At 51.6% G+C, this 128,666-nt stretch overlaps 7 protein-coding genes across 11 annotated transcripts; 1 reads left to right on the top strand and 6 right to left on the bottom strand.

The window, feature by feature from the left end:
• Window positions 1–23,269: 23,269 nt before the first annotated feature.
• On the bottom strand, window positions 23,270–26,946 carry MRPL28 (mitochondrial ribosomal protein L28). Its single transcript, XM_082006984.1, has 5 exons — window positions 26,178–26,946; window positions 25,783–25,935; window positions 25,301–25,435; window positions 24,551–24,637; window positions 23,270–23,623 (listed from the first exon to the last, which is right to left on the bottom strand). The coding sequence occupies exons 1-5, from the start codon at window positions 26,463–26,465 to the stop codon at window positions 23,546–23,548; spliced, it is 741 nt and encodes a 246-aa protein (XP_081863110.1). The 5' UTR covers window positions 26,466–26,946; the 3' UTR covers window positions 23,270–23,545.
• Window positions 26,947–28,656: 1,710 nt separating this feature from the next.
• On the bottom strand, window positions 28,657–43,164 carry PGAP6 (post-GPI attachment to proteins 6; the record flags this gene model as incomplete). Its single annotated transcript, XM_082006684.1, has 13 exons — window positions 28,657–28,953; window positions 29,474–29,590; window positions 29,973–30,119; window positions 30,597–30,775; window positions 32,238–32,374; window positions 33,063–33,186; window positions 33,733–33,826; window positions 34,562–34,890; window positions 36,114–36,379; window positions 37,029–37,162; window positions 37,249–37,456; window positions 39,029–39,206; window positions 43,047–43,164. The coding sequence occupies 13 exons, from the start codon at window positions 43,162–43,164 to the stop codon at window positions 28,657–28,659; spliced, it is 2,328 nt and encodes a 775-aa protein (XP_081862810.1).
• An 8,924-nt stretch (window positions 43,165–52,088) lies between these two features.
• Window positions 52,089–52,863, bottom strand: LOC309410192 (hemoglobin subunit alpha-A). The gene is made up of 3 exons (XM_082006538.1): window positions 52,746–52,863; window positions 52,405–52,609; window positions 52,089–52,315 (listed from the first exon to the last, which is right to left on the bottom strand). The coding sequence occupies exons 1-3, from the start codon at window positions 52,838–52,840 to the stop codon at window positions 52,187–52,189; spliced, it is 429 nt and encodes a 142-aa protein (XP_081862664.1). The 5' UTR covers window positions 52,841–52,863; the 3' UTR covers window positions 52,089–52,186.
• A 2,460-nt stretch (window positions 52,864–55,323) lies between these two features.
• LOC309410142 (hemoglobin subunit alpha-2) lies at window positions 55,324–56,045 on the bottom strand. Its single transcript, XM_082006481.1, has 3 exons — window positions 55,928–56,045; window positions 55,604–55,808; window positions 55,324–55,499 (listed from the first exon to the last, which is right to left on the bottom strand). The coding sequence occupies exons 1-3, from the start codon at window positions 56,017–56,019 to the stop codon at window positions 55,371–55,373; spliced, it is 426 nt and encodes a 141-aa protein (XP_081862607.1). The 5' UTR covers window positions 56,020–56,045; the 3' UTR covers window positions 55,324–55,370.
• Window positions 56,046–58,189: 2,144 nt separating this feature from the next.
• Window positions 58,190–60,266, bottom strand: LOC309410530 (hemoglobin subunit pi; the record flags this gene model as incomplete). Its single annotated transcript, XM_082006944.1, has 3 exons — window positions 58,190–58,318; window positions 58,890–59,094; window positions 60,172–60,266. The coding sequence occupies 3 exons, from the start codon at window positions 60,264–60,266 to the stop codon at window positions 58,190–58,192; spliced, it is 429 nt and encodes a 142-aa protein (XP_081863070.1).
• Window positions 60,267–65,407: 5,141 nt separating this feature from the next.
• On the top strand, window positions 65,408–110,693 carry NPRL3 (NPR3 like, GATOR1 complex subunit; the record flags this gene model as incomplete). Of its 5 annotated transcripts, none has more annotated exons than XM_082006829.1 (14): window positions 65,408–65,525; window positions 66,955–67,024; window positions 72,335–72,373; window positions 75,941–76,070; window positions 79,416–79,490; window positions 82,361–82,514; window positions 83,342–83,423; window positions 90,625–90,762; window positions 91,510–91,666; window positions 93,500–93,606; window positions 94,900–95,029; window positions 103,312–103,501; window positions 104,641–104,833; window positions 110,053–110,693. In XM_082006829.1, the coding sequence occupies 14 exons, from the start codon at window positions 65,408–65,410 to the stop codon at window positions 110,216–110,218; spliced, it is 1,749 nt and encodes a 582-aa protein (XP_081862955.1). In that variant the 3' UTR covers window positions 110,219–110,693. The 5 variants fall into 5 exon arrangements, with proteins under 5 accessions (XP_081862955.1, XP_081862954.1, XP_081862956.1 ...); XM_082006828.1 differs by having other exon boundaries at window positions 83,309–83,423; XM_082006830.1 differs by lacking the exon at window positions 72,335–72,373.
• Window positions 110,694–112,856: 2,163 nt separating this feature from the next.
• On the bottom strand, window positions 112,857–124,891 carry MPG (N-methylpurine DNA glycosylase; the record flags this gene model as incomplete). The annotated part of the gene is made up of 3 exons (XM_082006860.1): window positions 124,046–124,891; window positions 120,424–120,628; window positions 112,857–113,251 (listed from the first exon to the last, which is right to left on the bottom strand). Exons 1-3 carry the CDS (start codon window positions 124,265–124,267, stop codon window positions 112,857–112,859), a joined length of 822 nt encoding a protein of 273 aa, XP_081862986.1. The 5' UTR covers window positions 124,268–124,891.
• Window positions 124,892–128,666: the final 3,775 nt, after the last annotated feature.

The following is a 128,666-nucleotide window of genomic DNA, read 5'->3' as shown; positions in this document are numbered from 1 at the left end:
GCAAAGCCCTCAGCAACTTCCAAGAGCACAGAACCAGGCTCAGACCAGGCACCCACTAAAAATGACAGTTACAGAATATCCCAAAACTTTACATCCAGCTTTCGGCATCACTGATATGGCTGGTGCTACACTAAAACAGCGGCCAATGGTGGTTTTACAGGATGCTGGGATCTGGCAGGCCCCACATCCAAGAGATCCACACTGAGGTACCACGTGGTGTCACAGGACACATGCCATCTTTTGCGCTGCCATTAACTCCTCTGCACGGCCTACCTGGACAGCACAGGCACCAGGTCATGTTTTTATCACAAGCAGCATGTTTTTACCTGGCTACCCATCTAGCAAATTCTCATCCCCAAACAGGAATTTAAGGCTTGTGAAAAGTATTCTGAAAGAATATCCAGTTAGTCCCAAAAGCAAGACTGCACCTTAATCAAACACAGGTGGCTTTCGTACACTCGAGTGACATACCAGCGCCACATTCCTCGCAAAGCTCCGCGTTTCAGAAATAGGCTGTGTCGCCTCGTCTAGCTCTAGGGGAGCCCACATCCACCTCGACCCCAATATTTTGGGCATCTGCACTGTACTTCTTGCTTCAAATGCACATGGTAGCACAGGAGCTCTGTTCTGGCACTGGTTTTCGTAGACAGGCCATTAAGAAAAAGGTTCACTTACGCTAACAACATTGCATGCTACGAGCCTGGGAAAATTTCAGGTCATCAAAGGAAGATGAGAAAACCACCTCCAGAAGGAAACCTGATCAGGTACAGCGTTTTTAAAGAGCAATGAGTCAATATGGAGGATGAGAGGTGCGGGGAAGGAGGGGAAGGCAGAGAAGAGCAATCCCTGGCTCGCTACTTCGGTAGCAAAAGACTTGATTTACAGAGAGGCATCAGCCTCGAAGGCCCCAGCACTGCAAAGCACCAGCTGCCCGACGAATTACTCCTTGCACTGGATAAACTCAATTGCACGTGAAAACATACCCAGAAAGACACATTTTAGCTCGGCCTCCCTCTCAAAGCTCACCCCACCCCAACGAACAGATCTTTGGGATGCTTTGCCATTTTCCCCCCATTCCCCCTCCCCAGCTGAACCAAGACCCACCGCCTACGCCGTGCCTGTGCTTACAGCCCACCTGGGCGTCGCGAACAATCCCAGCGAGAGCGGGAGCGGCCGGCAAGCGCGGCCAGGCCCTGCGTGCCCGACCTGGGCCATGCAGCCGCAGGAGCCAGCGCCGCCCTCACGCCCAGCCCAAGCTGCCCGGAGCACCCAGCCACTGCCCCGGCACCGGGGCTGGTTTTTCGCACCATGCTGCGTTTTGGGGTCGTTTTCACCCCGGTTGTGGATGCGAGCTGGGGACTCGCGCCCCTCGCCCTGGTGAAGGTCCCCAGTTACCCTGCCTGGGTGCTGGCGGCCCCCTCGGGGCAGCCCCTCGGCCATGTCGGTCATTGTTGCGGCGAGGCGGCGCTGGCTCGTCGCCCCGGCCAGGGGGGAGCCCCGCGGGAGAGGACGAAGCGAGGCGCCCGGCCGCCTCTCGTCCCCGCCTGACGGCCCCTGCCCTGCCCGGGGCGGGCCGGCCGGGCCCCGCCGGCCCAAGTCGCCCCGCAGGAGGCGCCGGCCCGAGGCGGGCTCCGCGGGCAGCCCCGGCGCTGACAGGGCGCCGCGCGGGGCCCCCCGCCGCCCCCCGGGCAACTTCGGGGGCGGCGACCCAGGCGGGCCCCCCGCCGCCGCCGCCCCCGGCCCCGCCGGCCCTCCGCGGCGCGGCCCGGCCCGGCCCGTGGCCGCCGGCAGCGCCCGCCCCCCCGCGCCCAGGGCGGCCTAGCGCCGGCCCGGCGGCGCCCGGCGCGGCCCCGCGCCTCCCGCCCGGCGGCGGCCTCCGGCGCGGCCTCGGCGCAGGGCCTGGGCTCGGGGCCGCCTCCCCGCTCGCTCGCTCACTCACCCGCACGGAGCAGCAGCGGCGGCGGCGCGGGGCCCGGCCCATGCGGCTCAGAAGCGGCGGCCCGGGGCGGCGGGCGGCGGCGGAGCGGCGGTGGCACAAAGCGGGCGGCCCGGGACGCCCATGGCCGCGGCCGCTGGCTTGTGGCGGCGACAGGGAGAGAGCAGCAGCGAGCCCCGCACCGCTCCGCTCCGCCTGCGCCGCTGCCTCCCAGCGCCGGGGAGAGCGGCTCAGCCGCGCCCCCCGCGCCCCCGGCCGGTACTGCGGGCCCGGCGGCCCGCGCCGGCAGCCGGCCGCGGGGGCGGAGCGGACCCGGCCCGGCCCGGGGGAGGCGGTGCTGGGGCGGGCGGAGGCCCTGGCAGCCGGGGTAGGCCGCGGCCCCGGCGCTCGCTGCTGGGTAGGCACAGGGCGGCTGCCCGGCTGAGGAGGCCCCGGGGAGCCCGGGGCACATGGCCGAGGGTCCGGGCAGGGCGCTGCGGGCCCCAGCGGAGTCCCAGCCGGGCTGGAGCCTCGCTCAAGGGCTGAGCAGCTCCCGGGCTCCGTCTGGCTGTGGCCAGGAGGAGCCCAGCGTTGCTCTTCCGAGCATCCCGGGCAGGGGACGGGCCCGGGGGACGATCACGCCTGGGAGACCCCCGCTGCCTCGCAGGGGGGCTGGCTCGGTTCGGCTTGGAAGGGGCAGCCCCCCGCAAAGCCACCGCCGTCCTCCGCTGCTCTGCCCGAGATCCAAGCGGCAACGTCTTGAGCCAAGCTCTGCCCAGGAGGGACCCCACGGCGGTGGGCCCGGGGACGGGGGAGCGCGGTGGCTGCCCCGCCGGCGGCTCTTGCCTCCACCAACAACTGGAGCTGGTTTAGAAACCGCAGCGTGTGTCCTGCTTCCCTGAGCCGGGCAATTCGGCGGCGGGGAGACGTAAGGGGACTCGCCAAGAGGTGGCACTGTATGGACTGAAGTGGGTCAAACAACATGGAGTCCCCGAGGGAGGCGGTGGGAGCGTGTCCTGCCCCGAGGAGCAGCTCCTGGCCGGGCAGGGCACCCCGGCACTGCGGCCGCAGCGCTGCCCCGGAGCGAGGGGCGACATTGCCGGGGGAGGAGGAGGTTACCCCATGCGGAGACCGAACGAGAGAAGCGAAGCCTCCTTCTTCCCCGGAAAGTGATGATACTCTCAGAGCCCTGGGACTGGGCCAGGCAGACCCCTAGGTACCATCCCAAAAGCTAGACATGCAAACAAGCCACAAGACAGTTCTCCTAAAAATCAGGAATGCCTCAGAAAGACTTCCAATAGGGACGGTTTCTGGGTTTTGATGCAATTATTCTACTGAGTGTGCCTCTTTCCATGCATTTAGGGAGCACTTTCAGAAACGTACAACATTTTTTTCCAGCTTTCTGAAACCCACAGAAGTCCACGCCGGGCAGCGGTGCTCCCCTTCCCGCCCCGGCGCAAGGGACGGCAGGACGGTGCGGCTCGTTGCGCTTTTCCATGTGGATGATGCCTGGAGCTGATTTATATGTAACAGAGCAGCACTGATTTCGGGCACAATAACAGAAAAGCCGATGTGGGATTCATGTGGTAAAGAATTAAAGGATGAGAATATAATTAATGCAATCAGCCTAGTTTCTGGAAAATAGCTCTTGTCAAACTCTGATGTCATCCTTTGAAGAGATTACAAGTTTGCCTGATAAAGGTTATGGCATAGAAATAATAGACCTGGACTCTGCTCAGGCATGTGACTTAATCCACATAGTATTCTGATTAAAAATTAGCACAATACGACATCAAGAGAGACACCTTAAAGGGACTGGGAGCTGACAAACCGACAGCCATCAATGGGGAATCCCTGCAGAATGGGAGCGCTCTCAGTGGGTGTTCGGGGCTTGGATGGGAAGCCCGATGCTATTCAGCATTTCCATCAATGGTCTAGAAATAGATTAAAAATCCCTGCTGAGAAAAACGCGGGGGCCAGGGAAATGAGAGTGGCAGGAGACACGGAGGAGGTCAGGACAGCTGTAGAAAACTTCGTAAGCTGAGTCCCAGGCAAATAAAACATGGCTGAATGTCAGCAGCTGCGAAAGGACCCGTCCGCCCAGCACAGGTTTCCCTTCTGCTGGAAACCCACGCTCTGGCAAGGATGGACTTGTGGGGAGCGTAGGAGGCAGGAGAGGCAGGGTGGGAGCAGCCGGCTCCCCACGGGGGATGTGCCGGCCGGGACGGGGCTGGCTGCGAAGGGGTTCCAGCACGCGCGTTTCAGAAAGGATGCTGAGAATTTAGAGAGAAGGTGGGGAAGAGTTAAAACTGACCCCTGCTTTGCGGGGGGATGCCTGAGAACCGCAGCCTCCTTAGCTAGTTCAGAGGAGTCCTCGATTATAGTGCTTCAGCAGCTTCATGGGTGAGAGACGATCAGGTATTAGAGAGCTTTTCATCTCCCAGAGAAAGACCCAGCAAGATTTCATGGCCCACCTGAGTTTGCTTGAGAAACCGGAGCTAGATTTCTCCGTGGCAAGGGGGGGACCGAGGGGGCAGGGGTGACAAGTTTAGGGGCACCAGGATGCAGGTGGCTGACATGCCGGGGCTTGGTGTGTCCCTGGGCTCCTTACTGCTCCTCGGGGCCGGGTTGGACCCGGGGGCGGTGAGAGAAGTGCCGGGGGCTTCTCTTGCACCCACCAGCTCCTGGCCACATTCTCCTGGCTTGGGAGACACAGCCCGGGGTGAGGAGCCGGCACCCATCCCACCCGTGGCTCCTGCCGTGCCGGGGAGCCACGCAGGGCTCCGGCCCGGCCAGCGGGTCCCTTCCAGCAGCGCAGGGTCGCCGTGTGCAGGCTCCAGCCTCGTGCCCCCGAGAAAGCGGAGCCAGCGCTGCCTGGTCCAGCAAAAGCAGCTGCCCCTTTGTAGGCTGATGCCAAGCCCTCCCAGTGCCCCACCATTTTCCGGTCCTCTGACAGGGCCAAGAGGGGCTGCGAGAGCCGTGGGGTCCCTCTGGATCCCCCTCCCTGCCTTTCACGCCTTGGCTTGCCCACGCTGAGGAGCTCGGTCCCGAGGGGCCAACATCAGCTACTTCCAGATTTACTGAGGACATCAAACAGATGAAAAACCAAACCGAGCGTCCCTGCCTACGCGGGGGAGGAACCAGACTGTGAGGTCTTTCAGCACAAGGTAAAGACCAGTGGACCAAAGCACATCATTTCTGCCTTCTTCATCAGCTGGGAGTGTGGCCCTGCCTTACGCCTCCGCAAAACTGCCACAGCCGAGATGCCAGCGGTGTTTTGACGCTGACCTGGTCCCCGTGCGAGCCGGGCATGCCGTACGCTTCCTGGCTCCCGGCGCACACATTCATCTCCGCGTGGAAGAGTCTCTTCATAGTGACCCACCGGCTTCCCCAAAACAAGGTGGGCCAGCTCCGGCGCTGGTGGTTGGCGGCCGGTGGGCTGTTAGCGTCCCGCGTACCCTTCTAACGGCCGAGATGTGCGTGGGAGAGAGCCGGTGTGCCCCCGGCGCGGGCAGTTTCGGGGTGAAGCGCACTAGATGGTGCTGTTCAACCTTTGGCTGCGATTTGAAAGGGCCCAGCAAAGCCACAAGCGCTGCTGAATTTCGGTTTTATTAAAAAAACCTTCTTAAAACCGGAGGACAAATAGAAATACCCTGAAACGCAAGGTCCTACACCAATCACCGGTGGAGGCAAAGGGCAGCTCACCCTCAGAGGGACCCTCTGTGTGCCGCGTCCCCTCCTCGTGCCTGGAGCACCCTCATTTCTGAGGCAGGAGTCGGGGTTTGGCTACCTGAGCAGCGATGGTGGAAGGGGCTGCCAAGAAAAAGTTGTCCCCAGTGGAAGAGGGGGCTGGTAGCTCTCTCTTGGACCGCTGGCAAGGTGATGTTTGCAAAGCAGGAGGAAGAAAATGTTGAGATAAAAGTATTGGCCCTGTGGCACCAGCAACTGAGGGTACCCCAAAGAGCCGAGCTGGGGCGAGGACCTGCAGCCCAGTGGCGACGCTGCAGAGGTGACAAGCAAGAGGAGACACAGGACGTGGCTGGCAGGAGAGCAAAGCAGAGAAGCAGCCATGGGTACGGCTGGGCTGGGAGCTCCTGCCCCATCGGGCCGGGAGGGATGGAGCACCTGCCCGTGTGGGCAGCGAGGGTGCCCACGGGCAGCCGTGCCGGGGCTGGGGGTGAGAGCTGAAGCGGGCAATGCTGGTTGGGACCCTCACAGCATCCCTTCTTGCAGGAGGCACTGATCTGAAGATATCTCCCCACCCTGGCAATGTCAGTCCCCCAAAGCACCCATGGAGCAGCTTTCCGAGTCCCCGTGGTGCAGGTCCCGCGGGCAGCCTGAGCGTGCCTCCTTCTTTGGATTCTCCACCTCAAAAGAGGTGAAGGCACCCAAATTTGTCAGCTTGCCTTGGATTTGCTTCCAGTGCTGGGCAAAAAGGATGAAGCACCGTTTGGACACCAAGCTTCTGCCTTTTTGCCCAGATGCTGCTCTTTTATAAAGCCCGCGCCCAAGCCTGCTGTTCCAGGCAGGTGGGAATGCTGCGGGACTGGGCAGCAGGACTGGGCAGCGGGACTCGGCTGCTCTGGGCACTCGGGTCCTTCCCCTCCAGCAAAATCATCCCAGCTTCCCAGTTTACCCCTGTTCCCACATAGGTGCTCACTTGCAAATCCCCAGGGCATGCCAGGGATCCCTGGGCCTCCCACCTCCCAGGTGCAGGGCTGGAGCGGGTGGATGGGGCAAAGGTTTTCCTGCTCACATCAAAGCCAAGGGAAACGCCAGCCCTCCAGCCAGCATGGCCCCTTCCAGGAAGGTAAGGGCAGGAGGGCCTGGGCCGGCTCAGTTTTTGCAGCTGGCAGCGTTTGCCTGCGGTGGTGCAGATGCCCGTGCGGCAGCAGGAAGCCCCCGTGCATTGCCCAGAGCCTCCGCAGCATCCCGGCACCCCGGCCTGTTCTCCCCAGGGTCTCGGTCTGCCTCCAGCCCTAGCAGCATCCCCGCTTGGTGCTTCTCCTTGGGCCTGACCTGGCATCAGCCTCCTTCCCCCAGCTCTGCTTTGCCTTCCCCTGACAGACTACGGAGCCCCCAAACGTGGCGTTGCCCCCAAAAAGCTTACGGACAAGCTCATGCCATGCCTTGTTGAGGCTGCTCCAGATGAGCCGATCAACCAACACCCCACGGCTCTCCCGCCACCAGCCCTCAGCCCACTCCCAGCTCCGCTCCTGGCTATCGGCCACCTCTAGCGATGCCAAGACACGTTTTGGGCTCAGGACTGGAGTTTTGGTCAAAGCTTCATCCTCCTTCTCCTCCCGTCTGACCGGACAGGGCGGGCCACGGCAGCGCGCAGCCGCTCTCCTCCGCTTGCCTTGCGCCTTCCCCAGCACCGGTAACAGCTGGTAACGGTAACGGCTGCTGTTCCTCTGCCGCGGGCTGCGCCAGAGCCCGGTTTGTTTGCATGGGCTTCCCTTCTCTCCCCTTCTGTACCGACCGCCCCAGGTGAACCCTGGGCTCCTGTCCCAGCTCTCTGCCTGGACGTTTCCCTCTCCCAGCTTTTTGCTCAGGCCTGGAGACCCAGTCCAGGCACGGGTACGGGCACCCTGCCGTTCCTGTCACCGATCAGAGGCCGGGGGCTGCCGTCGATAACCGGTCGGCTCTTCCCCTCGCAGTGGCAGTACCTTGGGGCAGGTACAGCCTCCGTCTAGAAAATCACCTCTGGGCCGCGGTGCGGGAGAGGAGCGCGTGAACCGACATGGCCGCCGGGACCTCGGTGTCCCCCTGGCCCTCCCCCACCTGCTTTTGGGGAAGGGCTGCCCATGCCCGGCAGAGCAAAGAGAGCCTGCCGGACCCCTGCCGCACCCGAGACGCCGCGACTGCCCCGGTTTTGATCCCGCCTCTCTGCCGAAAGCCGTCGCACGGATACTCGGCCAGCATCGCCCGCGCCCGATGCTCTTCACCACCGGCTGGTGAAGGCGAGCACCCCTCGGTGACACCCCGCCCCACGTGCCGTCCCGCACCCACCTTTGGGGTCCGCCCTGGGCCCGCGCCCCGCACGCCTGTCTCTCCATGCTCCAGACCAGCAGGCTCGCCGCTCCTCTCGGGGGGCCTGGGGTGGGACGCCGTCCACGCGCGTCGCAGCAGCGCCGCTCTGCAGAGAGAAGAGATGTCAGCTCGTCCCTGCCGGGACCACCCGGCCCAGGAGATGCTTGCAGGGCAGCCGGGCCGGGCAGGAACGCCCTCCGGTCCCCGCTTGCAGGGTCCTGAAGGACACGCTTCATGTCCTGGCCCTCCATGAGATGGAGGTGTCTGGCGTGGGCTCTGCTCTGCCCCGGGCCACGCTGGGGCTGCCCCGACCCTGGGCATGGGGGCTCTGGCGTGGTTATCGCTACAGAAATGGTCCCACCTTGCAGAGCCGGGTCCCTGGTCCCTGTCCCTGGACACCAGGCCCAACTGCAGACCCAGGGCTCACCCACCTGCCCCAGGGCATCGCCCGCTCGCCCTCTGCGGCTGCTGCTCCGGCGAGCGCGGCGGGACAGGACGCGGTGGGGGTGCGGGGGGCATCGTCCCCAGGGAGGAACGCGGGGTCCGGCTGGTGGCTCACATCGTCGGCAGCTGCGTTGAGACAGCCGGTCCCTGCAGGCAGGGCTGTCCCAGAGCAGCCCATGCTAATTCAACCTCTTTGATCCTGGTGGGAGAGGTGGATCTCCTTTATCCCGCCATCAGTGATCCTGAGCAACTGGGCTCCTGGGAGGTGAGGGACGGCTGATGTCAAGAGCGCTGCTGGGAATATCTCTTGCAGATCTGTTTTGCAACACTGGGTGAGATCTTCTGGCTTAGATGTGGTCACTATCCTGGATGGCGGAAGCAAGCTCAGAGATGCCTTGATGTCTGTCCTACAGCCCTGCAGACTTCCAGCCTGAGTGTTTTGATATGATCCCTATCAGCAGTCCAGTTTGGAGAACAAGTGCTTGCCTCCACGGTCCTGGCTCTCCTGTCCTGGAGGGTCAGCTCTCCTGCTGTTCCCAGGGAGCTGGCAAAAGGGTTTGTGATAAGTAAAGTCTGTCGACCATGTCACCAGGTGGTGGCCAGTTGGCTGCACACTGCTGGTTTTTCAGTTCTTGCCTGGGACGAGGCTCGCTGATGGTGCATCTGCATTGATGAGGTTCTTCCTGGCTACGAGGAAGACGGTCAGTGAGATCTACCATGCAATTTTGGTTTATTGTGAGTCCACCTAGTGGCCCATGGGTTTATGGTCAGCTTTGCTGGGTGTGGTGAGGCTTGTGAGGGCATCTCAGGAACACTCATGCGCCCAGGACAAGCTCTGGAAATCATTTTACCTGCGTGCATACCTGACAGTTACAGTCGAGGTCTCAGCTTGCCCTTGTCCTTCTCCAGGAGAGCTCCCAGCCCGTGAAGTGACAACGGCAGCCGAGGCTGTGGCTGGTGCACGCAGGTCCAAAGCCCAGCCAGATCTGGGCTGGGGCAAGGGATCCTTGTGATCACATCGGGTGCTGCCGAGGGAAGCCCCGTGGCATTTTCACCCCTTATTTCTCCTGCAGAGTGGCTTTCCTCACTGCTTCCTGCCTCTCAGACAGGGCATTAGATGCCCCAGATGCTCCTCTGAGAGATGCTGTGCCCTGGAGAAGCGTTGGCTCCGAGGGCTCAGGCAGGCCAGCAGCTAATTGCCGGTAACGGGCCCCCGGTGGCCGCCCGCCGGCGGGCAGGACGGCCGCGCCGGCCGGAGCTCGCAGCCCGCCACCGGCAGCCCTCGCTGGGCTCCTCTGCGGCGTGATGTGCTGCACCGAGGGACCGGCTCTGCTCCAGGCCGGGGGGACAAGCCAGGCCTGGCAGAGCACTTCTGGGAGCCCCCCGCTCTTGCAGCTCTCTGTAAGGCAGCCGCAGGCCCTCTTGGGGTCCCTCCCTACCCCTGTTGGGACCCTGGTCTCCAACAGCCCTTTCCCAACCTCCCGCTCCCCAGCAGCGCCTCCAAACCCTCCAGCCCCAGGCGGGGGTTGCCCTCCTCTGCGATCTCCCCTGTGAGGTGGCCCTTCCTCAGAGCGACCATCCGGCACCCATCGCCCCCGCGACGGCCAGCGCTCCCGGCCGAGCTGGCGGATGGGACCCCGGCGCTGCTGTGTCACCAGCACCCAACCAGGGCAGCCAGGGCAAGTCCTGCAGCCCCTTTCCCCCACCAGTGACCCGCCTGAGGGCTGCACCACCTCTGGGAAAGGAGTTTCTCTGCAGGGTTCCTCTTCCATGGTGGGAGTGAGGTCCTTGGATTAGCACCAGGAACGGCTCTGCGCTGGTGGGTGCCAGCTGAGGTCTCGACCAGCTGAGCCAAGATCACGGACCGAGCCCAGCAGCGGCCCTGGGGCTTATCCGTTTCCTTCTGCAGAGAAGAGCACAAATGCACAGCGACGTGAGGAGGAGGAGAAGGAGGAGGAGGAGGAGAAGGAAGAGGAGGAGGAGGAGGAGGAGGCCCTCCTGCTGCACCGTCTGCTGCGGCTGGAGACCCGCAGACCGGGGGAGGCCGCATGGGTGGGCAGGGGGTGCAGGTTCTGCTGCTCCTCGCCAGCGCCGCGGTGCCGCGCTCAGCCGTGGCCGACGAGCTGGGGGTGCGCAGTGGGTGCTCGTGTATTCATGCGCTTATGGGAGAGGCTCCCAACTTTAGCCGCCCCAGCACGAGCCCAGCCCAGGGGGTCGTCTTGGCATTGACTCGCCCCAAGGCTTCCTGGCATCAGGAGAACGGATGTGGAGAGTATCGGTCTCATCCTGACGCACACCCGGAGGAAGTGCTCACAAAATCATTCGTTGTGGGAGGAAACTCGGGGAGGTGGGGGGGGGTTCTGTCTTTGGAGGGGTCCAAGACTTGCTCCGCAGCCAAGGCAAACCAGATGTCGGCTGTGAGATTCCCTGTCCCCTTCTGCCGGCACTTCTGGGACCGTCAGTGGCCCCTTTCCACTCGTGCTCACCACGTGGTAGCTGTCCTCCCTGGGCGTGGAACCCCAGGCCGCCTCTCTCCTAAAATCCCCTCCGCTTCCCGCGCCGGGGCGGGCAGGTGAACCACAGTGGAGCCAAGTCCTCTCCGGGACCGGGGGGAGCTGTGGGCTGGCGATCGTGGGCGCCCGCGGTCCTCTCCTTCCCCGGGGAGGAGGAGGCGGCAAGGACCGTGCACCAGAGGCACAAGCATCAGGCCGGGCAGGTGTCTCGAGCTTTGCCGTGTCCCATCTCCTCCAGACACCAAGCCTCGGGTTGTCCTCCATAAAGCGGCGCGGCTTCCCAGCCCTTTGGGCCCTGTCCCCGTCAGGACACGGAGGCTGCCACCATCCCCTGCTCTGCAGGGCTGGAGCCACCTTCTGACGTCCAGCCTGCCCGTCTGCAGCCATTTCACCCGCCTTGTGCTCGTGCCAGCCGCGTCCTTCAGCCTGCACAGCTCTTCCCCCCGTGGTAGGAGCAGACAGCAGCTGGGTCCCCGCAGCTTTGGCCTTTCTGACCTCGGTGTGCCGGGCTCTCCCGGTCTTCTCCCAGAGGATGCATTCCCTGCTCTGACCATCCTGCTGGACCACCTCTTATTAATTTGCATCTCTGCCAGGAGTCTTTCAACGGGCAAGGGTTGTGGTCCGTGGTGACCAGCCTCAGGAGAACCCATGGCTGGCAAACATGAACGAATCAGGCCTCATCTGGTGTTTCATCCTCATCCTTCTATAGTTACAATTGGCCAAAGCATGAGAAATCGTGTGATGGTGGATGTACAATAGCAAATTGCCAGACCTTGGGCTTGGCATCTTCCTGCGGCAGCAGCTTCCACAGCATGCCAAGGACGTGTTGTGGAGAACGTCTCACGGAGGAGGTTGACATGGACTTTGATTAGTCTTCCCACACTTCTCTGACCCTCCCAGGGCCGTGAGGTAGCGGGAGTGCTCATGGGCTGTTTCTGGAGATGACCATCTTGTGGGCAGCCATCCCACAACACCCCAGGCCATGCCACAAGCCAACGCAGTCCACCTGAGCCTTCTCCTGCAGTGGGATGTGGAGCAGAGGTGCCTGCAGAGGAGGTCCACGGCTCCCCTTTCCCAATGGAAAGGTATTTTCAGATCTCCAACACTGAACTTCTTTAACTCGGGCTATTTAGCTCAGTCCTGCATTCACCAGCTGCCCAGAGCCTGGCACCTCTGCAGCCCCTGTCATTAAACTTCTGCCTGATGAAAGCGATTTATCCTGAATTCTCATCCTCTGTCTCCCAGGCAGTTTGTGCTCCTTGTCTGTTGGGTCTCGCGTGGCAGCTCCTGCACTGGGTGGACCTCTGGATGCACCATGCAGAGCAGCCGGGAGTTTTGGGGACGCCTTGGCGGTGGTCAGGGCAGCAGGACAGGTTGGGCAGCGAGGCTCAGTGAGCTCCCATTATGCTCCAGCCTTTGGGAGAGCGGCTGCTTTCATGGGTGACGTCCACATCCCTGAGCCCCACCCTTCAGCTCCCTTGGTGGGACTCAGGATGGACCATCCAGGGCCAGTGACTCGTGGCTTTGCGCTTAATCGCTCTGTGTGTGCCTCCGTTCCCTGCAGAAACTTCTGAGCGTTGGCCAAGTTAACCACATTTGAGGAAGACTGTAGTTCTGGAGGACTCCAGGTACCTGTGAGTGTGGTGGAGGTGGAAAATTTTGACCCGAGGCTTGCAGTAAGAACCAAATCCCTTGGAGGCCGTTTCCTCCCTGGCTCACTTACCCCTGTCAGTGCCCCGTTAGCACTACCCCAATGGCTGAACGCCCTGTACCCCCGTCGGGAAGCATCTGGGGGTGTGATGACCCCCCTCTCTCAGGAGAGGCTCCTCTCCTCTGCTGTTCTTTGTCATGAGGGTGAGGCCCCGGGCAAGCCCTCCGGGCTCTTTGAAACAAGCCCTTTTGGTCCCTCCATTGCTGTGTCTCCTTTCCGTGGTCCTACTGAAGATCCTCATGACCACATCTGAGCCACTGGCCTCGGACGGCACTGGGCCATCCATGGTGGGAATAAGGACATTTTTGACTCGGTGGCATTCTGTGAGGACCACAAGTTGCGGACTGAGCTCACCCCTGCCGGAGAACCCGGATCCTTGCTCTACAGAGGTCTCTGCTGGCTCAGTCCCATCCTCATCCCATGGCCACCAGCGCCTGTCCAGCCTGGCGTTTCACAGCCATTTTCAGTCGCCGGCTCTGCCCGTGGACCCAGCCTGGCTGGCCGTCCCCTCCTGCCCCGCTGTGGACCGGGCACGGGCCCCCACCCAGCCCTGCCCTGGGGGAGCCCGTTGCTCGGGATGGGCCGTACCCCTGGCCCGAAGGAGCCGGGTGGCCAGTGTCCCCTGCTCGCCTCCAGCATCTGCAGCTGGCGGCTTGCGGCTGCCGCCTCAACCCACCTCAGCTCGGCCTCACCAGCTCCCACCTCCTCCCGCCAGAAGACCCTGCATGGGCCGGGCTGTGGCCATGTGGTCCCCCCTCGCATCCCACCCGCCCTTTGCTGCCCTTGGGTTTTATTTGCTTTTCAGGTTCCCCAGCTCCGGTCTCCACTTCTCCGGCTTTGGAGGATGATGTCTACCCACTGCTGCTCTCCACCTCACCTCCGCGGCGGCGCTGGCCCGTCACGGCGCGGGCGGCTGTATTCCCACCCCCTTTGCGTCCCACGTCCTCGCGAGAAGGTGACTCCCCATCGCAGGGCAAGGGCACCTTCCCAGGTTAGGTCCCAGGGGACCCCGCCAGCCCAGGATGGCTCTTTCGGGGGGATCCACCTCGGCTGTACCCAGCCGCCGCCTCCCAGAGCCTGTCCCCATGGGAACCGTCACCCCAAAACCAGGCACGGGGCAAACTTGCCCTCGCAGCTCTCTCTGCCGGACCCCAAGGGGGGAGGCGAGGAGCGAGGGTCCCGGTGGGGTCCCGGCAGGGTCTCGGGGCTGGCCAGAGCTGGGAGCACCCCTGCCCTCTTTGTGCTCCCCCGGTAAGCGGCGCAGCGCAAATGTCAGCCGGGTTCTTTGAAATGAAAATAAAACTGATAAAAGTCGGGCAAATCCTCCGCCCCGGCCCCCGCTGCTGGCCCGAGCAGTGGCTCTTTTTGCCGCTGAGCCGGCTCCCGCAGTTATAAATACATTATGTATGCCGGTGTCCGTCGGCCAGAGCCTTTTGTTGATGCTGAATATGTCCTGGCCAACAAAAGTGGACTGGATTAGCCACAGTGGATTAAAAGATTTTCTTCTTGGAGTTTACCTAATAATATAACAATTGACATAGAAGGTCTCTTTGAACCCTACACGACTCTCTTATTTTGCCATCTGTGAGTCTGCGTTCCGTGCCGCTGACGGGGCGCCCGCCTGCCGGTGGTGGGAACGCTGCCCGGAGCCGAATCTGTCGCTGAGCAGGAGGAAGCAGCCCGTGTTTGAAGGGAGGGCAGCAGGAAGGGAAAGTGGCACAACTTCTGTCCTCCTGCCTTTGTCCTCGGCCCTTCTGCCGGTGGCTCACCAGGCTCGCGATGCCGCGGCCTCGGGGAGGGAGGAGACCCAAGGAGCGGGCTCAAGCTGTGGGGAAGCCACTCGCTCATCTGCAATTTGAGGTGGCCGGAGAGGTCCCGGCCGGAAGAAGCTCCTTTATCAATCACGAATTTTGGGAGAGTCGCCGAACTGTGAGCCAACGGAGTTTGCTCATCTCGGTTTCAGCCGTTGGGATCCGGCCGCCGTCCCTGGTCTCCATTGCAAGATGGGTCAGGCAGCGGCAGCAGCGACACCGGGAAACATGGAGGGCAGCGGCAGCAGGGGAGGAAGGCTCCCCCCACCATCCTGCGGCGCCGCCGCCGCTCGCCCCCTCCTCCGGCACACCCCAGCTTCCCGGCCCTCGGGCTTTGATCTCGTTCAGGGGGGGCTCCGTTCACAAGCCTTTCATAGCCGCCTTTGGAAATACCCTTCCTCGGAAGGCGCGAGTAATGAGACGGGGAGACGACGAGCAATTTAGGTGCCGCTCTTTCTCGCTTGTGGTTTTTTTTAATCTCCATCTCCCCCCCGCCTTTTTTTTTTTTTCCTCCCCTCCTTTTTTTTTTTTTTTTTTGCAAAGACACTTCTGGAACGGCACCGACTTTGTGTGGGATCGCCGCACCACCCCAGACCTGCCGGGGGGGCAGGAATATGGGGCTCGTGCCTCTCAGCCGGGGGCCTTTGATGAAGCTGCTTTGCGAAATTTGATTTGAAAGGCCTACGATGGCAATTTGGGGAGAATGGTGGAGCCTTTCTCCACCCGCCTCTCTTTGTCTCTCGCCCGAAGGGGGGCTTCCTTGCGGGTGCCGGGGCGAGGGGGTCGGGGCAGCGGCGCGGGTGGGGTGGGGCGGCAGAGGGGACCGCGGCGCGGGAGAACAATAAGCGGGGAGATGGGGAGAGTTGGGATTTCTCACCTGCCCGGGCGTTCGCAGTCCGCCATGACGGGAGCAGCCGCCCTGCTCGCCGCTGTCCAGAGCACTTTTTTTCCCCAGACTCCTGAACCTATTTCCCTTTCTTGGCAAGTGCGTGGCTGGAAGATGGGAATCTTTACTTTATATTGCAGCTTGGGCTTCCCAGCCTGATTGGCTGCAGCCAGGACCAAATGCTGGTCCTTCCATCCCATCATCACTATGGCAACCGGCCCCGTTAGGCACTACCGATTTACTTATAATTGCTGGGTAAATAGTCAAGACAGGCCGCTTTCATCCCGCACCGAGACATTGCTCCTTGCCTGTTTTCCCTTTTTTTTTTTTTTTTTTTTTTGAGGAGGAGGAAGCCCTGAAGACCAGCGACACTTAAGGAAAACTCTCTGAAGGCTGTTGCAGAAAGCGCTGCCTTCCCCCGCTGCACAACACCTCGATGCTGGGGCTTTCCCGCACCGTCGTGCGGCCTTCACCGTCACCCTCCTCCTCCTCGGAGCGGTGCTCTTGCCGCCAGGCTGCCAGCCGCCGCTTCTGCCTTTCATGGGGATTCCGCACTGGTTTGTCCGGAGAGCGAGGATGGGGCCGAACGGTCCTCCGTCGCCTCCGCCGTCCTTCCCCACCGCGGCCGTTAGCGGTTCACGGCTGCAGCGCTGCCCGGCTCAGCCGCCCTTTCCCCGGGTCTGCCGGACCTGCCGGTCCAGGGCCGGACGCTGCAGCCAGAGAACGGGGGACAGGCACCCAGCCTGGCCTCGCCGGCTGCGACACCTGCACGGGACCCGCAGGGCGCTTCTGTCTCCACCGGTCATCGCTGGCACCAAACAGCAATGCCAGGGAAATAGGGGAAAAAGGGTCTTACGGAGAATCTAGGGGCTGGAGAGATCCTGGGAAAACGGAGAGCTCACAGGCAGCAGGGTGAGAGAGGCGCAGGGTGGCCTGGAAGGGAAGGGAAAGGAAGCCAAGGTCATCTTCCCGTTCCCTCCCCACGTCCATCAAGGTGGCTGCAGGAGGAGCGCTGGGAGACGCTGCCCGAGCTCCTTGCTTCAGCGGGAGAAGCTGGGGTTCCCACCCCGCTCGCTGGGGAGCACAGAGGAGACAGAGGTGGTGGAAGCAGCTGCGGAGGGAGCAGCAAGGAGCCACGGGGCTAGGAGGCATCTCCAGGGCTTCTGAAGGAACCGGGGGATGGACCAGCTGATCCTCAAACAGCCCTACCTACCGGCTCCCGGAAACGCCTCTTGGGAGCCCGGCAGATCTGATGACAGTTTTCCTTTTCACGTATCACGGGGAGAGCCAGGAAAGGGCAGGCCACTAACTCGGGCAGCTCCACCAGCGAGTTCGCTGGTCTGAAAACGGGCTTTGTGGGCACCTGGGTAAATACACCCCCCCCGGGAGACCGCGATGACCTGCGAAGGGAAGGCCAGGCTCCTACGAGCAGCCAGCACGGATGCCATCAGCAGCGGCACAGCGGGGTGAGGCACGCAGCACAGTCCTCCTGGGTGTGCAAAGGGCCGGTGACAACGTTGTCACCGAAGGCTGCCGGGGAGGTGGAGCAGCCTGGGGACAGGGGCTGGCTGGTGCCGGTGCCCGGCCAGCCGGGCAAAAAGCCTGCCCGGGAGCCGGGGGCGAGCAGAGGGAGGCACTGAGGGCTGGGCTCTCGCCGCCCGCGCGCGGGGCAGCAGCCGGCTCGGGGCAGCCAGGCAGGCTCGGCTTAAGCACGGCGACGAGCTGCGCGCAGGACACGGCCAGCCCCGCTTCAGCCGCGCGCTTCAGCACCCTTTTAAAGGCAGTTTCTCCGTGAAGCGCTTTGGGGCTTGGCCGAAAGGGGATCGCTCCCTTTCTGCTTGAAGCTGGTACCCCTGCGGCCCACCCGGCCCCACTGCCGGCGACGGGAGCCTTCTGCCTGTGCGTGGGGCTGGGGACCCGGCGCAGCGCCACGGCCACGGCGCCGTGGGCAGAGCCGCGCTGCGCATCTCCGGCGGTTCCCATGGCAACTCCCTGGCCCACAGGCCCCCGAGCCCGCACGCCGTGAGCCGCACGCCGTCGCGGCTTTAGCCACGCGCGCCCACCAGCCCCAGCTCCCGTAGCGGGGTCTCGCCACCCTCCACTCTCCCCCCACCGCTGCCGCCTCCTCCTGCCACCCCGGGCCCCCTGGGCCCCCTGCAAGGGACCCACCGCCTTGCACTCGGCCGCAGAGAGCTGGTCCACAAGCTGCCCCTACAGAAGTACCTTCCCCAGAGTCCTAATTCTCCTTTTTCTGCAGCGTATCATGCATCCAAGGAGATTTCCCCCAATTTTTGGTGCTGGTGCCCAGCTCCAGCCTCGGGCTTTAAAACCAGTGGTAGAGAACTGCTGCGAAAAGAAAAAGGCCATGGCTAAAGATTTCTAGAGATAAAAGCTTTGCAGCGAGACTTGAAGCTCGATGGCAGACAGACCGAGAGGTTACAACGTGAGAAAGAGGAGAAAATACTGGGTACGGCGAAGCCTTGCTCTGGGAGCCAGCGCGTGACGAGGCTCGGGGCTCCCAGAGTTGGAGCAAGGCAGCTTGAAGTCAGGAGTAAAGACGTTCCACCGCTTGAAATCCCCCGCACAGCTTTCAGGAGCAAGGATTTAACCGAGCTCAGGTCCTCGACCAGCCTCAGAAGTCGACGGGCGACATCCTAAGGAGTAAAACTAGCAGACAGGCAGATAGCAGTGTGCTACCGGGGCAGAGTCACCCCTCGCCCTGCTGGGCAGGTGGGACCCGGCTGGGGAGGTCCACCTGGGTCTCAAGAGACATTCAGGAGGGGTCTGTAGCAAGGCGCCTTGGAAGGAGCGGGCGAGTTCCCACCTCAGTAAATACCTGGTTAATAAATACCTGGTTGGGACGCGCAGCCTTGGGGGCACCGGGTCCTGCGAGGACCTTCTCTGAGCAGCCGCGCCCCCGGCACGCGGAGGCCCTGCGAGCAAAGCCCTGCTCCTGCCTCAGCGACGCCATTTTCCGCCTCCGTCAGAGCGCTCTAACCGGCCTGAAACGGCACCATTTTCAGCGTTACCATGGCGATGGCCGCCTGCTAAAGGCATGCGATGGAGACGCGCTCGGGCGGCAGAGGCCGGGCAGAAGCGCCCGTGGCCGGGCCCCAGCCGGCACGGCTGCCCCTCGCAACGCCCAGCCCTTCCTCCCACAGCTGGGGGCCCGGCCGGCGCCTGCGGCGTGCGGCCGGTGCCGTGGATGGAGGCACCTCCACATGCCCGCCCCTGGTCCAGCGGCCCCGGCCCAGCTCAGCCCGCGGCCGGAGGGAAGACCGCGGCCGGAGTCGATGCTCCGGCACCGGTGCCGTGGAGCAGGGCACCGACCGGCTGCGGCGTTCACTGTGCCGTGACCGGCCACGGCCCCTCCTGCCCCAGCCGCCGCAGGGCCGGGGCGCCTGGCCGGGACGAGCGGCGAGTCGGGAACCGGAGGGACCGGGAACCACAGCAATCGCTCACGGGGAGACGCCAGGGCCTTCTGCTGGGCACGGCCACCCCCGGGCATCCCCAGGCTGCTCCACTGCGCTGGGCTCCCGGTGACCCAGCGTGCGGCCAGCGGCTCCATCCCGCCATCCCTGCCCGCAGCCTCTTCTCCTGGAGCTGGTGCCTTGGTGCACGAGGGTGGGTGGGAGGAGAGGGAGCACCGCACATGGCTGCAGAAGGAGCCTCAGGCAGGACGGTGGCTGTTCACACCCTGGAGGAGGGGAGGGAGCAGAGCCATCGGACTCCCTCTCCTTCTGCCCAGACAGGGCCCTTCCCCTCCAGCCAGCACGTGGTAGCTGGTCGTCTTCTGTGCATTACGCATCCCCCCTCCCTCCTCAAGCCGTTGGCCATTTTGCAGGGAGCTTCACAAGGTGGAGTAGCCACTAGCAACTGCATCACAGAAAAAGCGAGGCTGGGAGGACCTCTGGAGGTCTCCAGTCCAAGCTCTTGCTCTGAGCAGGGCAGCAGAGCTAGAGCAGGTCACTCAGGACCTTGCCCTGTCCTGTCGAAAACCTCCAAGGACGGAGGTGCCACCACCTCCCCAGACACTACCCCGAGGCCGCACCACCCACCTGGGGAAGTTTTTCCTTATGTCCAACCAGCGTTTCCTGTGTCACTGCCCGTAGCCTCTTGCCCTTCCCCGTGTCCCTCCGAGACGAGCCCGGCTCCATCGTCATCCCAAAAATCCAGCATGCCTTGTCACAAACGTTACTCGCCGGCAGGGCCACGAGGACGTTTGCTGCCTGCACAGCGTGTACCCTCAGCCACCACAGAGCCCTCAGCGTCCGAGCCCGGCTTCATGGTAGAAATCGAGTCCTGTTGATGTGAAAGCAAACGTTAACAGTGGTATTTGAAAGGCATGTGCTGGAATTGCCCAAGTGAGTTTCTAAATCTCATCTCTTCTTGGTAAATATCGTAGGATGGGGATAACTTTCAGGCTAAGTTATGACCTGCACTGACACCCGGCCCGTGATGACTCACGGGACTCCTAAAAAGTCACGTCCCTTTGCAATGGCTGCTCCAAACCGAGAGCCTGAAAGCCACGGGGGAAAATGCAGGCTTGCCTTTGAGATTGGCATGAAAGGCAGGGACATGCCGCTTTTGCTAATGCTCCCAAAATATTACTCATTGAGTACCGAGGGGTTTGTTGGGAATTTACAAGTAAAATGCTCTTTAATTCATGAATTTAGATAGCTAAGAAAGTAAGTTTCTTGAGAAACATGGGCTTAATCTCAAGCTGTTCACCTCCGTTTGAACCACGAAGAGACAAACCCACCCGGGCACGGGGGTCACCCCTTGCCATGCTGCGCTGCTTTGGGTGGGTGACGGACCGCCTGGCCCTGGGGGCACCGGGAAGGGCTGTCACCAGGAGACACGCTTGCAGCAGGCAGCCTTCGAGGTTGTGACTCGGCAGGGTGGCTCTTGGGAGCCCTCCCAGCACTGGCCGCAGTCCCTGCACAGGAAAATAAAACAACCAAGTGATGCTGTGGCCAAGATGCCAGCTAGCAGCCATCTTGCCCAGGAAGCGCATCAGCAGATCGGCACAAACCTTGGCCTGCCAGCTTGCCGTGGGGTTTTTCCTTTCCTTGCTCTCTTGCCGAGAACAGTTTTCACGGTTCCCCCTCCCGAGCAGTCTCTGCTGCTACCCCAGCCTTACCTTAAGCTGCCAAATTCAAGGTGACCGTGGGCAGGGTGCTTGGACAGTTTGTCGGTGGCTGTCACGTCCTTGCAAGCTGCTGGGTCTCTGCTCCCAGCCGGCGCGTTTGTATTTGCCGCGCGCGCCGCAGCGGCGCTCAGGACCCTCGCGGTGGCTGGCGTTAGCCACGCATGGCAGCTGGCCTCAGGCCAGAGGCGGGAGGCTGGTGGCCTTTGCTGAAGCCCGAGGCGGTGCTCGGCGGCCAGGCCCTTGCCCTGTCCTGGGGTGGGTTTGCAGCCTGACCAAGCTGACCCAACTTGAGCCCGTGGGTTTGTGGCATCTGTGGCTTCCTGGGAACACGTGGCCGTGGCAAACTACCAGCTCCGCCGATTCCCCTTGCTAGGATAGCGAAGGAGCCCGCTATCTGCCAGACGGAGCCGACCTAGACAGGTAAAAACGACCGCGGCCACACAAGCAGAATCAAGCGCTCTGTCTGTGGTCAGAGCCGCAAAGGTGTAAAAGCAGGACGGGTCTAACACCGGGCCCTGAGCTATTCCTCCACCTCCTCAAGGAAACCCGGCTGGGGTATCGTAGCCCAGACTACGCCGAACGCTGCGCAGGGGCTCCCTCCCCACCCGGAGGCATTTGCCACTCTGCCCAGCAGACGGGCAAGCCAGCCCTGCACGCTTGCAGCTGAGTTTCCAGCTTCCCTCGAGTCAGCACAGTATCTCCACAAGAGCACGTCCTCGGGGGGAAGCTCCCGGCCACATCCAACACAGGGAAAGGAGCAAGGGGAAGGTTTCTCAGCAAAGGCAGGAGGAGAGAACGGAGGAGCTCCAACTCAGAAGTCAGGGTTAACCGCAGCCCCAATAGCTTCCCCACGGAGAAGCTGCTGCAGTGCCTGCGGTGCCTGCGTTAGCGTCCTCAGCGCGACAGGAACTCTCCCCCTGCTCTGGCCGAAAGCTCCGGCTGCTCCTCGCCACCCACCAAACCTTCCCAAGGCAGCAGGTCCTGCAGCGCGGGCACGCACCGTGAGCGGCACTGACGAACAGAGCCAACTCCAAGGACAGGCAGTACCAGCAGCGCAGCTGGGGAGGACCGACAGCCAAAGCTCTCCCCGAGAGATTCGGCACCACACAACTGGAAGGTAATTTTGCAGAACTAAAACCTAGCTAGTAGGAACAGAGAAGCAGATGATAATTTCCCACTCAGCCCTTCCAAGCAGCCCCCTCACCACTGAGGAGCTGCAAGGCACTTGGGAACCCCCGCCAGGGCTGAGAGGAGCCGGCGGGCGCCAGCCACGCTCTGCCGGAGCTGCACCGGCCCCGAGGGGCCAGACCCGCACCGGCACGTTCCAGTAAAGCTATGGAGGAGGGCCGGGACAGAGCTGCAGTCTGGAGCTTTGCTCAGAGCTGCATTAAAATGCATGAGCTGTGCTAGCCCTAATGATGAGCAGAGCTGTCAAACAAGGAGCTTGTCCCAGCTAATTATCTCTAACGAGGGCAGAGTGTCAGAGTCCCTGAGGAGCTGGGCAGCAGCTTCCCGCTCAGCTCAGTTGCAGAAGAGGGAGAAGACAGGCAAATGTCATTGTGCTGGCCTAGCGACAAAATCATTAATTAGGCAAATGTGACCTTCTGTGCCAATTTGCTCCCGAGGACCTGGACTTGCAGGAGCGGAGACATGCGGGCAGGCTGGAAACACCCCAGCTTTTGCCACCCAACCTGTCCCCTGCAGCGCTGAGCCGCCCGCACAGAGACAGCGCAGCCACAGTCTGGCAGCCCTTGACCAACCAGCCCTACCAGTGAGGGGCTGCACAGCTGTGCCACACTCACCTGGGGGCTCAAATACCCTTTGCAGGGGCTCCAACCCCTTCCCTGGCCTAAAAAAAAGGAGCAGAGGATTCTGGCCTTCACGCAACGCCACCATTTAGATCGTATTCACCTCAACCACCTCCCTCATCCCCAGCCACCTAGCACAGCCCTGCAGTGGCTCTGTGCCTACCCAGCGGCCTCCTCCGCAGCACCTCTCCCCCAAATCTTTAAGCCAGACCTTAAGGCACTGGTAATTTCTGCTCCCCTGTGGTCCTACTCCATTCCAGTGCAGAGGGGACCAGCCACACGCTGCTCTAGAAGCCCAGTTTCTCTCTCATCACAGGTCCTATGGCTCAGAAACCGAGACAGTACACTTGCCCTTATGTGCTAGAGAGCGGGAGCAAGTCTCATCCCAAGACATGGTGAAGGCAAAGACTCTTCCGGGGGCAAGTGACAATCCAGAGATATGGCTCACACGAGGTCCATCCTGCACGCTCTGCGCTTGTCCCTCACCTCAGAGCTGAAGGGGAAGGGAGGAAAGGCTGTTTTCTCTCCAGCCAGAAACCCACTGCAGGACCACAGAGCTTACAGACGACACCAGTGATACACGGTGCTGTTCACCAGCGTGTAATTATGGCAAGCGCTTTTCAGTCCGTTGTTGCCAGGCAGGAGCAAAGGCCTGAACACCCACTTCAACTAAATTTTTACAATATACAAGATTTAAAAGTCACCAATTTCAAACAGAAACAGCACTGGAACCCAAGGGGTTAGAGTGAGCTGTACAGCCAGTGACTGCGGCCGAGGCTCAGCCCCAGCTGCTGACAGGCACAGCTTGAGGCAGGGGGTTTGGGGTCACACTTTCGGGGCACAATCATCTCTGCTGCAGAAGGCTCGGGATTCATCTAAGTTACACCACCACTGTGTCTCGCGGTCCCTGCTATAGAACACTAATAAGCAATGAGTATCAGAGAAAAGTTTACTGATATTCCCAAAATGCATATTTCATTTTATGTCATGATCAAGCTCTCAACAGCAGCCAACTACTTGTACAGGCAGAACCACATTAAGTCAGTCTCACAAGACCACTTTCAGAGGCCACAGGACAGACTTTCTTTCCCCAGCCCACAGGAATGGTTCCTCACTGAATTTAGGCTGTCGTTAGACTTCAAGAACTGCAACATGCTCCTGGGCATGCCCTTTACGTGGCCCCTTCCACACAAGCAGAGCTCACACAGAAGACCCACAGAACCCCACAGCTTGATCTGCAGCAGGGGTTTTGCTCCAAAGGTTTCTTTCCTTCTACTGCTTCTGCAGTGCCTGTTCTTTCAGTTGGCTGACGAGCTCTTCAGCATACACCTTAAAGAGTGGGACAGGGTCCTGAAACAAAGCAGAGGATAAACCAGGGGTGAACCTGAGCAGCAGCAAGGAGCGAAGTCTAACGCAGAGCCCAGGCAGCCAGCACTGCAGGAGTGCTAGCAGAGCCACAGGCAGGTGCCACCGCCTTTTTTTCAGTGGCTGAACAAGGCCACCGGCTATGCCACTCCTCCAGACACAGTTGCTGCTCAGCTCTGTAACCTTGCCCCAAAGATGACAGGCACTGGTGTGGGACATTCATCAGCTTTCCCAGTTCTGCCTGCAGATGAGAATCATCAGTAGCTCCCAGGGACCCCTTTTCCTTCTAAAAATGCTTCCCCCCTCCCTCCTCACGTTACCCTCCATCAGAGCTGTACTGAAGCACGTTGGGTGAACATACCCCTTGAAGAAGCTGGAGCCCCACAGGATCCAGGGTGCAGCAGCACCTCATGCAGTCGGTGCTCCTGACCTGGCTGCAGCCACAACGGGAGCCAAGAGGTCTCGGGGAAACGTCACCAAGAGACCCCACCACCCCAGGAAGCCCTTTTGCTCCAGCAGCTCTCTGGTGCACCCTCCTCTGCATATCACATCCAACAAGCGAGCTGCAGCGACAGAGGGTCACAAACTGAACGGGCGCCGAGCTTGTGTGCGTGTGTCCCAAAGCACAAGACCTATAGCAGATGGCAACCACAGGCAAAGGTGTTCACGCAACAATGCATGAGTTACGAGCCATCGCCCTAAATACCTCTGGCCCCTGATCGCGGGATCTGGTTTATGATGCCCTTTAACCCAGCCCCAGGTTTTGGGTACCCAAATTTAACCAGGTTCATGTGGCTGCTCAGGAGTTTGGAGCACCACTTCCATCGCTCAGGAGTGCTGTCCAGACCAGCTGGACGTGCAGCCTGATGCAGCTAAGACACCTCGTTGCTGAGCACTGCCTCAAGAACTCACCTTTTTTTCTAGGAGCCTCTGTTTTTCTATTGCTTCTTCTAAACTCAAGCCAACCCATTCAGCTTCCTCTTCTGGGATCACAAATTCCTGTGATAAAAGGAGCAGGTGGTACAGTCTTCCCAGGTGGCCAAGATGCAAATCGTCCCTATGCCCCACTCACGCAAATACACGATCCAGTAGGAACATTACTACGGACAAGTCTTAAAACACTGTTCCCTCATTTCTGGCAACCAAAGTCCACTTCCCTTCCCTCCTTTTCCCTTAGTGAGAGTCCTGCTTTCTCTGATGAGTTGTGTTTGCTGCTGCGTCTCTCCTTTGTGTAGTTCTGGGGCTGTTTCTCTGCACAGCTCCATGGACCGTGGGTGCTGGTGGTGTTTCTATGCTGGCAACCACCATCAGCTTCACAAAACTCCACAAGGCAGTCTGGGCTCCTCACTGCAGCACCAGCACAAGTTCTTGCTGCTGTTGACAGAGCCAGCTCCTACCAGTGTTTATTGCAGACCCTCACTGACCTTGATTACAACAAAACTACAGGCTTTTGTCTTCCTAAATGATCAGTACAGAAATCAGCAGCCCGCAGAGAGACAAGAAAAACCTGACAAACGATGTTTAAATCTTCTCTGCCTTAACCCTAAACGCAGCAGCATTAACACTTGTTTGTGCTGTGATAGGGTGATTAGGACATCAGTTTGGACAACCAGCAAATATCACTGCAGACACCAGGGCAGGAACTTCAGGTCAGGCACCCACCTGGTACTTATTATAGATCGCCTCTCTTCTGGCTGGATCATCGGGATGCAGTTTAGGATCCCGCCGTGCAAGTCGCAGCAGCATTGTTCGCTTCAAATCCATCCCGAGCTTTGAGCACATATCGGCTTTTGGAGTCTGGAGAAATAAAGTCTGATGTCAAATTGCACCAAGAGACCAGCTGCTAGAGAACAACGCAAGTCTATCATCACGTAGGCAGCACCGGCAGTTTATCTGTACGCTGTAGAGGCTCTCGGGACACACATTATGAAAAGGGACAGATCCCTTAGATTTGTTCTGGACCTAGTTCGGTCACGGTTCTTATCTTTAATACCAAGAGTTACAATCAAGGGGGTGTTAAAGGCTGGAGGCATTAAACCTCGACTAATACATTAACAGCAGCACACGCCTGCAAGCGCCTGCGCAAGGGCAGCGTGGGTGCAGACCCGCCTCGCTGAGGGAGCCCACCGGCCGCAGGGCCTTGCCTTGAGGATGTAGAAGTCAAAGCCGTAGGCCTCGTCGATGAGGTCCAGCGTCCGCATGGTGACGGTGATGGTCAGCGTGGCGTCAAGGATCTCGCTGTAGAACTGCCGGTTGAAGAGCTGCGGCTTCCACGTCTTGGGCAGCCTGGTGGAGAGCTGGGCAGAGAGCGGCGGTCAGGGCCCCAGGATGCTGCCCTCCCCGGGGGACGCTGCCGCCCACCGGAATGGGCTGAGCCCGCAGCAGGGGCCGGGTGGGCGGCCCAGGACGCGGCCTGGTGCCGCAGGGGGAAGGCAGAGGCCGCTGCCAGCAACCCCTGGCCGCCCGGACACCTCCGCCCCGCAGGGCACCGCCGGCCCGGTAACACCGGCCTGGTGTAAGGACAGGCCGGAGCACTCACCTTGTCGTTGCGCGCATATCGGAAGCCGCGGATCCAGCCCTCGCCGCCCCAGAGCCCCTCGTGGGCGGCGGGCGGCAGGTACACCGGCACCGGCACGTCCTGCACGCGCTCCCGCTCGCCGGTGCGCGGGTTCCGTCGGTAGCGCACGCCCAGCGGCCGCCAGTGCACGGGCGTGGGCGGCGTGTCGTCCTCCAGCGCCGCCAGGTAGTGCGCCGGCAGCCGCGCACAGATGCCCTCCCGCAGCCGCAGGGCGGGCCAGAGCCGCGGCGCGTACCGGTGCAACGGCATCGCCCTCCCGCCCCTGCGACCCCCACCCCCGCCGCCCGCTTCCGCTCCCAGCGGCCAACGCGGCCGGAGCCGCCTCTCATTGGCTGGTAGCGGGGGCGGGGGCGACGGCGGCCGGCAGGGCCCACGCCGCGCCCGCGTTTCGCCCCCCAGCGGCACCAAGGCCAGCCCGCACGTTATTGGCCCCCAAATACCATTACCTTTATTAAATTATAAAATTGTAAGCTTTAAAATTTACCGTATAAAATAATCACAGGTATTAACAGCAAAGGAAAAAAAAAAAACAACCCAACACCCCACCTTTTTCTCCCAGACACCGGCATTTGCTCAGATTTTTACCCAAAATAATGAAGACCCCCCCTTCCGCCGGGCACCCAACGCAACCTTGTGCCAGGGCAAAGAGTCGCGGGTGGGGGCGGGTGGGGGCAAAAGCAGGATTTCAACAACCAAACACAAAACAAACAATCACGTTAGTGGGATTTCTCGCCCCAAAGCTTCTGCTTGGCAGCGCGGAAGCCCCTGACGGGAAAGGCCGGACGAGGAATTATTGCTTTCTCTGGTAACCGGCGGCACCCGGGCCAGGCCGGCAGCCTGGCACGGCCGTGAAGGCGCGGTGGGTGCCTGCCACAATGCCAGGGCTCCAACGCCGCTGTGCAAACCGAGTTGGGGAGGGGGAAAAGTGCCTAAAAAGTGGTAAAAGTTGGAGGAAGCCCCGCAGGCCCCAGGTCCCCGCCTCCCGCCGCGCTGTCGTGGACGGCAGCAGCACGAGGAGACGCGGGGGACGCGGGTGAAGGGGGGGCGAATGCGGCGGGTGCAGGCGAGCGCCCTTCGCCCGCTTAAAAAGTCGGAGTTTGCGGAGGGAGGGGAGGCAGCGGGATAAAGTGCAGAGCCGAGCGGAAGGCTGGGCGCTCTTCAAAGCAAAGAACGAACCCCGAGGAGGCAAATCCTTCATTAACAGCTCTTCCCTCCCCAAAGCCGCCTGAGGAAAAATAAACCAGCAAGGAACAATGTATTTCAGCCCTTATCTAGAGAATAAGGATGGGCAAAGAGAACTTTCCCGGCTGCCAAGTTTCTGCCCTGGCTTTCTGATGCCTGCCTACCCTGCGGTAAGGCTAAGGCGAGACAGACGCTGCAAAGGAGCCCACGGCGATGCTGCTGAGGGGGTGGGACGGCGCCGGCGGCCTCGGATCGGCTGCGACTCTGTGGCACATCCAGCCTCCGAGGCACAGCGGGCTGGAGGAGCAGGGGTGCGCAGCTCAGACACCGTCCCGGACCACCTCCGCCACGCACATGCCAAACCCACCAAAAAAAAAAAAAAAAAAGGAAGAGGGAGCAAGACGGCGAGTACCTGAACGCTGAGAGAGGAAGGGGACAGCGCAGCAGCCCGGCTCCTTCCCGATGAGCTCGGAGGACTAACCTTAAGACTAAACCCTGCACTGCTGCAGGTTTCACAGCTCTGGGCGAGATGCTCCCGATGCCTTTTGCGTGTCACCACATAGGATTTTTTCACATTCCTGCCAAGTCTGACCCTGAATCCAGGGCCCAAGTCCCGGCCTCGTTCTCCACCTCCCCCCAGAATCAGGACTAGGTAAGAGCAGCACTGTCTGTTTCACGGGGAGAGAGGCTCCAGACCCCTGCGGAGACGGCGGCCAAGGGCCCAGCGCACGCCGAAACCAGCTCCCTCCCTCCCCCTCAGCACCAAGGGCATGCGGCAGCATTTGCCCCCCAGATGAGAAGAAACCCTGTTCTTCCCTTGGGCTCAAATGCTGACTGCAGGATGGCGGGGGAAATCCCCGTCCCACAGTCCTCTGCTAGGACAGGGGTGCAGAGAACAGTGCAGCAGCCAAAGCCCCGGCCCCAGCGCGGCATGGGCTAAGCCCAAGCCTCACGGACGCAGCAGGAGGGGCAGAAGTGTTGGCAATTTCCCCCAGGGCCACAGGGAGGTGAGCCACGGGACATTCCTTGATCTATGAACCACGAAGAACCTGCCTCATCCCAGCAGAAAAGCAGAGGTGGCCTCAAACTTGCCTTCAGAAGCCAAGCCCACCGTCTTCATCTTGAACCCCAGTCCGTACTGCACCCTCCCGGGCAGTGAATGAGCACCTAAGAGGATTGCTGACGTGCGAGAGAGGGGCAGCCCAGGCGAAGAGCCACCTCCCCAGCCCTCCACCTCCGCGACCAGGAGCCAGGCAGTTCAGGTCACAGCATAGAGCTCCTCACGGTCGTTCTGGCAGATCTGATAGCGACAAGTGAGCTTCTGGGACCAGGCCCAGGGCTTCTTATGCTTGTCCCGAGGAGGAAGCAGGAAAGCAACGCTGCAAGCCACCAGCACGTGCCAGATGCTGTGGGTGTAGTAATAGTTCTCATTGGTTTCCATGAACGCGTATACTGAGATGGCAATGAAAGCCAAGGTGATCCCTGGGAGGAGGTAGAAAACCCAGCGCTTCCACGAGGAGGGGTAGCAATGTCTGCGCTTCACTCCGTGGTAAACCTGGAAGTGTCAGAGCACAGGAGGGTTAAGCAGCCAAGCAGAAGCTTAGGCAGGGGGAAACAGGCAGCGCTGCCTGACCCAGAAGCATCTGCCAGCCTCGGAGCAAGAGGGTGCGCCTGCTGCCCCCAAGAAATTCAGCCTCCCCCCTTTCGTGGGCCCACCTCTTCCGTGCAAAAGCCCCTATTCCAGCTGTGGCACCGAAGCCCAGCGCAGATGCCACAGCTCCTGCCCGGGGCACGGACAACAGCTGACCGACCGTTCTGGGACAACACCGCAGCCACAGGCGCTCGCTCTAAAGGAGCTGCAGCAGCTGGACTGTGCCGAGACCCGTAACCAGGGGATTTCTCAGCTACTGGAGGGATGGAGGGTGAACCCCTTCCCCTGCGCCTCCTCCACCTGGGTGGTTCAAGGGGATCACGTCATGCCTGTAGAAGTGCCGGAGCCTGGGGTCTGCTCTGCCACCATCACTGTCGGGAGGGGAGCAGAGGGCAGCAAGTCCTGCCTGGCTGCCCTTACTTACCCACGCCGTGATCATGATGATGAGGGCAAAGAGGCAGGGACCCATCATGTTCCACACCCCTCTGCGGTCCAGCTGCAGGGACATGGCAATTAACAGGGTCCCCAAGACGAAAAGGACCTGGGAATGAGACACCACCGCTCTCACCAGCGGCTCCCCTGCCGCCAGGGCAGAGCCAGCCGCGCCAGAGGCAGGGAGGGCCTCACCCTCCCCACGCGTGCAGGGCTGGGGAGCAGCACCTTAAACCAAAGGACCCACAAACCTCCCCCACAAACCTCAGTCCCTTCCGGCCCCGGCCCTACAAGCAAACAGGTTCATGATCCAAACTCCTGGGACAAAACAAGCCACTGGTTTAAAAACCAGGGTGGCACTGGGTGACAAACAGGCTTTGTCACCAGGCTGGGCTCTCATGAAAACGCAGCGGTGAGAGGGCTCAGCATGGCCACCCGTGGCCTGGCTGGCTCTGGTCTGGCCCTGCCGCGCGGGGTTACCCAACACTCACGTATTTCAGGATCTTCTTCACCCGGGACATGCACAGGATCGTCACCCAGATGGACACCACAGAGCCCAAAAAGTCACAGTACTGTAGTGTGTCGTAGTCCATGATGCACATCACCGCGACGCCTGGCTGGTCACACGCGTGGTAGAACTAGAGCCAGGGACAAAAGCAAAGGCTAGTGTGAATCCAGCAGCACCTCACGGCTTCCTGGGAAGGAGAGGCAGCCCACAGCAGCCAGGACCCCTCCTGGCAGCGCCTCCAGGAAGCTCCACCAAACCACCGTGGCGTTACGGAGAGAAGCCATCAACCCGCACCCTCCCAGCAGCAGCCGAGAGCTCCTAGGACAGCACCCGTCAAGTGCGCAATGCTCCCACCCCACCTCCGCTCCCTGGGGTCCCAGCCCCAAATGCAAGCACCCGCAGCGCAGGTGGAATTGACCAGTGGAAATAACATTCCTGACAAGCTCTGAAGGGGCAGGACGTGTCCACGGAGGTGCTTGCCCAACGATCCTAGAAGGTCCTTGTGGAGCTCCAGGATGGACCGCTCCACTGAGGACTTCAGTCTGACGCAGCATCCCTGATGCTCGGGGGGAGCTGGCAAGGGGACCCGGCAAAAGACAAACCCTACCGTGGAGAAGAACATGGTGTAGGTGTAGACGGAGGCCTCCACCAGGTAGTAGCGATAAACAGCAACCGCTATGGCCGGCAGGAACATGAGGTTGCTCAGGGTGAGCAGGAGGGTGGCCAGGTTCTGCGCACCGACAGACTGAGCCTTGGTGTCGTCCGTGCAGCTCCACCCGCCCCAACCTGCGGAGCGGAGAGGCGCGTGTGGATCCGGCATGCCCCACCTCGTCCTCCCGCAGCACCCAGCAGGAGCCTGGGACACCGCGGAAGCGGCACACCCACGGGCTATCCCTGACCCTCCTCTCCCTCGCTCCATCAGCCATTCACATTCCTGTTCTCAGGGTGGTCTCGTTTCTCACCACGTGCTCCGCTGTGGAAAGCCTCGGGGAAGCCCAGCAGGGCCCCGTGTCCGTTCTGAGGACATCCCCCAGGCTGTTCCCGCGCAGCAGAGGCCATCCTGCGTACGGCATGGGTCTGTCTGGGCTGGTGCTTTTCATCCCTACAGTAGCCCAATGCACACGCCACTTGCTGGCAGTACGTCCAGCATTCGGGGCCCAGATGCTTCAGACAACTGTGTAAGCTGGGTGCAAGATCCCTATAGACCCCAGGAACCAGGGTGGACACCGATCCACAGCACTGAGGAAGCCACGGGCCCCTGTCCTACCACCTCTCCCAGCAGGGCAAACCGCAAAGTCAGCTCAGGTTGCTCTGGGCCTTGCCCAGCTGAGTTTGGAGATCTCTAAGGATGGAGACCCGGATGAACAACCCTGACGGGGGCAAAATTTGCCTTCTTCGATTTAGCTGGAAGTTTCCTTGCTGCAGCCTATGTCTGTGGCCTCTTGCCCTTTCCCTGCGCTCCCCCAGAAGAGCCCGGCTTCAGGGTCCCCGTGACCCCCGTGGGCAGTGGAAGGTGCAATTCAACGCCCCTCCAGCTCCTCTTCTCCAGAGTGACCAAACCCACACACTTCCGCACCCAGGTGGGAGTGAAAACTTCCCGGAGCACAGTGCACGCTCTAGGCTTGACACAGGGTCCGTTCTCAGTCTGCTGAAGGGATGCCAAGGACCGAGCTGAGGCAGCCTTCTACAAACACAAACCTGCATTTTTTGTTTTTTTTTCTTTTTCTTTTTTTCAATTATTTTGATTCAAGATTAGGAGGCCCGTGCCCTTCTTTTGGGGAAAGGAGGTCAGTCACAGGGCAGCCTGGGTACGCGCCGGCATGCCACGGTCAAGGTAGCATCCATCCCATCACCGTGCCACCGGAAACCGAGCCAGCAGCTCTGCCCCTCCAGCCAGCTCCCTGCCAGGCAGAGCCCGGGGAGGCTGCCCCTCCACTTTGTTTCTGGGTCAGGAATATGCAGATGGGGCATTTTGCTCCGAGTGATTCAGCAGAAAGCTGTCGTCAGCCTGATTCCCCAGTTCCCCTGGGGTGCTCTGTGCTTCCCAGAACCCGGCATCCCTTGGGGAAGTCAGAGCGCTCCCAAAGAGGCACCACGGGTGCTGAGGGCTCTTCGGTGAGGTGCCGCGAGCCCAGGCTGCTCCTGGCAGCCACGCCAGAGCCCAGGCTCCCCGACCCAAACACCGCCACCGAAAAACATGGCCTCCCCTTGGGGAGGGTGGCAAAACTTCCCAGGAAAACGCACTCACCAGCCTTGCAGCTGCAGCCAGCATAGAGGTAGCTGTGTCTTCTCAGGAGGCTGCACTGCCCGTACGGCCCGCAGTCATTGAAGCAGGGGGTGAGGTATGCGAAGACGGTCACTTTGGCTTCTGCAGCGTTACATTCACTGCAAGGAGAGCAGGGCGCGCTGGTACCCGGTCCCTCACGGCAGCCTTGCGCCCGGGGAGCACTCTGCTCCAGAGGGTCAGGCCACGCTCGGGCATAAAAGCTCCCCGCTATTTCAGCATCCCCCTCCATCCCTCCCGAGCGCCTGGAGCGGAGCTGGCTCCCGCTCCACTCGGACTGCCAAACTGACGTGCAGGCGGGTGTCAGCTCTCCCCAGACCCCCGCAGCAGACCCCGGCACCCAGGACCAGCAGCGCCGGCACCATTTTACAGGACGCGCTCGGCCCCTTGCGCAAGGAACCAGCAGGAAGGCAAACGGCAGGAGCACGGGCACACAGCCGCCTGCACCTCGGAGACCCCTCGAAGGAGTAACAGCAGCGTTTTCATTTACCATTTTATCACCTCAAAATGCACCTGGGGAAGGGGAAGCTCATCAAAGCAGGCTCTGCTACCCGCAGTCTGCGGGAGACGTGCCAGCTCGGCGCCCGACGAGCTGTTCGGGCGCTCACAGGAGAGCAAGTCGGCGCTGCCACCCGCCTCCTTCCCCCTCTGCAGCCACGGCTTCGCCCCTCCCAGGCGAGACGAGCCCGCGGCAACAGCGGTGAGGACAGGGGTTCGGTTTGGCTCACGCTAGCCAAGGGCAGCGGGGCGCAGAGGCAGCCCCGAGGCGGGATGACACACCAGACTCACCCCTGGCCCTTCGGGCAGACGAGCTGCAGGGAGAGGAACCAGTCATCCGTCTGCGGGTACAGGACAATCAGCATGGCCTCTGCGGAGGACGTGCTCACGCTCAGAGGGTAGCCCTGGAAAAAAGCTTAAAGAAAAGAGGGTGCTGTGATGGGCCAAGGCTAGGGGAGACGGGCCCGCGGTAATCCCAGGCTGAGAGGAGTTGCACGGGAATTGGATACTCCTGCGGCCCCTTGCTCCCGCGCTCAGGAGGCACCAGGAGGACGGAGAGGACCCTTGCTCTCGAGACCCTTGTCGCTTCTATCTCAGCTCTCAGCACTTGACTGGATAGCACAAGGCAGCTGGATGAGCCCGTTTGCTTGGCTAGTCCTCCAACGCAGAGCTCAGCTTCCCTGCACACCAGCAAGGCCTCGGCCATCCCCAAACCTCCTGCCAGCATGGCTGGAAGAGCCCCAGCTGGTAACCAGCCCTTCCTTTGGTGGGGGCTAACTCCCAGTGCCAGACTAGTACCCGCACCCCAGCGCCCACGAACACCTCAGGAGGGCTTGCGCCAAAATCAGCTTCCCTCGGACACCCCTCAAAGCCCCCAGGGAGCTGACAGCTCACCAGGTCTGAAAGCAAAGCCCAGAGCGGGCGCAGCCGGGCGGGCGGCGGGCGCCAGCCTCTCCCCTACCTGTGCTGCAGTTCTGCATGGCGTTGAGGGACAGCACCGGCGACGCAGCACTCACGCACGCTGCCACGGTGGCGTTGGCCAGGCCCACGGAGGTCTGTGCGAACAGAGCAGTGTCCCACGTCAGAGCGCCCCGACGCCACCTCCCTGCCCAATTCATGCCCCACGCTGCCCGGCGCATACGGCGGCAGCAGGCGGCAATAAATCCTGCAGGTCAAGGCCACCCATCGGTTCAGCAGCTCTGTCTGGGCAAGCCCGTGTTCTCCTCGCCCCGCGCTGGCACCCTGACTGAAAGGCAAGGGACCCTCCCGGGGCGCCGCACGCGGCGGCACTGCCCCAAAGCCGGGACACGCACGCATCGCGTCGGCACCAGCGCCGGGCGGCGGAAGTCAGAGGCAGCGGGACATCAGGGCTGAGCCCCGCGCCAGCCCCCGGGCAGTGTCATAGAATTTCAGGGGGCTGATTTTGGGGTGTCGCTGAAGGAGCCTGGGAATTGGCGACTGGGGCAGGAACGTCCCCGGCTTTCCCTGCTCGGTCTCTCCTGGTGGCCAGGCGCCAGGCTCCTGTGGAGAAGATGGCGGCGCAGCTGCTTTCCCTTTCGTCTCCTCTGTGTCACTGCCACCACGTGCCAGCAAGCTGTGGCATTCGGAGCTGGCAGGTGGGACGCGCTGGAAGCGGCTGAAACAGGCTCAGGGCGTGTTTTGTGACAACAAAAAGAAAGAGAAGTAGTCCCACCGGTACCCACGGTCCCCGCAGCTCGCTGGCAAACCAGCCCCGGAGCGGGGACAAAGCCCCGCAAAGGGGAGACAGTCCCGTCAATTGGCCTCCGCACCTTGTTAAGCAGGAGAGTGACCACGAGGGAACCCCCGCTGTCCATGCCAGTGTTCAGGTTGAGGAGGAGGAGGGTCGGGGAGAGGGAGTTCACAGGCACGCTGGGACCGTTCAAGAGCCTGTAGCGCACAGACACCACGTCCAGGTCCTCACGAACAACGGGCTGGTTCTGCAGACAGAAGCTCCTCTGGTTGGACACGTTGCGTGAAGCCTCTCCTGTAGACAGCGCGGAGCTCCCTGCGGCTCCTGTGCTACCCGGTCTGGGACCAGTTTGGCTCTGGTTTAGGCTGCTGAAGTTAAGGAATGAACTGGTACTTCCTGGTCTGCAAGCTGTAAAGCAAAACAGGAGAGGAATCAGCGCAGCCAGGACTAGCACCTCATCCAGGCAGGGCCCCAGCAGCTCCAGACCTTCAAGCGATGGCACAAACTGGGCGTATTTCAGCTGGTTCATGCTCTGCAGTCTACAGCCCCCAAAAGGCACCATGAACTCGAGCCTCAGCACCCACAAGTTGGGACACTGATGGAAGCCAGACAGTGGGTGGAAGCACCCTGGAGCTGCAGGGAAGGGGAGCAGAAGAAGGGGTAACACACAGCATCCTAACACATCAGCGTACCCAGGGAGTAACCACTGGCCAGTGGCACAGCGCTCAGCTGTCCCATAACCACAGGCTGCATAAAAGCCTCCACCAGTTCCCCGGAGCCGAGCAGACGAGGCTGAGCAGAGGAGAGGAGCTAACCCAGTGCAGCTACAGGCACCAGCCATCACGTCGTGGCAGCTGGAGCTGAAGGTGACGCCCGGAGTCCCACTGCTGGAGCCTGCCCGTCGCTCCCAGAGACTCCAGTGCTCCCCTCTAACACCTCGGCTGCCAGTGCCAGGCCCTCAAGCACACGGGATGAGGCTCTGGTTTGAGGAAGGGATGGCAGAACCCCCAGCAGAAGAAAACCTTAAAAAAAACGTACCTAGCTGGTGAGCTTCCAAGACTCCGAGAGTCAAACAGGGATCACGGCCACTTAATAAGAGGATGCCAAGGTGCCTATCACAGCTACAAGGACCTTGTGGCCTCCTGAGTCACAAGGCATCACCTGAAATGGTGACATCCCCCCACTACAACCCAAGACATTACCCAAGGTAAACCTCGGTGTGATGGTTTCCCGTCTGTAGCCCACTTATGGACAGTCAACAGTCAACGTATCATTACAGTCAACGTACCATTACAGCCTGGTGCAGCTACCCAAAACTATTCTCCCCACCAGATTTTAAGCCAGCCACCGCATCCCAAACAGCCTTTGGAAAAATACGATTGCTTCAGAGGCCGCGAACTTTTCCAAAATAGGCAGCTCCAGGGAGTATCACCCCTTGGGCGAACACGGGAGCCTTCGCTTCGGACCCCAAAGCAAGCACTAGGTCTCAGCGCTCAAGGTTATGCCCAGGCAACCAGCACGCTGCGGCACGCCGGCCACTGCCGCCAGCCACCCAAAGGCTCAAGAGAGACACAGCAGACACAAAGTTCTCTCTGGTCATCGCCATAGGACTAAAGAAAGCGGAAGGCCACCTGTGAAGGAAGCCAGGATCTCCACCGACACGGTGGCATTGGCAGCGCCGAGACTCTCCACTGTGATCTGCAGCCACTTCTCCCAGGGGGGCGAGTCCAGGGCCAGGCTGCAGTTTACGTTCCCCATGCAGGTGACGATCCTCTGGAAGGACTGGGGCAGCGTGATGGAGCCCAGCACTACCCGCACAGTGCACACTTTTCGCTCGCTTGTCACGCAGCTGCGCAGCTCAAACCGCATCCCTGAGGCGTGCTTGGGAACGAAGACCCTGCAGGAGGGGGGACCAGCAGCTTACTGAGCTTGTACTCACAAGCCAGCCACGACCCACCACAGGCCCTGGGGCTTTGTGGCAAGAACTAGTGTCATGGTTTAAGCCCAGAATATCCCTTTGGTCAGTTGGGGTCAGCTGTCCCCGCTGTGTCCCCTCCCAACGTCTTGTGCACCCCCAGTCCACTCGCTGGTGGGGTGGGGCGAGAAGCAGAAAGGGCCCTGACTGCGCGTAAGCACGGCTCAGCAATTACAAAAACGTCCCGGTATTAACAACACCGTTTCCAGCACAAATCCAAAACACAGCCCCATGCTAGCTACTATGAAGAAAATTAACTCGATCCCAGCCAAGCCCAGCACAACTAGACTGCTCTGGTTGGTGTTGTGAAAATCCTTCCCAAGGGCAACGTCTCAAAGAATTAAAATTCCCACAGCTGAACTTCTCAGACCACTCGGGAAGAGTGGGAGAAGGGTGCTCATGTGCTCCCCGTGCAAACCCTCCCACTGCCGCGGGGAGCTCCGCAAACAGGCTCGGAGACCCCCCAGCTCCGGCCCCATGCGGGAGCAACAGCGGCTTCCCCTAAGCAGCACCCGTGGGAAATCCCACCCCCTCACGGCCCCGGGCCGTCCCGTCCGCTGCTCCCGCTCACTTGAGATGCAGTGGCTTCGCAGGAGCGACGATGGTTTGCAGCATAGCAACATCAGGCTCCAGAACAGGTATATCGGTGAGTCTGAGCACAAACATGTCAGCCTGGAACATATAGGGGCACGGAGTGGAGAAACCCTGCAGGAGGGGAGAGCAGACGGGTCAGCTGTGGTGAGACACACTGGGCAAGGTACGATGGCCGAGACCCTCACCAGCACCCTCACCTTCACTTCAATCCTGCCAGCAGCCTCAGGGAGATGGGCAGCGATGAACCAGTCTCCGGCTGCAGGCGTGGTGACGTTCACAAAGGTGGTGTTCTGCACAGCACTGCTCAGAGTGATGCTTATGTTATAGGAAGGACGGACGGTCGCATTTGAGGGAAAACGAGTGCCCAGCGGATTAATCACAGGAGGGGCTCCGTAGCGAAAGTGCCTGTGAGAGAAACCAGAACGCGAATAAATCGAAGGATGTAAAGACACTGGCAACATAAACTGGGATACAAACTCATCACTGGACGCCCAGGTTGGCCGGGATCGAAGAGGGAGCAGGCTGGAAAAGCCCCACTTTTTCAACTGGGCCACAAGAGCCATCATTTTTATCTGGTGGGGACCAGCTGCTATTAGCTTATCCGGGCTTTATTTAGAGATTGGCTTAACTCGGCTGCTTATTAAGATAAGGGTTTACATGGTTCCATCAAGCCTGAAAGCAAGTTTCCACACGTACAAAGGTTAAGCCCCAGCTGCAAGACTACTCCTTTTTTACTAACCATCAGCAAATTCCCCATATAGGCTAAATGATCAACGAAGAGCTTCCATTTTCTAGCTAAGATCCGCATCTTCCCCATTTCCTCTTTTAAGGAGGGCGGGCAGACTAAAAAGATGCTTACCAAGGAAGGTCCATGTGACCGGCTTCAGTACACCAGCACTTCTGCTTTCCAGAGAAGCAGCCCAACGTCTGAGCAGCAGGAAAGCAGGCAGCTAAGTAACACGTGAGATATTTATCCGGGCAGCCAATTTGGCATTTAATTTGCTCGCTTTTGGACTGCACTGCAACAGAACGTTAACAGGTCCAGCAAGCAAAGGTGACGGGTGATATGTTATTAACCCATTTCAGCTTAGCCAGGCTGGTCTTCGTTTCTTAGGGTATGGTTTAGCTGTTGCCTCGTCCCTCACAACCCCAGACTATTGGAAACCTTTCTGGGAAGCAGAAAGTAGGAAGGTCATCTGTGCCAGGCTGCTCCGGAGCAACTAAGAGCACCGGTCTGTGCCCGGGACAGACCACGGAAGCACAAGCCAAGCAGCTTCCTGAGACCTCCGTGGAGTGGGTGCCAGAGACCCACGTGTCTCCATGGGCACAACTTGCCCAGGGAACTTGGTACCCTCCCAAGATACAGCTCAAAGTCTTGCAAGTTTTTGACCTCAAATCCTCCAACAATTCAAGTACTGCTTTAAGCAGCATTTCTTCCCCTGGCATTGAGCCTGCGATCTTCTCATGCTCTGTGTCTGCAGGACTCGGGCATTCCTCTCCTATTGCTGCTCCACACACAGCTGCATCCCTCACAAAGCATCCCCAGTGTCTTCAGTTCCTCTGTACCACGGAATTTCTCCATCTCCAACCGACTGGGGTCCTCTCAAGCCCCTTGTAGTCCTGCCACATCCTCTGGTACCACGCGCAGGATCCTGCCAGGCACAGGAAGGTCCAGGAACCCCTTTGCTCATGAGCAGCGACACCAGCCTCACTGTGAAGGTCTCTCCAGTGTTTCTAAGGAGTCTCTTTGACAGCACGCCTGACAGACAGCCCCAGATCCACTAGTAACGTGGACACAAAATGCTCCTACAGGTTTAAACACAACTTTAGTGCTAGTACATTAAGAAACTACGGCTGCTGCAACTGGGGAACAGATGCCCAGCCTCCAACGACCAACCAACCACGGCCATGGGCAACAAGGACAAGAGAACGGCAGGAAGCCCAGGTGGGCAAGCACTGGCACGGGGACATACGTACACGGCGATCTCCATGCTGGTGCACTCAGGTCCTTTCCCCCGGGACGCCTGCAGGAGCCAGCGAAGCAGCACGGTGTCTTCTGGTACACGGAAGTGGAAGAGCTTGGCGTTCCCGTACCAGCTGTAGAAGGACAGCTTCTGCGCGCTCTGGGAGAAGTACTCGGAGGCGTACAGGGAGTCTGAAGGGGAGAGAGCACCGCAGTTGCTGGGGGGGCTGCTGGGGCCACCCGCAGAAGCCGACAAGGAGTTTTAAGGCTGCTGGAGAGGAGCCCTTTCTGTCCCTGATTTCTCATCCCAGTCCCACTAGATCGGTGGTGATCCACGCTGCTCCTCCAGCCAGAACCACCCACTCCCCTGCTACAAAACCGTCACCTGGAGCCAGACAGCACTGAAAGATGCCTTAGCTACGTGCTGCAAGGTGTGCTCCGAAGGCAGCAGATCACCGGAGACACCGAGGACCTTGTCGGCCTTACCCAGCGCAGGATACAGGTACTGCGCAACACGCTGTCTTCCCGTGACGCACAACAGGGTGAAAATCCATGTGCCGCAAACCTAGCTCTGCTTTCAGATGTACCTTCCAAAGCCTAAAGATTTTCCTGGAAGAAAGGCTGCTGGGATGGTGAGAACAGCCCTAGGGCAGGCTGAAAGGTCGTGCACGAGGACAACGGCTATTCAAAGTGCCATCGGGACTAGCTGGACCCTCCATCCCCCCCTCCGCCCAGCTATGCCTGCAGATCACCCCCAGCCTACTGATAATTTCAGCTGCAAAATTATACATATTAGTGGTGTTGTCAGCAAGAAACCAGCCAGACTGCAACTCGGGGACGGAGAAGAAACATCACACCAGGGTTGGGAAGGGGGCAAAACTGCATGGAGGCCAGGGAGCCAAGGCCATGTCACCCACCCGAAAACAAAGTTCATAAAACTCAGCGAGGGGGTGGTAGCAGAAGGTGTCTTCACATCTCCGCTGAGTCCTCCTAGATGCTACTTTCCTACTTGGGAATTCCCTGGAGTGGGGAGAAACTGTGGCACCTTTCAGACACAGATTCCTCACCTCTATCAGAGAATAAAGCAGCAAGCGCGGTTTAACTTGCCTTCCTCCAACGTCGTGCTGGAAACACAGAGGACCCGACTGAGTTTAAGGAAGATGCCGAAGAAAGAGGAAAAAAGTCCTCAGGCAGGACCCGAGCCTTGGGACGTACTTCAGGCCAAGAGGAACCTAATCCTAGCAGGAACTACGATTCATGCCCCAAAGCACGACGCATGCCGGCCTGCACCCACGGCGCTGCAAAGAGACAGGCGTGGTAATCATGGGTTTAACTCCCTGGCAAATAATCAAGCCAAAGCCTCCAGGCACCCTGCAAACCCGACAGGGAAAGGAGGAACTGGAAAGCAAGAAATACCAGCCAAGCAAGCCAACCGGAGAATTTGGTCGTGGAGGAAGAGTGTGGCCGCCTCACCTCACCTCGCCGCAGGGGCTGCCCCGGCCGCGCGCCCACGCGGTCCAGCCGAGGGAGCAGCACTCGCAGCACCTTAATGCGCAGAGCCAGGCGAGGTCAGGGGGAAAGGGGAGCCTCGAGCAGGACAGCGAGAAGTCCACAGCCCGTGGGCAGAGCCGCCCCGCTGCGGTCCCCACGCCGGGGTTACGCCGCTCTCCGGGCCAGCGAGGAGCAGGGACCACAAAAGGGGCTTTTCATGCGAACGCTCCCTGGCTGCGACGCCAACGCAGCGCGTGGGCTACCACAGACAAGAGCTGGCTGCGACCCGCTCCGAGCCCCGTTACATTTTGCGCACGGGAGCTCCAGGAGGGAGCAGGGTTCAGCCAGCAGCGGCTGGAGCCCCAGCTGCGCTCCGCACGCACACGGCGCGTTTGTTTCTGGGACTCCACGGAGATGTTGGAGCACAGGACGAGGGTAGGCAGGGACACAAAGCGTGATTAGAGCTGGGAGAGCCGTGGTCCTGCTCAACACAACAGGTCCCATCAGACAACCCGCATGGGGATAAGCCCTCTTGCCTTGACGTAAGCTGCTCCAAACCCACCGGCTGTCGGGCTCCGCACAGCCAACAGCCACGGTTACCACCCGTCCAGCACGTCCTCACAAAGCTGAAGCATGACATGTGTGGTTTTGGGGGAGGAGAGGGCGGGAGGGAAGCAAAATTAAAAACTCAGGCAACCGGTGGTGCTATTTATTAAGGACTGGTCAATGATACGGAGCGAGCGCAAGGCAGTACCGGGTCGAGGGCGGGCAGGCAGACCGGGTCAGCAGCAGCTGTGTCTGTACCGACAAAACGCCGGCGCGGGCGAAAGTCAGCTCACAAACAGCTTCTCGGGGTGATGACGTGCCAAGCCCCCACGCGCCGGCTTCGCTGCGCTGGGCACCCGAGAGCTGCGCCCGGGCTGCGGGTCAGTTCCCCCCCCGGGCACCCTCTGCCTGGGCTGACAAGGAAATATCACAGGTAGATAAACTCAAATATCAGCAGAGAAAAGCCAGAAAGACAGGTCACCATGGGCGAGGCGTGTGCTCCTGCAGCCCATTTGCATCGAGAGAGCGTACTCTGGTATTTGCTGTGCTCTGTACGTGTCTGTCTCTATTCAGTATGCCCCGCACCGGCACGGCAGCACCTGGAAAGTCCCGCTCCGCTGTCCCATGATGTTAAAAAGCCCTTTAAACTGAGCAAGGGAGTTGTCAAATAGGTGTTGTTTCCATCCTCTCTCCCATATAGATTTCACGTAAGCAGGTTTCGAACATATTACGCAAAAACCAAAAGTGTTTTTAAGACAAGAAGCAAACCACGGTAGAATCGCAGCTGCAGAGAGGAGATGCGTTATTTGAATTTCAGAATAAAGAGCCACCTGCAATAGCGTGGATGCGTTTGTCCAAAGATGATCTCATGGTAGTTTTAGGAAATGATACTTTGCGGGTTTCGGGGCTTCCCACCAAAAGGACGAAGCCCTCATTTCGAAGCAGACGCTATCCGAAGCTAGAGAGATGGTGAACAGTCCAACTGAAGGAAAGACATGGCTATGTGGCAGGATGTTTGGACCTGTTCCTTTAGCCCGGGTCAAAAATCCATCTATAAATGTTCCAGAGAGAGGACCCCTTGCTCCCCTGGGGAGCAGCCGATCTCCACCGGCACCCAAGATCTAACCCAAGGGAGGCATTCCCCCCGCCGGCGGGACAGCGCCGAGACAAGCCAACCGCCAGACCTCAAGCACAGGGTAGCTCTCCGGGGCTGGGAACCCAGTTAGCAGGATGCCAGAGGAGGGTGGGCCTGGGGCAAAAAGGCCGTCTCACCCCTTGGCTCCCCGGAGCAGCCTCCATGCTTTGCAGACTATGAGGAAGTGATAACCACCATCAACAGTGGACAGCCACCGCCGGCACAAGCCGGCCTCTGTGACGGGGTGAAGCAGGCAAACAACCTCACCTCCCCAACCCTCTCCACCACCGCTCCGGCTGGCTGACCCTCCCGAGGGGGAGGCACGGCCCCAGGGACCAGGGACCCCCAGCACCACCGGGAAGAGCATCCCACCGCTCCGCTGAAACCCCCGCTCCCGCCCTGCTGCCTTGATGCACTGGAAGTAAAGTAACCTGAAAACAACGCAAAAGCAAGCAAAACAACCACTGCTGCCACAAACACGGCAAAACACGCTCCGAGTCCGGGCCCCGACCTCTCGCTGCTCTGCAGCACCCGACACAGGTCGGGATGGCTGGGACGGCTCCCAGAGCCCCCGAGCACCCACATCGCTCGCGAAATCACGGAGCCACCTCGAAGCCACCCCCGGCAGGAGCTGCGGGGTTCGGGCCGGCTCCCGGGGCTGCGCGGCAGGCGAGTCCCCGCTCCCTTTAAGGTCACCCGCTCGGTTACCCACCGGCGCCTCTGCCCCCCAACCCCGGCACCCCGCCGGCCCCCGGGCGGGCAGCGAAACCCCCCAGCCCCGCTCCTGCGCCCCAGCCTTGGCCCCCGCGGGGTACCCCCGTGCCGCCCCCGAGCCCCCCCCATTCCGGGCCGGGACTCACCGGGGCCGGTGCGGTCGCGGCGGCCGGCGGGCAGCGCCAGGAGCTGCAGCAGGAGCAGCAGCAGCAGCAGGAGCGGCAGCAGCAGCCGCCGCAGCGGCGAGCCGGCTCCCCGCGCCATGGCCGCCCGGCGTTACCCCGGCATCACCGCCCGCCGCCGCCGCCGCCCCCCCGGCGCCATCGCCGCCGCCGCCGCCTCCGCCCGCTTCCGCCGGCCCGCCCCGCCCCCGCGGAACCACCGCCCCCGGGGCGGTGCCGGGGGAGCCCGGGACGGGCGAGGGGACAGGCGGCATCGGGGCAGCGCCGGGACCCCCGGGCTGAACGGGGGACTTGGGGCTGCCCGCAGACCGGGGGAGCTTTGGGGGCTCGGGGATAAGCCTGGGGCTCGTGGGGTGCCCGGATCCTGAGGGAGCCCCAGCACCGATCTGGGGACCCCACCCCTGTCCTGGGGAGCCCCCGGGATGAGCCTGGGGACCCCCGTGATCCTATCAGGACCCCAAATAACCCCAGCGAGCCCCACGACCCAGAGACCCGAGCTGGTCCCGGTGTCCCCCGATACCCCAGGAGGTCCCTGAGAGTGACCTTGGTGGGGGCTCAAAACCCCAGGAGCACCCTGGACCCTTGGGAGCGTGTCCTGGGGAAAAGGTGGTGGCGGGGCCACGGTGCTGGACCCAGGCTGCCGCCACGGGAGACGGCAGCCTCGTGGGTTTGCTCCTCAGTGACTTGGAGAGAAGGTGAGACGGGAATTTAAGCTCGGTTCCACCTGGAATCACAGACATTAACACGCCTCGGTCGTAAACAGCCCATAGCGTAGCTCAGAACTGAAACGCTTGGGGAGGCTCAGCTGCAGGGGTGGTTGTACCCTCGTCCCTGGAAAGCCTGGTGGCCTTCTCCGCTTTCACGTATCTACCATGTTCAGAGGACTCACGGGCGATGTGGCTTTCAGAGGAACCGTCAACTCATCCTCCAGTTTTCTGCTTGTCTTCAGAAGACTCAGAGAGGTTTTTTTTTTCCAAGCGGATCTTTCCTCTTACATGCCTTTTCTTTGGGATACCTTCTGACGTGTTTGCATTCTCCAAGACAGTAATGCAGCCTGGATGCAGTCTCAGAGTCCTTGCTCAGGCAAAAATCCCACCACTTGCTTATGGGTCAGCTTGGTTGAGGACTTCAGACCTGCTTTCAGTCGATCACAAACTCCCTGAAGATGGACTTTCTACTTCAGGAGCTCAAAATCTTTGCTTCTTGCTCTCACAGGCCTGATATATTTGCGATAAGTTTATTAGGTTTGGGAAGGAGATCCCTAGGGAAGAGCCAGTCATTTTCTAGGGGCTCTGACATCACCGAAAGTCCAGTCAGAGCAGCTTATGCAATCAATAGCTAGCAATGTCCTCATCTAATTTATGAGAAGACTTCCTTGAAGTCAGCCCAGGAGCTTGAGAAGACAAAAGCACGGGATGGGAAGGGACTATTCTTCTAATTCCCAGCCTAGTTGTGTTCACTGCCCGGCCATTTCCATTTGTCCCTCTGTAATACTATCCTTGGATGTTCAGAGCTCTCCTTGTGGAACGTGGTCCTGCCTAATGATAGCATCAGCTTCCTCCTCATCTTTTTGCTGGGCATGAGGATATCACCCCGTTTCTGCTGTGTTGATCCTTGAGGCCATGCCCGTATCCTGTAATATCCCAAGCCTCCGCTATAGTGAGAGTACCCACACTTTTCTTTTTTTTTTTTAATGTTTTGGGCATTAATAAAAATTCCCAAGGCCAGACCCAAGGTCAGATTCTACCAGTAATTTTCCTCCAGCCCAATAATTCCCTTTCAACACTCCTTTTATCATCTCCCTATTTTCTTGAGCTCTATCTTACAATTCTGTCACTAATCCATATTTTCTCCAGGCTAAATCCCATGGTCCCAGCACCACATGATGCTGCTGTAACACGGCTCATGACTTACAACAAAGCTCATGACTGAGCTTTGAGATCTTGACCCACAGCTTGATGGATTTATCTGTTCTTGCTTCACTCATGCATATTGTGAGCATCAGTCAAAGCCTTCTTTAATGGCTAGTCTTCCTCGCCATTTTTCATAATGTCCTTGTTATTCCTAATAACCCTTTGATATTAGGAAATCACGCTCCAGTTAGGTATTACACTCGTTCCCTCTTGTTTTTCCTGCTTCTTTGGAAAGTAAAGTAATTTTGCAATGCTTTCTCTAAGGAATGGCAAGTCTCTTCCACATTAGCTTTCAGTTCTCCCGGTCGATTTTGCTGTTGCTCAAAAATTGTTCTTCTGAAAGAACAAACTCTTTTATTCTCATCCTACATTCATTTAGCCTTCAACTCCATTTTAAAGGTATCAGCTTATCATCGACCAATCCTTATGAATGACTTTCCTGCAACACTATCTCTACTTACAGTTATTTTCCTCTTAAAGGACAAAAAATGAGATTAAAAGTCACAGATCTGAGAGATCTGAGCACAATTCAGACTCACCTAATGTAGTGCAGAATCAGATCAACGACGTTGTACTTGCCCCTCTTCCCCAGGAAAAGCATTCCGGTGCCCGACGGGAGTGTTTGGGGCGGTGGATGCTGTAGGAGATGTCACCTTCAGACTGACAGCTGCTCTAGGCACATGAGGACAGTAAAATGTTGTCATTGGCTTAGTGACTCTGTGGGTCGCTCCTTTCCCCTTTGGCTAAGTGGCCTTGCAGTCTCAGAAGGGGTGAGTTTGAACCAGAGGGGGTGGAATGTCCACTTTCCCTTTTGCTCTAGAGCTGGAGCGGAAGTTTCCTCCACTTCCACAGTGGACACATGCAGCCACCCACGGATCACCGTGACCTGCAGCCAGGCAGGAGATCCAGCTGCAGTGATATCTGCCTCCTCTTGTGGTGGCAACAGAATTTGCCAAGTTTACAAATGAGCTGGTGAGCTTCTGTCTGTGCCGAAGCCTGAGGGAAGCCGAGCCCATGCCGAGGCCAGGGCTTCTGTCCGGCTTAGTGACACGCTTGACTCTGGGTATAGTGCAAGCGCCTGCGTAACGGTTAGGGCTCACCACATCTGCTTCTTGCTCTTGGGCCCACGAGTCCCCAGGCTCAGCCCCTCCTCAGGAAGTCAGGCGCACGTGGAAGACCGTGCTCTGCAGAGCGTATTTCCTACAGCGTTTCAAACAGGTCTGGGGAGAAATCTGGACTGTATACTGAAAATATCCCCATTTGAAGCTACGATCCGGAAAAATAAATAACGGTGACCTGCCCAAATCAAATCTATAGAGCTTTAACAATGCTGACCCATGAATTTTGATAAATATACTTCTACTATTAATAAAGGCACTCAGCTGCTCAACCGTTGAAGGAGGTATAAAAGCTTTCTGGCTGAGCAGCTGCAATGCACATTTGCTGTATTGTTTTCCATAAATCCGTAGCTGGGATCCTCCTGGCCATGTGCAAAGGTCTCTGGAGAGCACCAAGCTGGCACAGTCTGCTGCCCTGTCTCCGTTTGTCTGGTTCTGATACAAGGAGTAAAAAAAAAATGTGTTTTAACCATCCTCCAGCTAGGTCCTCGTTGAGTTGTGTCTACCCCACAGATCGTTGCCAGCCGACGTTACTGTGCCAGGGGATCCGGAAAGGAAGAGTATATTGAAGAACCGTGTCCCCGCAACGTGGATCAAAAATCTGCTCTTAGAGCTGCATGCTTTACCTTTGGACAGAAACGTTAGACGATGCTCCATCTCTGCAGGAGACTGGTGAAAGGCTATTTGATGTAGTCTGTGGAGCTTTGCTATGTGTGGCTTTTTCAGTGGAAAAACAGGAGGTCAATCATTTCAGTGTAGACAAAGGTAAAGTGACACAGACAGGGAAATACGATCTAAACCAGAGGAGGTTGAACTTGAACTGGCTATTACAGCTCAGGAAGAAGATGCTGGAGTCCTCAATGATGGTTCACCAAAATTGTAGCCTTGATGTGCAGAAGCAGTCCAAGAAGCCAGCAAAATGCGGTGATGTCATCAGGAAGGGTTCTCAAAAAAGGGGGAGAGGATGTCTTTTGCCTGCTTGGTGCACCCACATCAGTGCCGTTCTGGCCTGTGCATCTAAGGAGACAGTGGGCTTGGAGTCTTGACAGAGCAACTGAGATGGTCAAGGGGATGGGGTATGAGGAGGTCCTGGGAAGGCTGGGATTTTTTCCCTTGAGAAGGGGGAGCAGAAAGGGCCAACTTCACAGAGTCATAAAGTGAATGTGGACCTGATGCTCATCAGATTCTGCTCTGAGGCCATTGTTGAGTCTAGCAGATTGGTTTAAAATGGATAAAAGGGACTTTATATGGGACAGAGAAGAGAATGAACTTCTGGAACTTGCTGCCACAGGAGGCTGTGGAAACAAATAGGATCAGCAGGTTTATAAAAGGTATAGCAAATTCACAAGCAGCAGGTCAACAGGCAGATGCTGAAGGCAACAGGGAAACAACACCGGGAGAGAAGAACCAACAATCTGACCAGCAGAGCATTTCCTATGTTCTCAGTTTCACCATCCCTAAACAAATTCAGATCTTCTCACATCTAGTTGGTATGTGGTAGGAAGACAGGGCAACTAGCAGGAGTAAAGTTTTTGCATTTCCATTCAATTCCCATCTCTGTAGTGAAAATCCGATCAAATCCCAGTGGACAATGTCAAGCAGGCCCTGACTGAAAAATACTGTAATCTCGTGGAAAAGGGTTGCTAGTGGTACAGTTGGAGCGAAAATCTGGCTAGATCTAATCATCAGAAAAGACATGGTCAGCCACAAAAAGAAAGTGGGAAAACAGCGTGAAGTGGCTGTGGAAAGATTCTGCCGTGTAGTTGATGAATGGCTCCAAAACAGCAGTGACGGCACTGAGAAGGCATCAGTGGCCAACGTCGTGTTACCACAGATCTGCTCCTTCTCCTCCCAGATGTACAATCCAAGACCTGGATTCCGCTGTGAACATCTCCAGGGCCAGGGATCATGATGCTTAATGCCTTTCCAGTCACGGGAGCTCACAGAACGAGACCTGGCTTCCTCACAGGTCAGCTTTGAGAGGGATCAGCAAAAAAGTTTTCTAAGATGTTGCTTGCAATGTTAAACTTTTTGTGATGGCAAAGGAGAGCAGACAGTGTTTTATGTTCTGCAAATACTCGTTTTTATCAGCCCCGTCCTCTCTGGAGGGGGTTGTACAGCTGTGCTTGATGTGGCTGCTCCACTGGGAGCAGCCTCTGCTGTTAGGAAAGGAAGGAGAGGAAATATTTGAAGTCCTTCATCAAGATTGGCGTTTTAGTGAAGGCTGACTCTATTTTCTGTCTTCTACAACAACTTTTCCATCTCCCGCTGGCAAAACAGCCAGTGGAGAAGGTGGGAGGATCCTAAAAAGTGTGGATTAAAGTGTTTCAATCATTCCAGTATTTTCAGACTGTTTGCCTGAAAAAATTCCCCTTTACCTCAGCAACAGATGGAAGCCATCTCCACACAGCCAGTGTCTTTGGGAAGCGGTGGAGGCTGATGGGGTTGCAGAAACGAGACAAGAGAGTCTCTTATCATTAGCAGAGTAAGAGAAGGAAACTAAGAAACTATAAACCAGTCAACCTCAAATCACAAAAAAACAGTGGGACATTTAATCGAAGAAAGAGATGAGTAATAATAATGGCCATTGCCAAGAATGAGTCATTTCAGATGAGTCTGTTTTCCTTCTGTGACAGATTCCAATCCTTGGTTCAACATTATTCGCTGTTCCTTCATCAATAACTTATGTGTTATTGGTTATTGGATGATGTGTAATGGAGAATGTGCTTATTAAATTATCAGATGTGCCTGAGCTGGAGGGGCTGTAAGCACCCCAAAGCACTGGGTTAAAATTCAAAGTGTTCTAGACAGATCAGGGAGATCAGTTCGGTGTGGAAAACCTGACATTCAGGAAAGAGTAACTGTTCAAATACATGGCAAACAAACTGCTTACACAGCAATTTTACAGCAAAAGACCTATAGGTTGCACTAACCACGAGCTATACTATTGGCATATTGAATGCCAATATGGGATGTATAAACAGAAGAACACTTTGTGAAACGCATGATGTCTCCCCTCTTCTTTCCAGCAAGAGGATCTCTCAACTGGTGCCCTAAGCTCAGCTTCCAGTAAGAAATGAATTCTGTATCTTCCCACTGCTTCTCTGCTAAATTTTGAATGGGAAATTCCTGGTAAATTCCTCTAGGATGCTTGACTTCCTCCAAGGGTCTGTACCTGTGTGTCCCTTTCCAGAACGCACTCTCTAGGGCCATGACTATGTATCAGGCACTAATAAGAGTAGTATACAAGCTGCCTGGACAATGCTGTTTGCAACCCCTCAAGAGACTGGTAAAAGTGTTGCGATCAGGTAAGTCATAACCATCAAGCTTGTTTCCTGATGCCATTTTAGTTCCTCTTTCAATAAAAACGAGCTCTGAGATGTCACTTGCCTTCGTGATGATCATACAACAAAATACTGTGTTGTTCTGTGGTGTCTTTGAACCACAGATGCTTCGTCCATCAAGAATAAACGTTGATGAGTGGCAAGAAAGGCTTCCAGATAGTGGAGACATCAGAGCAGGCTTTTGTCTCACCTGAAGATGTTCATCTTCCTTCTTCCCCTGAAGCTGCCTACCGTGACTGCCTCCTGAGCGCTGCCATGGCATGGACCAGGGGGCTTTGTCCCCAAAGTCCATCTCCTCCACGTCGCCTGGCACCATTTCAGGCTGCCGGTGCCGTGGCGATGCAGCGGTTGCCTCCACCTCTCTCATCAGCACCAGGGCTGCAGCAATACCAGCTGCAAAACCAACCTGGGCCAGCGATGGAGGAAATATTTGACCTGCTCCGCTCCAGGCCTCCGCTGCTGCGCTGCCTGCAGGTCCTGAGGGAGGTGGACAGGAACGCTAGCTCCGGGAGAGCCAAGCTGTGGGGAGCTGCTGCCAGCACGTCTGGCCCCTGGGACAGGCTGTGTCCTGGGCCACACGAAGCCACGGCCACCGCGGGGTGCCCAGGGCTGTGTCCAGGAGGCACGGGCTGCTGGCCAGGGCTCCCGCACCCCTCCAAGCTGGCCCCAGTGTCCCCGGTGTGCGCGGGACCCGGGGCTGGCCGGAAGCCCGTCCTGGCGGCCCGCGCCCCCTTCGCCCTGCCCGGGGGCTCCAGCTCAGCCCCGCGGGCGGGGCCCAGGCTCGGCCTCCGCACCCTCCGCCTGGCCCCGACAAGGCACCACGGCTTGAGGTCCCCATCTTGTGGCAGCAGGGACAAATGGCCGGGACGAAACTCGTCCTGGCTCTTCGGAGCTCAGCGGTTCTTCGGCCAGGCAGAGCCCCGGGAGAGCGCTGCAGGGCCGGGCCGCCGCCCGCTGCCACACCACGCGTCCTGCCTGCGGACACACCACGCCACGGGAGAGGTTGGAAGCGAACGCTGGCGGCGGGGACGACCGCCAGCCCCTTCCCCTCCGCGCACGTACCCTGCGTTGCTCTTACACCTTGCCTCTTACGCACAGGGACCCCGCGAGAGTCCTCTGCGGCCGGGTTTGGAGCATCCCAAGCCTGCGCTGGATTTGATGCCAGCTCTTCCCGGTGCTTTACACACCAGTCCACGCTGCCTTGCCACCCCTGTGTGCCCTGACCACCCCACCATGCCCCTGCGCCCCGCCAAGCCCCCCAGGGAGCAGAGGCTGGCTGTGGCGCAGCGCTGCACCCGCAGCTACGTCTGGGTGATGTCAGCTGGAAGGGCACAACCTGCTCCCCCACCCTCCTCCGTGCAAAGGTAGATCGGGTTGGTCAGTGATGCCCTGACCAGCTTTGTCCTCCCCTCCTCACCCTGCCCAGGTGTGGTGGGCACACGGGGTCATGGTGCCTGTGGTGCTTTGCAGGAGAAACCCTGGGGGCTGGAGGGCCCCCCCGTCTCTCCAGAGTCGGTCGGGGTCTCTCCGGCTGCCACTGAGGCTGCGGGGCTGGGGCAAGCACCCCTCCTTGCAAGTGCCAGGGAGCGAAGGGGCATCCTCGGCTTGGCTCCGTGCTCCGGCGCTGCCGCAGCAGCCGCCCCGGTGCTTTCTCAGACCTTCCTGCGGCACCGAGCGGCTCCCAGCCCTGGCAGGGGCAGCGCAGCCTTGCTCAGCACCGGGCAGGTTGCAGCCCCCTGGGACTATCTGCTGCCCCGTCTCCCACCACACCCACAGCTGGAGAAGAGCCCACCCTCTTCTTTATCAGCCGCTCACAGCCCCCCGTGCCACAGCCACCCCACTGCGGGCTGCGATAAGGGCCGGGGGCTGCATGGACACCAGCACTTCACTGCCAGTGCTTGTTTTCCTGCCCTGACACCCCCGACCCCACTGTGGTTCAGGGCCCAGAGAGCAGGACCTGGGGCTGAGCCCCACTTGCTCAGTCCCCCATGGCTACTGCCTCCTGCAGCCTGCTAGCCACCCCAGGCCCCTCCAAAGTGACACCCCAGCAATGCAGCGTTAGGCGGAAGCAGAAAGTCCTACGCCGCTACGCGTCCCTGCGTGCCGGAGCTGCACAGAAAGATGCCCTTGCGCTTGGAGGCCCTCAGGGTGTCCTTGGGGTGCCACCATGCAGAGGGTCAGAGGCACCGGGAGCCCCTGTACCCCACTGCCTCCCACCAGCGCTTCCAGGAGGAGACGATCTCTGACAATTTGGCCCAAACAGAGGGAAGGGGTGCACGAGGCTGGTGGGGCAAGAGGGGCTCCCGGCGTGGTGCTCTGGTGGGAAGACCAGGATAGGCTGGGGCTGCAGGGAGCTCCCAGGAACCAGACTCTGTCCAACTCTCTGTGAGTCTTTCCCCTCCACCGGTGCCTGGAAACGCTCTGCTTGCTCCCCAAGCCCCGGGGCTGGCGGAGCAGTGTCTGTTTGCTGGGCACCACCCCTCAAACGCTGCCTCCTCTCAGAGACGGCAAAACCAGAGCCCATTTCCTCCACGTGCCCACCTGGCAGGGGAGGACCCCCGGTCCAGACCCTCAGAGCAGATCCCTCCCGCTCCCTCCCTGCGGGCGGCAACCAGAGCAGGACGCCAGGGCTGGAGCACAAATGCAACAGATTTTATTTCAGATCATTTGGCTGCTCGCTGTCGGAGGGCTGGCGGTGGGTTGGGTCCAGCTTTAGCCATGGTGCCGCCTTAACGGTACTTGGCAGTCAGCACGTTGCCCACGGCGCACAGGAACTTGTCCAGGGAAGCGTGGACCTCCGGGGTCAGGAGAGAAGGGTGGTGGATGGCCACCACAACCAGGAAGCATTGGCCCAGCAGCTGAAAGGCAAAAGGAGATGGTGAGCAAAGGGGTGGCCGGAGGGGTGCAGGAGGGGAGCCGGGCTGGTGACCCCTTCCCAGACGCTCACTTTGAAGTTGACAGGGTCCACGCGGAGTTTCTGGGCGTGGAGGTCGCTGAGCTTGGAGAGGGCACCTGCGATGTCATCAATGTGGTTGACGGCCTCAACCAGGGCACCCGCCACCTTCTTGCCATGCGCCTTGATCTGAGCGGAGCCGTGTTGCAGGTCGAAGTGGGGGAAGTAGGTCTTGGTCTGGGGGTAGGTGACGAACATCCTGGGGGACAGAGAGGGTCGGGGGCGGATGAGACAGGGACAGGGTCTCTTAGGACAGGGACAGTTGTGGATGGGGGCAGACGGGAGGGAGCTGGGGACAGACAGGAGAGGGGACACGGACAGGGGTGGACACGTACCTCTCCAGGGTCTCGGCGCCGTACTCCTCGGCATGGCCGCCGATTTTGGAGAAGATGCCCTTCACGTTGGTCTTGTCGTTGCCGGACAGCACCATGGTGTCACCCTCGCCTTGGCAGCCCCCAGCACGGGTGCCCCCACCACCCGCCGCCGCCCTTATATGCGGTGCCGGGGCACGGCCCGGGGCACGGCCCGCCCCCCGGCCCGCCCCGCGCCCGGCCCCGGCCCCGCGCCCGGCCCCGGCGGCTCTGGACCCGGGCCAGGCGGGGCCGCCGCCCGCCTGCCCCCCGCCAGCGCCGCGCCCCGCTCCTCCCCGCAGCACCGGCACCGGGCCCGGCTGGGGGGGTCTCTGCCCCCCGGCACCAGCTGGGCTTTGGGTCAGGATTAGGGTTAGGGCGCAGGCTGGGTGGTCCGTCCCCTCAGCCACAGACTGACTGCGGGGTTAGGCTCGGGTTTAGGCTTAGGCTTAGGTTTAGGGTCTGCAGTGCACAGGCAGAGGAGTCCGTGCGTGTCCCCTCCCGGCACAGGCGGGGCTCGGGGCTGGGAGCGGGGTACCGGCCGCCGCGCCCCCGGCGCAGGCAGCCCTGGCTGTCTTCCGGCAGGGTGGCGGGGACAGCGGCGGGGCTTGTGCCTTCAGCGGCGGGGGGCTGCGCCCCACAGGCTGAGCCTGCCCAGCGGCCCCGACACCCACAGGCGGCCCCACGGGCGCCTGCACGTACAGACTGACCCACCCAACACAGCCCCTGTGCGCGCGCGCACACACACACACACACACACACACACACGCTGCCACCCAACACAGCCCCTGCGTGCACACTGTCCCTGGCAGGCACGTGCTGCCCCTATACACACTCTGCCACCCAGCGTGGCCCCTATACACGCAGCCCCTCGTCCACGCCGCCCCGCTGCACCGGCTGCTCTCATTCCATCAGTGCACCCCAAACCAGCGTACCCCAAACCAGCGTACCCCAAAGTGCGTGCCCTCCTCACCCCCTGCTCCCCAGTCGCATCCCTTTGCATACAGAGCCCGGAGCTCCCCTGCCCCAGCGCTCGCTGCTACGCGTGTGCTGGGCTGGCCCCGGTGCTGGGGGGGGACCGGGTGACCCTGACTCCTGGGAAGGGGGGACGCTCGGCAGCGCCACGGGGAGCAGCACTGGGCACTGATGCGAACACCGGCCTGCAGCAGCAGGGGCTCGCAGCCGGGCAAGGAAGGCACGCAGGGCCGCAGCCACCCATGGCGACCCCCATGTACCCCGAATGATGAAGGTGAGGAACCAAGAAGGGCAAGGCAGATGAGGATGGTGAGGAAGATGAGGAGGGTGAGGGGGCCTGTGGTGCTTCCAGTAGGTTCGAGTGCTGGCGCAGGCAGGCAGGGGATAGTTCACACCCGTGTTTCCTCCACAGCAGACGGTTCTTATCGTTTGTGTTTGGGGGAGATTAGCTCGAGCTGGCACCATTTCAGAGCGGGGAAGGAGGGGAGGACGGGGGGGCTGATCTTCTGGGAAGCGGAGCCCGGGGGAACAGCGGCGGGGCGGTGTGTCTGCTGCCTGCATCAGAGGGGCAAAGGCAGAAGAGCCCTTCAAACTGGTGGCACAGGACTAAGTGGGTGTAAATGCACATGAAGGCACTGGGATGTAGACTGGGATGTGTCTGAGGATGGAGGGAAAGCGCTGTGGGTTCCTGGGCGCCCTTGCAGGAGCAGGGGCTGGCATAGCCCAGGGACTCCCAGCCCTGTGTTTCTGTGCAGGCAGAGTCCCTGCCTGCCCAGCGCCCGGCTGCTGCCTGCACTTGGCCGCCGCAGGCGCCGCTCTCCTGATGCACCTTCTCCCACCCCTCACAAACACTCATCTCCTCCCTCTGGTGTCGCAGCGCAGAGCAAACCCAAGGCTAGTTTAGTATCTTCTAACCCATCACTTGTGATCTAAAGACAATGATTTTTTTTTTTAATTCAGGGTCCAAACCCCTGAAACCGGTGGCCCTGTGCTGGAGTGCAGCTCTGCCCGCCTCGCTCCCGCCCTGCGCAGGTGCCAGGGGAGGTGTGGGGCACTTCCCTGGCGGTCGCTCAGGATTTGTGGCTCAGGGGCTTGAGCCCAAGAACAGTATTTGTGCTTAATGGTCTGTGGTGGATTTTTTTCACTCCATGAACTTGTCTGATTGCCTTTGGAGCTCATGCAGGCACTTAGCTGCCACAGCTAAAATCCTGGACAATCGTCGTGATAGATGGAGCCAGGAGGGATTAATCCTAGCTCCTCCCCGCCCCGAGAATCCTTCAAGGGGATGCAAGAACCACATTTGGCTTGGCGCATCCTTCCCCCCCGCTCCCCAGAAGGATGCAGGCATGGTGCAGCGACAAGGCTGAGCTCCATCCCCTGGGTCCTGCTACCGGCATTGGCCGCATCCCAAGCTGGGGGGGTGGAAGCGGGCCGGGCTCTCGGCGGGGCACCCAGGGAGCCCATGGCCAGTGCTGCCCGCCTGTCCCATGGCCGACCTCACCGGCAGCTCCCTCCCTCCCTCCGACGGGAGCACTGCGACGCCCCAGCCCACCCCGGCCCCTGGCCCCGGCACAGACGGACACGGTGCTGCAGCAAAGGTGTCTTTATTGATGGTACCCGGGCACGGGCGGCGGCTCATCTGTACTTCTCGGCCAGAACGGCGGCCACGGCCGACAGGAACTTGTCGAAGGCGGCGTGCACCTCGGGGGTGTACTCGCTGCCCAGGTGCGCGGCCAGCACCACCTGGAAGCACTGCGACAGCAGCTGCAAGGCAAAACAGGGCTCAGCACCGCTGCTACATCCCCTGTCCCCCCGCCCCGGTCCCCGTCCCACGCTCCCCGTCCCCCGTCCCCTTGTCCCCCGCCTGCCTTGAAGTTGACGGGGTCGACACGCAGGTTGTAGGCGTGCAGGTTGCTGAGCTCGGACAGGGCCTGGCTGAGGTTGTCCAGGCTCTTGACGGCGTTGCCCAAGGCGCCCACCACCTTCTTGCCGTGGCCGCGGATCTGGTCGGAGCCATGTTGCAGGTCGAAGTGGGGGAAGTAGGTCTTGGTCTGGGGGTAGGTGATGAACATCCTGCCGGAGAAGGGTGGTCAGTGCTGCTGACCCCCAGCCGGATGCCCTACACCGGCCCCCCATGGGGCTCCCACCCGCTCACCCCCCTCAGCCGTGGGGTCCCCGAGCCCAGCCCGCACCTCTCCAGGGCCTCGGCTCCGAAGTCCTCCTGGTGGCCGAGCACCTTCTCCCAGATCTGCTGGATCAGCTTCTTGTCGTCGGCGGTCAGCATGGTGGCGGCTGGCGGCAGTGGGCAGGTCTCGGTGGCAGCGGCGCCTGTGGGGACGCCCTCTTATAGCGGCCGGCACCTCCACCCCGGCCTTATCTTATCGGCGCCGCGGGGCGGGGGGGCCGCGGCCACGCCGGGCCCAGGGAGCGGCTGCGGCGCTGCCTCGGGGGGCCCCGGCTGCCCCGGGGGGCCAGCCCCGGGGAGGCCCCAGGGGGCACGGCTGCCCTGCTCTGCCCCACTGCACCAGCCCCACAGCAGGCTGGGGGCCGGGGGCAGCGCCCAGCCCGGCTGCCCCATGGCCAGCAGCAGCCACGGGCACATCCCGTGGGTACCGCGGCCTCGGCCTCGCCAGCTGGCGCGTCCTCAAGCCTCCTGCTGGGATCCACCGTTCCCGCCCGGATGGGCCAGGGTCCTCCCTGGCTCTGCGGGTGTCAGGGTGGGTCCCACACATGTCCCGGTCCCCGCACATCCTCCAGCCTCCCACGCATCCACCCCCTCTCGGCCCAAAGAGCCCATGGACCTCTGAGCAGGAGCCGGGGACCAGCCTCCCCAGGTCACACTGCGGGTCTGCCACGGCAAGCACCATCTCTCCAGCAGCCAGGAGAAACCTGGGCAGGGAAGAACCTCCTTTTTGGGTGCACAGTCTTCCCAAAGCCCGTCCCGTGATGTTTGTCAGGCCTGGGCTGCTTCGCTGCTTCTTCTCACCCCAGCGTGTGCTCCTGCCTCTCTCAAACTGGGACATTCCGCAGGGCGTATGGTGGTTGGTGATGGTCACATCCTTCGCTTGGCTCTGTACCAAGTCTTTGGTGCAAATTTGGGATTAGGGACACACCAGATGCTGACCTACCATCTAAGTCGTGGATTTGAAAGTTCGGGTTACCTGAGACTCACAAATACAGAACGTTTTAAAAACTGCGGTGGTTCACTGTGTGACACGTTTAGAGCAACCAACCAAAGAGGTATTTCATACCACAGAACACCATGCTCAGCAATAAAAGGGAAAACAGCGGGGGTTAGGGAGTTTTAGAGGGTTAATCGTCTTTTTTTTCAGGAACTGGCTGGGTATTGGTTTACCCACGGGAGGTGGTGATTGCCTTTGCATCACCTGTTTTGTTTTGTTTTCCTCCCTCTTCCACTTATTCCTCACTTGTTAAACAATTATTTCCGTTTGTTTGTTTGTTTGATCTTGACCCCCGAGTTTTCTTGCTTTTATTCTTCCTTTCCTCCTCCCTTCATCCCGTTGAGGGTTGGGGGTGGGTGAGCGATTGTGTAGAGCTTAGCTGCCCATCGGGGCTAACCCACAACAGGTACGTGTGGAGGATCCCTGCGCTCCCCCCAGGGTGACCATCAGTTCTGCAGTCTTCCCTGTCGCTGCTTTCCAGAGAAACCCTGGGGAACTGTGGTCCTGCGGATGCCATCAACGCTGATCTCCAGCAGCCACTAGTATTCCCAAATTTCAAATGCATGTAAAGTTCCCCGTATGAAAATAAGAGATGTCAAGCTGAGGGGATGGTCCCTTTACCAAACCTGTCTAGCAGGTGCGATAGCCCAAGGTGCTCATGAAGCACATCAGATACCTTGTCCATACCTCATGGAGAGGAGCATGAGAAGACAATGCCCAGCATCACTCTGGGCACATCACAACATACGGCAATGCAGGTTTTGTTCACAAACAGGCTGTGATGTGTTTTGGACAGGCCAAACAAAAAGCCTGAGTCCAATTCAGTGTCCTAGCAGGGTAAGAGACTGTTCTCTGGTCAGCCTGGAAACAGTCTTTGGTGGACATGCCTTTGGTGAGCAGTAGCAGTCACAGGGCTCTGGCCTGTTCTGGGCTTCTGCTCAACGTTATGTTATTCCCACTGAATTTACACAGCTTAGTGCCTGAATTAGCATGTGGATTAGTACATGAATTTACACAGCTTAGTATTTTCCCCTTCATATTGTATAGACGTTTCAGAACACCCTTGCCTGAAGAGTAAGGTGTAGGTGGAACACATGGAGATGAAAGCACAGAGACCATAGCTCACATTTGAATTATTTATTGGGTTTTGCAGATGACTGAGCCCCTGCACAGCGGATTTGAGAGGACTGCGTAGGAAGGGCTGAATACCCCAGAGCCTGGCAGCTGGGGTGCTGCCATGGATGTGCGTCCCTCACCCTCTGTGGAGGCCAATTATCTGTACTTCTCAGTCAGAACAGAGGAAACACTGGACAGGAACTTGTCCCACGCAGCATGAACTTCTGGAGTGAAGTCAGTGGGGTAGCGGGCAGCCACGGAGCACAGGATACAGTGGGAAAGCAGCTGTAAGGGAAAACAGGATGAAATGCATCGCAGTCAGTAACAGATGTCAGTCTAGGGGTCTGCAACAGACCTCGGTCCCAACGTGCTCCGGGATGACAACTACATGTCCCACCCACGTAGCACTGCTGCCTGATGCTGTGTTTGAAGAAGCAGAGTTGCCTTTGGTATAGGGCAAGCGGCACTGCTCGATACCGCTCCCTCTTCGCAAATGTCCCCTCCGTCCTCCCCAAAGGGAAATGCAACAAATGGAAATGTTTAGAATTTACTTTGTTCAAGACAGGTAATATAACTTGACTTGTGAGGGAGGTTCATAAATCACAGCAAAGGCAGCAGAGACTCCAGTCTTGTCTAACAAATGGTAGGAGTGCCCCACATAGTTCTTTGCTTGAGCTAGACCAGATCTTTCAGTAAGAGATCCAATCGCAGGCTAAAAAACAGGTGGGGAACAAGCAGCAACATGAATTGACAGGGCTGTGCAGTGCAGTCAGGGATGAAGCCGTTAGCCAAAATGATCTGTGGTCACTAATTCTGCGGTGGCAGTTTTCATCCCTGAAACTCTGTGCTCACTCACCTTGAAGTTCACTGGGTCTACCCTGAGGATGTAAGCATGCAGCTCACTGAGTTTGGCCAAAGCGCCTCTGATGTCATCAATGTGCTTCACAGCTTCCCCGATGGCATTCATGACCTTGGAGCCATGACCACGAAGCTGAACTGAGCCTTGGCTGAGATCAAAGTGAGGGAAGTAGGTTTTCGTCTGGGGGTAGCTGGAGAACAGCCTGGAGGAGAACATGAGAATGAGATTCAGCAGTGGAAGTGACATGCATGAGATGCTAAAACCTCAGAGCAAGTGCAGTGTAAACCTGCCAGTTACAGAAGTGCACTCTTTCAGCGGTTGTAACAGAGCTTTGGGATCTTGAAGCTTGCCACAAGAAGGCCTTTCTGCTCTTAAACCTCTTCTGCAGTATGTGCAGATTAGACAGTGGGCTAATCTGTACGTACTAGAGAAGAATGAAATGTTAAAAATAATTTTAAGCTTAATGTATTTTTTGGGTTTGGGGGGTATTTAACAAAAAAAAAAGCCCCAAATTGTCACTACATTTCCTATATTACATTGTAAGCCAGTCTGCAGGGCCTTCAAACTAATACAAGCTGAACGAACCAGAATTGATAGGAGTGGTGCTCAGAGTCCTGGAAGGAGTATCGCAATACTTTATACTGAGCTGTAAATAACGTCTAAATAGCTTTGAATAACATAATAATTTCTGAATAATTTCCAGACTATTATCCCTTCTGTGCCAGCTTGCTTGATTTGTGTGAACTTTGGATGCCTGTGCAGGGGGTCCAGTTGTCTTGTTTCCTAACAGTTTGTCACTTATCAACTGGAACAATCAAACAGGAGTATCCAGTGAATTTAGTGGACAACTATTCTCTTAATGCCTAGAAATTGCGAGAGAAATTGCATCACTTATACAGACAGGGCATCACTTGTACAATAAACCACTTCAAGTTTGTTTCCTAACAGCAATAACCCTATTTCAGGACTGAGTATGAATGACTTTGAATTCCTCACCAGGGCTCCTGGCTACGAATTCTTATGAACTGCTATAATGGGAAATAAACCGTTAGAATTGCTTAGAAAATTACGTTTTGCTCTAAGATTTTGAAGCCATCTATTATCATTTAGTAGCACAGATATAATTCCAGAAAACTGCATACCAAACAACATAGAGGACATCCGTCAGCTCTCACCAGTCCCAGCGTGCTCTCGCTCAGGCAAGTTCTACACGGGGTGCATCCTAAGAGCAGAGCCAGAGGAGGCTTCCTCCTCCATGGAAGGGTTCTGGGAGACTTACCTTTCCAGTGATTCTGCCCCAATGGCATCGGCTTGGGTAGCCACCTTTGACCAGATGGCGACCACGGCGGCCTTCTCGGCTTGAGTCAGCGTCATTGTGCAGGCGGGTGCAGGCTCAGGCTCCTTGCGGTGAACGCTCAGAGCAGGTTTGGACTCATCGCACTGGCGGCCCTGCTTATAAAGAGCAAGGGGAGAGCGGACCTTGGCGCCCATCAACGCTCATTGGTCACTCCAGAGGTCCACCCATGGAGGTGGGAGACCCTTATCTCCCCGTGGAACAACGCCTATTCCGGTGAGGGTCAGCGCACTGGCCTCCTTGCTTGCTGGCATTATCAGCTTCTTGCTTCTTAACGTAATGGCCGTGTGGCCCAAAGAAACTGTCTGGACGCTGATACATGAACAGAGAGATAATGGTGGAAAATTCCATCAACGGAGCGTTAGGACACGTCTTTGAGCTGAGGAGCATATGGACGTCGAGCATCCTAAGGAGCTTGGAGAAAAGTCTGCATTTTCTGCCTTGCTTCACAAATGCAAACACAAGACTGGGCCTTTCTGTGCCGTATCATACACTTCCAGTATATGAGGCTGCCACGTGGCCCAATATGTCGTATAAAACGATCCCTAAGCAGTGCTAGGGACAGGCTGGGATATGTGCAATATAGTTCAGAGGGGGAGGGAGACACTCATTTTGAGGGAATCGGTGGAGATTTTGCCATTTGCACTGCCAGGACTTCACTTTGCCAGCCTCTTGCGAAGAACTGGGGACGCACTCAGCAATGGATATTGCTTGTAACAGCACCAGCAGTAACGATTCCGATGGATACAGGGAGAGGGAGCTTATGAAACTGAGTAGGGTCCTAGAAAAAAGCACATGCGTGTGAGAAAGGCCAGTCAGACTTTTTTTTCATTACTAAATGCCTCATACTGCACATCTTTGATTTCTAGCTGTGTGATCTTACTGTTAATTATCCCTTGTGCTATAAAATGGCCCTCAGCACCGCAGTTGGTGCTGGCATCCACTCTCTGCTACCTGCTGGACACGTACGGGAAAGCCTGGTCCCAACGATAGATGGATTGTAGCTTCAGGGCACGGACACACTTGGGGGGTGAAGGACCAAACGAGCAAAGGGAAGACCAGCACAAGTCTGTAATCACAGATAAGTGGGCAAAGTGTCAAAGAAATACCCTACTGGAGATGGTCGCTGCTGAACCTCGGGGAATGAATATCCTGCCAGCACATGAAGCAGAGGTAAATCTCTCCGCCACCCTGATAAACTACAGCAGTCGTACACACCACTGAGCGCTGGCAGCCATGCACAGAAAGCTGGCTGGTACAGTCAGAGAGGACGGATAGTGTTCTCTGCCCAAATAGCCTTGCAGGCTTGTGCTGAGAAGGTTGATATGTATAAGTCGGATTCCTCGGCAAGACGTGTCAGTGTTTCACAGCAATGCTACAGAGGATGCTCCCCAGACATGGTTGTCCTGCTAAGAGGAAAGCCCAACTAGGGATCTAATGATACTTGGGTCATGCGTGCATTGGAGTATGTCCAGCGAACGGTTATCTGTACCAAAGTAGCAATGCCAGTGAAATCACACCACCCAGCCCCCTAAACATCACACAGGAGCATGCACCAGGCTTGGAGCCGCTCTTGGAGGCAGGGGAACCTGACTGCCGGGAGGTGTAGGGCTCGGGGTGGGAGCTAGGCTCTCACGTGTGCTTACAGCAGGGGTTTCCTCTGTGCCTTCACATGGGGACAGGTCTCTCCTCTCTGGATAGACTCTACAGCCTGGGGGAGTTGATACCTTCACTACAAACAGACCCCACCCTCCTGGGGCTGTGGCTCTGCTACTGCGTCCTGGGGTCAGGTGGGAATGAACCAGTGGTGCTAGAGAAGGGGTAGGGATGGGGTCAGACAGCTGCTGCTGCATCCTCTGGTGTCCCCAGTGTCCTGGTGGCTGCAGTGGCACTCACAGAAGGGCTCTGACCCACTCCTTGTGCTTTGCACTGGGCACTGAATTTAAGCCTCTCTGCGTGCAATCTGTCTGATGAAGCAGGTGAAACCTTGGCTGAGTGGGCATGATGGTGTTGGGTTGACGGTTGGACATGATGATCTCAGAGGTCTCTTCTAACCTTAATGATTCTGTGATTCTATGATTGGGCTTTCCCAAAGGGCAGGCACAAAGCACTTGATGCTTCTTGGTCTGCAAGCCTGGCTGGCTTCAGTGATCTTGTATTATCATCCCCACTGTGGAGGCCAATACCTTATTCTGGGATTTCGTTAAGACCATGTTCAGTACCGCAGCTCCCTCCTCAGCCCTCCTGCCTGCTGGCTGGGTCGCTGGGTAGTTCGCTTCTCTCCATACCTCACTTTAAGAGGGGTTACAAGAGGGGGTTCACTTGGGGCCCAGTGAAGAGAATCGCTGTGTAATAAGGAATATTATCAGAGTGTTCTTTCTATATCCTCCCTTTGATAAATGCCATACATGTCCACTGAAAACCCGGAGCTAACTCTGTCTGGCCACACAGATACAGTGCAGAACAGCCTCCCATTAAAAGCGCATCTGGTGGCAGGGGCAGCAGTCCTTCAGCCAGGGCACAGGAAGAGGCGATACTCAGTTTATACAGCTTAAATGGATGGAGGTATCAAGGGAGGCTGTATTAATCATCCCTTGCTACAGGCATTTTAAAAAACTTGCAGCTTTCCCCTAGAAAAATCACTTTGAAAATAAATGTTGTTGTTAAATACACATTTATAATAATGTTTTTGTCTCTTCCCCAAAGTGCTGCCTCTGACATCACCCGCTGCATGGCTGTGCTCCAGGCTCTCCTCAGTGAGAGTGCTTTTAATCAGAGGTCACTCAATCAACACACGAGGGAAGCGACTGTGACCCAGATATACCCAGGGATAAGGCATCACGGCTCCTTCCTATTTTGCTGAGCACTGTTTAACCTGAACATTGATTCCCCGTGACTGTAGGATTAACGTTTGTGTAGACATGAGGATCAGAGTGATGCCTACACAGGAGGGTTCATCATCGGTGAAATCTTTATGGAATTTGAATCCATTTCCTGAGGGTTACTCTTGCACCATCACAAAAGCCAGAGCAACCAAAAGATGACAGTGGTTTGCTAGAAGGAGATCATCACTTGCCCAGGATCAGGGCTGCACTGGGCACGGCTGCAGGAACTCCTCAGGAATGTGCCTGGTGGGAGAAGCGTGATCCTCAGCCACGTGCCACAACGTGACATGGAGAGCGGCTGTCTCTGTCCTCTCATGGACCTCTCAGCCAAGTTCCTCCATCCCTGTGCTTCAGCTGCCCTTGGGGTAATGAGATGTAGTGAGATGTGGAGGTCCTGGCCTGAGCAACGCAAAGAGCTGGACAACATGATGGCTGGTGTTCCCCTGGTCACAGGACCGATACTGAAGCTATGTCTGCTGTGAAAGCCCACGAGACCTGCCTTCCTCTCTTGCTGCTGCTTCTTATAGTTATGATTCACGGACCCATAGCAGAATGTCCATCCTTGGGCATATGATGAATCTTTGTCATGAACCTGTGAAATGTCACCAAAGGTGACAACAAAGGTGATTTTTAGTGTTAACTTAGGTCTTTCTTAATCCTGTTCCAAAAGCAGGCTGCCAGAGTTCCTCATTTTAAAAGGCAGAAGCGAGCAACAGGCTTGTTTGCTCGTTATAAAAGCAGGACTATAATTTCCATTGGCCCTGACTGTAAATCCAGTGACCGGCTGAACGGCACCACTGTAAGATCAGGGATAACTTTCCCCACAGGTCTGTATTCTCCATGGGGACCACCTCCCCCTCAAAGGGAATTCCTGTGGCTAAGGTGGCACTCATGTCTGCTCTAATTCTGAAAAATTTTGGGCATATTAAGTTCTGGAAATCTTAAAAGTGGAATCTAAGTCCTGGCTTTATTCTTTAATTTCCTACCAGCTTGCAACACTTTGCTTTAACTAAACTACAGCCTCCAAGAGCCAGAAATGGCTAATATGTCTGTAATTCATTATTTAAGAAAGTACAATTATGCTTTGAAGCAGACACACTGGGAAATTTTAACGTAGCTGCCCAGCTCTGGCGCAAGAGGAATGCTCTGCCGTGATAATACGGCCGCTCTTTAATCACCCTCAAACAACTCTCTCCCCTCAGCGACACCTTCTCTCGCCTCCATGGTTATCGAGGGCCTCGGGGAGAATGGCCCTGCCGATTACAGCCCGCGCGGCGTGTGCTCATCTCCCTCTTCACCCACCCGTCTCTGCCGGGGGGGAACTGCAGAGCGAAATCCAGAGTGGGGCTATCTCGGAGCCCGCGAGTATCTTAAATAACGCAATCAAATACAGAGGGATTTGCACGCAAAACCCAGGACATCCTCTAACATAGTTGCTGATAATTTCTGATCTCGGTTAAACACAAAGTAAGACGAAGGCACCGAGACAGGTGCCAGGGGAAGTAACGTTACCCCCACTGATCTAGAGGCAGGAGTAAGCCCACAGGAACCAGAGGGCAAGTGGTATCGGTGCCCTAAAGCACCCCGAGATCGCGCAGCGAACGCGAGGAACGAGATCACGCGCACCTTCCCACCGGCAGCCAAGGCGTCCGACTGGCACAGCCCGCTCCTGCGGGCACCCCGCAATGGCTGACCCGTGGGGGAGCCACGAGCCCTCGCTGGCGACGCTGTCGTTTGCCACCAGCTTTTGGTAGCGTTCTGGAGTCGTCGATGACTGAACCGGCTGAAACGGCCCAAAGAGGCCAATGAAAAGAAATGGCAACCGGCGGCCTAGGCCTCCGGCAGCCCCTGCACGAGGGCTCCGGGGCCGGTCAGCTGGGGTGTGGGGGCTGAACTGGAAGTGTTGGGGGCACTGGGCTGAGCTGGAAGGTGCTGGATGCGAGCACGTGAAGCACCGGAATAAACTGCGGGTGCACGGAATGGGGAGTGGTGTCCATGGGAATGGGAAGTACTGGTCTGCACTGGGGACATCGGGCTGGACCGGGGGACGGGGCTGTGGGGGTGCGAGGCGCCGGGGGCCGGCTGGGCTCTGCCCGCAGCGGGGAGGCCCCGAGCCGCCGGCCCCGCTCCGGCTCCGGCCGCGACGGCGGCGGCAGCTCCGCCCCGCCGGCAGCCGTGAGGCGCGGGCCGGGCCCGGGCAGCGGGCGGAAGCGGAAGCCGGGGCCGGCGCGCGGCTTTCCTGCGGGCCGGGCCGGGCCGTGCCGTGCCGGGCCGGCATGGGCGAGAGCACCAGCCCCATCAGCGTTATCCTGGTGAGCTCGGGCAGCCGCGGCAACAAACTGCTCTTCCGCTTCCCCTTCCAGCGCGGCGCCGAGCACCCCGCCGCACAGGCCAGTAAGTGCGCGACGCCGCGGGGTCCGGCCCGGCCCGGCCCGGCCCGGCCCGGCCCGGGGACTGCGGCTGCCCCGCGCCCGCAGGAGCCTCCGCCGGGGGCCTGCTGCCGCCCGTGGGGGCCTGGCAACCCCCATAGCCCCTGTGGGGGCCTGGTATCCCCCACACCCTCCTCGCACCCTCCCCCCCTGCTTCATAGCCTCCGTGGGGGCCTGGCACCCCTCCAACCCTCACACACCTCACACCCCCGGTGCCCTGGCACCCCTCACACACGCCCCTCGCACCCCACGTTAACTGACCCTCGTTATTGCCAGGTGTTGTTATCGACCCGGTGCCCTGTGGCTGTCCCTGGATCAGCTGAAGCGATGGGGGTTTTAAGAGCTGTAGGGGACGGAGGAGGCAGGGCGGGAGGTGAAGGCACCGCTCTGGGAGAGGGGATTTGGAAGACAGTAAGTGAACTTTAACTGGTAAAGGGTAGGAATTATGTGACTTCAGCACCTTGTGTTGAGTATTGGGGTGGAGGAGGTTTCATCTCTTACGGAAAATAGGAACACGGGGTCGTTGAGGTGTGAGCTGGCCGCTGCGGAGCCAGTGTTGGTTGTACCTCTTCCTCCAACGTTCCCGATTCGGGACAGTGTCTGGGGCCGCACTCGGCCCTGCCCGCAGCCAGGGACTCCGCGGGGCTGGAGGCAGGATGGCTGCGCCCACGGCGCTGCGGGCAGGGCCAGGGTCCCACCTGGCCCGTCAGGCGCATGAGTGTCTTGGTCCATGGCCTAAAGGTGCTGCAGAGCCATGGGGCTGTTTGACTTGGGTCGCTTGCTAACTGCCGTATATCGCGAGAGGTTTGACACCCCTCTTTAGGCTGTGAGTCACTTTTTACCGAGAGAGAATTGTCTTCAAACCCCTTTTTGTTTTTATAGGTAAGATCCAAAAACATGGCAGTGTTTTGGCTAGCTGTTTCCCTCCTCCCCCGTCCTGCTTTTTGTTGGTAAAGGGTTTTGATACCTGTGACCGCAGGAGGGGTGTCTGAAGCATTATCATTGTCCTGAAACCTGAGCAATAATGAGGGAAATGCATTGGTCAGAATTTTATTTTCTGCTCTCTCTCGAAATGCAAACTGTTACTTGGCACTTGAGAGAAAAGTTTTTTCTGTGAATGTTTTGCTTTCTGCTCTTTATGCCCTGAAGATGAAAACCCCTTTTGCCTATTTTTTGGATGTGTTTTTGAAAGTAAAAACAAGAGACTTCTACCTAAAAAGGAGGGGCCTCTCTGCTTTTAGTATTACTTTTTTTAGAGCTCTGTTACAGATGATTTTAAAAAGGGCACAGACAAGTATTCTCCTAATGCACAAGTAGTCTCTTAATGCACTTATTTTAATGAACGCTTTAAGGAGATTTTTCCTTGAAAAAGCTGTCTTTATTCTTTGTTTCAGATAAACCAAGGAGTCGATACGCTGTGAATAGCTCTGGTGACACCACAGAAGATCAAGATGGGGATTCCAGGTAGGAGAAAACATTTCTCCTTGCCTAAGAGTTTGAAACAGAGAAGAGATAGCCTCTTGCTCTCTTGCCTGGTAGTTTAGTAAGCAAATCCTCTTGGGCTGTATAGAAGACAACTTGCAAAGAAATGCTTTAATGCCAAGTTATGAGCAAATTAGTGCTTAGTAATGAGGAATTTCTCATGAGGGAATGGTACTGAATCTTATTTTCTGGGCAAGGTACAGGTCAGGTATTTTGTGCTCATCAGAAAGGCAGTATTACTTTTTCAAAGCTAGGAGTATTAATACTTTGGCAAAATTCCACTTTTCTTTACCTGTCTACCTCTGGATATATTATTCAGTTGCCTCAAATTCTTCCCTAGCTTATGTAATTGTTGTATGGAATTGCAGTGCACTAATGAATAACTAATTTTGTTTCTCCAGATACAGCTCCCCTTGTGTCTGTGGAGTGAAATAGGAGCTCAAAGGGAAACTGAGACTTAGCCTTTCAGTTACAGGAAATCAGGGGGTAACAAACGCACTGAAAATAGACTGTGTTGTTCATCATGGATGTACATATGAATAGACCCTCTAATTAGTTTTTGTAGAAAATCTGAAATCTGCCGCATGGTTCTCGATTTATCACTATCAGATATGAGACAAATCTGGGAAAGAAAAAGGATTTTTTGTCTTTGGCCCATAGTTCAGTTGCGGATCTTTTTTGTGTTATGTGTTTTAATCTCCAGTATTAATAGAATGGGATAGTTGCTGCTCTTCTGTCACATAAAAGTAAAAAAGAAGTACTCACCACTTGCCCCCAGAAAAGAAATTTAGATCCCAACCTCGCAAAATGTAAGCTTGTTCTTAACTTTATGGCAGAACGGTTCAGCGGAAATTACAATCACCCATGACAGTAAACTTCATCAATTCATATGTTTTTCCAGGACTGGGTTCTTATGAAAACACATTTTGCTTGAGGTATTTATATCTCTTGCCTCTTCTGGCATCTTTGAAACCTTCAAATGCAGCCTTCTGTCACGTCTGCCATGCGTGCATTATGGTACAGTGGGAGCAAGCCGTGGTTTTGTAAGTTTGGTAATGGCCTTTCGGACTGTGCTATGGACGGCAGCTAGTATGCACGTTAGGAAGGCTCACACATTTGCTCGTTATCTCAGGGATTTTGTTGGTTGCTGTTCAAAACCCTGGCTCTAGTATTTCCCTAGATAGATTAAGGCAGCGCTGGAACGGTACCAGCTTCTGTCTGATACTGATTCTCGTGGCCCCTGCCATTTTGGCAGGTTGAACGAAGCACTTAATGCCGAGCTGCGTTCGCTGGATACTGTATGTGGTGCTGGATTAGGGTGATGCAGTATGTGGCTACTATAGTGATGTAGGAAAAGCTTTTATCATTTCAATTTATGGTCAGATGAGAAAACTGCTAGTATTTTCCTGAAACTGGTTTTAAGTAGATTGAATGTGCTGGCATGTAACCTACATTAAACAGAGATTTAGATTATTTCATTGTAGTGGTGTCCAGAACTCTGGGCTTGAAAGCTAATCTCCTGCTCAGGTATTTGTTATTAAGCTTTTAGTGTTTAAAAGAATTGATGATCTCTCAACTGAGCTCACTAAGCGCAAAGCATCACAGTTCTGAAGTGCTGAATGAAAGAATATTAAGACAGAAATCCCCCTCTGCTGTGATGGTCTTCAGAAAAAAGTAGTTCTCACTTGGACGGTTTTGTATATAGCAATATATACAAATTCATGCTGCAGCGTCTGCACTAAGGTCAGTGTTTACAAGCCTTATATCTACTTAGATGAAATTGAGGTGTCGGCCAACTCAGGTCTGTTAACAGAAAGTCCCTTAATATTGTCTCCTGCGGATCTGTCGGTAGCTGCCGTGCAGATGAAAGGGAGCGAGGAGTGTTTATGTTGCTCTGAAAGTGTTGGTTCTGCTAGAGGCCAGATAATCGAGGTCCAGCACACTTGCCTGCGCTGCTTACATGGCTGGGCATCTGCATTCAGAAATTCAAAGTCTCTTTCAAAATTGCATTTCTTTCAAGTTTGTTTACTGAAAAGCTTTTTCTCCGATACCAGTGTAACCAGTGTTGTAAGTCTACTGCATCCTATACAACTGATGTAGCAGCTAAATGTATCCTCTTCAGTGATAGCAGCTAGTAGAAGAAATTGCTGATGCTCTTTATATACTGAGTACTGTTAATTTATACTAGACAAGAGGAGGTTTGTTGGCAGAGTTAATATCTTTCACGGGACTTACCGATAGAGGTGGAAAAAGTATGCAAGTTTTAGGTACACAGGCACTTTTTCCAGCACAAAACAAAAAGTGATCTTCAAAACTGTGTACAACAGCTTGCTTAGACTTTTCATTTGTATCAGACCTTTTTTGGAGTAACAGAAGTTGGTGCCTTGGAGTAGCAGAGATTCTAAGGGGAGAGTGGAGGCAGAAAGGTGCAGATGTCTTGGAGAGAACAAGATGCATATGACTTATAAACTAAGAAATGAAGGAGTTTGTCATATGCTGTAAAACCAGTATTGTCGTTGAGCCCATGGGGTTTTTTTCCTCACCAGTGTTATGAATTTTTGCTCCTGGGCTCCTGTTTGGAATGTGTTTTGTATGTTTCTGTTGAAGATCAGGCTGGAGAGACCAGGAATGGAACGACTGGTTTTGTGAAAGCTGTTCCCCCAGTGGCAGCTCTGTCCCTGTAAGTTCGTTCTTCCGCAGTGCAGAGGTTCTCTTACTGAAACCCTCAGTTCAGTAGTCCATGGAGAGATTTCATCAGCATCAAGTCCAGTCCGTTTTCTGGTGGTAGTGATTTTCTGATTGCAGTTGTCCCTGATGAAAGTAATTTATTAAGTGGTTTCGTATTATTTCTGGAAGGCTTCTTCAAGGAAGAGTTGGCAAAAAGATTCCTTTAAATCACCGCACATCAGTAGCATCTGTGGATGTTTTTGGTGGCACAAACTGAGGCTTTGGAGTGGGCAAACAGCTAGGTTGAGTTAATGGTGTAGGGCAAGTTTGATAATGTTGAAGGGTTGGGTCTTTCCCATGTTTTCATGTTCAGTAGCAAAGGTTATGTCGGATTTATCTTGTTGCTGCAGTAGTTCTTATGAGGGTTGGATTCATCCTTTTTTATACTGGATGGCTATCTTTAATTTACTAGCAATCTATCACCAATTGTATCCTAGATAAGGTTCAGTATTGCTTTTTTCCGAAGCTATTGGATCCCAGGTCGATTACTTTTTGAGCTGACCTTTCCTGGAGCAGTTGAGGTGTATGTATTTCTTTATGGCCTCAGAAAGGACAAAATTAGATCAGTTTAGGTGCCTTAACTCTCCATTTCCATATAGCATATTTGTATGCATAATTGGATTTCTTTTAAAAAGAATTTTTAAATTTCCTGGTCATTGTTATGCTTTTTGGTTTTTGTAGATGGTTGCAGCCTATTCATGACAATTCTACCGCTAGGTTGCTGGTGTGTATTTGCTTGTATTCTACTCAATGGAGCTGTGTGTTTGGGTCTTCAGAATATACATTTTTCTTCCTTTTAAAAGCAAGTCAAGCAGCAAAAGTGGTTGAGATGTGTTGATGGTGGCCACGTAACAAAACGGTATTCAGAAGAATCTGTCACTGTCAAAAAAAATTGCCTGTCAAGTATCTCTCTTTGTTGACTTCTTCTCAGCCTTTCATCATTTGCTCTCTTCCAAAACATCCTTCAGTTTTTGAGTGCTTTACTAGTAAAACATACCACTCACAGCTTATGGAGATGCCTGCTGGTCTCTGTTTTTCTTTTTATTTTTTTCCTCTGAAAAAATATGAGGCAATTACCCTTTTGAAGCCAGAAGAGGATGCTTTGTTGAAGTGGTTTGAAATGTTTTTTGGAGTTTTTCTGAAGGCGGTACAGTCAGCAAGCAAAAATTCTAATGAAGATGCATGTATAGTAACATATGTTACACCAGACTGCATTTTTTAGTAGCATAACTGTCTAACTGAAGGGGGTTTAGCAAGTTTGACAGCATTGATGTCATTAATTGGCCAAACGCTTCTGTTACAAAAAAAGTCAAGTTACTGACAAACGAGGCCTTGAATGTCTCTTTCTAACAAACAGTAGTTCTCCTGTGATAAGGTTTCTGTATCCTCTGTCCCTCTTTCACTGGACTCCAGTGTTCTTCCTTGTATTTGTTCTGAAAGGCTTCCTTTCTGTAAGCCCATGCTTTTCCATTCATCTGTTCATCCCTTTAAACACCCTTCCTGTAATATCACCCTCTTTGTGTAGTTTGTCATTTGGGATTGCTCTAGGTTCCCTTTTCAACATGACCAGTCGAAATCTGCTGTCTTTTGGACTAATAATTGTTGGAGGTTTTTGTTTTGTCTCTCCTTTCTAACATGGATAGTATAAAGCTTTTATCAGATTAATTTTTCAGGATATTTAGGAAATTTGTTTCAGGAAACAAGTCCTTTTATTCCTTGTTATTTGGAAAAAAAAGCGCAGTTGACTGTTAAAATGAAAATAGGCGTTTGTTTCTCTGATATAGGAGTACAGCTGTTAAAAGAGCCTTGTTCTTTACACCTGTTGTAAAGAAGGTTTTCAGGTTCTTTACCTTAAAAACTTTTTCAGCCTACTCTTCCTAGGTTTCTGCCTACTGCCTGGGGCAGACCAAGCCAGAGAATGACTTCACGCCTGTGCTGTCAGTCTGGCCAGACTTGCACCTATTGCTTAGATCCCTGCGGGGAGCAGCAGCAGCTCTGTGTGCAAGGCCCGTTACGGAATCCTGGCTCTGCATGCAACAATAAATGCTTGGCACCCTCTAAGTCTCGTGGGTATGGAAGCAGCAGAACCGCTTGTGAAGAGCTGTGGGTCATTTGGGGCTGCACGGGATGTTCCTTTGGTGAAGACGTTAGTCATAGGCTAGAAAAGAAACTGAAGTTTAGAATTGGCTCTAAATCAGGCTGCAACCTCTTCTATTTTCTCTTAAGGTAAGCATGAATTAAAAAGTACGGTGTAAGTACAGGTCCATAAATGCAGCGTATCGTGGTAATACATTACAGCAGCCAGTGTTAGCGAGAGGACTGAAATGCCTTAGCCCGTTTTCCCTGTGTTGTCAATGTAAGCCTGCAATATATCACCGGAATTCACCTACAATTAACTTTTGACTCTTCTCAATAGTTATATTTCCTTTACAGGAGTTTGACTCTTAATAGTTCATCCTAGTTTTTAATATTATCTCTTTTTTTGTTTTGTTTTGTATTTTGTGTACTTGCCTCGTTATTTTCTTTTTGTTGTGTTTTGTTTTTATGGCCATGTTCCCATTTCAGAGACCAATGTCCTCTAACTGATGAGCAATTGGTTTCGGGGTAAGACCAAACATTCTAAACAATCACCTTTGTCTAGAATGGCTTTCTTTTCTCACCATCCTTTTAATTGTGCTTTGTTTCTGGTTTCTATTTTACACCGAATGATGAGATAATTATATGCTAAATCACAATGTCTGTGGGAAATGTATTGCTAAAGGTTTATGCTAGGATAATTACCAAGGTCCTACTAACATTTCTGTGCTTCCTGTAGGGTGTCCAGAATGGACGTGGTACTGTCCCCATTTCTTTGTGAATTGAGAAAAGTTGTGATCCTCCAAGAATGCAACAAGTCTAGCTTTGGCATTGTAGTTATTCCAGCAAGGAACCCTGAAACAAATTGCTTTCTGATGAGCAATGACTTAAAAGTACAGATCAGTGAGTAAACTATTTAATCCCACAGTAATTATGGAGAGCTCTTCTCGGGACCTGGTTTAGAGCAGCTGCTCTGGTTGCTCGTTCTTGGTGCCCCACTAAGCTAAACTGGATGACTGCGTTATAGACCCTTTTTGAATGCGTGGAGGGCAGAGTGCTTATGTCTGCCCGGGGGCCCAAAAGTACTAAACTGCATCTCTAGTCCCCAGTTAACATTAAGATTATCCCCTAGATACTCAGCTCCCATTCTAAATTACTTCAAAGAAGAATTCTTTATAAAAACCTTGCTTTGAATTCCTGTGGCATATAAGAAGTTACTATCTGTTCTTGGGAAACAAATGAATTTGTGTTTGAGATTCTTTCCTCCTCCTTCTCCATGTGCTAAAGCAACTGTTGTTTCAGCTGGGTTTCCAGAGGAGCTGCTGGTGACAGCAGTCGATCTGCACTAGTGTGGTTTGTATCGTACTGCTGGTTTTCTGCTCTTGCTGCTGTGTTGACCTTGTGATAGGAGCAGTAGGATATTTTGGGCAAATCAAAGCTTTTTTTTTTTTGTATTTAGTTTCTGATTGCTGAATTCCTTAGTATAGGAGAGGTTTGCTTCCCTCTGGAAATCACAATCCTCAGACTCATCTCATAAAAGCAGAAGGGACTGTTGCTGCCTGACTCTGAAACCTAATCTGCTTCTAACAAACTCTTGGGCTCAGAGGAGTCAGTATTTTTAGGTCATCTTAATACACCCCAGAGATTAGAAAATCAGTATTAAAAATGTTACTGAATTGAAATGATGGGAATAACGTATCTGCTGTCCCTCAACCTCCCTATCATCCCGAGCCCTAAGAAATGTGTAAATTATGTAGACCATTGGGGGCAAAACCCTCAAACCAGCCAAACCAATGAATCTAGGCTGTCAGACAAGGAGGATGGAGCTGGAGCCTAGGTTACTCTTGGGAGAGCCTGCAGTGATACCAGGTGTCTGTACCCATCAGGGAGCACCCGTAACCCATCACAGGGTTATCCTTCCTGAGTGTGTCATCTGGCTGCAGGTGCTGAAAGAGAAGCCTCTGCTAGTGAGAAGATATGGAGGACTTCACAAAATCAACCGTTTAATCCCCTCCTCCTCCCCACAGAGGCAGACAGGGCTTGTCGGTGTCATGAGCTCTCCTGGGGAAGTGCTGAACTGTTGCGTTCGGCACCACAGTTATCTGTTAAAAGATCTGCTGGTGTAATTTCTTGTAAAAGTCAAATCTTAACGGGGCGAAAGTCATCGTAATGATCAGTTTTCCAGCTCCCAAGATATCCTTTGCCAAGGCTGGGGGAGGGAAGAGTAACTCATTTCTTGCCAGCAAGCAGGCGTTTTCTAATTTGCCTCCTTCTCCCTCCGCTCCCCAAAACATATGCTCATTTTGGATCCATTGCTATTACACTCTGGCTCCATGATGAGCCTGTTAACACAGCTGAAGGGGGCACATAGAGGGGGAAAAGCTCACTGCTGCTATGGTGACTTTTTTTTCCTGTTTTGAATGTGATCTCCAAGGACTGTCAGTCCAAGCCCTGTTTGAGGACGCTTTGCCCTTTCTTGAAGAACTCCGTGTGTTGTGCAGCATGGTGCAGTGCGTGGGCTCGGTGGCCCCACGAGTCTCTGGCTACTTTCCCCATCTCTCTGCTGGCCCTTAGCTGAGCAGAGTGGCCAGGGATTTGGAAGTTTGTACAGAGCTGCTCCTTCCACGAGCCAGATGTAAGCAGTGTGCTGTGGCTAGGATGTCCTGTTTGTACAAACACCAGGGGCTCTGGCAGCTTGGAATGCCCCTCTGTTTTCCTTCATCTTCAGTATATGTAGGTCTAATAAAAGAAATGCCCTTTGGGTCATATGCAAATGGATACACACAAAAGACCTGGCTGTGTGCATTTGTCTTAATTTCTGAAGTGCTCCATAACTCGCTCAGAGTGAGCCAGGAATATGGTACATTAATTCCTTCTCTGGGCATTGAGGGCTCACTTGTGGCCCAGAGATAAGGCGAGTGCAGCACACACCCATGCCTGCCCTTTTCTCTGAGTGATACTGGGTTATCTGGGATACCTGCCTGGTGGAGGGGGATGGTCTGACATAGGCACACTTCCCTCAATGTAAAGAAAGAAAATGAAATAAAGACTTCCATTCTTAAAAAAAACTGGTTTGAAATTCATTTGGTGAAATAGGAGCCTCTGAGAAATCAGATGAGGAAAGAACTTGCTAATATCGAACCTTGCGCTGCTCCCATTCTAGAACCGCAAGTTCCCTGCAGCAGCTGAGGTTCTTTTCCCTGTGGATTTGAGCTCCACTGTCTCAGGGGACACCCTGAGTGTTTGTAGAGACCACACCAATGTTGCAAGGTCATCGGAAAGAGTGGTTGCAGAATTCCTCCCTTGTCACACTGGATTCTTACCTGTTTTTGCAGTGCTAGCTGTATTTTACGGGGCAGACTCCTTGTAGATACTTGCCCTCCTGTCTCGCAGCTGCCTTCTTCCCACCACCAACCCAGAGCAATCCAGTGACACCATGGTCGGTGTTGGGAAGAGCCTGCCCTGTCACAAATTTGGCTCAGTTTAGTTTATCGAATGAGGAAAGCCCAGGTGAGGCCAGGCAGCTCTCAGAAGGGTGCAGGTGGTCTGTTGACCACAGGTTGAGTCTGTTAAGTGAGTTACTTTCCATCTCACTGATGAGATTTGGGAAAGGAGGGACAAGCGTTGGATGTATGTTTCTTGTAATTGAATCGGCTCTTTCTTGCCTTCCCCTCTGCCATACTGGGTGGCTTAAAGATCTCTGTTGTGCTTGAGTGACAGGCTGCCTTGGTATGTAGCTGCTTAGTAAGTTCATTAACCTGTAGCTAAATCCAGGCAATGGCTAACTCAAGCTGTTTTTATATTTAAGCAAACTGCATCTAATCTTTCCAGTGTATTTTGCTGAGCATGTAATTAAATAAGCATGACCCTGCAGTCTTTGTCGTGAATGCTTCCTGTTTTATAATTGTGATGATCTGAGCGATGTAATTAAGGGGTTCTTAATTTTCCATAATTGGTGGTATTCCAGGTACAGCAATTTAGACACAACTTAAAATACTTTAAAAACTTACAAGTTAAATATATCTGTATTTGGAGGAATATTCTGGGGGTATGCTTTTTGAAAATTGTAATAACCTTCTGTTTCTGCTCTTCAAGGTTTTCAGATGTCATCCTGGCAACAATTTTGGCTACCAAGTCAGATATGTGTGGAAAAAAGTTTGAACTGAAGATTGATAATGTTCGCTTTGTTGGCCATCCCACGTTGCTTCAGCACGCCCTTGGGCAGGTACAGTATGAGGTCTGCTCTGGGGACCTGCCGCCTTTTCAAACTGCCTGGCTTAGTTAGGAAACATAATTCAGAATGTGCGCGCCGTTTTTACTTCCTGATGCTTAAAGCTGTCTGTTACTTACTTCCAGATGAATACAGTGAGTGGCAAACTGAGGGAGCGGTGTCAGTGATTCACAGAAACCCCCCTCTGGTTACTGTACAAGAGCAGTGTGGGTAAAGAGAAGTAATACTAAGCAGTCCAGCTCAAAAAGCTGTTTCTCACTGTGTTAGTTATTGCAAGTTAGCTTTTTAGCACCTCTAATTAGTATGGCAGTTAAAAAAATAAAAGCGCCACCTAAAACCTTCACAAATGCTAGAAGCCGCATCAGCCTTATTTGGCTTTTAACTCTTACTGGTGCTGAAGATGATTCACAAGGCTTGGTTGGAATAGCTAGGATGTTGAAAGAGGTCTAAAATTTTCTTGTGGACAAAGTCAGGCTGTTATTTGCATTGAGACCTTGCTCCATGGCCTGTGTTTTAGCTGCTTGGAATGAAAGCAGTTGCCACCTAGGCTATGGAGAAGGTCCTAGGAACCTAGGAAAGAATTAAATGCTTTTATGTGCCAAATATTCCCTCTTCCATTCCTTCTTCCTCATAGACTATTAGAATGAACTAGGCTTTGGTAATTTCTGAATCCAAGACTGATCTCTCTCACTGAACTGCTTTGGTCTCATTTTTCATCAAATTTACTCAGTCAGTTGTTCATTTTCTCAGGGAAAAAAATCAGCTTGCCAATTCTGTCATCCTTTCTATCTATAATTAGAGATGCAAACAGATTGTTGGCAACTGCTGCTTGATATTTAGAAGACCAGACTGCTTTAATCCAAGTGAGGAGCTGGCCTCAAGCATCAAGAGAGGCTAGCGTTCCACTTTCGAAACTCAGTCGTGAGTCTACAAGAAATGTGATGGAGGATCACCAAGACTCAGTCCAAATGTTTAAGCTGTTTTGGAAGACAGAATTCAAGTGTGCCCAAGCTGTGCAAGTGTGTGTAGGTCCTCCAGACAAGGCAGGTGATGAACAAGGCCCCAGGTCTGTACAGGGACCCCAGCCAGGAGCAAAAGGAGATAGGACCAAAGACAATGGCTGGAGGACAAGGCTGCAATGTGCTTGACAAGGGTCCATCCAGGAGACGAGCTGCCTATGCCGACGTAGGTCGAAGGTCCATCCAGGACGCAGGGCTGGAGAGAGGCACACCTCCACGCCCTGGGCTGAGCTTAAATGGGGCTCCAGGGCCGAGCTTAAAGAGGGCTCCTGGGTCATGGGCTAGGGTGTGTGTGGGGACCCCATTGGGGCTGGTCAGGGCCACTAAGACCTTTTGGTGCCCTCAGGACCCTGACAGCAGTGGCCTGTTCCCTCACAGTATCAGATTCCTTTATGTTGCTAATTTTGTCCAAAAGGCACAACTTCCTAAATGTGGTGCAAATGAGGTTGAAAATTTGTATTTGCATTTTTTCACCACATATTATTACATTTTCTCCACTTTCCAGTCAATTTTATGGAATGTCAGTGACATGGAATGTCTCTTCATTTTCAATTTGTCTAAATAAAATTGCATCTGAGTAAATAAGCCAAGTTATAAAGTTCTGTAAACACTTTTTTGTTACTTGTAGGATCTTCTTTTTGGGCGTGTCTTATCACCCCAGTAGGCACTCCAGAACTTTCTGGTGTCCAGAATCTTCTAGACACAGCAGCCATCCCTGCTAGTTCATTTGAGTCTAAATCTGGGACCCCTTCTGCAATTAGGAGGAAGCTAAATGGAGCTCCTTTCCCATAGAGCAAAGGCAGTGACCAGAGTAACCTGACAGTCTCTGATTTGGGTTTCTTCGGAGTTCATACTGCAGTAAATTAATCCATGGGGCAGTTCAGCAAACTCTTACTCAGATGACATTCAGGAGTTACAAGAGCAGGGATATTTAATCCTGTGTGCCAGACTGCCTTTTATGTAGCAATATTCTGAATTCTTCAAATTCCTTCAGCATTTTCTTTTCCAACTTAGCCTTTTCTTCTTTTTTTCTGGACAAGAGGTGATAGGAAATCTAGCCTGCATCCCAATTGATGTTAATGATGGTAGTTTCTTTGATTTTAAGGAAGGAACAGGATCAGTCTCTACACTCAGAAATGCGTTTGAGTCTTTCTTGAAGTTCACAAGACATCCTGGAACCTGTTACTCCAGGAGAATAAACAAACACAGTAAATTGGCTTTACCACCCTCCCATCACTGCCTTTTTGATAGAACTTCACTTACACTTTAGAAAAAAACAAAAATATGTATTACGTCTTTTAGTTTCTCTAATTTTTAAGACTACCGAGTGAAAGCACTCAGACTTTGGAGTTCGCTGCTGCGCAGTCTGTTGCTGATGCTTGGGATCTGCCAGGAAGGGTGGATGCAGCTCTGCTGTTGCCATCTTCTCCGCATTTGCCCCGTCTCAGACGCTGCATTACCTACATATGCACATACGGTGGCTACTAAATATGAGGTTAGCTGGGTGTTTGCTTGGCAGGTTATAGCTGTTTTCACTTGGGGGTGGATTGGGTGTTCAGCAGGGAGCTTTGGGGGTGGCAGGAATGTCCTCTGGATTTTGTGCTCCATCTTGTGGCGACGCTTGCTCGATTCAGAGTTGGTTAGTCTGGGATGTGCAAATTCAACTTGCTTGTCTTGGCTTCCACTGTTCCTCCTCACCAGAAAGTCTGTACCTGAGTTAGGGATGAAGTCTTCTGTTGCAGAAAGAAGGGTGGCGGCTGGAGAATGTGTTTGAAATCCTGCAGGAAGGGAAAATCAAACCTTTTATTTTAGTACTGCAGTTCTAGAGCATATTCTTTCTGATAAAAGCAACAACTTGTAACATCATGCAATCCAGATGAGGATTTTGGGAAGGAAAAGGTGTGGCCTGGGATGAGAAATCTATGGACTTCTCTTCAGTTAACAATCTATTTGACAATCGTGATAAGGAGTTTAAACCTAGGGTCCCTAATGATGCTAAAATGCAATAGTAAAGACACCTAGTAAGACCTTAACTGATACTCATTTCCATGGTCACGACCAAAATGCTTTGGTTTAAGTCTTCATAGCTTCTCAGAAAAGGCACTGTTCTAGAGTAACTGTGGCACTTTAACAAAAAAACCCAAAATTATAGTTTTATTTTTTACAAGTCAGACTTGTTGATGTAATTTGATTTGTCCGCTCTCTTTTCTCAGCAAACTTGTTACTTGACTGTTAGGCTTTTTTTTATTTTTCTTTTCCCCTTTGTTACTGGATACAACTAACACTAGACTACGCGATTTTTTTAAAAAATATTTTTCAGGTATCCAAAACTGATCCCTCACCAAAGAGAGAGATGCCCACTATGATTCTCTTCAACGTGGTGTTTGCACTAAGGGTAAGGACTGCCTTCATTGCATCTGACAGTGAGATATGCTTTGGATGTATAAGAAAATGCAGTAGGCTCACATTCCAGTAATCTCTTGTAAAATGTTCGGTGCCTGATTTCACTGGGATATTTTAATTTGAAACAACAAACCTAAACAATGTAGAATATAACACTAACAAGTGGGAAGGTTTTCCAGCCCAGTGGAAAACAAGTACACCTCTTCTAGGACATTTTCTAGAGTTTTTGGTTTTAAATATGTCGAGTGTAAAGGCATGCAAGAAACCACTTTGCAAAATAAATATGAACCCAGCTGCAAGTCCTATATATGTCTTGTCTTCTGCTGTTGGTGAGCTGGTAATTTGCTGTGATTTTTCTTGACCCTGCAATTGAGGCTTGTCCAACTGAGCTCTGCAAGAAGGCAGCCTGGGTCTGACTGTCCTGTGTGTCAGATGCCACGCTCTGTACGTGACTGCTCTGTTGCTGCCCGGGATAGGACCAAGTCCATACAGCCACACTGCCCGAGCCCTTGTGACTCCATGCAGCTTGGACCATGGTGGTCGGTTCTGCTCCGGAAGCAGAGGCAGCGTGGACAGCAGCTCATGCTTGGCCAGCCCTAAGAGTCAGGTCCCCACCATAGCCTCAATCAACTCAAGCTTGCTCAGTGCAGAGTCATTCAGAAACCTACTCTGGCTCAGCACAGCACTGTTTTTTGAGGCCTTACTCATGCTGTATGATAGAGAGACATGTGCCTTTGCCCGGTGCCTCCAGGCTTTTTTTATAATTAAATGCACAGTGTTTGAAAGCTGCCTCCTCTTAGCAGTGAGATCATTGTAAAGGGAGAGTGCTGGGGAGCAGCGGCTGTAGTGTTCTAAATGAGAAGAAGGTAAAAGTGAAGAATAAGTAGGTTTTGAAGCTCAGCAAGAACCAGGAGGAAATAGTAGTTTTCGCTTGGAATTTTTTTTCAGGCCTACTCTGTTGACTAGATGTTGGTATCTTTGCTGAGGGGTCCTGGCTTGGCTAATTAGGTGGTGTAAAACCGTAGAAATTTCATTATGTTTGAGCGTTATTTGATTTCTGAGCTCTGGGTTTCTTTTCCCAGCCCACAGGTTGTATCTGTGGAGCCATCACATTCTTTTTGTGGCATGTACACATATGAAGAAACACTGTAAAAATAAAAGAGGGAGTTGGAATAGCTGTCTGTGGAAATAGTTGATTTTTGCTGGAGTGGATATAATGTCATGATTCAAAAGCCTCCATCTCCCTGCTTGTGAAGTGACCTTTTTTTTTTCCTTTTAGCACTAGTACTTTTCTTACTGCTGGCTTCCCAGTGGTGACTTAACACGGACGTGGCCACAGTCTGGACAGCTTGTCCTCAGTTGAAGAGCAAGGTTTCACACGAGATGGTTATCCCAGCAATCAGTCTGAATCAAGCAAGAAATCGTTCACTGAGTTCTGCTGGGTATCTAGTGTTCTTGTGCTTTGGGACGTTCTTAGGTCAGGAAGTGCTGAATTTGCAATACAAGAGTTGATTTTAGATTTCACACATTAAGAGACATTAACTTCAAGAACTTTGTTGTTTTGGTGTATTGCTAAAGCACCATGCTTCAGTGGTAGGTAAGCATGTGTACATGCACATGCAAACACAAATGTTCATGCGCATTGAGTCATGTGGAATCAGAAGTGTTGAAACCAAAGCTCCTTCATTCACAATATTTTTCTGGAATCTAATTTCTAGTGGTCCTCCTAGGAAAACTTGCTTTTTTGGCATTTTGACACTGTGATGATACTGATGTAATTGTGTGTGTAATGCAGCGCTAAATCATATTTGCCAAATGAGACACTCTTAGTTCATAGAGAGCTGTCTAGTTTCTGGAAAGTGCTGTGCAAGAAGCAAGTGGAAATTTTTTCCTAGCATGGTGTAGTGCACTGCAGAAGGTGGGTGGAGGCGTTCTGAGATAAAGATGAAGGTCCATCTGCAGTGGGCAGACAGAGCAGGCAAAGTCCCAAATGCTATAATCAGCACTGATCCTGCTGTGTTGAAGCTTCAGGGTTACCAACGTGTCGTGACTCAGCAAGAACAGTGGAATCCAAAAATGATGATTCATGGCTTGCTAGTTTACATGCCAAGTTATCGCTTGCTAGAACTGTAAATTCCTTTAAATGTCTTAACAAACATGAAGCAGCTGCTTACTCAGACTGGAGCCACCACGTCCCCCCCTTGTCAGCTGGACTTACACGATAGATTTTTCCAGCACTTTCATTCTGGGACTCGCACAAATGCAGTGTTAGTAATAAGCCATATTTGTGAAATGTTCAGGAGCGTAAATCCAAATTCATTCTGGTTTGGGATCAAATTGTTGATCACGTCCTGGTAATTCTTACTGGGTTACTGTCTTGTCAGTGTGCAAGACAATCATCAGTATAGCAACATGGAGTGGATGGGCTGTGTTAAAGGCACTGCAGTCCTTGTCCTACCGGTGAATTTAATCTGAACATCGTGATATCCTGACTTCTCAAATAGCTTGACATTTTCTTTTCTCACTGTGTGAAATTGAGTTCTTTGGTCTCTCTGCTAGCAGAACGCTCATTAACAACTGGAAAAATTAAATCAGATAGGAGTATCATGCTCCAGGTGCTGTGTTCATTTGATGCACATAGACAAGCTTAGAAATCCCCGAGATGTCTTTTTACCTTTGGACGTCTCCAAGCTTCTGCTTTGTTGCTCCTAGAGAAAATTCCTTTCTTTTGCCAGTTGCCAAAGAGGCTGACTTTTGATATCTGTTAAAGATAATAATTTTGACTAGTTATCCATCCCTGTAGTTCCATATATGTGATTGTGACTGAATGAACGACCTGTTTCTCTCCTGTGTTGCCTGTAGGCCAATGCAGATCCATCCGTGATAAACTGCTTACACAACCTCTCCCGCAGAATTGCCATAGTCTTGCAGCACGAGGAGCGCCGCTGCCAATACCTGACCAGGGAGGCCAAGTTGATCTTGGCTATTCAGGACGAAGTGTCTGCCATGTCAGAAAGTGAGTGCTGAGCTTAGCTTTGTGCAGGAATATGTTTGTCCAGGAGCACTTTTCTGAAAGTGCTGATTGTGCCTTCTTACTTCTTTTGTGGCTGGGATCAGTATGAACAAGTTTTGGTGCTCTTTAGCATTCTGACAGCTTTTGACTGTGTTTTGCCTCATCCACCATCACTATCCCTATGCAGAGATGTTAGCTTTAGAAGTGAAGTAGCTTGTTTGCTTTCCTTGCCAGCTCAGTTCAGTGTGATCGCTGGAGAATGTGCACTGAACCATCAAATTTGGATCTGCCTGTCAGGCTGAGATGGAAGAACTCGTATGTAGCCTGCTTCATCCAACCTAGAGCAATGTTTCCCATGCTTTAATGCTGTGTGCTGAGTCATCAGACTTCTTGTGTGGAAACTTTACTCTTGCATGTTGTTACCATGGCTAGTAAATAGTTACAGAGCATTTTTATAGACCGTAGTTCAGAGCAATTTACTATAATAATGTGCACTATTTAAGGTGAACTCTACCTGACAGTGATGCATCATCTTGCTGCAAGCATTAAAAATTAAAACGAACATGTATAAAAACAAAAACACTTAAAATCATCACTTGTCAAATTCACAGTTACATGTGCTTAACTGAGGTTGAGGTTTAGGAGAAGTTGGCAATAATTCACTATTATTATTTTAACATCTAGTTACTGTAAAAGCTTTGAAAGATAATTGTAGATAAAAAGATATGGATTCTGTCCCTAAGATACTGGTTGATACCTAGGGGGGGAAGAGGAAACTCTCTTTGCTTTGAAATCAGTTGTTTGTTTTCTTGTTTTGAAATTTTCCATAGCCACAGAGGGGCCACAGTCACCTTTTCATCACATCCTACCCAAATGCAAACTGGCCAGAGATCTCAAAGAGACATATGACAGGTAAGTGGGATTTTCTTCATGGCTTATAGTATGCTGCTTCTCACTGAAACCTCTTGGCCTTGTTCCTTAGGGTATTATCCACCTTTTCATGCTGTTGACTCATTGGCATTTGGGTTTTAGACCAGGTGGAGCAATGTGAAGGCTAGCTCTCAGGTGAAATCTTTGCAGAATTGCTATCCTAATCATTACCTTCGTCTCCTTTTGGATAGGTTCTTAAAAGTTGGTGATGTCTGTCACAGCTTTAAGAATTATTATTTTCTTCTTTAGCACAGAGGCACATAATGACAAGTGAATTGTAGAATTGAGAAGTTTCATAATACGAATATTGTTTCACTGTAGAAGTGCTCTAAACCTGCAGCTAAGAGAAAAATGCTGCATCTAGCCCCGATGGCAAGTCAGATACTGCCCTGACTTCATTTGGTTACACTGTGCGTGTCTGGACAGTGAATTTGGATTATGTGGTGAGACTTTCAGCAGAATGGAAAGTGTAACATGATGTTTCTTGACTGGATTAAAAGTTCTGGCAAGGATTTCAAAGGAGTGTGGAGTTAGTGTTGAATTTCAGCAGGAGCCAGCACCAACCTCCTCCAGCTTACTTCTGCTCTGACAGCCTGTCGGTGCTGACTCCTTGTGCAGAGCAGACACCTCCATTCAGGATATGCACTTGGTGAAGGACCTTGACAAAGGAGCACAGAAGGTTTTGCTGGGGAGGAAGATGATGTGCCCCTTGATTAGGGTGTTTGTCAGGGCTTGGGAGAACTACTCTGGAGTTCCTTGATTGACTGGAGAGCACATTGTATGGTATGAGACAAACCCTTTAGCCTCCCTAGATTGCGGTTCCCCTTGTACAGAGGGAATAATTGCAAAGGCCCAAAAGGTAAGATGCTGAAAGCCTAAATACTGTAATGATTACAAAAGCACATTAGAAAACTTCTAGTAAGCTGTTCTTTGTTATGTTCAAGAGCTGTGAATTTCAGCCTGTTTGGAAGGAATGTTATATACATTCAACTCTCAATACAGCTCTCACAAAATCGGTACTAAGTTTTAAAATAAGGCACTTTCTATGTAGCCTGTAATTCTAATATTAAACTTCACCTGCTACTTTTCTCTGTTCCTCTAGGGCTATTTATTTGTGACTGGGCAAACCCTGATCTTGTTTCCAAGCATTTTAGTGACACAGTGACATCTTGTGGCACTTAGCTGTGGCTGGAGGAACATACAGCCCAAGCTCATGGAATATGCTAATACAACCATGAAATAAGGAGGAAGAGACAGACCACGGAGAAACACACGTTGGTGCTGCCCCCGAGATGTAAAATAAGGCCAAACAACCCTCGTTTAGGCATTGTGAGTCAGGGAGAAGTGGTGCAAGTTATATTTGGACACTTGTACATGACATTGTCGTAAGCAAATGTAAGAAATAAGGTGTTGGGAAAAATATAAAATGTCTGTGCATTTGATTGGAAGCTCTACTTGAAGACTAGTTAATAGTGGTGTTGGCTGGCTGGGTAATAAGGTGGTGTTCTGCAGGATTTTTCCATTAATGCTTCATAGGAGAGAAGAGGAAATATGCTTATTACACCTGCAGTCAGATCAGGCGAGAGGGGCTGCAATACCTTGCCGAGCAGGTGTAGAATTTTTTTTTTTTTTTTTTTTTTTGTCAGGTAGAAGAAATGGTCTGGAAATAGGATTTGTATTCTGCAACTCCAAGACAAAGAATTCTGAGTGCCAACAGCTCTGGAGTGGAGACTGTGTGGTCTTTTCTGAAATGAGGGTCAGCCACAAGGGACCTAGGGTTGCAGAAACAGCAAATAGTTAAGAAGGAATAAAATAAAAGTCTTGTCTCTTAAGATGGGAACCAGTCCTGCTCAGGATTGTAAATCCCCCCTCTGCCCCCAGCTGAATACTGTTTCCAGTTTTGGGAACCACATTTCAAGAAGGATTTGGGCCACCTAGAGAGTGTGGAGGAGTGAGAGTGACCTAAGAGGAAAGATGGAAAGATTTGGTCTGTGTCTTTGAGAGGAGAAAAGACTGCTGGGAACTGTAAATCTTTAAATGCATGCGGTGGCAATGTGCTGGTTTAAATGTAAGGGGATATCTGGCATAGCCTTTGGCATAGGGAACAGCATAGTTAGGTGGAGAGAGTACTTTGAATTGCAGGTGGAAACCCAGCCCTCCACTTGACATTTGCTCAAGCCAGCATTTCCCAGTGTCTGCTGATTTCTGCAATTCCAGTCGAAGGCCTCTTGAATTGTCACGGTTGCTCCAGAGGTGCTGTCTAGCCCTTGGTTTCCTGTAGATGGTGCTGAGGTATTTCAGGCAAGACCAAACATGTCCCTTAGCAAGTTGGTTTGTACAAAAGCATGAATCTTTCTGTAGCTCAAGATGTCCCTTGTGTTTTGAATGAAATGCCTGTATTCTATAAGGCAGGAATCATTAGCCAGGTCATCTTGACTGTAACACTATTGCTGCTATAGTAATGGAGTATTATTAAACTGACAGTTCTGAGGTAATCAACATCTAGTTCCTGGGACCTTTTTTGACTCTAATGGGGGAAAACCAGAATGTTTCTTTCCCATTAGTTCAGAATATAGATTTAGGAGTCTTCATTTATCTTGTCCCCAAACTCCAGCAGTGGTGCGGAACAAAAAGCAATGGCTTCAGGACCAAGAAACTCCAGTTGCTGGTGCCTCCAGCGCTGACAAATTCACCAGTGTCACAATGGGTGTCTCTTTTAATCCAGTGTTCAATTTAGGGAATTAAGACAGCTTTCACCAAGTTTTATCTGCAACTGCCGATATTATGTTAGGTTGATACTAGCTAACTGCCTGTCTGTTTTTAGCAAACTTCCCTTAGCTTTATATTGGAATAACAGTGAAAGTATGGGGAGGTTTTGGAGGAGGATTGAATTGTTTGATTCTTCTCTGTAATACACAAAGAGCCCTTATACATTTTTAGCCTAATGGGATTTGAACTGACTGGTTGATCAGCAGCTCAGGGAAAAGTGGAATAATTATACGAGATTTAATGAATTATTAGAATTATTATGTGGTTTTACCGTAAAATATAAGCCAACTACAGTTGCTTGATCAAAGGATGGTCTGTGTCCTTTACAAGGAAATGTGAAACCATTTCAAAGCTCTAAGTAGTCACAATCTCTAGCAAAAATAAACAAACTCCAAAGCTACAAGCTCACCTCTACCAGACTAGAAAACGTATTATTAATTTCGGATATAAATAGGATAGACATAAAATGAGGTGTGTATATGTAAAAATTCGTAACGGTCTTATAAAATATGAAGTGGGATTGTCTTTGTTTTGCAAATAGTTATTGGGGAAAAAAAAAAAGCCTGCAATTCTGTGGGATATTGGCCAACTTTTGGGTTCCCCTTTGGGGGCAGTGGTTCACAATCGCTGTTCAGGGCAGAGCAGAAGAATGGAGCAAAAGAGCGGTGATATTCCCAAAAATGTTCCCCAGCTTCCTGCAGCCCTGGAGGTGGTTTCTGTATATTCAACAGCCTTCAGCTAATCTCACTTCCCGGAATTAGTCCACGATCCTGCGAGCCAGAGTAAATATTGAACAACCACAGCATCCTCTGATAAGGAGGTCCATGGCTTAACTAGTTTCTGTGTTTCTTTCTATTTCTTTTGAACTTTGCTCCTTCTAGTATCATGAGATGTCTCGTAGGGCTTACGATGGGGAGACGTTAAACAGCTTTTTCCTATTTACTTCTCCCTGTCTCAGTTTTAGACTATGATATCCCCTCTCAGTATCCTAATCCCTCACCATGTATCGCTCAGTATTGCTCATCATGTCTTATCTAACTATAGCCTTTTTTTAAAAAAGTGTTGAAACTAAGTTTTCATGGGATAAAATGGAATGTCTTTGAGGGTTTAATAGCCAGTTAGAGTACGGGGAATGAAGCTATTTTTGCCCAGTTACTCTTGAAGTCTGTGGGAAAAAGGAAAAGTTGCAGCAAGGGCTCTGGATACCAGTTAACTGGTAGAACAGCGGATGAAATTCAGTGTAGACAGATGTAAAGTAATGCATGTAAGGCCAAACAACACTTACATAGCACGTAACTGCTCTGAAAAGAGCTTTTGGAATTACAGCAGATAGTTCAGTGAAAACGTCAACTCAGTTGAAAAGCCCAGGGTGCAGTAAGACTGCAAAAAATCCCCATAAAATGTGAAGAGTAGTTAGGAAAGGAGCAAAGAACAAATGAGAGCCTTCTGTAAATTCCTGGTGTACCTACTGCACCTTTGAATCTTTGTGCAATTCTAGATTTCCTATCGGGGCTACTTAAACTGTGTCCCTGAGGTTCGTGGCGTGCAATGCAGCCGATGCAGTGTTCTTACCTTCCCACAGTCCTGTGTCTTCCCGGACTCTTTGCTCCACAGTTTTAGTCGGTTAAGAGGGATAAAGTAGAATTGGAGCTAGATGACTCCCTGATGTGACTTTGAAAACTTTTCTTGCTGTTCTCTTCTGTTGCTGGTGTTTGCTGTTCTGTTTCTGCCCCTAAAAGAAGGTGGCTTCTGGGTCTGCTGGTCCCCAGCCAAAATGCTTGGGGCCAGCTCATGGAGATTTGTGAGGCTCACAATAAAAAGCTTTCTAAATAGATGACTTCATGGGGAATCTGTAAAAATGAAGGCAAATGTGGATCTGAACTTCACTTTCTGTGATTTGACTATACTTCATATTGCATGAATCTTTGTCTATATATTAGTGAAATTAAATTTAATTCTGGCTGGCTAAGGGCAGTTGCGTATGTTGCTGCTGAAAGATGTAGCTTACTCCTTGTCAAATTATTAGAGACTGAAATTATTTTCTATCCAAGGAGGGGCAGGTGAAGGGAGAAATCATGTACGTAAAGCTATAATGAAGGCTTGAAATTGTACAGTTGAATGCAAATGTAGAAGAATGAAATTAAGATCCAGATCAGAACTGAAAATCTGGTTTTCTTCTTGTCCTTAATTCTAGGCTCTTGTTGTATAGTGCACTGTAGGCAAAATTATGCTGTGGAGAGAGTAATTATGTAATTAAAGCTTCTGCCTTGGTGCATTTGGACCAACGAATGAAAGGAACCAACTGTATTTTTTTTCTGTTTCGTGGATGTTAAACTATGAAAGGGAAATATCCCTGCAAGTGTTTCATGTTCTCATGTTATCTTTGCTTCTTTTAGATAACTTGTTTAAACAACCCCAGTAGCTTTCAGGGAGTCTCTTAACTCGCTTGTCCCATTCATTTATTGTCATGTTTTCTCTCGTATTTGGCCTGGTCGATAGTGTGGATAACTACTGCTTCAGGGTGCCCTTTACCTTGACGCATTTTGAGAGAATCCAGCTTTATCTGTCAGTTGGTGTGTGTCTGGTGGGCTAAGCAGTGTTACTGGAGTTGCAGCATTTAACGCAAGAAAAACGGAGGTGTTTGCTGTGCTTTGCATGTTCCTTCAAGGCTTGGAGTCGTGATCAGATGTGAGGTGATAGTGGCAGAGGGACAGTGGATTCATCCTTTCAGATCCTTTTAAAAAAAAGGCAAACATATACAGTATCTGCTCTATTTTCAACTTGAAAAATCGCTATTTTTCAGAGGTCACTGCAAGATTGGAGGACAAACCCATGGCCTCTGCTTTTGAAAAGCATTGTCTGCAGTGAGATTTTCCCTAATGAGTCTGATCATGCACGAGGCAGGACGGGATCGTGTTTGCTCTCTCACCGCTCTGTTGTGGTTTGGTGAATAGTTATACCAGCAGCCAAAGCTTCCCAATGTTTTTGATTTAAAGCTGAATTTTCAGGTCTCTCTAAACCCTATATACAACCAGATGAACTTGAAAAAGAGCATGTTAGTTTGTGGCCTACAATTGAATGCTAGGTATAAATGTTTAATCACCACATAAAGAGTTTCCAAGACATGTATTTGCTCCCAGCCTGTTCCTGGCGTGTTTTAAAATCTGTTTTGTGTAGAGGGGAAATTCATGGGCGTTATAGACACAAAAGTCGTATTGCGAGTCTCAACACACTTGAATTCAAAATTCAGATTGGAATTTTCAGAGTGCAAACTTTGACATTTTATTTTAGGCCCCAAAAAATTCTTTTGGAACAAAGTTTAAAATCAAAGGACATATCGAGAAATTCAGCTCTCCAGTGTAGACATGATTAGCTGTTGCTTAAGATTGATTTGCAAGTTCATATGTGTTCCTAACTGAGCATACATGAAGGGGATGCAGCGGGCCTTGCCTCTTCCTCCGTGCTCAGTCCCACTGCCTCTGGCAAAGCTGTTCCCAGCCGGCATTTCCAGCCTGTGGGCTGGGCAGCGCTGTGAAGGTTTGCAAGGTGCTGCTAACTTAGCTCCTTATGGTCTCTTTACCCATTTTTAAGTAAATATAGTTGCCTAACTAGGTATATTTCATCTGTTGTCTGGATTTACAGACCTCTGTAAAACTACCTGAATGACATTCATCGCTCTAATCTCCCAGCTTTCTGGGTTTTTTCAGTGAAAGAGGCTTATAGTTGCTTTCAGGCTGAACATGAGGGTCAGACTTTATTGTCATTCCTGAGATGTCCATCATTTCCACTCCAGTCCTGTTGTCTGAAGTCAGCTTAAAGGCTTAGCTTAGTCCCTGTGGTTTCCTAGAATGAAGAGACCATTTAACAAGCGCGTTTGTGATTTCATGTTGCAAACAGGACCAGGTTAGTGAGAAACAAACAACTAAGCGGAAATGGAGGAGTCCATTATTGCGGAAATGTGCTGTGCGTAACAGCCCTTGCCCAGTACAGACATCTTTTCTTTTTGCTTGGGGAGGAAGATAGAAATTGGAGGTAAAAACATAGTGTCCAATTAATCTTTGCCCTTTAGCAGCTCTGGCCTAGAGAATTTTCCAGTGCCTTGCAGTATATCTTCAAGAAACTCTTTTAACTTGAGATACTGCTGCAATGTTAAGAGAAAAGGGAGCGTAAGATCAGTGGGGTGAAGTCTTTCAAATCCCCCCAAAGCCTCGTAGGGGTGATGCTCTCTAAGTACAAGTTACAGTAGCCCTTGCAGCTAGGAATCAGCTGGTCCTCGGCCAGCACGCGGATAGACAGGCTACGTTCAGTCTTTTCTTGTCCTGATGTGATTCCTGTGCAGGGATGAACCTGGACCACTGTTTTCATTTGTTATACATGGTAAATGCTGTATATATGTATTTTCTTCCTATTTTAGTCTCTGCACAACAGGGGTGGTCCGTTTACATATCAACAACTGGCTGGAAGTGAGCTTCTGCCTGCCTCATAAAATCCATTATGTTGCCACAAACTTTATACCCCCTGAAGCAATTGAGAGAAGCCTGAAATCTATCAGGTAAGAGCAAGCTCTGTCCTTCAGAGTGTGTCCGGTCCTTCTTCCAGTTCCAAGTGTGGTGCCGCAAATGTCTGTGCTGGCACAGCTGGGGGATGGTGTGACACAGAGCTGTAGCGGTGGTGGAGGCATGGGCTGAGACGGGACTCCCTGAAGCTGATGCGGTGCTGCCATGATGCTGCCGAATACATGGTGGTGTGAAGCCACAGCCTTTGTGTTAGCATTAGGTGGTTGTAGCGAGGTGATGCTGCAAGGGAGGTCTGTGCTGTTTCCAGTCAGAGGAATTGTGTGTTCATTTTAATCTGTTGACCCAGAAATAATTTTGCTTCTAGAAGAGAGCGAGCCCAGGCCCCATGATGTCTTATTTCCTGCATTCCACGTATACAGCTTTTTACCTGAAAAGTAACTAGCTCTTGCTTTCTTCCTTTCTTCTACTCCATTCTGTATTTCAGTAATGCAGATGAGCAGTTTTCAGACTAGTTCTCCAGGCTTAATTGCATGCCAGCACAGTGCAGGGTTTTTTTCTAGTCACTGGGGCATCCAGTTACCGTATAACCCTCTATCCCCCTTTTATAGGGAACATCTTACCTTGTGCATTAAAATAAGCTTATTCTGAACCCACTTAAAGCAAAAGGATTATATTAGTTCTTTTTTACCAGTAGATTGACCCCAGGTATCACGATCTGCGAATAACTAAGCCTTCAGGAAAAGCTGAAGTTTACTGTGCAAATGTATTCTATCTTTCTGCAGGCCTTACCATGCCTTATTACTTTTAAATGATGAGAAGTCATTGCTTAATGAGCTCCCGTTGGACTGCTCTCCTGCCCTGGTGAGAGTAATTAAAACTACCTCTGCTGTGAAGAATTTGCAGCAACTGGCTCAAGATGCTGACTTGGCATTGCTGCAGGTACGGGGAACTGTCAGCCGCAGCTGAAATTCTTTTAAATCATGAGGTGTTTTCTTTCTGTGTGCCAGTGGGTTTCTGTGGTACGTGAGCATGTCAACGCTCTCGGTGTGAGCAGAGCGCACTGAGAAAGCGCGAGCCTTAGAGTGTGGGGAAAGGTTGGAGAAATGAAGGGCAGCGGTGCAGCGACGGTGCTTGCCAGCCACATCCGAATCACAGACTGTTGTGGGGTAGCAGGGGTGCCTGGAGGTCTCTAGTCCATGCCAGTTCTCAGAGCAAGTCCATTAAAGCAGGCTGCTCAGGAACATGTCCGTTCAAATTCTGAATACCTCCAGGGATACCTCCCACAGCCTCTCTGGTCCCTGGTCCAGCATTTGATCAGCATTAGAGTGAAAAACGTTCCTCGCATCTAATGGGAATTACCCATCTTCCACCTTGTGTGTGTTGCCTCCTGTGCCTATGCCCGTCTCTGCCATCCCATTAGGTAGTTAAAAGCAGATCAAATAGTACCTCTTGACTTACACCACAGTGGCCTGTCTTGGTTCTGCCATGTCCATGTGCAAACGGAGGCACCCAAAACGCAAGTGAAAGCTTGCAGCTGCCGTGGCCAAATACATTGCTTCCCCAGGATCTGCGAAGATCTTTTCTACTGAAGAGCTCTGAAAGCCTGTGCAAACCTACCTATCGATTTCCTTTGGTACATTAGTGCATGGACTTTGCAGCATCCCAGGAAGAAGCTCTAGTTCAGGCTTGGGCAAAAATTTTGAGCCAATCTCTCCAAGCCAGCAGCTCTGTCCGAATGCCTTTCCAGTATTGACAACCAGTTTTCAAATCCGAATTGCTGAAGGTGATGTGACAAGCCCTTGGAAAGGGAAGTTTGTGCCAGTGAGGTAATGAGACTCTGGCAATCACCTGAGACACGAGGTCACTGAGGATGGCTGCGGTCATTGTGGCCTTTTGCTTGTCGGGCCTGATGATTGTATTAGATGATCTGGGAGAGGGGAGAGCCACTCCGTGCTTCTCAGGGTTGATTTAGACCCGGGCATGCGATCTGTGCTCTGTGTGACGGGAAAAGAACACGGGTTGCCGTCTCAGATGGTCCTGATCGTAGGTCCATGCCTTGTCTTATTCAAAAGCAAAGGTCCTGTTTTGTAATAAAATTTCCAGGTCTGCTTACAGTGGTCTGTGGTGTTATTTGGTGTTATATAGCTACGGGATGAACTCTGGAAATTCCCTACTGCTTCTGTAGTTTTGTTTTCCACAAAAAAGCAAAGTTAAATGCATCTAATGATACAGGCTGGATTTTATGTCTTGTAGACGCTATTTATGTGGCTCTTCCAGAGCCATTAACAACCACTGACTTGTTTAATACATTAAAGTACTTTGTGTAACTCATTACTGAAATATCTCAGTGCATTAAAAAGGCAGTGTTGGTTTCCTTCATGTTTGTATCATAATAGAGGCTGTTTCTTTTGTTTTATTTTTCATGTACAACACTTAATACATTTTGGGCATAAACAAAAATAGGTTTTTGGGGCATGAAAAGTAACTAAACTTGTATTGATACGGTTTGAAGAAATTCCTTTAAGGCAGGAAGTACTAAGTTGCTTAGAAATGTGAAGCGAACCTCTGGAAATTCATAACCTTGTCAAATGCTTTTTGATGTGCCACATGTTATACTAAACCATGAATTTATTCTGAAGGCAGGGTGAAAGAATGGAACATTTTTCTTTCGTTTCAGCTCAAACAAGACTTTTCTGTAATTGTACAGAACTCTTGCTGAGAGTTTGAATTTTGCTTTTGCTCCCCTAATTTTCCCCTGTTTTCTCCATGCAGGTTTTCCAGCTTGCTGCACATCTTGTCTACTGGGGAAAAGCAATTATTATTTATCCACTGTGTGAAAACAATGTCTACATGCTTTCTCCAAATGCCAGTGTCTGTCTGTAAGTAGAAGGAAAACGTGTGACTGTAGCACCAAAATGGTGAGAAGTGCAGATATACTTTTCTTCCCTGTCTTACTGGATACAGAGCTGGATCTTTCTTCACGTATGAATTTGTTGAGACTGTACAATACCCAAACCATTACATGTGCCTGAACTGGCAAAGCCATATAGGAGTTTGTGTGCGGTAGAGAGGAACATCAGGGCGGATCAATATGCTTCTGCAGTGATGCAGGCCTTAAAAGCAATTACCTTACCTTGTGAAGCTACATTTACTATTTTCAGTACCCTTGCTCACTGAAAGTCCGTAGTGGAAAGGCTGTATGAACCTGAAGCTATATGGAAACATTTACAAAACAAAATACTTTATGATTAAGTTAAATAAATGAGTGTTTGATAGGACTATCTGTGTATCTGGCACAGAGCGTCACCTGAAATTAATCAAAAGTAGCAAATCAGGATAGTGCTGCTATCACTGTTTTATTGTTTCATGTGATGGCATTTTATACTGCTGTGCCTTCTTGCAGACAGAAGGCGATGCAGCCATTGTGAGAGCAGGCAGCGGCAATGCAAAGAAGATGGGGAGGCGGTGGTGGGTATTTTTGCTGTGCTGAAGATTGGCAACCCTTTTTGTGTTGGATTTTGAGACGTTTTTAGAATCTGCGTTGGAACTCAGTTATAGGAAAATAGTTTTAAATCAAAACTTCTGTGATAGAAGTATAAAAATAGGGCTGGAAGGGACCTTGAGGTCATTCGGGAACAACTGTGCCTGTGTCATACATGGCAGCGCTGTTCTTGAAGACCTTTGTAGATGGAAATCCTAAGACAGACAGTTTTCCTAATATTTAGGAAAATGACCCTCTTTTGCTTCTGATCAGTCATATCGCGTGTCCTGTCAGCATAGGCAGGGAGAACAGTCACATGTGCAGCTGCATTTTTGCATATTCAAAGATTGTGTGTATATCCTGCCCATCCCTGTCTTCTCTTGACTGCCCAATCCCTGTCCTTTGATCAGAGGCTGCGCAGGTCTAGACTTTATGATTTTTATTTTTCTCCATTGGATTCCTTCCACACCTTGAATAATGTACGGGAGCTGAATGTAACACCAAGATGAAAGTGCATATGCTTCTTGCTTACTTTTGCAGGATGCAACATGCCATAAACTATCCTTACTGTTTTTCTAGATCACAGAGAATATTTCATTTGGGAATTGGCACTTCTGTAATGCTTAAATGGGTAAATACTACACTGACCAGCAATATAAAACTGATTTCTGCCTTTACCTCTTTTCTATAGTTATTCTCCGTTAGCAGATGCGTTTTCTTGTCAGTTCCGGGGCCACAACCTGCCGTCGATGCTTTCCAAGTTCTCCCTCCCAGTGTCGCTCTCAGAGTTCAAGAATCCGCTCGCGCCGCCCGTTCAGGAGGTGAGGTGGGGCGTGTACAAGAGCTCCTCGTTCTCCTGCTAATGAGAAAAAGGAATGGGGTTGCTTCTGGAGTTACCCAGTCAGGAACCTGCTATGGCAGGTTTAGAAGTTGCCAATTACTGTGTTTCCAACCATATTTGTTGTTTCATATCCACATGCCAGAAAGCTGTGGGGGTGTTCAAGGTGAAGCTGTGCAGATGCTCTGGGCTAGCAAAGCACAATCCTAAAAGAAAAATCAGAGTGTTTCTTTTCCTTGAGTGATATAGTAGGGAAAACTGAAATTCCATTTGGTCTGTTGAAAACTGTCATGAATTAGTAGGGCTGAGTGCAAGTTTGTGGATTCCTCACAATCACATTTAATTTTATTATATTCCATCTGCTTTAAGTTCACAATCTGGTTTTAAAAGCCAACTGTCTATTCACTTAGCTTTTGCTATGAAACGAATTGCTCAAAGGCTGTTAGAGGAAGTAGACTCAGCATGTAGTCAACAGAAGTCCATGTGTTACAGCATTAGCATTTTAATGCTCAGATTTGGGATAATAATATATGGGTTTTGGATTTGTGAGCTGTTGTTTTTCTTACGCATAGATCATGGCTTGCGGCATTTCTGGGAACTGGTGAAATGCAAGAAGGAGCTCAGTAGTGCGAGGTCTCCCGGCTGACACACTGTTATGTTCCCAGATGAAGAAGCTTGGACCTCTAAACACAGCTCATTGTGGCAAAGGAAGCATAGGCAGCTTGCTTCAGCTGATTTCTTGTAGTGTTGTTTGTTAGCCTTCATACTTTGACTTGCTGGCTATGTGAATTTAGCCACTGTTCAAATATCTGGAAGATTAACGTCAATTGAGCACACAGGCACAATTGTGAGAGAAGACTTTGTTGTAATTGCAGGTTGGCAGAGACTATGATCGGAGATAAAGATAAGTAATGATGTAGCATCTAATCCCAATAGTATGTACTGGTCAGCTGCCACCTTAGGAGGCAGGGGAAGAGGAGTTTTACCATTTTGTCAGTACTTCATTGTAGTTACAGACAAATCAGTGTCCTGAAAATTGAAGCTGAATTAATAGCATGAATTTTATTCTAGCTGTAGTAGCTTCAGGAGGCATTCCTATTCTCAGTACTCCTTTTAAAATTAATTACTTGCCTTAATACTTCTCCTTCAATACTTCTGGTTGTTCTCAGACATCCTATTTTTGTTTAAAATACACAAAGACAGTCTGCCACTTACTGCTGCGGGTATGCCTTGAAACGACAGCGTGCGATCAACATTTGCCAGAGCTGTTGGAGTGCTAGAATGGCTCTTTTCAGAGTGTGCGCCTTCTCTCTGACACTCACCTGTCTGTGGTGGCATCCTAAAGGTCAACAGCAAGGCTTGTTTTCATCATCCTTTCAGCGTGTATGGAAGGATGAAGGATGATGTGAAAAGCTACAGAAGTGCCTTTCACAGTCTGAAAAGGGGAGGTGAGAACTGTGGTTGCAGCAGACTCGGGGCCACACTGGCAAGACACGCGCGTGAAGATGGAGGAGCCCACCATACCCTGGTGGGCTCTTTTGAGTCATGGCGAGCTTCTTTTTGCAAAGCTAAGCATGACAGTTCTTGGGGGAGTTTAGACTAGAGAGAGTTTTTAGATGTTTTCATATTAGTACATTTTCTTCTACTTGATTTACCTACGTAGAACTCCTTGTATTATTATTTTGTTAGAAAGTAGTCTTTTAAGAGAGATTAATCCAATCCCTGTCCTGAAGTGGTCAGGCTCCAATTGTAATTAACAGAGATCTTCGATAGAACAATTAATCTGATGAAATGTGGGTGGGTTTTTGTTCCACTGTGCAGTTATAAAAGATGCTGTACTCTGAACTGTAAATATTGTCAAATTGTATTTGCTTTGCCCTTGAAAAAAATAGTGAAGTTGGGACCTCTCACTGTAATTTTGTTCTTTGTGTATGTAGGAGGGGATCTCTTTTTTTTTTTTTAATTTTGAAGATTTTCACTAGTAGTCTGTTACCTTGTGCTTTTCATCATGCTGACTGTATTGTCTCTGTATTTCCGAAGGTCATCTGTGCTAGAAGGTCAATATGGTGGGAAGGGCTGTGTTTTCTGCAGAAATTGTTATGGTCTTATGGGATCCAGCCCATTTGATTCTTGTCTTAAGCCTGGGATTGGCTCCCTCCTTTTGGCATGTGCTTCTGGATGGACAGAGAGTACAGAAAGCATTAATAAAGCCCACAATACAAAATAGGAAAGCTGTTAATGAGCCCTTCCTCCTTTTTTTTTTTAATACAAAGTTTTACTGCTTGATTTGAAAGAAGACACAGTTATTTTTGTTTGCTTACTGTTATATGGGTTATATGGTTTGCTTACTGTTATATATATAATTGCTCCATTCCTTTGGGTAGGTGGAAAAAAAAAAAAGTGACACTGGCATATTTATACTTGGGGTGCTGTGGTATTTTTTGGCTGCTAGGAGCAAGGACAAGGACAAGACTGCCTAGAAAGATGGAGTGTATGTCTACATTCTGCTTTTGGTGTCTGTCAAGTAGGTAGGAGACGTCTAGTGAGTGGTGTCTGCCAGGACTGCCAGTGCTCTCAGCCGTGCCCCATGCTAGAGACAGGAACTCTTCTTGAGCCCGTCCTCTTGTCCTCTTTTCTTGCCTGGGATGATGAGCAGTATATTGCAGTTGAACTCTGTGGTTGTTGTATATCTATCAGTGGTCTTGTGCTTATAATTTGGGAAGATTTTGGTGTTCGTGTAGTGATCTCCATGCTGGCTTCCCTTTCTCTGTGTTTAACCTGCCTGGCTTGGATAGCAGTTGTTGCAGCAGCATGAGGATGAGCCTACGCCTGCAGCTCCGCCGATCTAACGATCGGGGCTGCAGAGAGGAGGCCCTGTTTTCCTTTCCACTCTCAGGTGTGTGCACACATGCCTTCCTCCTTTCCCTCTTCCCTCTGCGCTAGAGCTCTGGCTCCTCTCCAGCTTGACTCTATCCAGTTAACTTGTTTCAGCTGCACTAGTTTTCTGCCAGGTTAGCAGGTGGAATTCGCGCAGGGGGAGATCCAGAAAACTCCGGGGCTGGTGCAGAACGAGGGAGGCACTGCTGCAGCTGGGGTGTGAGTGAGGAAAGCAGAAGCTATCTTCTCCTTTTCGTGGTGTGAGTTAGCTCCACTGTGCTGTGTAGTCACCCAGACTTGCAGCAATCCATTGCAGGCTGGCACTGTCCTGAACGAGCAACCAGTTTAGCTCACACTGCTGGGTGCGGCCATGGAGTGAGGAGATCCTGTGAGCTGATAAAATAGGGACACTCATCTTCCCTTTTTGTGTTTTTACTGGAAAAGAAGCAGTTTGTACCTCCTCTACCCCGACCCCAGAGAAGCTGTCCTTCCTTCTGCTGCCAGTTGGTTCTGGTCCCTGTGCTCTCCTCTCACACGCGTGGCACAGCCTTGGTGTGACTGCAGAGTGGTCAGTGTGGTGCACACCCCTTCATGACCTGTGAAAGCACAGAAACACTTGATGACCTAAAACCTTTAGGTCAGCACGCGTTACATTGACAGAGTACGTGTACTAAGTGCTGCAGTTGGTACACGGGAATGCTTTAACCTGCTTTTCAGTGCAAGGCTGGCTTTGTACAATACCAAAGTTTCTTCACCCAGCTACTCTCTGCTAAATTTCTTTGCAAACCAAGAGAAAGGGATAATGCTTTTTGGCCTCCCCTCATCTGTGCATGATGGTCTCAGCTAGTTCATCTGTTTCAGAAGCAGCTATAACGTCTCTCTACCCTGCCTTGAGGAACAAATGTGGACTAGCAGGAGGGATCTTTCCACCGTAAGGTAGAAGGAGTGAACCTAGGTGAATTAGACATCCCATTTCCTCCTTGCAGCCTCTTCACTACAGTAGCTCTTTATCATAATGCACATTGTTATTATTATTGTAGTTATCTAGTTCTCCCTTGACGGGGCCAGGATAACTGCGGAAAAAAACAGATGGGAAAATATGACAGCTGGCACTGAAGAAAATACGTTTAATTTTTCACTTTTGTTTTAATAAGTCTGACCACCCTTTTGGGAGTAAGGCACTGGTAGATGAGGCCTCTGCCTTATGCATCTGGAAAACGTGCTGCGCTTTGTGTAACAGCTTGGTGGAAAGTGAGCGAGTATGTCAGGGGATGGGAGTGGGAGGAGAGCTGCATGCAAATACTGAATAGGCAGTTGTGTCTTCTGAGAGACATGCTGCAAATGGGAATGTTCTGCTGGGCATCTGGAAGGCATCAACAGCCATGGGAGCTTTTGTTGGCCGAGGTACGGATGTAGTATTAAGGGGCATTTATATTCACTTGGACTAGGTATAAAACCAGGGGGTATTAGCGTGGCAAGTTAAAATAAATATGTCTTCCTAGACCTAAATGGAGGGAATGCTTAATCTGGGAATTCAGAGCAGTTACCTAATGATTAAACCTAATATTAGACAATAAGTGTTTTGTCCTACATTAATAGGGGGTCTTCAGAGTCTGTTTTCTGTAAAATAGGGAGAGGTTTTAATAGGTGATCTGTTTTTCGTAAAACAGCATGGTTTGAATGATAAAGAAAGGTAATATATTTCAGCAAACATCCATTTACCCCAGCAACTTTGAAGGTCCTACTGAGCCAAGGCAGCCCTTAGTTCTCAAGTCAGACCTTGAAGAGTGGACGTGTCAAATAACTAGATAATCCAGACTGGAGAAAGGGGGCTCGTATACTTCGGTAGGCAAAACAAACTGTGTTTTAACTAAGAGCGTATCCTCCCGTAGTGAGAAACAAGCTAGGGTTGAGTGCTTCTGGGTTGCTGTTTTCCCTTCCCTTTCCTGAACCTGTTGCTGGTCCCAGTTATCTTGGTGTTTTCCTTAGCTTTTTAGGCCTGGGAAAGAAAACAGCCTTAAAGAATTCTTGCAGGAAATGCGTTGTATTTAACACGTTACTCAAGAGGGAAGAGAATAGTGAATGCTGGATCTTGTCCCTCCAAGACTTGGGGCTGAGCTTTCCTCTGACTGTCCCAAACTGCCCAGATGGGCTGACGTATAGTGCCTGTGTTTTCAGAAGCCAATACATCTTCTCTGCTTTTGTCAGTAAGCACAAAGCGACGTATTGTTACCAACGCCTTCTGTGCCGCCTTGCACGCTCTAACTTCGGCTGGGGCTTGCTGCGCCACGAGGTGGGGAGAAGAAGGGGATGGCTGCGAGCTGATCCGTGCCAGCAGGAGTGGTCCAGATGCTGCGGCAGACAGGACCCCCTCACAGCAGACTGGAAAGAGGCAGCATGGAGAGACGGGAAGGATGAAAGGAATATGGATGAAATTTAGAGTTGATTGTTAGTTAAATTAAGCAATGAAAAATGTTTTGGTTTATATTTCCGTCACGGTCCTGGCGTTTCAGCCAAAAAAGGCTGGCTATGGATTCCTGCCATGCCAGATGATGAGTGAGTGAGTGGAGGCAGTCCTGGGACTGAAGTATGCCCTTGCCTGGGAAGCTACTCCCAGCCCTTTTGGCTTCAGCAAGGAGCCCAGCTAATCAGTAGACTGAGATGAAGCACGAAGATAACCCTGTATCTCTGAGGGAGGAAGAGCATTTCTGACAGCCAGCACAGCACAGATGGGGCAGGGAAGCCTCCTCTCCCGCAGACCTGACTGTAAGCTCCATCAGAGCTCAAGAGGAGCAGATGGAGAATGGATGTAAACTCAGTGTTTGTGTCCAGAAGGACAAGCAGCAGAAGGTACTAGCAAAGCCTCTGCTAGACCTTAACAGCGAAGGACCTTAACTTGCTGCTTTTGGTAAGAAATAGGTTTAAACCTGGAAAAGTGGAAATGGTGTGAGGCACATTTGCAGTGATGGCACAAAGCACACCATTTTGGGCATGGTGCCAGTTGCAGGACACTGCATCGCTTGGGCTTTTTTCTAGGACTGGATTTTAAGAGGTACCAAATTCCCACTGAAGTCTAGCTTATTATAGATAACCGTCAATGATCATAATTCTCTTTTATCTAGGGATGGTCATTCAGTCTCACTTCAGTATGCTCTCAAGTTAGTCACAGCAAATCTCCAGCTCTCCGACTTACGGCACAAAGGCATTTGGCAGTCGTCGGTTGCACGACGTTACGGTTGTAAAGCTGTAACACCGCTTTTGCCAGGCTTCCTGTTCCACTGAGCCACAGCTGCTGGCTCAGGGGGTGGCTTTCTAGGTATTTGCACAAGAGTGTAGAGGTGAAGGTGCGTATGGAGAATTAGTGTGTTGGATAAGACTTTCCACGCACATGGAGCTGTAAGGAAAGCAACTGGCTATTTTTGTAATTATGTTAAACCACCAAAGTGACCAGTGGAGGCTGGTGTAGCTCAGGCCCGACCTGACAGATTCTGCAGGTCTGGTAGAGCTTGTCTTTACTGTCTCCTTGAATTGCCTCGGATTTTTCTAGGGTTATTTTGTGCTGTGAAACGTGTAGACCTCTTTCATTTGATGTGAAACTAGCTAATCAGGCATCGCTGTATGCCAGCAGGTTGGAAATTTAAGTGAAATACATGAGACTTCTTTTCTGCGCAGGCCTGCATCTAATCTAATCTAAGCAATGTAATCACTGAGTAAGCTTCCTCTTCTCTTCCAGGCTGATTTCAGATGTTCGCAAAACACTATGCATTTGGTATCTTGTGCCAACCTTCCTCTTCTGTAGATTTTTCTATTAAAGATGGAAAATGAATTATGGCTTTTCCAAAAAAGATATGTTTGAAGGCAATCCCAGATAGTATGTTTTAAGATTAAAATCCATTTGGCCCCCAAAAGTGGTAATCCCTGAGAAGACAGGGTGTGGGTCTGTCTGCAAACAGAAGACGTTTCTTTTGTGATTTGATAGCAGAAGAGGAACTGCAAATTATAAGATGTATGGAAAAAGGAAAATTATGTGGGCTGATGAACTTCGGTTTGGGGCTTTTATTGAGATTTGGCCCGTTATCCTGATGATTAATACACCAGAGCTAGCTTCCTTCTCAGAGTCTGAGCTCATTCTGCATGTGTTTCTCTCACCAAAACAGTGTTGGTTGCTATGAAATCCCCAAACAGCTTTTGTCAGTGAATCAGGGTTTTCAGAGCTGTTCGCTACGGGAAGGGTTGCCTGCAGTGATATGAAAAGGCTTTTTGTGCAGAAATTCAGACACGATGGTGCGTTTTGAACGCTCCTCCAAAACTCCTGAAAATAGGCTATGCCGAGAGCCTACAAAAGCTTGTCCCTCGTTCTGCCCACTGCTTTCAGCATCGCTCGTGGGACACTGGAGGTCTTCAGCTGCTGTAACACAAAGGTGTTTTGCCCGTTTTTTAATACGAGTGTCGTCTCTTGGTGCTTTTGAAACACTTGCCTGTCTGCACCCTAAAAACCTAGGTGCCTTTATGAGCTTGGCCTGCCCGGGTATTGCAGAGGGATGGTGAGCGAATGAGGAATATTAACGCTTTGCATTGAGAGGGGACTCCCTGGCAGCGGCAGGCTGCTGTCCCTTGCCAAGGATTCTGCTGCTGTTAGCGCTATTTCTGCATCGCTGGGTCCTGGCAGGGCTCTGATCTCCCGAGCCTCTCCCGTGGCTTTGCAGCAATTTCCCATCTGACGGCAAATGGCTCCTACTTCTGGGTACCTGTCTTGGTTGCTTCAGCTCTGCCCCTCTCCCTGGCTTTCTAGGGGAACCTGAATTTTAATCTGACTACTCTGGGATTAACCCTTTGGTGATTTTAGTGGGTCTTGTTTAGAAACCAGCAAACTGATCTCGGGGCTCACGCTGCTGGGCATCACAGCCCTGCACCTGGTTGACTCCTTTTCCATGCCTGGCCTCTCAGAAGAAAGACTATCCCATTTTTTTAGCACCTACTAAACTTGTTTTGTTAAAAGAGGACTGAACAGCTCTGGGTGGGGTTGTATGGCTAACGCCTTTTGTGGTGAGAGCATCAGTTGCTCTGCTAGAACAGAGCAGGTGCTGGGGCTAGGGCAAGGAGGCAGGCTGGTTCGTTTGAGGACACTGGCTGTGCTGGTCAGCGTTGCATAAAGACATACTGATCGTTAAAGGTTTGATTACAGCCTGAGCATCCACAAATGCTTTGGGTGTGATGAACATGTGTGCCTGGTCACCTTTTTCTGACTGGAGAAGAGATAAACCCGTTGTGTGGGGTGGAAAGCTTTTCTCTTTGTGACTTCTTAGTCACAAAGCCTAACCTTTGTGCACTGTTTTCCTCCTGTATTTTATTTCACAGGTGTTTAATACCTCATTTCTCACTCTGCAGACTCAGCTCATACAAATGGTGATATGGATGCTCCAACACCGGCTTCTTATTCAGCTTCACACTTACGTCTGTCTGATGGTGCCACCAAATGAGGAGGATTTCCGAGCCCAAGATGAAGACATGCCCTTTACTGCCAGAGTTGGAGGCCGAAGTTTAAGCACCCCCAATGCTCTCAGCTTTGGTTCTCCAAGTACGAGCACACTTTTCTCTGCTGTTCAGATTACAGCCCACTTCTAGAGCTTCCCTTAAAGACGCCTAGGGTAATCAGGCCTTGGTAACAGGACAATTTGTCCGTGCTGGAGTGCTTGCTAGTTAGGTCCAGCCCTTCTTAAATTTAGAGTTGGGCATTGGTGAAACTTTTAAGGGCTATTGTTTTTAAAAACAAGCAGTGCTTTGTAATTTGCCAAGTTCTTATTTGGTCATGTAAAAAATTTTTTATCAGAGGTACTTCTATTTTTTTCAAAGTAACTTCCTTGCTATACTCAGGAGTAACAGCCGTGACCTCTGGCTGCACCGTTGTTACTGCATGAGCTTTGGTTTTCAGGAGAGGAGGAAAATGGTGAGAATTTGTTTCAAAGAGCATTGGTTTCTGTGGGTTGTAGAGCCCCCTAAGGAGATGCAGAGCTAGCTGTCGTTCTCACAAATGGTGGATTTCTGTTTATGTCTCCGAATTTCTTTAATCTCCTCAGTGCCATTCTTCAGGGTGATTCCAGGAAAGCATTTTTTTCAAGAGTATAAATCAGATACAATTCTGAAATCCCCCAACTTTCCTGCCTGTGCTGTTATGAGCAGCATTCTCAGAAGGCCACTGAGGTTGGATATCGGGAGAGATTCTCTGTACAATCTTCAGCTTTACAGAAGTCGTGAATTAGGGCAGAAATCTTGGAATGTGAGTCAGATAAGTCTGTGATCTGCTTATTCTGGCTCACTCACAAGAGGATATTGCTTCTTGGCGTTTCTTTCTGCTTGCTCCCACCTTCTGTGCTGTTAGGCTTTTCATGTTACCACTTCACGGTATTCCAGCAGAGCTGGCTGGGAATTTTCTTTTCAGATGTTTTTTATGGACTGTTTATGGTCTCCAGAAGTACAATTTTCCACATAAAAAGATGACTTTGTTGAAACATTTGACTTTCCCATTGAGAAAATCACTGTGTTGTCATATGACTAATTGCAGATACATGTAGCATTTCGAGAGCCACTTTCTTTGCTCTACAAATCTGAAGGGATTATTTGGAAAGACTGCATGGAAACAGCCTGAATTGATAATCTTTGCATCATTATGCTGAGGAACATAAAAATTCTGTGTTTCTTTCTCTCTTCCCCTGATAGCTAGTAGTGATGACATGACTCTGACGAGCCCTAGCATGGATAATTCCAGTGCTGAGTTGATACCTGGTGGGGACTCACCCCTAAATAAAAGGATGACGGAGAATCTCCTAGCCAGCTTGTTGGAGCATGAACGGGAAGCTATCCTTAATGTCCCTGCTGCCCAAAATCCAGAAGATCTTCGCATGTTTGCAAGGTAGGAAATGAGGAGTGCAGAATGTAGTCTTTTCTTTTTCTTATCCTTGCTGTTTTATTGAAGGATTGGTGTGGTCTCTGAGCAAATTCTGTTAGCTTGGGATTTGGAGGATAAATTCTTCCTAGGTTTGTCCCCCTTATACCTATTTCATCTGTGTACATCAGAGTTTGACAAAAACTAATATACGTGTTACAATAACACTTGTTAACAAAGAGTCCTGGATGTGTGAAGGAGCATCAGGGCATATGGTTGGACAACACGGACTTCACTGCTTGCCTGCCAGTTTTCCTGCGTCCACACATGGTAGACATAAAACTGCATAGCCTGAAAAAAACCTTCTAAGCATGCAAAGCAAAGACCCGGTCATGCTGATGCTGTCATTTTGTGTCCGTTGATCTTTCCAAGCCAGCTATCCTTTGTTGTAAGGTTTGTAAACTCCATGCAAACACGAGACAGAGAAAAAGAGCATCGGACACAAAGCCAGCCTGAATACTTTTGCAGACCAGTCTACAAAGGTTTCAAGGTCTGTTTTGCAGAGAGGACCTGCTAATTTGGTTAGGTTAGTTAAGTTAAAGTCATTAGGACGTGTGATTAGTAGCACCCAGTTTTGTTGTTACAAATTTCAACGCAACAAAAATATGCAAGATGTGGTTCTGCACATGGTAAAAAGCAGAATGGCTTCCTAACCAGCCATCTGGGAAAAAGGTGTCAGGGAAAAGACTTTTTCTTCCTAAGCATTTCAAAACACAGTGGCATCAGTGGAATGCAACTTTCACTGGTTTTCATAATTGCGGAGCAGAAAACGACCTGAGGCAAGTATTGCAGCTTTTCCTATACTTCCCAGATTCAGTCGGTTATCCCCTGAAAACCTGGTTCCTGCCCTAGGATGGAAACAGTCAAGTAGCCTAGAGAAACTGTAATAGCAAGAAAATCCTTTCCTTGTCTGCGGCAAAGTTTGCAGCTATGCTGTGCTCAGGCATTTTCATAGAGCTCTCCCAAGCTTGTGGGTAGTTACTGCTCTCTGAATTACTGATCTCCTTCTCCATCTTCTGTAAGCTGTTCAGAGGATATTCTCTGATTGAGAGGCAATTTGAGAACTTTGAAATGCTTTTTCCATATTACCAGATAAGTCATTACAAAGCCAGTGAGAAAGTAAAAACAAAATCACAATCAGTGATAACCTTAAGACAGAATTTCTGGGGGATGCTTTGGACCAGTTTAGTGGCAATGCAGATTTTTAGGAGAGGAAAGGATTTCATGATTGCTCCCCTATCACTTCCCTCACCTGGGTAAGACAGCCATTTGAAAGGTTTGGAATCGCACATGCAAAAACTTACTTTGATTCCTTCATAAAATCAGCTGCCATAATCAGGCAGCTGTCTTAATGATGTTTGTTTAGCAGTTTGCTCATGCACCAGGTTCTCCTGCAGATGCCCAGGATGGCTTTGCCAGGCCTGAATTTCCGTTCTACTCTAGACTGAACTGACGACTGCATAGCTTACCCTTACGTCAGCAGTGAGGAAGAGAGAAGATAGGATAAACAAATGGGTAGGATGCTGGAGTGTACAGAAATGTTTATGCAAGATGCTCTTGGTTACTGGTGGCCTTATGAGACACCGTAACTTGGAGGTTGTGGGTGTATTTGCTCTCTTTGTGCCGTAACCCATGAGATGAGCGCCTGGGTAAACGTGTTGCTATTTATGAAAGTGTAAACAATTGTGGAGAAGCCGCTGCAGTGAATGAGGTGATCTCCCCCATTACCCTCATACAGGTTACTGCATCAGCTCTTCTTCTGCTTCATTTTGAGGAATAGCAGCCCCCCTAATGAGGGCTGTGCTACAGCAAATAGCTTTGCTGTATCAGCTGCCTCCCAGTATTCTCACAGTTAGTGCACTAAATATACTGCAACTGCCCTTCCAGGCGTGGTTCTGTGTGCGCACAAGGGGATGGGCTATTTTCAGCACAGCAATGAAGTTCAGCCCGATACATTTTCTTGCGTCTATGCCTCTGAACGCCTGTTACTCATTAAACAGATGGCAGAAGGAGCTTGTGCCTGTCCATTGCTATGCACAGCTGGTATTTGCAAGGCAGAAACTTTAAGGGGAAATAAGGAATATTGAAGCTTGGCTCTAGCACTGGCAGCATTAACTCTCGTAACATTGAATGGGGATTGAAATCCAAGTTCTTTCCTTAGATGCTGCTGGAGGAGGGATGGCATGTCCTTCCAGAAGTAAACTTAAGAAGGAGACAAGTTCTTTTTGAGCTAGACCTTCAGTAATGTACACAAAGTGTTCCTCACTGCACGTTAAGCAGTGCTTTTAAAGACAGTTTGAGGCTTCACTGATGGCTTCTCTCCCAACCCATGGGTGTGGAGTCACTTTCAGGTTTTTTTCCCTTGCTCTTAGATTGGGAGATGGAGGTCCTTTACAGAGGAATGCTCGGTGGTGGCACTAAGCTGTGGACAGTTCTGATCCATTTTCAAGCAGTGCTGGTGGAAGGGATATCTCCTTGGGCCAGAAATAAGCTATTTTTATTTGAATGACTAGTCTGAGATACAGTCCTTTTTTTTTTTTAGTGTTTAAGAACACTCAGAGGGGCAGCTCTTATAACCTGAAGAGAGGAGAACAGTGATGAGCAATGGAACGCAATAATCTTCCATCACTGCATCTGGATCTGGAAGTGCACATCTGTCAACAGACATACCTGTACAGCTTCAGAGGGGCTCAAATGCAGTGTTGCTGCCCCAAGAAGTGCCATTGTATGTCCCGTGTGGGTCCTGTAAATGTTCACCGCTCAAAAAGGCGAAGGTAGTGCCAATCTTCACTGGAGCTGTGAGCCCCAAGTTACAGCTCTGTAGATTCTAGTTGGACTTTGGGACAACTTCCTCTCCGGGAGGGTGGTGCAGCCCAGCAGCGGTTACCCAGGCATGTGGAGGGATCTCCATCCTTGAAGGGTTTCAGAGCTTGGCTAGAAAAAGCTACAGCGTTGGCAATAGTCCTGCTGGAGCAGGATGCTGGACTAGACTTTGGAGGTGTCTTCCAGACGGCATTTTTGTGATATGCTTTAATATCCTCTCTAGCTTTTATTGGAGTGGAAAGTATTTAATCTTGACCGGTTACAAATCCAGACTCTTTTTGAATATAGGATGGATTTATTTCTTGGAGAACTCCTGCTTACTCTGTGTTGCTGTTGAAAGCTAGGTCGAAATCATTTGCACAGAAGACAGCTGTGCCAGGAGATGAGCGCATGGGCAACCACAGTGAGCAGCTCTATAGAAGGGAGAGAATACGTAGCTTTTAAAGTCTTCTTCAAAATCACTTTTTCAACAGTGATGCAAGTTTCAAGATATAAAAATTACTGTTAATACCTCAGGGAACGAACGGTCTGGTTTTGACAAACGCAGACACAAACCCATGCTGTCCCTGCTAATGGCCACTTCTCAGTGCACACTGGTTGCCAGCGGCCCAGGGAAGGAAGCCAATTAGCCTGATTTAAACACCCAGTGGGACATACTGCAACAGGGAAATGCACAGCCCAGATAGCAGAAAGGTAAATACAACGGGAGCTTGTCCGTCTGGTGTTTGTTTGTACTGCAGTACAGAGATGTAGCAGTTAGTTATGTTCTACATAATGGTGCCAACTGGAGAGCTGGCAGATGAACACCAAAGCAGAAGGGAGTCCGCAGTGTGGTGGGGGCTGCCTGCCAGGGTGAGGCAGTGAGGTTCCCAGTTCTGAGCTTACACACAGCCGTTTGGGGAACGAGAGGGTGGTGAGAGGAGGGACGGGGCGGATTGGGGAGCAGGGAAACACAAAAGGCAGTGGACAGAGGTGAAACCTACTCTGTGCAGTGTAGAGGGAAGGTGTGACGGAGGGAGACTTCTTGCAGAGAAGGGCAACGGGTGACAGGAGTGCCTGGCCTGAGCAGCGGGAGACAGCCAGGCACACGTCAGTCCTTCAGGGAGAGTGTGAGAGGCCTCATCCTGCCGTCCTGTGAAAACAGGCAGGAATGCTCTAATGGATATTTGGTGTCTTTCAAGGGCTGTTCCTGTGTGAGGGCTGTATGAATGAACTGGAAACCAGATCTTGTCATCTCCACTCATTTTTACTGTCAGTTGGCATGAAGCGGCAAGGCAGCATATTCCTAAGCCGCAGATGGATATGGAAACACGAGCAAAGCTGCTGAGACGCAGAGCAGAGTGTGATGTGTAACACGTGCGGATGCACTTCTGTCTGCATAGCTGGGGAAGTGATTCTGGCAGATGCGTTTGGGCCTTGACGGGTAGTATTTGAGTGACATGTGCAGTATGGTTCCTGCGTTTGGGAGGTTGTTAAGACAATTAAGAGACTGAGCGGCAAACTCTAGCTTCATCTGGAGGCTGTTAAGGCTCTGAAGGGTCTCTGGGGAACAAGTCCTCGGCAATCGGGGACTTGCTGCAGTGGTTCGTCTTACACCCAGCCGTGATAGACTCTGCAGGGCCAAGGTTATCTGATGTCTGTAGCCCATTGGTGGCCGGCAACGGGGTATCTGTGCTGTCTCTATTTAAAGAGAACTGGGAATTTAAGAAGCCAGTGTGCTTTTAGCTTAGACTTCAGCATTTTGGGGCTCTTTGAGGGTTTTATAGCTCCCAGAGCTTCTCTGTGGTGCCTGCCACCAAAATTTCCCTCTCCATTTGTTGTGACTGCTCCGCCGGCCCCAAGCTGACCAAACCTCAAGTGCACGACCTGGAGGTACCAAGCTCCTTGGGCTGCTGTGAGGGGAAAATACACTCTTAATTCTGGAAGCAAGTGTAGGTACCCAGGTCTCTGATGCCGAGCTGTGGCAAAGGGCAGTGTAGACCCAGGTAGGGGAGAGCAGCCACTTCCTGACTTCTCAAGGCTTGTTGTCACTCGTGGTTCCTCATTTTCTGGAGTTAAAACTATGTTGAAAATCGACAATCTCAGGAAATGCCCCAGGCTAGGAAACCTTTTGATACAGGGAGGACCTTTGCCAAGCCCCAAGGCGGGGAAGTCCCTGTTTTTCCAGGGGATTTCTGTGCTAGGCACACCTAAGGTAAGAGCCAATTTAATTCACTTCACTTTTCCTGTAAATGAGGGACACAACCCAAACACCTTCCAGTTTGCGTCCCATGGGAGAGGAAACCTTGAGGGTGGCAGTATCACTTCTTGGTGTGTGCACTTGCTTTTGGCCCATGTGTGTCTTTTGCTCTCCTTCCCTGCAGGCTGCTGCACTACTTCCGAGGCCGACACCATTTGGAGGAGATCATGTACAATGAGAACATGCGTCGTTCCCAGCTGCTGATGCTGTTTGACAAATTCCGCAGCGTGCTGGTGGTGACCAGCCATGAGGACCCTGTGATTTCAGTTTTTCAGTCTCTCTTAAAGTGACTCTACTGGCAAAGGAAGGGAACCTGCTACGCTCTCCATACTGATAGTCTAAAAGATGTCAAAAAACCACTGGAGGCGATTTCAATGCCTTCTCACCATGTGACATAGAGCAGGTTCTCCCCGCGTGCCTTGATTTTTCCATCTGCTCCCTGTGGTGACAGCTGAGGACGTCTGTGCGAGGGCTCTGGGGCCTGCTGCAGGACAGCATGCGCTTGCTCAGCCTGGATTCCTGCCGCGCCGTGTTCGCAGCACGGGAGCTGCTGGTTCACCGCCCTTCCCTGACCCTGCTCCCTCCCCAGGGCTTGTGAGAGTGGGCTGAGAATGTTTCCACTGCAGCGTTACTGACAGTGCTTCACCTTTGGGTGGACGCTGGTGCATCAGAAGCGCTTTCTCTGCTCTCCAGCATGACTGCTGGGTCATGCAGCCGCGAGCAGCACCATGGCAGAGCGGAGTTGGGCTGGCATTTAGGGAAATGTTCCTGGGCCCTGAGGAATTCTGTGTGATCATCATCATCTGGCAGCCGTGAGGACATAGGTAGGAAGGCAAAGTATCACAAGTAAACAGTTTCATGAGTGAGTGCACTGTGTTATGGCTTGTTATTTCCTCTCCCCACTATCCCTAAGTATCTAGTAGGGCATGGCTGTCACCAAGCAGCCTACATGTTTGTGGGTTTTCAGCATTTCCAGTTTTTGACTGGGGTGGGAGGGGGCTTGGTTGTTGAGCAGGACTGAAATTGGCTGGCCAAGCTGCAAGTGTATGGACGTACCGGTTCCACAAATCCTGAGGCTGGTGCTAAGGGCACTCAGACTTGTGCCCCAGGGCTTGTTTTGTTCCTTCATTCCCCTCCCTGCAAGTCTGGTTGTGGCTGCAGGGAACCAGACTGGGGATCTGGCCAGGGTTAAAGCTGTCCAGCTGAAAAATGAGATGCAGGTCTGTACATGGCCGTGGTTCCTGATCTGCTCCTCCAGCCGTGCCCGAGCTAGAACGAGAGGCAACAGCCCTGGTTCTGGGGACAGCAGGAGCTGATGCCAGCTCCCCCCTGGCCTGCATGAGGCCGCAGTCCCCCACAGCCACTCGCTGCCCATGCTGCGTACCCGGGGCAGATGGGGGGAGGCCTTTACCTCCATGGTGGTGGCTTCCAGGGGCATGTGCTGTTAAAAGACTGTCAGGCTCCTCCTTAAGCCTCTCCCTTATACCACACACACACAAGCTGGAGTTTTTCCCAGAGTTGTAGGCTCTCACAGAGCAGCTTCACTTGCCAACACAAATGGGGTGAAACTATGAGCTTTATGCAACTTATCTACCACCAGCAAAGGCATAGACCCACCAGGGGAGCCTGGTGTCCACCAGATACCCGATGACAGCTACTTACTCAGAGTCCCTTCAGTAAGCCTTCCCCTGCAGGTGCAAGCAGGGATGTTAATGAAGAGCAAAAGCAATGCCCAACCTAAAAATCAGATCACCATTGCTATAGGGTGCCAGTCCCAACCAGCCCCCAGCAACCGCGTCTCAACGTGAGCTACTGTGATTGGCATAACAAGGGCTGTTCAGAAGGGGCCAAACGAGTTTTTTCACGTGACAGGGACAAGAATTTTGAGAGATTTTTGCTTGCATGTGACTCCTAAGGTGAGGGTGGAGTGTGTGTGTGGGGGGGTGTCCCTGTCGCCCTTCAAACTGCCAGCATGGCTGCAGTTCTGCAGGTTCTGCCCTAAATCCTAGAGGTTTTTCCCTTCCCTGTACCTCACAGCAGGCTGCAGCATCACAGAAGTCTCAGCATTGGTGCTTTGTCTGTGCTGGGGTTCACACACAGGTAAGTTTTGAACTGGTCTCAAAAGCAACTGGGAAGACAAACAAAAAACATTGTTCTCCAAGCTGGATGTTATAGACCGGTATTAGGTTGGAAGGGGTCTCTGGAGGTCTTTTGTCCCAATATCTGCTCAAAGAAAATGTGTTAGATCAGGTCACGCAGGAGCTTGTCCAGTGGATGTTTGAATGTCTCCAAGGACAGAGATCCCACAGCTTCTCTGGGCCCCTGTTCCAGTGTTTGACCACCCTCACGGTGAACATTTTTCCATACAGCTAATGAGAACTTCCTGTTTTCCAGCTTGTGCCCGTTGCCTCTCATCCTGTTGGACAAAAGTCTGGCTCTGTCTTCTCCACACCCTCCCACTAGGTAGGTGTACACACCAGTAAGACCCCTCCTTTACCTCCCCTGCTCCAGGCTGATCAAACGCAGCTCTCATCCTTTCAGTCCGCCCTGCTGCCATCCAGTCTTCTGACTATTCCCCTGCACCAGCCAAGCAACGGCCTCTACTGGGGGCCAGGGGTGATGGGAGCAGCACAGCAGGTCAGAGCCACGAGCCTTCACCATTTGTCCACCTTTAATTGAGCCTGGATCCATTCACAAGGGAGAAAGTGGCCTTCAACATCTAAAACCAACCTCAGTTCTGACTGGGAGACCCATCCCAGTCTGCCCCACAAGTAAAATTACACCTTAGCCTGTTCATTGTGATGAAGTACATTTATTGTTAAAAACTTCCAAGCTGCTATGCCTGCCCTAGCTGCTGCTGTGACATAGCTGGAGACTGTGATAAGAGCGCAGCTCCAGTCCTGGTCAGTGGCACACCTGCAAGACCCATCAGCTGCAAGAAGACTGTCCCTTTGCTGCCATCTTTGTCTCCATTTTCTTGTCTACAACGCTCACAAATTTGTTTCCTCGTAAATAAAACCTGAGAGGTTTCTGTGCCCACTCTCCCCTGTTGCCAATACCAATCCTTGTTGTGGCTACCATGTCCTGCTCCCCTGGTAGGTCATGTCCAGGTATCATCCAGATGGCTGCATCTTGAGTCAGGTCCCTCCGGTCAAAAGCTTTATCGATCCCAAATGCTTGGCAGAGCTTGGAGGGCCCATTACACAGCTGCCAGTCCTTCAGCAGCTTTGCGGGTCCTTTCCTTGAAGCGCTGCGCAGCTCTCTCATCGCATCTAAACCCTGAAGAGGTTCCAAAGAGCGAAGTAAGACTGCAGCCCCTTCCCCTGTGCAGAACAAGAACCACGTGTTAGTACAGGGCTATTCATCAAGAACGTCTCAGCTTTCAGCCCCAAACGCCAGCAGGATCACTTCAGCTCGGAGCCTGACAGAGCAGGGCATTGCCTGCAGGGTCTGTCCTTCTCTCAGGCCTCTTTGCTTCAAGTGCCAGGCTCTGGAGTCAGCCACTCACCCCTCTTCCGAAGGTCCAGTGTCCCATAGCTTTGTGCGCTTTATTCATCAGTGCTGACTTGCTCTTCCCCAACCCCACTACTTGATGTTACTAAGTCTAGCTGCTGCTCCAAGGCTTGCCAGAGGGCAAAAGGGTTTTTTTTGTGTCAGCACAATGTTCAGGAATAAATACACATATGGTTCAGTTTTGGCATAGCTATCCAAAGCTGCTCCCAAACCCAGTGGATTTATAATCAACTCTGATTATAAGAACTGCAGCTAACAAAGGAGAGGAGGAATGAGTCTGGATGCTGCCAGCAGAAAGAGCCGGCAGAGTGAGGCTGGACAAAGAGAAACCTGGGAAGGAGCTGCAGTCACTGGGAGCAGCTGCTGCTGAGGGAGCCCTGGCTGCAGGTGCTACCAACTCAAGCACCCAACTGGAGGTGTAACAGCGGGTGGGACCACCCTGGCTTTGGGTAACTGCGTAGCTACAACGGAGAGCGATCCGAACCCTTGTGCCAGGGAAGCTCTCGCAAGAGGCTGCACGATGCACGGCCCTGAGTGCATCACTGCAGCAAAGACCCTTCTATGACAAGAAGTGAAGAAAACTGGCAGATTCTTTTCTCAAATGTGACCTGCCACCCTGTCAGGAGCCTTAGGAGACTCCAGGCCCCCACAACCATTGTGACCAGCTGCCCTCCCCCATTTCGGTGACAGTGAAGCAAAGATGCAGCTCTGAGCACATTCCCCTGTGATGAGGATCTCCTGCCTAAGTGGGACATAAACAGTTCCTTGGTATTTTCCAGTGGACAGCAAGGAAGGTCTTCTCATGACCTTGAGTGGGTGAGGAGACCGCCCGGTCAAGTGGTCTGTGTGCTGCCCCACACAGTACCCCTTGTGCTGGGGCCGCCCACTGCATTCCTCCGCACCAGCATCTGCACGCTTGGTGATGCCGCTCTGCAAGAATCCCCTCTCCCTCTCCAGCCTCAAACATCTGGAGCCACGCTCCCGCTTGGCAAAGGCTTTTTTTGTAGGCACCGACAGATCCCTAAGGACCTGCGATTTCCAAAAGTAGAATCCCACTCATACTTTACACAAATACCACACTAAATTACCCTCCTGGGCTCCCAACTGAGCCTATCAACCGAGGGCCCGATTTCAGGCTTTTGTGAGGTGTGCCTCTTGCCCTGAACCTGCTCAGGGCCCCCTCGGTACAGCTCGGCGAAGTCAACAGCCGCATTTCCAACAGCTGTCTGCAATCTGTTCCCAGGCACTCCCTTCTCCGAGGAAGGGGATTGATGCTAATCTGGCAGCCAAAAGCTCCTTCCCTGTACTACACCGATTTAGAGCTCAGAGGTCGTTTTAGATTTTTAAGAACATGCTCCATGGCCTAACTCTACTTCTCATCCACGCACAAAGAAACATCCTTTGCATCGAGCCACTGCCTCGCTTGCCTGGAACAACTGTGGGATTCTGAGCAGTCGCTAATTACACTACTTGCCTTCATCCATGACAAATGCAAGTGGAAACCGTGGTTACACATGAACAGTCTTTGGGAGTTCACAGAAAGAGGGACAAGCACTCGGAGAAAGTGCAGGTGCTCCCAGAGCATCGGCAGAGCTGTGGCAGGGGATACCTGGCATTTCTGTCTGGCTGCTCTTTCTGAATTTCTACAAGAAAGTTTTCACGCTCTTTCTAGCTGTGTGTGACACAGACCCCGCTCCCTGCTCTGAGCCAGCAGCCCCTGAACGCGAGAGCAACACCACAAGAGCTTTGGGGAGAGGTGGGCACAGTAGGCAGAATAAGAATGCAGGGATGCCATCACGAGCTACTGCCTTCTCTGCCCCCATCTGTCCCCACACCTCTGGGTTGATGTTCGGGTCCTCCTGAGCATACTTGCACATCTGAAGTTTTATTTTAACTACCAAAGAGTAGCTGGATCCTTCCAGCTCACCTCCTGCCTGCCAGAGTGCTTCAGCCTGCCTTCCTCCCTCCCCGCAGCCTGCAGCAGTTCGCTCGCAGTGGTCATCCAGCTTCAGCATCTGCCTGACATGGGTACGGCTGCTGACACGCCACCAGCAGCAGTGCCAGTCCAGAGATGCTGAATATCTACCTCCCATGCCTAAGAGTCGCTCCGTATAATGAGCAGCATTCAGAGCTAAAAGCTGGGATCTAACAACAACACAGAGGCCAATTCTCTCCCTGAACAGCTAGAAATCATAAAATGATAGGGAAGTCCCACACCCCCACTGTGCAGCTTGCTGCTCCTTCCCTGGAACGGCTCCAGCTCTCATTCTTGGAAACGGCTCTTGGCCACTGGAGAGAAGAAAATTTTCTCCTCTCTCCACACGTCTGACTCACTGCTCCCAAAAAGTCCTAGTTTAGGATCCAAAAGTTAGGGGGAAGTCTGCGCCGTGTCACCTGGGCCTGGGTATAGCATCACTGGGATCTCGATTTTAGAAGCTGTTCTTTCAGATCTGGCAGCGATACACACACCTTGGCAAATTCCAGAGAAACGAATCACAGCTAAGTCCAAGAGAAGCTTGACTGGCATCTACCTTCTTCCTCAAGTGAGGGAAGCCCAACATCTTAACCCTAGGGAAGGTTCTTTGTACTAAGTCTATTGTGCTGCTGCCAGCGTATACTGTAGGATTCACGCACACTGGAAGACATTGGTTCTATTTTCTTATAAACTCTTCTTCCTCTATCATCTATGATTTCTCAGAAAAACAACCCACAATGTAGTGATGCCCCCTGTGGCTTCAGGCAGTAGCAGCATTTCACGCAGTGATGGGAAGACCTCTCACATTAAAATCCCACACGATGCAGCTTTATCTTGGTGACGCGCACAAAGATTTCCCCCTCCCCAGTGACAAAATATTTGAGGCCGCCCTTCAGCTCATTATGATTTTATGAACACAAAGATGCAGTCAAGTGAACTCGACTGAACGTGCCAACAGCCGCAACTTCTTGCCCCAGCAAAGTGGCAGAACTACAAACCACAGCCGAAGTGCTTCTGGGGTCTGTTGGCAGCATCAGGCTGAGCTGAGGACATACTGCTGAGGACACTACAGCAGTGGTGGCTCTCAAGGTAAAGTCTGTGCTTTGGTAGCCTCTCTACCAAGCACCTCTCCCAGCATAGCTCTGCTGGTGACACACCTTTTCCTATCCCCGAGTGATACTGCTGAGCCTGAAGTCTAGCATAAGCCAAATACAGAAAACAGAAGAGAAGGTTTATTCTACTTGGTATTAAAACAGACGATACTGCAAGGTTACGTATAAAGCAAAACACTCTCAAAAGCCAGAGTCTCATGAGCCAAATACCCCGTTCTTGACAAGCTAAGCAGAGGGGAGCAAGTAGAAGCAGCATATAAAGCTTTGCACATCTTGTACAGGCCCTGGATCCTGAGCTAATTAGGGACTAAGAAGGCCCCGGCATGATTCAAGTCAGCGTTAAAGTACCTTTAAACAGTAGTCTGCTGCAACAGTCCAATTCATTCTGCTTGCCTGGTCCCAACAGTGTGTGTCTGGGACACAGCCATGCAGTGTCTGTGCCAAGAAGGTAGCAAAACACAGGGACAGAACAGCACTCTGCTCTCTCTCCAGTAAAAGGACAGCTGCTTTCGTCAGGCTAGAGGCTCCAAATCAGCTCTACGGTCACTCAGTTCAAGAGTCTGAGAAGCAGCAGGAGAGCAGTCACTGCCAGTACTTAAGAGGACGTACTGGTTCTCTGAACGGCTTGCCTTCCTCCCACAAGGATCCTGTAATTCAAGCAGCACAAGGACTTGCCTACACTACAAAACTAGATCGTTTAATCCAAGCCAGCTAAGAATTTGTTTGTGATTATTCGTTTGTGCTAACTTTAACAAACCACCTAAAACCACACTAGATCTCAGTTAAAACTATGTGCTTGTTCCAACAGTCTCCAGAAATAAACACTGTTGAAAATCAGCACATGAGTATTTTGATGCAAACCACCCAATGGCCAAACAGAAACATCTTTCAAGAGTAATTTGGAAAATCTCTAGAACTGTTTTCTCCTGAAATCAACCTCGGGTTTCCCCCTAATTCTCAATTCATTCAGTAGGAACTTTGCTAACATGCATCCAGGCAAAAATTGAAATGGCTTCAGATTGAGTAAATTTGTGTGTGTTTGAAGGCATCAGGGAACCCCGAAAGACTTTTTGCCTTCTCTGCTGCTCCAATTTGCTGCAGCAATGCCATACAGTATTCCCAGATGTAAACCCAAACTACTCGTACAAAGTGAGTTGCTCTGCTGTCCTGAAAATGTGTGTGCATGTCTAGGCTTGTTCTGCTCCTCCCCTCCACCTACAGCAAGACAGAACAAAACTGGAAGAGATTCAGGGACAGGCAACCAGAATGATCAGAGTTACGGACTAGCTTTGGAGCAAGAGCCTAAGGAAGGAGCAACCAAGGAGACTAGAAACCTTCAGCTTGGAAGACAGCTGAGGAGGGGATATGAAAGATCCAGGGAGATCATAGGAGGCAGAAGATGATGTACGGGAATAGATGCAATCATCCCGTGTTCTCCTGGTGCTCTGCAGCACTGCCAAATCCCAAGAAGAGAGTGACACAGCTCTGGGACATTACTGGCGATGCAACCTTTGAAAAAGGAAAAGCATTTAGTGTTCTCTCAGTAATTTGTGTTCACTCTTTCCAAGTGACACCTTCAGAAATAGTATGTTCATATTACTTTTATAGTCTCCTGGTCAGTCACTCAGGTTTTCTCAGCATTGCCAGGGAGACCCTGAAGTCCTTGGATATTTTGCAGCCAATTCCCTGCACAAGGATGATGAAACTGATTACATCACAATTTCATGCTGTAAGCATGGTCTCTGCTGCTAGGGCACAACAGACATTCCTTTTGCCAGTGCTTCCTTCTGTTTTCTGCACAGCCACAGCCAAATTCAAAACAAAGTTTCCAAGATCTGTCCAGAAAATTAAATGCTTTTGCCTTCTACCTAGGTGCCTACGTGCCACCACAAAAGATTACTTCCTCAATCCTTCCCTTAGACTAAATGACAGGACAGGCTCCTTCTCCATGTTAAGATGGGAAACACATCTCAGGTATGATTCCTCTTCAAATTCCTTCTTTCAGCACATCTGCACATCACAGAATCACAGAATCATTAAGGTTGGAAAAAACCTTTAAGATCATCAAGTCCAACCATCAACCCAACACCACCATGGCCCCTAAACCATGTCCTGAAGTGCCACGTCTACACAGTTTTTTTGATACTTCCAGTGATGGTGACTCCACCACCTCCCTGGGCAGCCTGTTCCAACGTTTGACCAACTCTCTCAGTAAAGAATTTTTTCCTAATATCCAGTCTAAACCTCCCCTGGCGCAACTTGAGGCTGTTTCCTCTCGTCCTATCGCTGGTTACTTGGGAGAAGAGACCAACACGCACCTTGCCACAGCCCCCTTTCAGGTAGCTGTAGAGAGTGATGAGGTCTCCCAATGGACAAACATACCGAAGGAGTAAATCCTACTTATGTAGATGCATCTGTGATGCAGAGCATGCAGAGCCATGCTACTAACTTCAGTGTGTTCCTGCCAAAGCTGCTGGTGGCAGCTGTGCTTGGTGACAGCATAGCTGCATGCACGACAGGCTAACGGAGAGTAAGTGTGTAACAGAAAATCCAACCAAATCCATCACAACAGTGAGCTCTTTAACTGATTTGCCACAAAACTGAACACACGTATAGAAGGGAAAATTTCCCAACGGGTAAATGTCAAAAGAAATCTTTCTAGAATTCAAAGGCTAAGAATTTTTTTTTTTTTAATAAAAATTATTATTCCTACTATTTCAAACACTAAGAATCCCACCCTGAATAAAGAGCCATTCTACTTTCATTATCTAAACAGATTTGGCTGAGACAACGTAATGAAATTCACATGTGTTCATCCACCAGACTCCAGACCTCTGTTTAGAAAGACATGCTCTTCCCCCACAGTATAACCTGGCACTGTTTCTCTGCTTGGCTCCTGCCCAAAGGCCAAAATCTGAGGATTAATGGTCACTGTTACAACATCTGCTTTCCACTTACAAGCGGCGGGGTTTTTTTAAGCTCTATCTTTGAAATGGTGAAAAAGAAAATTTTTTTGAGAATTTTTTTCTAACAAGTATCTAAGAAATACCTGCTGCCATTTCAAAGTGTCTAATTAACCAATAGCTTTACTGCAAGGCAAACACTGTCATTCTTACATGAAAGAAAAAACCCCAAGTTTTAGAAGCTTGCATGTTAAGAGGAGCCGTGGAAGAAGAGTCTCAGTAAATTCCAGAATCATTTGATTAGGGGTTGATTATATTATCTTGAGAATAATAAAAGAAGATAGAAGATTCTGTAACAGTCGGGGTATTTTGATTCGGGGTGGTTTTTTGTTTTGTTTTAAGATAACAGCAAAGCAGCTACAATGTTCCTGCAGTGACTCCTTAAGCTTAAGACATCTCAGACCTTTTTGTTTTTCCCAACGTTTACAGCTTCTGAAGATAAAGGTGGGGGACAGAAGAGTTTATTGTCATGACAACAGACACGAAGATTTAGGCTGTCATTAGACTGCAAATTTACTTCTACATCACTGCTTTTGAGGAACAAAGTTCACTGAATCACATGAATACGGCAGCAGCCCAGGTCATCAAAATGGAAATCTCCATCCTATCAAGATTCTCCTCCAGTCCTTAGTCTTTATTTCTGTGCCTGAACAGCTCATACAGCTCACAGCTGGCACCAAACCCCGCCGGGCTGGTCACTGCGCAGCTGGAGATGGGCCCTCCTTGTAACGTTGAAAGTTAACACGCCGTCTGGCCACAGTTAACATACTGTTCACAACGGCAAAACCCAGGTCCCAAGGGAAGATTGTGACAGCAAGCCATTGACTTCACAGAGCCCATGGGGAGCTCACAAGCGACTGCAACATGGCGAGCGTAGCTTGAAATATCAGCCCCATGCTGTAGGCATTAAAACTCTTTCAGCCTCAACTTACCTTGGCTGGAAACATTCATGCAGAAGTGAATCCCATAGATCTGATACACGTACAGAGTTCCTGGTTTCATGAACATTGCCGTGTTTCGTTGAGTTTGCTTCCCACCTTTTGAGTGGGAAGCTTCATCTTCCCCACCCAGATAAGCTTCTGTTTCAACAATCCTCCCCCAGAGTTCTCTACCATCAGGAAGTTTGCGAACTAAAATCTGAAAAAGAGGTCGGAGTGCATCAATTAGCAACCCTCTGTACAAAATAACCAGAGCGCAAGAGCTGTGGAAAAAAAGAGGTTGGAAAGAAGGACCTGGTGGTACTACATACTCTCCTCTCCATCTAGCAGGCCAGTCTGTAAGCTAACATGAGCTTTTTCAGCTTCTACTGTCCAGGCCACAGCCCAGAGCAAGAAGTTCCTACCTGTCATTCACGCCACCAAATGCCTGGAGTGCCTAGATGTGGCAGTATCACAAAGAACCAATTTATAGTCCTGTATACAATAAAGCCCAGAGGGTTGCTTTTGTGATTATTTTTCCATATTCTCCACCCCAATCCACCAGGTTTAAGGCAAAAAGCACCACCAATGAAACATCATGAATGTATATTCTTCAGAAGAATACGACAGTGGCACAATTAAATAACTACTATGATTAGATAGTCTCTCTCCACAGAGATGTTTCAAACAAGTCCTAGTCTCTAACCGTAGAGACAGTCATGACCAGAGTGAGTCTCAATGCTATTTCTGTACCACAGACAGGGGCAGTGCAGGAGAGCTGGGAATTGGCTTCAGGTAGACAACAACAGATCTTTGTTATTACAGTGTGTTCCCTGCTGCTGGTACCTCCTTAAATAAAACAAAGCAGATGCAGGGGGAAAAGAAAAACATGACAGTGAAAAGATTATCTTTAAAAAGAAAGCAGTCACTAAACTTCATACAAAGTTTTTTGTGGTTTGACCTGATTTCTAAACTTCTTATCTTACTTAATGTGTGTTTAAGAAATGCTGCAGCATAGTCTCATTTAGGCAACAGCTATCAGTTTAATTATACTATGTTCAGTGCTTCCATATTTGAAAACCAGCCATTCAAAAAAATGACCATTAAGAAACAAAGCTTAATTCCTAACAGATGTTTGTGCTGGATTGCTAATGCAGTTACTGACCTGATCCAGTACAGATGCTCCAGAAGCCGTTGCAACTCAAATGTTGCAACTCTGGTCTATCAAGGTTTCCCTACAGAACTTCTCAAATTGTTGAAAACAATCAGTTTATTATTTTTATGAAAAACGCAGTGACTTCAGAAAAGCACTGGTGTTTAGCAACTGCCTGTAAACACCCCAAAAGCACACCCATGTGGCCACATTTCTCTTTCAGTATGACGAAATGCAATAGTTAGGTTATGATTTTGAATGCATGCAGGCATTTTCCTGACTCTTCAGACACAATAACTATTCACAGTTAAACAGTTTAAAAATGATGATAATTCACAATACCTCACAGTAAACTATTTTACAGAGGCTTTATTTCTCACTGAGGATGTATCTTGGTGTTATGATAGTTCATTTTGGGAGGCCATTTATTGTGTGTATGTTTTGGGGTACTTTTTGTTTCTAAGAACTCAAGTATCATGCTTCAGGTAAGCAGTGTTAGTACACTAGGCACCTCCAAAATCTGGTAGAATGAAGATAATGAATGATACATTAAATTACCATTATAGTTATAATTCTAAGAAAATGAGAGAATTGACTGGGTCATGGGAGACTAGGGGTTATACTTTAAAGAAAATCTAAAATTAACCTAGAAATCACCTGGCTTGTAATTCTAGGCCTAAATAGTAAAAGTACAGAATTAGGACTAAAATATCATCTGCCTGGGGTAACAGAATGCATAAGGATGCTGGAGTTAAGACAGAAAATGCATCAGTACTGGGAGACTTCAGGTATCCTCATGTAGACCAAGTAAATATCACAGTAGGACAGGACACAGGGTATGTGTTGTTTTAAGACACCACCAAATGCTTTGCACAGGGTTCTCACAAGAAAAGACTAAACTCTCAAACTGATCCAGAGCAAAATGCAAAGTCTTTTCCAAAGACTTATCACTGAAAAACAACTTTGTATCATGACCATTAAGTATAAAGTTCAGTGTCCTTCCACAAGCATTAAGGTCCAAAAATAATCTCTTGGATTTCTGCTTACCAGCAAAAAGGGGAAACTACATAAAGTGAGGAAACTTGTTAGGAAGAACGTAAGAGAGGCAGCCAAAGGTTAAAGCTGGAAAGGCAAGCCTCTAGCAGGGTGTCTACAAAGATAGCAAACATACATGAGGTATCAGAGAGAGGTTAAGGCAGACCAAAAAAAAACCCAGAAGGGTTAGAAAGCAGAGAAAAGGCGTCAACTACAAGCCAGACAATATCCTTAGAAAAGAAAAAGAAAGCTAGACACAGAAAGAAAGGCCAAAGCCAACAGTTTGTGGAACAAATTCCTCAAGTTATCTAAACCAATGAGAACCCAGAGAGTCTGTTCACCCTACAGACAATAAAGGTATAAAAAAAGACTCAGAGAAGATAAAGACCATAGCAGTGAAACTAAAGACACATTTTGCAATTGCGTTTAGGAGGTCCCAGACTGGAACTTTTTATAGGGAAAACACTGGAGGAACTCCCTCCCATGGAAATGGCGGGAGAGTTTTTTTGAAGGACTCACTAAGAAGAGACAAGTTTAATCTCCCCTACTCTGATTTCCAAAGGCTTTCAACAAGGTCCAAAGATTCCTCAAAGCTTCTGCAAAGGGATAAGGGAGAAGGTCCTTTCATGAAAAAGTAATGGTTTTAAAACAACTCAGAAACAAAAGATAGGAGTTTCCACAGTGAAGAGTTTAACCACGGGACTGTGGAATCCTAAATGTCTCCACACCAGGGCCTGTGCTGCCTTGCATATTTGTGTTAATAACCTCAGAAAGGGGATCAGGGGAGAGCTCACCAGGTGTACCGAGAATAACGAGTTACTCAGAACAGCAAATAGAAAAGCAGGTAGTATGAGATACAAGTTTCAAAGCATGCCCTGTATGGGCAGCGTAAAAGAAAGTACCAAACAGTCTGCTGAACTTGCAGCTAAGAATGAAACATTCGAGTACACTAGGAGAGTGGATACTGGTCAAGAAAGGCCAAGGGCCTGCCATGCTATTAGCATCACAAGATAGTAAAATGGAGGCAGAGGAGGAGATGTTGCTGACTGCAGAGCCTTACTTTCTTACTTTCCACTGGGCTAAGCAAGAGCCAAAACCAAATAAAGGAATACCTGAAAGGAAAATAATGAGCCTGAAACAACCTTCAAACCACGAACAGTAAAGTACGTTTCAGTAAAACAGAAACAAGGGAGAAAAACTCCACAAAAAAACTAATCTGAAATGTGACAGTAAACTAAACCTGAAAAATTACTCCTCTGACTTCATCCAAAATAGACTTGGCTACTAGTCTTTAAATTCCACTGAACTTAACAAGAGAAGGAATGAGAGCTGTATTCCTAAAATAGCAAAGCCCTGGAGTCAAATGGCAAAAAAAGACTTTCATCCTTTTACACTAAGTTATTAGCTAGCACATGCTCCAGTACAGTAATCTCAGCATTCACATCTTACCTGTCCCAGAAAGGACTTGGCCAGACTAATGCAGGGCTGGTTGAAAAAATCTGCTTCTAGCTGGGAAGAATTTTTTTTCTCTGTCGCAAAATATTTGCTGCTTTTTGGAGAAGAATCTCCATCAGGCGTAGCGTTCAGGTCCTCCAAGGCATCAAAAGGAGGGAAGCTGGAGTTGCTTTGGAGAGCACTTAATTGAGCCAACAGCTTTCTTTTTCTTGGCATAGTTCTAGAAAATTGATATAAACATAATTAGGAATATAAAGCTTATTTAAAAGTTACTAATTTCCACAAACTTTTTTTTTTTTTTTTTTTTTTTTTTTTTTTTTTTTTACACATCTCTCCACAACAATGAATCTGAAAGCTATAACTAATTGGACAACCTAGGCAAACTACAGAAGCAGGTGACAGATTTAGCTGTGTCTACATCACGCCAGGCAAATACTGAGCTCTACAGATAAGCAAATAGAAAACTGCAGTTTGAGAATTCATCTTTTAAGGATTGCAGATAAAAAGCAACTCTGCTCCACTTAGTAGTAAAAATAAGTTTGCTGTTAGGTTAGGAAATTCAGAAATTGCAAACAAGATGAACTGGCACTATATACTTTTTACCTAGAACTAACGTTATCTGTTAAGCAGATCAAAAAAAAAAAAAGGAAACAATCACCTCAGAAAATTGTGCTGACTCAGAAAGTCTACAGAAGGGATGTATCAATCATTTTAAATGGTAACGTAATCGGATCAGAATCTAAAACTCCACAGGACACAGAACATTGCAGTTTGGAGATGCCCTATTTACAGTCATAGTGAAAAACTCGTTTATCACGCTGTGGAAATGTTTGTGTTAGAACCTGCACAAAATAAACTGTAAATTCACTTACCAGAAAGATGCACAGTATGTATTTGAGGCAACTATGTAACCTGAGATTGTTCTTCTAGGTTTGTCACCAATTTACTTTTGTGCTTTTTTTTTTAGCTTCAAAAGCAAAAAAAACAAAACAAAACAAAACTTTTTTTAGCTTCAAAAAGTTAATGTTTCTTTTTCTGTGACACCGTCCTTATACCTGTTGAACAGGAACAAGCTTATTTATTCACTGTATAAAGCACTTTGAAACAGGCTAAGAGATTTTGGAGCTGGAGATCGTGATACCAACAGTGCATCATTAGCTCAAACCTGGGAACAATTTGCAGTTTTCTGTTGGTCTAGCAAAAGACCATCTCCCAGCTGGGGCATTGTTGAAGATGCTCTTTAGCCTTTTTTATACAAAAGACTATGAAAATGGTGGGGAATGTACTTTTCCTACACCGAATACACAAAAAAGCTGAAACCAAACTTTTTAAATTCCCCCACTGGCAATAAATTTGGAAAGCGTCAGCCTCAAAAAAGGACTCTTACACGAGAATGCAAAGACACCAGGTTTTAGAACGTGCCTCATCAGTTCTGAAATTCAACCACATGTAGAGAGAAGGGAAAAAAGCAAATGTTCAACATCATACATAATTAGAAATCCTATATACAGCTGAACCTGCAAGGGAAGTATATACTTAAGTAGCTGTTGCCACTCATTTTTCACCAGATCATCAGCTTTTAAAAACAGCTGCAAAAACCTTCACCATCAAAACCAATCTTTATCTCGCTCTGATGTTTCTCACAAAGATCCATCAGCAAGAGTTTCCTTGAACTACACTGAAACAAATTCAGCATTGCTACACTCTGGATCACCAGTGCCAATTCCACAGCAGTGTTACATTTCACTTCAGAAGAATCCAGACACAAACATATAAAAATAGGCAGAAAAAAAAAAAAAAAAAAAAAAAATCACATTGGCATGACTAGCAGGGAGGTGGGATTTTTTTTTTAAACATCTAATTCTTTATTGCAATAATACAGGGATGTCAGAGACTTGCCGTAGAATGGCCAAGTTCCACACCAGGTATTCTGCTCTAAACTGTGGCTTTCACCTGGTGGGCATTATTAAAAATTTTGTCAGAAGTCACCAGCCTGCCTCAGACAAAATTGCCTGGTGGCCTTTGCAAATGAGTGTCCTGTCTAGGAGAAAGGGTGCGAATAGGAAAAAGGGTTGCAGGAAGGAAGGGACGGAGGAGGAACACTTCCCCATATTGGGCTGACCCTCTAAAAGACTCAAGGGAACACTTCCCACTGAAGACCGTACCTCCAGACTTCTCTGACAGTATTAACTGGAACTTCCAGTTCATCAGCCATACATAAAGACATGCTGAAAACATGGCAACTTTGAGTGGAGCATTAACTCGTTTGATAATTTGTGCTCTTATGGAATGCGACATCAGAAACGGGATCTGAGTTGCCTGGCACCTACTGCCTCTCCAATCAAGTAATTCTTAAAAGCTGCAAGTGCTCCCATGTAGATGTTATACTGGCAGCCTTAGGGCACTTGTAATTTCATTGCTATGGGCTGATCCTAGGCAGATCTCAGCACTTTCAACTCTCCTTAGAAACGGCAGTAGGATACTGCCTTATAATCATAAGAAATGGGTCATAGAAAAAAATATGAGTGCTTTAAAGGCACAAATGCAGCATGAGGGGACTACAGTACCATCTCAGAAATCCAGAAAAAACCCCAGCTACCTTTTGTCTCTGTGCTTGTGCATACCAAGATGTGAAACATAAAACTCTGTACCTCAAAGCCTTTCTACACTTTCTATAAAGGACGTTGCTTGTATATACAAATCCCTTCTTGCCTATGAAAAAGCACACCGTAGAAGACGGTACATATCAAGTACCCAAGCCCTATGTACTTGCGAAGTAAGAGACACCATCTCTTCATGTATTAGTCTACAGACAAATTCTGCACCTCTTAATTTCTATCTAGATTTTCTTGCTTGTAAACAAATTTCACTTCTTTGCTGCAAATAAGAATCAGCTGTGGGTTTAATCACTTTTAACTAATCCTGTTGTAACCAAACTAGCTACAAGTTGTTAAGCACATCTGTATACACATGCACAAAAAAAGTATGAAAGTCAGAAAACAAAGGTCAAGAGCTGAGTAAGTCTGCACAGTAGTCTCAGGAAAGTGTTTAGGGACCCTGCAAGCCAGAATCAGAAAGACACTGAAAATCTGTAAAATACAGCTCAGTGGCTGATACACTCTATAGTCAAGGCACAACTGAGCCTATACAGACTTCTTTAATCCTTCTAGAAGACAGCATTTGTAGGTATTTCCTTATGTATTTAATGAGCTTTCACTAAAAGGAGGTAAAGAAAAAAATCCCACCAGTAATTTGCATGTACTTTTGGCTCACAGGTCCGGATACCTGCAGCTGCAAAGTCTTCCTCACGCACATATATCTTTCTGATAGCATGATGCAGAAGCGTACATAAGAATGCATTGCCACTTCTGGAGAGATAATTCCTCAAACCAATTCCCAGCTGTACAAATTTTATGTGGGAATATATGCTGGGTCAGACCAATGGACACCTCTCCCTGTATCCCGCTCTCCAGGTCAAAAGCAGGAGCCTTGGGAAGAACAGAATAAGCGCGCAGTGCTTCCCCACACATCCTCCATGTTCATTCTGAACCAGGCACAGTTTCTGTGTACTTGGTAGCCGTGAGCTTATGCAGTCTTCCCTGAGCCTGTGTAAAACTATCCAAACTGAGACTTTACTGATGAAGAAAGCTTCAGAGAATTAGTCATTATGGCTCCAAAAACTCACTTATTGTGTGTGTGAAATTAGGACTGCTCCCCACCCACATGAATCAGTTTACATTTGCAATTCAGCCCCATCAGCCCTCTTCTTTACCACCTCAAATAATCTAAAACCAGCTGGAAACATTGTTTTTCCAGGTCATTTGCAAAACATCCCTGCGGCACTCCAGTAGTGACCTCCAGCCACCATAAGGGCTGCCCATTTACTCACATCCTCTTTCCTATCTTTGCACCAACTGTTTATTTATGACAGGGAACTCCCTTATTACGTCAGGGGCTGCTCAGGTGAGGGCTCCTGTTTAAAAGCTTCCTGAAATCTGAGTACAGACTGTAAGCCAGACCTCTCAACACGCTTATTTAGACCTTCAGAGAATTCAATATTTTTTTAAGGCGTGACTTTCCATTACAAAAGCCACACTGGCTCTTCCCCACTGTAAAACATTTATGCAGGTGTCCAGTAATTCTACCTTGCTGTATTTTCTACTAATTCAGTTGGTAGTGGTCAAACTTTCTGGTCTGCAGCCCACAGATTTCCCCTAGAACCTTCTTTAAAATATTTTATTCACCTTACTGAATGCTGGGGATGTAATTTCCTGCAAGATGTCCTTGCAATTCCGGTTCTCGCTCTTACTGCCTACTGGACATCTTGAGCTTTTCGAAATGAAACTTACTCAGCCTTCTGTAAAGAACAAGGAAGATAAAAATGAGGGAGAGTGATGAAAAGTCATGAAAAAAGCCTTCCCAGCAAAATTATGCTCCGTTTTGGTTGACTCTCTTAAACCATTTTGTTTTGTTCTGTTCCCCCCCGCCCAACATTCTAGCTGCTATTCTTAACTGAGTGCCAAACTTGCATATTAAATGAAAGCAAACAAGTTAAATGTAATACTGACAATGGATGTTAGCTAGCTCAGCCTTCTGAGATTTGAGTTAACCAAGC

This window comes from Phaethon aethereus (genome assembly GCF_964289735.1).
Source record: "Phaethon aethereus genome assembly, chromosome: 15".
Classification (NCBI taxonomy): domain Eukaryota; kingdom Metazoa; phylum Chordata; class Aves; order Phaethontiformes; family Phaethontidae; genus Phaethon; species Phaethon aethereus.
Note: the sequence above shows the minus strand (reverse complement) of the source record. Positions and strands in the feature narration are given on the sequence as shown.

Bases quoted from the DNA above. Each gene is read 5' to 3' on its own strand.
- LOC309410142 (XM_082006481.1), bottom strand. From the start codon at position 56,019: ATGCTGACCGCCGACGACAAGAAGCTGATCCAGCAGATCTGGGAGAAG. The intron at 55,809-55,927 runs GTGCGGGCTGGG...CTTCTCCGGCAG, and splicing joins GGAGCCGAGGCCCTGGAGAG to GATGTTCATCACCTACCCCC. The intron at 55,500-55,603 runs GCAGGCGGGGGA...TTTGCCTTGCAG, and splicing joins TCGACCCCGTCAACTTCAAG to CTGCTGTCGCAGTGCTTCCA.
- MRPL28 (XM_082006984.1), bottom strand. From the start codon at position 26,465: ATGCCGTTGCACCGGTACGCGCCGCGGCTCTGGCCCGCCCTGCGGCTG. The intron at 25,936-26,177 runs GTGAGTGCTCCG...CTCTCTGCCCAG, and splicing joins GATATGCGCGCAACGACAAG to CTCTCCACCAGGCTGCCCAA. The intron at 24,638-25,300 runs GTGGGTGCCTGA...CTTTTATCACAG, and splicing joins CGATCTATAATAAGTACCAG to GAATTTGTGATCCCAGAAGA.
- LOC309410192 (XM_082006538.1), bottom strand. From the start codon at position 52,840: ATGGTGCTGTCCGGCAACGACAAGACCAACGTGAAGGGCATCTTCTCC. The intron at 52,610-52,745 runs GTACGTGTCCAC...TCTGTCCCCCAG, and splicing joins GGCGCCGAGACCCTGGAGAG to GATGTTCGTCACCTACCCCC. The intron at 52,316-52,404 runs GTGAGCGTCTGG...TTTGCCTTTCAG, and splicing joins TGGACCCTGTCAACTTCAAA to CTGCTGGGCCAATGCTTCCT.